Source organism: Patella vulgata, chromosome 1, assembly GCF_932274485.2.
Source record: "Patella vulgata chromosome 1, xgPatVulg1.2, whole genome shotgun sequence".
Classification (NCBI taxonomy): Eukaryota; Metazoa; Mollusca; class Gastropoda; family Patellidae; genus Patella; species Patella vulgata.
Window position 1 is genome coordinate 68,121,647 of NC_065879.2, and position 121,468 is coordinate 68,243,114.

Consider the following 121,468-nt stretch of genomic DNA (forward strand, 5'->3'; position numbering starts at 1 on the left):
GTGGTCAAAAGTGAGAAAACACTTCCATTTGATCGTAGCACTTGGGAAAATCCTACCTCCCCCTTCCTAATAGGGAGTTAGGGTTGGGTAGCCGGCTCTCAATACTGACCATTCATGTCACCCGATCCAATATTATTACCGCCTAGAAAAGGATAATAATAACGAAATAAATCGGTCTATAAGGAGGTAAACGGCAACCCGTTTTACCGTTCGATAAATTTATGACCTTCTAGTCGGTTGTAATATTAGAACGGGTGCATATGTACATCTTTGTCAGAAAAGCCTACACAAATTCAAAATTTTCTATTCTAATTAGGATCAGGGTTAGGAGAATCTGAATGAGGTCAAATTAGAATTCTTTTGAAACTTTCGACAGACCAACATACGTTTTGCGGGGAAATTAGATGTTACCTTTCCATATTTGTGGAGTTTGCGAGAGGCATAAGAGGTCTAGATTGTGGGGGAAATGAGATGTTACCTTCCATATTTGTGGTTTTATCAGACGAACAAAAGAGCTTTCTGTTGATTGGTTTTTTCTCTATTTCTTTGATATTACTGAAATAATTACCTTCGAATAATATCTTGAAAGACTTGGCTTTTCTGACAACTATGACAAATATTGAAAGATCAGAACGTTTAATGTTTTTTCGATATAAATATTCACATATAATGTTTGTATTATATTGTCTGTTGTCTTGGGTCATTTAATACGCCATAAGGAAGAACAGGGTCAAAATTCAAATTTTTCCACTTTCTAAACTTGGGACATAAAACTTGGTTAGATTTTAAATGAAATGGAATCACAATTCTTTCAATCGAAACTTTCACCATACCAACATGATTGTTTGCTTTTATTTGTGTGTGTGTGTGGAGAGGGGGTCTAATTATTATAAATTTTGGAAACATTATTTAATATTTATGTGCCCATAGTTTCGGACTACAGGTCAAAATTCTAAATCGTACACTTTCTACTAACAATTATTTCAAAACTGACACACCAGTATGGCTTTGTGGTGATGGGGAAATGTTGTTTTGATTTATTTTCGTATTTTCCCGATATTACTCTTGCAGTATTATCATCGAACCAGTGGCTGTCAGGCAGGATACGCCCACATTTTGCAAGAGATGGAGAGAGAACAAGCTAAACAAAAAGCGATTTTTCGTACAATCAAGGGTCATAATTCAGGAAGTTACGATCCGATATGCGCGAAAATGTGGGCGTATAAAAATGATTTCTTTTTTTATTATAATCAAAATATCTCCCGTTAAATTAGACAAATTAGATATTATACATTATTTAGATTTTTGATACGTCCATATTGAACATTATTTAGTTTTTTGATACGCACATATCTCATGCCCGTCGGTCCGTCATGCTACAGGTTAAACTTTTAGATTTTCCATTTTCCTAATCTTGGAGGGAATTTGAATATTTCGAAATTTGACACACCAACATGATGTGATGCTGGGTGGATTGGATGAATCATGCTCGTCAGTCCGTCATGCTACAGGTTAAACTCCAAAATTTTCTATTTTACTAAACTTGGAATATAAATCCTAATGCGAATTTGAATGGGACAAAATGTTTTCGAAATTTTCGCTATACCAAGATGAGGTTATTGTGAGTGGCTTAGATGAATCATGTCCGTTGATTTAAGTTACAGGTCAAACTTCTAAATTTTCTATTTTACTAATCTTGAAACATAAACCGTTATTGGATTTTGAATGGAGTCAAACTTTCGAAATTTTCGACATGATTTGATGGTGGGTGGATTAGATGATTGATGCTACAGGTCAAAGTCTTCTAAATTTTCTATTTTCCTGAACTTGGAACATAAACCTTTATGGGAAATTTTCGACATACCAACATGGGATGGTGGGTGGCTTAGATGAATCATGCCTGTAGTTCCATCATTTTACATGTCAAACTTCTAAATTTTCTTTTTTACTTAACTTGGAACATAAACATAAAATTATATCGAAATTTTCGACATGCCATGCAGTACTGTGGTGGATGAGATGTTATAAGCTTTTTGGGTGCAAACCACAGTTAATACTTTTAATCTATACCGAAATTTTTTTTAAATATTGTTTATTGTTGTTTAATGTTTCTAAAGATGTAGTTTACAAATAAAATATTTCACCATCGTTTTTTTTTTAACTGAATCTGTATGAATAGATACGAGGGAGGACACCAGTCTGGTAATTTTACTGTGAAACGAAATTTGAATAAGCTGGCGGTATAGACGTAAAATGAGCTGTTTAGTATAGTCTGGCGCATTCAATGAGAAGAGCGAAATTTTTAAACTTAGGCCTGCATCTCTCTGAAATTCCAGCTGCAAAGTGTTAATTTTGTGTTTCACTCGAATTAGGCACATTTTCAATGTCGGCAGTACAGGAGTAGGTTCCCCTCTACCCATTCTGGAATGTATAACCTTAATTGGTTTAACTAATAACTAGTTACTCAGGAGATGACCATATTCGACTGATGGCTGGAAGACGAAAGGGCGTTCATTCCAAGTTGGGTTATTCATCGAGAATTAACATAAGTGAGCGAAATGGGAATTAACGTCCACTCGACACAAACTGGGTTGTTACAGGCGATTTTATTCCTTGTCACGTACACGCGAGAATCGAAACCACGCCATTTGACTGAGTGACATACCTTATGATCTAACTCTCGATTATCTAGTTTATCGTTAAACGTTCGCGTGAACTGAACATACACACGGGACTCATTTTGTGCCCCATCCACATGAATAGACGCTGTTCCTTGTCAGGTTTTCATTCTTGCACCCCTCACTGGATAAACCAGACCGGGAGATCCTTAGGGCAGCAACGGGGTCTAGCCCGTTACTTCTGCATTATCTTACATCCGCTGTGGCTCATTGAGACGTTGGCTGGCTAAACTGAAGGTCCCTGTGTTGGGCGAGAAAGTTCATCGGGATTTTCCGGTGTGGTTCCCCCTTGTCAGCGGTGCAGTTGACATTCGCTTTAGGATTAGGTCGTCCGCTGTCCAGGAAAATGTCCCTCATAGCACTGTATGGCGTAATGTCCACCTTCATTAACCCAGACGAAGCAGAAAAGTAGGACGGTCACCCCCATTTCATATGTGAACAACGAGAACTTTGACCTTTCTGGGGGGTACCGTTGATTATTTAAAGGACAATTCTGGTGTCTGCCAATATATAGTCCCCCCCCCCACTCCCTGTGAAAAAATTGTCGCCCATCAACAAAATAGATATACATTGTCCTTCAATTTTACAGCACCCCCCGAGAACACTTCCCATCCCCCTCGTTGCATTGGCCGAGAAAGTTCGTCCAGATTTTCCCAAGACGGAGGGCCTGACAAGGACAGCTGTCTATAAGTCGTTCGGGTGGGACGAAAAACCGAGGTCCCGTGTACATATTGGCAGTTGGAATTCGATATAAGAGTAGGCCGTGGCGCCGCTGCCCGGGCAAAATTTCCCTCATAGCACACTGTATGGCGTATGCCCGTCTTCATTAGCCCAGTTTAGGAGCAGAACAGTAGGACGTTAAACCCCATTTCATTTACATCATTTTAAGATACCGCCTGTCTAAATGAGAGCATGATATTAAATGGGCATGCAAGAGCTAAAATTGCCTATTGCAAGATTTAAAACAATAAAATGTCAGCGTAAAATATAAAAACTAAAGCGAAACCTGTTCATATTAATAATAGGAACATTTAAGAGGCATTGCATAACAGAACCAAAACACTTTGAAACCAGTGCAAATGACGTCATTTGACCTTTGACCCCAAATATCTCGAAAACGCCCCAACGCAACGGCGGACTGATTACCACTCGGCATCGTATTCTACGCAAAATTTCACTATAGAAAAGTTGAGTCTGGTTTTGTGCCCATTTGATAGCTCCCCCCAGGTTCCTGAGACAATGTACCCCCCCCCCACACACACGCATTGCTTCTATCGTCATTATGGCGTATATACACACACATTGAGCTTTTTAAACAGAGAAATTCAACATCTCGTTTGACGTCAATTTTTATTATGAATTAATACAATGACATTCAATTTCATGGATGCAAAGCATCAATTGTGATATCACATAATGTCTATATCATTATCTCGCGCTTTGAATGCCCATTCTGTCCCACATCCGACGATAAAGGATAAAGCACACGGTAGAGAAACATTTCAGAAAGTTGGGAATATGATCCCCTCCAATATAATTATTAAAAATATGTTATAACTATATGGCCGTAAGCTAACAAATTTGATATTTTACTTCTCTAGCTGGGTCAAAAACTCACTGATAAGCTATAAACTCACATTTCTAATAGGAGCACAACTGACTAACTAATCTGGTAAAGTTACTATTTTGAGTCGGTGGGATATACTTTTCAAAATATTCAGCCTCGAAATTCATTGCACACTGAAAACATACAAAATTTACACGTTTTCTCCTTCAATTCTGACCATGTAGGACAAGGGGTAAAATTTTCAAAATGGTTGACAATTAAACTTCATTTACCCTACTATAACATACATTAAACTCCATCTTGTGTATTTGATGACTTATATTTTTAATTGGCACTTGGAATCTGTACGTTGATGGAGTTTTAATGGCTATTATCAAAACGGTTGACTTTTCAAGTTGATTTTAAAATGACCTCTAAATGATCTAAACCCCTCAAACGTAACGTTTTGCGTAGATTACAAATATGTAATCATTTTGGATGTACATCATCCTGTTCTGATTTCATTTTACCTCCAAAATGAGAAAAAAAACTGGTTATTCCGCTTCACGAATTGGAATATTGGATTTTGACGGCAGGGCGGATTGGGGCCGGGAACCGCCCCAGGCTCTCGTGACGGAGCGGCCCCTTTTACTGACCGCAGCCGAAGCCCGGACGGGTGTTCCGGTGGCTCCCCCCCCTGGAAAATTTTGAAAAATGAACCCCAAATGCGATTTAGTGCAGTATACTCCAGTAAGCTGTTCGTTCCTACTGTTTCGAGTGAATGATAGTATAAAGTCTGAGACAATACTTAGTTATATACAGTAGAATCTGTATGAGCAGCCACTCCTATTCAGCGACATCTCCTTGTAAGCGGTCACGATAAATCCCCCCCCCCCCCCCGTAGAAATTCTATTGTTTCATCTCTTTATTCAACGGTCACTCCTCTAACGCGGCCAGCGGTCACTATTTTACTAATAAATTCAACAAAACATCGCCCATTCAACGGCCATTGTTGAATGATACCATCTTGTCGTTCTTTGTAACACCCCCGCTAATCCCGTGAGTAGTAGTTAATTAACTGGACCCCCACTGATCAGGTAAAAAGAAATGTAAACATAACAATCAACCCGGGATTATCTGTTAATTAATCTTTTGTTTTATTAAACGACTAACCTGATCATTGTTTTCACGCGTAACGACACATTATTTGATACTGATTGAATAAAATAAAAGTACCGAGTTTTGTCACGATCATCTAGTATCTCTCTTAGCGCCTCCTATAATATTACATACAGAGTTACACCCCCTGTAAATAGGTGATAAAATTAGCGATGTTTTTTGTTCATGTGTTTTTTTGATAAAATAAAATGAATTCATCGATTTTCTTCACAAAAATGGATAAATATTATCGAATGCATCACAATGGTAGACAGTAGTATCGAAGGTTAGTACAAAATGACAAGTTTACAGAAGTTATGTCCGGCGCAAGATTCAGCGACGGCCAAATTTACCGCTTCCAATGCATCCAATTTATGTCGGCACAAAAGGCAACGAGATTTTATTAAGAGGCCACTCCCGTTAAGTTATGTCCGAGATTTGAGTAAAGAATTTTCGTTCGGCGCAAGATTCAGCGACGGCCAAATTTACCGCTTCCAATGCATTCAAGCGTAATATTTAATTTATGTCGGCACAAAAAGCAACGAGATTTTATTAAGAGGCCACTCCCGTTAAGCGGTCAGTTGTGAAAATTCCCTTGGGTGGCTGCTTAATGCAGATTCTACTGTATACACAAACAGCCTCTGAAGACCATGATGCCTGCAATGGGACGGGGACTGAGATAACGTTCTTTCTGGTCAAGGTCGTATAACAGGTGGCCTTGACGGAGTGGGAGCGGACATGCATAGGCGTACGGGACACAATTCAGTTTAGAATTTTTGGAAATGGGAGGCCATTTCCTGCAATTTGAGACCATTCCCGACATCCCAATTCTATAATTTCATCCAGGGCCGTAAACTAGCTCAGAGCAACGAGGGGGGCGGGAAGTGTTCTCAGGGGTGCTGTAATATTGATGGACAATGTATTTCTATTTTTTTTATGGTCGAAAATTTTTTCACGGGGGGGGGGGGGGGGGCGGAACTTTTTGGAAAGGGGGGCGAGTTAATAACGAGTTAATAAAAATGTCAAGGAATGTTTAACACCAGCCTCAGGAAAGCGTCTAGCACTCATATTCAGCCAGCAGACCAGCTATCATCAAATTTTGTTGAGCCTTAAAATTGAATATTTTTGGAGTTACGAACCATCGGCAGACGTTTCTGGGTATCCCCACTAACAGGGTGGAGGTGACTTAATAATTAGTAAATTTCAGGCGACAGTGCCGGGTGAATCAGATGAAATTTTTCGGATGAAATTCCGAATCCCCATTGCAGGATTTCGGATGAAATTCGGAATCCCCATTGCAGGATTTCGGATGAAATTCGGAATCCCCATTGCAGGATTTCGAATTCCGGCCCACACCCAGCACAACCGGCCCAGAAAGTCCACCATACAAGCCCATTCCAGACTCCAGTGATGGCATGAAGCCCTGTTAAATCCATCGACCACATACAACATGATCATCGTCGCTCCATGGTCGGTCCAATACCCCCCCCCATATAATGTTCAGCAGAAAAAAAGGTTTTTAGACGAATTTGACAAAATTATTTATTTCATTTTTTGTCCGGCCGGCCCTTCGGGCAATCGTCCGCCCCTAACACCAATGTATACACGGGACGTCAGTTTTTCATGCCATCCGAACGACTATACAATGTCCCTTGCCAGGCCCTCTGTCCTGCACCACTGACAAGAGTGAACCCCGCCGGGTAATCCTGATGAACTTTCTCGACCAACGCAGATATCGAACACGGGACCACCAGGTTAGCGAGCCAACGTCCTACCCACTGAGCTATCGTGACTGCCCAGAAAATATAAATTGTAAATAGTAAATCGATTTTGATAAAGCTTTCAGAATAACCATTAAAGGACTAAATTAATCATTGAGCATCAACATTTAAACTGATTTCAAAGTTGTACATTTTTTAAAAAACAAATAATCAATTTTATGACGTCACTTTAAAAAAAAAATCTGGGTTAAATATCAAAATTCTAATCTCAGCGATCAATTACAAATAGTGAATGGTTTTCAAAAATATAAATATATTGGAAATCGGATAAGAATTGTGGGACGAGATATATTTTAAATATTGAAAATCAATACTTGTTCGTCTCAAGACCTTAAACTCTGTGTATCAATCTAAAGTCAATCGAAACGATTATATATAGGCGTAAACTCGGTGTATAAATATAAAATCAATAGGATTCTTCATCTGATGACCTTAAACACTATGTATAGATTTAAATTTAATCAGATATTAACTTTAGCCTCTAGAGTGTCCACAGATTTTTCAAATTGATCAAGGACCATAACTCTGGCAGTAATTATTGGAAATCATTGAAAATCAATAGGATTCTTCATCTGATGACCTTAAACACTATGTATAGATTTAAATTTAATCTGATATTAACTTTAGCCTCTAGAGCGTCCACAACATTTTTCAAATTGATCAAGGGCCATAACTCTTGCAATAATTATCGGAAATCATTGAAAATCAATAGACTTCTTTGTCTCATGACCTTAAACGCTGTGTATAAATGTAAAGACAATCAGATATTAACTTTAGCCTCTAGCAGGTCCACATGATTTTTCAAAGTGATCAAGGGCCATAACTCTGGCAGTAACTATCAGAAATCACTGAAAATTAATAGGTTTCTTCATCTCATGACCTTTAACACTGTGTATAAATTTAAAGTCAATCGGATATTATCTTAGCCTCTAGAGTGTCCACAAGATTTTTCAAATTGATCAAGGGCCATAACTCTGGCAGTAATTATCGGAAATCGTTGAAAATCAACAGACTTTTTCATCTCATGGCCTTAAACACTGTATAAATTTAAAGTCAATCGGATGTTAACTTTAGTCTTGAGAGCGTCCACAAACAATTGTGGTCCTATAAAAATGAAAGAGTTTCCTTTGATGTCTAATATTTGTCTATTTTCATCTTTGACACCACTTAATTCTAGTAGAACTTTTTTCTTCTTTCATATATCTATCAAACTTGATGAGAAGATATTTTCATTTCCATACAATATGGTTAATAAAGTCTGATCAGAAAATCAAAATCCTCAAATAATGCTAATTGGTAACTCCCAACAGTAGCCTGAATCAGGACGCTTTCCCTGTTGACAGATTGACAAACTCAGCACAGAAGGAGTAAGACCAGCGGCTGTCAAGCAGGATACGCCCACATTTTCGAGAGATGGATAGAAAACAAGCTAAAACGAAAGTGATTTTTCCTACAATCAAGGGCCATAATTCAGGAAATTACAATTCGATATGCGCAAATATCGAAAGGAACCAAGATCTTTGAGTTATAAACTTACATTTCAAGTTTCAACAAAATCAGATAAAAATTGTGACCTCTATAGGATCCACAACCTTGATATACTTATTTTTACGCAATTTGAGAACGAGTCGGCCATTTTGTCAGTCAGTTTTGGGCCGATTTTCATGAAATTCGAACTCAGTCGTCCTTAGGGTGTAAAGGTGATATAATAATACGTTTTTTTAAATCAGATAAAAATTATGACCTCTATAGGGTCCACAAGCTAAAAACGTGATTTTTCGTACAATCAGGGGCCATAATTCATTAAGTTACGGTCCGATATGCGCGAATATCGAAAGGAACCAAGATCTTTGGGTTATAAACTTACATTTCAAGTTTCAACAAAATCGGATAAAAATTGTAACCTCTATAGGGTCCACAACCTTGATATACCATATTTTTACTCTATTTGAGAACGAAGAGCGGCCATTTTATCTGTCAGTTTTTGGCCGATTTTCACGAAATTCGAACTCAGTCATCCTTAGGGTGTAACGGTGATATAATATTATGATTTTTTAAATCGGATAATAATTATGACCTCTATAGGGTCCACAAGCTAAAAACGTGATTTTTCGTACAATCAGGGGCCATAATTCAGGAAGTTACGTTCCGATATGCGCGAATATCGAAAGAAACCGAGATCTTTGGGTTATAAACTTACATTTTAAGTTTCAACAAAATCGGATCAAAATTGTGACCTCTATAGGGTCCACAACCTTGATATACCATATATTTACGCTATTTGGGAACGAAGGGCGGCCATTTTGTCTGTCAATTTTGGGCCGATTTTCACGAAATTCTAACTCAGCCGTCCTTATGGTCTAACAGTGATATATTAACACGGTTTTTTAAATCGGATAAAAATTATGACCTCTATAGGGTCCACAAGCCAAAAAACGCGTTTTTACGTACAATCAGGGGCCATAATTCAGGAAGTTACGGTCCGATATGCGCGAATATCGAAAGGAACCGAGATTTGTGGGTTATAAACTTACATATCAAGATTCAACAAAATCGTATAAAAATTGTGACCTCTACAGTTTTCACAAGCCAAAAACGTGATTTTTCGTACAATCAGGGGCCATAATCCATGAAGTTACGGTCCGATAGATGCCACTATCGAAAGGAACCGAGATCTTAGGGTGATAAACCTATATTTCAAGTTTCATTGAAATCGGATAAAAATTGTGACCACATGAAAATGTGGGCGTATAAAAATTGAGAGCACAGGTACATTTAAGTATGCAAAATCTTTTTGGATTACCCCCCCAACACACACACACGAAAAAAAAAATTCCTGGATATCCTTCAAGCTTTTAACAAAGAGTAAACATTTGGACAATTCAATTATTTTATTTTTTCTCAGAAAAGAATTCAGTATGGATTATACAATTATATCAATATACAAATGTATGACATGTTTTATACATTATATTTTATATACAACTATTATATACACTGTAAAGTCGTACATACCATAAGCTGCAAATTTTACATAGAGAGTCATCCTTTAACAATGGGTTTAAAATTTGTCATCAACCAGAGAGAGAGAGGTTTAAGCTCATTTAACACAAGGTTGGTCATTTTGGGGACACTTGACTCAATGATAGACCTTATGATGTATAAAACATTCGGTCTCAGTCCCTCATCGACCACTAAGTTATTATCAATAGTAGTATAGCAATAGCCGAAACTTCTGTGTTTATTATTGTCACTATTACAGGCTTTTTATTGTCGGGAACTCCTGTATGAAGAATAAAATTTGTGACTTCATAGTTTTTGACCATTCTGAATAAAGTATTCTATCGAGGATGACTTTCAATATAAAACTAAGCGATGTATGACCAACCAACCTAAAAGTTTAACCAACAGGTGCTAGTATATGGCTAATATTTAATATATTATACCTCCGTCAATATAAAAACTTGTCAAGAGATTGTCTGTGTTGCCATGTTATATCTGAAACACATTTATTGGTGACAACACAACATATAGGACATGAAAAAATGTTCATTTCTAGTAATAAATACAATATAGATGCAAATATTTTTCGAAATGAAAAGATGCCTTATTGCAGTATCTGTTGGAGGCTATATTTACATTCAGTGAGCAAGTTGTACAATAGCTTTTTATCATTGATGCAGGTAAAAATATGGTGTGATATACTTTTAAACACGAGTCAATGATAAATGAAGAATGACACTAAATAGGAGGTCACAAAAGATGAATCAACATTTTTGGCAGCAATTGTTTACAATACTTTGACAAGAGGCATTATTTTGGCAAAAACTTCTGTACTTTAAACCTGAAAGATTAATGATTGCAACTTTCATAAAAGCAGAAATCTAAAACTTATTAGAATATTCTATGTTGCATTGGTGACAAAACAACATGTATCAACATTACCAATGTAACTTGTGATCTTTAATTTTACAGATTGCACTAACTTTGTTGAGTAAACCTAGGTTACAACAAGGAGCTTAGATAGAAATTAGTAGTTGGCCTAGTACAAACTTAATCTCAAATTTTCTGAATTTCAAAGGTATTTATAGCTTATATATTTGCATAATGAACTTTAAACCCAGTTTAACCAATAGAGAATGACATGACGGTAGTCCAGATTAATTATCAATGTCTGCATTAAGAAAGTCACTTGAAGAAGTTTCAAGACAGATTAACATAGGCAACCACTATAAAACTGAGCTAACGTTGTGTTAGAGCAACACTTGTGGTATATACCAAGGTTTCACTGAAAGACACAGTGACATCCACCTGTAGTCCCAAAATATTTCATCTGTCTCAGACCTACAAAAAACTAAATAATTTTTCTTTAAAGATATATTTGTGTTACAACGGTTAACATCCAGAAAGTTGGCAAAAAATCGTATTGTTGACGTGAAAATTGCATTATAACTGTTTGGGAGAGTTCAAATATTGCAAGCGATTCCTCGTATATTAAAACTAGTTTTATACTATAGTAATCCACGCCATATAAACAATACTATATATAATATACATATATATTTACAGTTTCATCGTTAAATATCCTACACATCCTTCATACTCACTCACAAACCACAGATGTTGTACATCAAAGGTCACTGATTAAGTATGAACAAGGGTCCTGCTTCACAAATAGGACCACAGTGTATATATCTGACGATGGTGCAGATATATCAAATGAAAGACTGAAGCCATATAAAAATAATATACATATAAATTAAACCTATATCTTGTGGTTGCACAAAAAATGAGATGGTAATTCTCAGAAAATATGCTGCCTCAGGTCATATAACCTCCCTTGATAAGAGTGGAAATGAAATGAAATGAGGTTTAACTGTGACTGGGTTAATGAAGACAGGCATATATCATACAGTGTGCCATAAGGGAAATTTTGCCCAGACAGCGGCACTACGGCCTATTTTATATCAAATTCCAACTGACAAGGGATCCTTATGTGCACGCCAATGGGTGCATGGGACCTTGGTTTTTCGTCCATCCGAACAACTGTACGTTGTCCCTTGCAAGGCTCTGCACCACTTACAAGAAGGAATTACGTCAGAAAATCCCGATGAACTTTCTAGGCCAACGCAGGGATCGAACACGGGACCTCCAGGTTAGCAAGTCAAAGTCTTACTCACACACTGAGCCACTATGGCTCCCGATAGGAGTGGACCATATTTATACCATATTTTTTTTGCATTCATGTTTGAGAAAAGAGTGTTTTGGGCCTGTGAGTATAGAAGTTGTATTCTATTCGGTTTATCTTAATACATTTAATTAAACATTTCCCCTTTTTTTTATTGTAGTTTTTCACTGTCTGGCACACTATATTTGCTGTTAAAACAAAAATATCGAACGGAAGGGCTCAAATGAGGGAGTAGAGTTTCCCCTTGAAGTTGGAAGATGATGTATGAGCATCAATGTACAACCACAAGATGTTATATAAAACATGAAATAAACTACTATCACATCAGTTAGACTGAAAATTATACACACCGAGAAAAGAAAACAACATTACAACAAAATATATTTAAACAATTTCCAGAATAAGAGTTCCCAAATTGTTTCATGATATGCTAGACAACAGAAATAACCAGTCTGGCTATCTCATAATTGAAGTCCAAAATTATGAGGTATCTGAATTCCTGGGTATGAAAAGCAAATCTTTTCCTGGGGCCATAAATCATGAGAAAAAATTTAAAATTGATTGTAACTTAAAATTCCATAGCTCACTATGTTAATTAATGTTACTGAAATACAATTAAGTACAAGACCTGAGAACCACATGCTTGTGGTAATGGATGGGCTCAGATCACCACACTGGTGATAAGGTATGGGCTGGATAATTGAAACCACAAATAAAGAACACTACTCTTCGATTCTCTTTAAAGTAATGGCTAAAAGTAACCAATATACTGACAGGAAGATTTGTGTTGTGATAAATAATAAGGATCTGGGAGTCCGCTTAAATATAAAGTCCCAAGAAATCAAACTTTATGACAAAGCTGAGCAAACAAAAAAAGAATCTGTGGTAGAAATTACTTATTGGTCTACAAGTAGGTGATATTTTGAAATGGAATAGCTCTTTAAATCCTGGACATTCTCAATCTGAGCTATACTAATTGTTTATCCTCTACTTTGAGGTTCTATCTATACAATTAACAAAAATAAATAAATCATATCATCTACATTGATTTTCATAGCACTGTAATATATATGAAAAACCTGAAAAAAAATATTTGACCATTTAGAAGGTGACATCAACTAATTGCTTTTAAGTTTTATGAAATAAGCCAAGAAAAAATGTTAAATGAGTAAGACCATATAAATGTAGACTGATGTAGGTTTTGGAAAGGTTGTTCTGAAATAACCCTTGAGAAAATTATTGTGAAAAAATTATGAACATCCACAGCAGATTTCACTAATACTAACCATTGGGGCCCACGAAAATTAAATCCCTTAAAATTGATTATAAATAAAAATACCAATTTTTAAAATGATAACTCATTAGTAGTGCTGATTTGACTTCACAATTGCTTAAAAGTGATTATAGCTATGGTGAATAAGGCTTTTGGGTTTGGTTCCTAGAAAATTTTAATAAAATCCCAGTGGACTAGTAATTAAAATTTGCTCAATTAATTTCCTACAAATGACATGCAATGCATATTTGACAGTGAAGTTGGCTACACAAAAATGTGAACCAGCCTCTCGGCCCTTTCTTTGGACAGACCAAGTGATCAAACTAATAACTTTTGTATGAAATATCAAATAAAATACTTAAACACAACAAAAATATAATATCTTATAATAATTCCATGTCTTATTTCATTTCTGATGGAGAAATTCGTCCGTGCTTAAAGGCCATCTCACAACTGTGTCGCCGTGGAGATTTTCGTTCTGAGCTCCTTGAATTGTCTGTCACATGTTCATAAACTCCTGAACAACTGTAACTAACTTGACGATTTCTTTTCAAGAGTACGGATGATTCTGTCATATTGTTCGTGGAAAGCGACCGTGTGGGTCTGTCCGTCTCCACTTCTGGAAGAACGAAAAATTTACTTGTTTCACTTGTAATGCTCTCTCCAGAGGAATGACTTACTGATCTAGTTTTAGATTCCAACAGAGTTACTGCTCTTGCTGATGGAATCTCTCTATGATTGGAAGTGGATGGTTCGTGTTTTTTCGAATAAACTCGTACAATTCCTATCGCTTTATCGTCATCATCTATGAATCGTGTACACTTTTTGGATTTGTGTGAATGTTCTTTAAGTTCTTCAATGGAGTTGCTAACACTACGTCGTAAACTCGGTGATCGTTCGTATGATGATTTACTGTGGATTGACCTATTAGGTTCCACATCTGCCTGTACTTCAAATGGAGGCGAAGACAATGATACGCCATCTTTATCCCTAAAATGAAAAAACGAACAAAATAAAATGACAGCATTTGTGGGATGTTTGATGTGAAACAAAAAGATGAACTTGTAGTTCTGGAGTCAAACATAACGCAGCTGATCATTTGCATTTTTTGAACAACATGGTTTAATTCACGCTATTTAACATCTTGTTCAGAAAACAGAACCGAAAAATATTAAGGGTAGATAATCCATTGATTATTTATAGGTAGAGCAGTCTTGTATATGGGGATGGCATCAGCTGCAAAATTTTCAAGTTATCCTATCTTTATAAATACAGACTAGAATGGAACCATTTTTGGAATGATATTCCTTTCAGAGGTTCAACTTTGACAATAATACAGTCAAAATTGATCAAATGATCAGTGGGTTTAAAGTGGAAATATATCTTCACAAATCAGACTTATTTCTTGTCATTAATCAGCTTTTAATCATACTAATTGTTCAATATGCATCTTAATTTAGAAATTCTCCAGAACTACATGTAGCAATATTCTCTAATAATGCCCAGTGTCACATATTACCATGTCTTAATTCCATACAAAGACTGGATGTGGTTGACTATTTTAAATTAATAGTGAGCGAGAGAGAGAGAGAAATGGGGTTTAACGTCATTTCTGGGCTAACATATGGTACAATTTTATTTCAATAATTCGCTTGCATGTAGGGGTCTTTAGCAGTGGAAGGAAACCGGAGGACCCGGAGAAAACCCACGAGGTTGGACAGGCAACCCTACTCCTTGTAACGTACAACAGGGGAATTGAAACCACGCCAGTTGACTCAATGACAGACCATATGATAAAACATGTACATGCTAACCATTCGGCCATCCACCCCCCCCCCCCTTATAAATTAATAGCAATGTTGTTACTATCAACAGGATACAATAAGGATACACTATAAATACAGTTAAATTTATAGTTCTTATGTCGGAAAACACTTCAAAATATTTCAAAATTAGGATTGTGCTAAAATTGTTATATTCTTGGACAAAAACATCTTGCAAATCCGAGGAAAACAAAATTAGTCTGACTGGCAAAATTTATATTGAAAGCCCTGATTGTAGTATCATATATTATGAGTAATGGGGAAGTGGAACAGCAACACATTATGTATATTACCTATAAGCTGATATAGAACCAGCTAAAGCTCTAGTAGAAACATCATCAGAGAATGATACTGTAGCAGATTTCTCACTTAGACTGATATTAGCTGATTCACTAGAGAAACTAGCTCGTTTATGTGATGACATATTAGATGATACATCAGCTTGTACTTCTAACCTGTAAATATACATAAAACATAGACAGGATGTTCGATTGTCAGGCTGATTGATTCAGATTGAATGAAATTACAATCGAGTGACATGGAATTGAGACCTGTCATGGATGTGGTGTGGACAGAATTGGGATGACATCAGGTATGGTGATTGGTCGAGATAGTACTAAGATTATCATGTCTTGTTTGCCGGAAATTCTTGTGTTTACCTGATTGACAGCTTTGAGAAAATGAAACATTCAATCGAGTACCCCATATAAATGCTCAATTTAAACTTGGACATACAACTATAGTAGAGTTGAAATAACTCTAATAATACTAATGAGTAGTGCAAGTAAATGTGTCTGTTATTGTTTCAAAATACAGACAATCAAGGTGCTTTTTCCCATACAATCAGTTAGGAAATATCCAGGGTCTCCTTTAAAAAGAACCGTAGTTGGTAGACAGTTAGAATTGTTGTCTATTATATCTTTATTTCAGAATGTCAACTGTGCTAAGCACAAGATTTCAGTGAGTTTAGAAAGATTTTTAGATGTTACTTGAGTGACCATCAAATAAATAAAATGAAAATAAATTCTATTTTGAATTAGATTTGAGAAAATGACTTACTTATTTTGATAACCAATAACAGCAGCATAAGCCGAACCACACAAACTTCCATTTAAACTAGCACCAGCTATCGCTCTATTACTGGATGAATCCCGATCACTTTCATCACGAAGCATACCCACACGATCCAAATGACTTCCACTTGCACTAAGACTTCCTGTCATTCCTACAGACGCTTCACCAATACTTGGTGCTATACTAGGATTTGCTACATGTGGAGCTGTCTCAACACTCTGATTATCACCTTCAAATATACAATCATCATTTAATCAGATCAATTCTATATTAATTAGTCATTTTAAATCATCATTTAATCAGATCAATTCTATATTGATTAGTCATTTTAAATCATCATTTAATCAGATCAATTCTATGTTAATTGGTCATTTTAAATCATCATTTAATGAGATCAATTATGTATTAATTGGTCATGTTAAATCATTATTTAAATCATCATTAAATCATCATTCTACATTAAACATACATTATGCAAGAGCTAAATCTGCCTATTGCAAGTCTTTTTTTAGGCTTCAGATGTTATAGAAATTATTAATTAAACCTTTATTTACACGACAAGCTCAAAATCAAGTCTGTAGACCCACGGGTGGCTTGGATACAGTTTGGATTTAAACAGTCGTCCATTTAAAATTAAATCAATAAATGGCGGACAACGCTAATGTTTACCATTAGTCGCTGATGTCACTACTGGAAACTGGTGATTAAAGGCCTGCCAAGCGAGGCTACCATAGCCATTGAGCATTTTACTTTATAATTGAGAATATGTGGGTGGAGATATCGTCTTGTCAATCAAACGATGGCCCATTCTAATTTACGGTGCAGACACAATTGATGCCTATTTCTAGTCAGAACTTCCAACAGTGACAATTCCATTCAGAAAAAAGTCATTTGAATGAAATTTTCAACATTTTCTTTTTTATCATCTATTTTTGAATTATTATAGCAAGAATTGCCAACTCTTAATTAATGTATCTTTAAATCATCATTTAATGATATCAATTCTATATCAGTTGGTCATTTTTAATCATCATTTAATGAGATCAATTCTATATAAATTAGACACTTTACGACTAAATATTATAACTCAATTTATTGCAGAGTTCAGGCTTAATTTATGACAAGTTTCAGAAAAAGACTTCCTTGAAAACACCAATTTTGGATTCGGACAAAATGAAAAAATGTAAACTCCAGAAAAGCCATATATGATATTTACCACCATAAGCCCCGTAAGTACTTGCAGCGTTGCCGTCATTTTCATCAAACTCAAATCTGACTCCTCCTTTTTGTGATGTTGTTACCCCACATCCACCACTGCGACATAAAGATATTGGTACAACACCATAAACATACGCTAACAATATCGGCACTCCAATACCTATAATAAAATTTGAGTATGAATGAAGTCTTTAAAAATGAACAGCTGAACAAGTAAATTCTGTTAAATGTCAACAAATAGCAAACAAAATTCTCTCACACTTATTACAGGCTAGACTAAAATTTCCATTTGGTAAAACATAAATAATCTGTATTCTGAGCTCAATCGGTTAAAAAATAGCCGAGATAAATATATTTCTAGAAAATGAGCTATTTTTAGCTGCACGCTGGGACACATGTCTGACAGCAGTACATTTTCTGTAAGCAAAAGCCTTTCATCTTCTATTCAGTCATTTTACAATGTGAATGCATATGTTTCTTACTCAGACATCTTAAAAGGAATTCCTACTAATTAGAATTTACTGACGGTCAAGTTAAAAATGAAAATAGTATTTGCTGACGACAAACTTACTGAGTTACAAATGAAAACAGTACTTACCGACGGCTAAGCCAGCTATAATTGGCGAAACTAAAATAGAAGCTGTCACACCTCCTGTTACCGCCAATCGCCGTTTATGTTTAGAATCCAAAACATAGCGAGAATGAATCTGAAAAAAAAAGCCCATAAAATGTAATTTTTTTTAGCAAAAATTTTTTGGGGTCAACTTAACTAATAAGAATTATAATCAATAGAACTCAATACCTTCCGAATATACTGTCAATGTTGGAAGGATATTAGAACTGTAGCACAGTGTAAATCAACTACAGTCCCTACAGAGCTAAAAGTTGTCTCCCTTTTTTATTTATTAGTGGGTGGGGGCTGTGTCACCTACGGCAGATAATAAAAAGTCATACTTTTCTATATCTGGCTGGAAAAAACCTCTGAGGGGTTTAGTAAATAAGGACGGGGACTCTTTTTATTCAACAGAGAATATTCAACATACATGTACATAAAGCCAAAAAGATGGAAAGTATTGGGCATGATTTTCAGTGGTATGGTGTGTGATAAAATATTCTACTCCATCGAGACTTCATAAAGCTTCTCCTTAATTTTCGAGTTGAGACAAAGTGAGCCATTTTGGTAAATAAAGAGAGTGATTCCTTCAATTCATAAGACATTCAATGTACAAAACGATGGAGATTGTGGCACTCATGGTCGATCAATGCCATAAAGAAATAATGGCTGTCACCCATAGAAATTTGTTGCCCACCCCCTTGAAATCATGCCCCCACCCCTAGAAACTTATAATATAAGGGTTGACTCACCTTTCTACCAACCCATACAGGTATACCTATAATCATAGCAGGTACAGCTATACCTGCTACTAATGATATACCTACAGGAGCTCCAACTAATGTACCTAACTGCCATAATATCTTCTTCTTTCTACTCCATGGCTTCTTACCCCAAAACGTACAACCAGATGGACTGAAATGTACAACAAATAAGTAAATTTTTCATTTTGTCCATTATGCTTATACCTTGTCACAAAGCATGCACTATGAGGCCTGGAATTAATTATGTAAATTGTACCTGACAAACTAGCATCTAAAATTTGTAATTGTGTGTCACATGCATTAAAAATATCAACAACCAGACTGAGAATGTTACAGACACATTTTAATACAGGTAACATCCACATGTAAATAATACCAATTAAATATCCTAAGAAAAGTTTGTCTTTTCAATCGAAAATAAATCAATAAAATCTACAATCAATGACATGACAAAAGGGAAAACAAGGAAAGCGTCTATGTTTGTAGATGTGACAGATAATAGTGAAAATTATTGATGTACAAACCTAAAATAAAAACTTTCAATGACATTTAGTAATGGAACTGGATAAGCTTACACAGGATTAGGCTAGACAACCTGCTCTAAATGACGTCAAGCTGGTTCCTACGTCACTGCACTATTCTGGAGTGACGTAGGGCGAGTCTGACGTATTAGAGCAGGTTATCCAGTCTAACACAGGATTCAATTTCATGAATACAATAACTGTTTCTTACTGAGAGATTTTTGGACTAAAATCCTGTAGGCCAAGTGAAGCAGATGAGCTAATCTAGAATAGTTTGTATTACATGTAGGTTATTACCTTAAATAATGAAGATCTGAAATTTCTTTCATACATAGCCAACAGAATTCGGCACCACAGACAGCACAAGTCATGTGATTACAGGAACCATCGTTCATCTTGACAATAAATGCGCTACATCTAGGACAAGGTTTTATATCATCTGTTGGTACAAAAAAAAACAATACAATTTACAAACATAAATACAGCAGTCAGAAAATCTATCAAACATCACAGTCCCTTTACATGTATATTTTAAAATTTGGTTTTCAGTCCCCATTCTTATTTTTTCGCCAGGAAGTCTTAGTCCATCAATTAAGTTATATATTTTGTCCCTATATATTAGATATAGACTTATTTAAATCCAGAAACCATCAAGTAGATTATTAAAAGAGAATAAATCACAAACCAGTACTGAAGAATTCCAATTTTTTATACATTTTTTATCCCAAGCCATGGAGTTTTTCAATGGCAAATGTCACTACAGTACAGTCACAACAGGTTTATTTGGCATGCAGCACTGAATTTTTTAAGCTCTTCCAGTTTAGTATAGTAAAATAGATATGATTTTCTTGTAAATTTATATTTTACATGTATGCTCCTCCAGAAAAAAGATAAGATAGTTCTCTTAACTGTTTTTGTTTACAAGGGAAATCAGTCATATCTGGCTGTGTAAATATAAAAGATAAATTTTATTTTATGTTTGTAGCAACATGTAAGCCTACATGTTTTATGAAACACAAGTTTGTATATGTTTAAACAGTAGCTTCACTCTACATATACTGTTGGTAGGAATCCCCCCACGCCCAAATACATTAGACCTATACTGTATATTACATGTACCTATACTTCAGGCACGCACAGACAGAGAGAGAGAGAGAGAGAGAGAGAGAGAGAGAACTTGGTCATTTCTATTTCAGCCATGCTGCCCTCAAACTTTATCAAAACAACTTATAGTTTTGTGTAATCTTTGCATTATTTTTATATTTGAGAAACTATTATTAACATTTATTTTATCAATTCATCCATTATCAATTTTGTTTCATTTTATTGTTGATGTTGTACATGTACCTTCATTCACAACTGACATATTTCATTTGGTGTCAGCATTCAGAGCACACCATCTAATTGATCAATTTCATTACATGGCTCGAAATGTTCACCTGTCTACTTGTCGCTGACCTGCGATTTTTTCGTCTGACAGGTAGCAAGTAAAACAACAGGACCAGGTGGACTAAATTTTACTTGATCTTCAGTAAATTGACTTAAGACCACAATAATCACGTCCATGTCACATACATTTAATTATTCGTTTCTAAATGCAAGAATTAAGCACGAATACCGTGAAAAATCGTCATTTGCACTGTTTACATTTCGCAGGCTACAGTTACTCTCACAGTTTGGAATGGAAGTAAACAATGAATTTCACACCATCTACGAATGTTTTCATCTGCTTGACACTAGTTTATAACATATTATGAAGTATTATATCTACATAAATTAAAATGCACCCCAAGTCATCTTAAATAATTCTACCGCAACGACACCACAGTAAATATACATGTACATTGTGTAGTGGTGGCTGGATTGGAAATGCACATGGCACGTTGCCTGGTGTATTTAGAATCTAATCATTTAAAAAGTTTAAAACAATTTCCATAAATATAGGCTATGAATAATTTATAAGACAATTTGACAAAATCAAATAATAAGGTCGGAAAAATATTTCATATAAATGTAATTTGTAGCGTAAATATTGACAGGATATGTGAGAAAGGAATTCCAGGGGGCGTTAACTGTCCTTCGCACACAGTACATGTAAATACGGTGTCATGCACAGGTGGGATTCGTATTTTGATATTCAATTTATTACGGATGTTTTAAAATCTGAATTCTGCACCTCAATGGCGAAGTATTAGATTTAGTACACAAGTTGTGGTACCATGATACTTGGCGGAATTCATGTGGATACGGATGATAGAATTGCACGAATCTTTGTCGAGTTGAGCCAAAGTAGATTTGCCGACTTTCAAGAACTATTAGGCATTCTGATGCCGAAGAAATGAAAAGGTTTCATATTACAATATTTTTATGGAGCAATGTATGTCAAGACCTACATGTAAACAATTTAAGAGTGTGTGTACCTACATGTATCATATCATGTGTGGATATGTGTGACACGTGTTTTTTTTTTTGATAATTGAGAGTGACAGGTTATTTACTGAAGCGATAGGTACATGTATGAAGAAAAGCTAGCTTTTTTTAAACATTTCGAGGCCTGTCATTAACTTAACTGTAATTTTCAGGGTCATACTAAAGCAGGGGTGTGTGGAAAATGAAACTAAACAAGACTAAAATAGTGGCCTTTATGTAAACAAATTGATCATGACATGCACCTGTATGCCTAAATAAGCTAATAAGATCTTTCTTTGTTCCTTTTTCAATTTAACAAACTTTATATATAAATGAAATAAAGCGTTGTTCAATGTCTTGAAGTTGAAGGCAGCCAATTTGAAATACATGTACTTTCAATATAAATGTTAGGATTTGCTATATAAACAATTTCTTAATGGAAAGATGGTTTAGATCAAAATGCAGCCAGAATAATTGTATGTAATCTAATTTCTATTAGAAACTTAACTAGAAAAGTAAACTTACTCTGTGAGCCGTTTTCATGACTATAAATAGACCCAGATCGTAAATTAGGGGATCTTTCAGCCCTGGCAGCATCACAAGTTTTATTAGGGTGCCAGTATTGCTTACAATGATAACAGAAAAATGTATCACAGCCAATTCTTTCACATTTTAATTTTGGACATCCAGCACATCCTGCTGCTATTACAGCATACCTGAAAAATATACAACAAATTATACACCATATACAATATCAAGTTACATTACTTCTGGGCTGAAGCAAAGTATTAGAAGTTAGAAATCTTGTCGACACAATACTTGGGTCATTTATTTTATACTAAATATGGTATACATGAACCATAATGTAGTACCTGTAAATTCTATTTCTACAGTATGTTTTATGCAATGTGAGCAGGAGAATTTTGCCAAGACAACAGCATTTCTCATGTAACAGAAATCATTAAAATTAAATAGGCTTCTTCGTCTCATTGATGTAAACAACATAATATCAATTTCAAAACAATCAGATGATAAATGTAGTCTGTAGATAGTTCACAAGCAATTGTGGACGACGAACCGACGGACATACGGTGGGGGCTGTGGCAAACGACCACATGTGGGTGTATAAAAATTATTTTATTTTTTATTTGTGTTTCGATTTTAATTTACATTTTGGTTTTACTTTTGATTTAACTTTTACTTTTGATTTAACTTTTACTTTTGATTTAACTTTTACTTTTGCTTTTATTTTTACTTTGTTTTTATTTTTACTTTTGCTTTGGTTTTCATTTTCATTTCATTTATTTAGGTTTTTAAAGACATTTTGTTAAATTCCTGAATGATAACAATAGGCTACCATAGACATGTATCTGTACAGTGTCCACAAACAAATTGTGGTTGAGCAGGGATGATGACAATATACATCCACCATCCACATGAAAATGTGGGCGTATAAAAAGTTACACCAAATTAACATGAAAATCATCTAGAAGTTACATGAAGATGAGGAGTACTTGAAAATTTATAACAAATCTCATTTACTTAGTTGTATCATTGATTTATTTGTAATAAATTTTAAGTGAATTTTTAGTGTTTTTTTTATCACATACCTTTGTATAAATTATTCTTTGATTTCAGTAAAAATCAATAATTTTTGTATAGATGTTTGCCAAAGAAAATAACTACATGTAAGTTACAGCATAAAAAAGTATTTAAACATTTAAATAGTGAAACAGCAAGTGTTAAGATTTCTACGTACAATATTTGCCCTAGTCACACATCTGTATTGTTATGTACATGTAGCTTGATAAAAGCTTAGTAATAACCATATTTTGAACATAAATGTATTCATCACTTCTGAATCAGATATGGTAATATGTCAAATTTATGTCACTACTTTATTTTGGTTATTATTAATGCTGAACTTGGTACTGTATGAACACTCAAGTACATGTTGCCATGATTTTAGTGATATGAATTCTTTCTATATTATACGGTCTACAATGTACATGTACATATATACATGTACATGTATATGTAAAGGAACAAGTACATGTAGGTCATGTCAGTCACAAAGATAGGTTGCCAGGCAATACAACACATACACCCACAGCAGCTAAATCATCCGAGTGGTTGATAAGGTTTGTTGCATATTTATTCATCTGAAAGGTAATGGGGTGGGGGGACATTTACAAGACCATTTCATACAGATCATAGTATAAATTATGTCGTTTGAGGGCTCAAAGGTTCAACAAACTGAAACAAGGGCTTAACTCTGGAAGTAATTTACAGAAATTGTTAAAATTTGACAGGATCTTTTGTCTTACTAATTTAAATAATGAAACATGTATAAACCTCATTCAGTTCAGATGATAACTTTTGTTGTTAGAGCTTTCACAAGGTTCAACAAAGTAAAACAAGGGCCATAACTATAACTCTAGAATTAATTGACAGAAATTCAATGGGATTCTTCGTTTCACTAATTTAAATGATGCATATATTTAATAAATTTCATACAGATCGGATGATAACTTTTGTGGTTAGAGCATTCACATAGTTCAACAATATGAAACAAGGGTCATATAACTCTAGATAATTTCAACAGAAATTTCTGAAATTCAAAAGCCTTCTTCGTTTCACTAATTTAAATGATGCATATAAATTTTATACAGATTAGATGACAAGTTTTGTCGTTCGAATGTTCACATGGTTCAACAAAGTGAAACAATGGCCACATCTCTGTAATTATCAGAAATTTCTGAAATTCAAAAGGTTTCTTCATTTACCTAATGATGCACATAAATTTCATACAGATCGGATGATAACTTTTGTAGTTAGAGCATTCACAGGGTGCAATAAAGTGAAACAAAGGTCACAACTTCAGAAGAAATTAACGGAAATTATTGAAATTAAATAGACTTCTTCATCTCGGTAATGTTAACAACATATATCAATTTCAAAGCAATCAAATGATAAATGTAGTCTGTAGAGTGTTCACAAGAAAGTGTGGACGACTGACAGGGACGACGGCAATATACGCCGACCACATTTCCATGTGGGCGCATAAAAAGAGTGTCATATTATGTCATGTCAAGGTTTGCGTCACTAATTGATAATAAAGAGACCATTGAAAACAAAACTTGGTACATTATATATTCATCATCATTAGTTATTCACAGTTGAGCTGTTAAAAGTAATATTTGTCTTAAGTTATTTCCTTATTTACATTTGACTTTTAGAGAAAGTAAACTCAGTACAAGGGTAGAAAGAGTTCTCCATGAAATTTCAAATCACATTTTTATGTCTGGTACAAGAAAGACCAAACTATTTAAATATGGAATCAATATTAGAAGTTCTGCAAATACAACCTGACCTCTTATTCACAAAAACATAAATTTCTTAAAAGTGACTGTAACAAAATTGTCAGCCAATAAAGTTTAATAATCTTCAATAGTTTAATAAATAAGGCTTCTGAGAAGTAACTTACCCACAGTCTGGAGCTGGACACCATCTAGTATCTGGGTCCATGGCTAATATACGACGTAACATGAAATCTTCATACTTTACCATTAGGCCTTCGTCTTGTAGAATGAGCCGAATATCATTTGGGTGAAACTTTTCGCTACATTCAGGACAAGCGATATTAACTCGACTCTCTGTGATTTCTATCTGTAGATATTGACGTAAACAGTCTCGACATGTACGATGATGACATGTCATCACAACTTGAAAATTTTCAGTTGGTTGATCTGTCAGACATACAGGACATTCTATCATATTGTCTTTCCTTTTTTGGGCATAACATGTGCTTTGGAAGCCAGATGCTTGGGACAAGCCCGCTGAACTCTCGTTAGAAACATTTAAACTTGTTTCCGAACGAGCCGAGTCCGAGTCCAAACTGCTGTGTGATTTTGAGCGCTTTTTCTGTCCACTGAAAATCCTCCTCAAGGAAAATGACGAGCCTTTTTTATAATCCGAATTGCGAGATTGTCCAGACGATGTAGAAACTACTTCACTGTCCTTCTTCATTGTAATACTGAAATAGATACAAAATACATGTACAATCAGTCAGAGTTTATAGAGATAAATATTAAAGCAATTCCATCACCTATGAATATAACACAAATAAGTGATCTGGAAAATTTGTGTTCACAAATCAAACACACAACCCGTTCTTCTAACTGGGTACATTGTACATCTAACATTTACACAGAAGATACATGTACATGTAGGTAATGATGCTGTAAATATCTGTCACAGCTTGTGAATACCATACATATAATTTAAACTTTGTAGTATGCACAAAATATTCTTGTTCTTTACCGACCAAGGAAAAATATAAACCCTTTGCTAAGTCTGATATTTACATCTTTCACATGATACTGAAGTATGATGCATTGTTCATCAATCTATGACTCAATAGAAATTGTCCACAGTATACACAGTACATTTGTAACTTGGTCAGTGATGAATACATGTACTATAATAATCACTATCATCATTAATACAAGTATACAAGTATACATGTATATACAAGTAATTAAGATCGCCCATTTCCAGTTTGGTTTTGTTTTTTTCAAAAGGCTATCAAAATATTTTGCAAATAGTAAACTCTCATAAAATCATCAACACAAGTACGTACATATTACTGCAAGCTATTATGAGACTAGACATATTGATGCACAGACCGAGAAGTGGGTATTTACCCAGGTGGCAGCACATCTCTCGTGGTTCTTCTTAAAATTCCAATTTTGAAAAAATCTTATTTAAGTATTTAAGAGTAGAAACTAGTTAAATTTATATGGTTCTGTGAAGATGGTTCTAATTTTCTACACTACATGTAAGATCTAACAACTGCTGTCTAGACAGATCAGTGGACAATGTCATGGTGTGAATGGAAAAGTTGTGGGTTACATTGGCTGGTTCATTGTCAGATGTTAAGTAACATTGATTCTGGTAAAATACATCTATAATACAAATGAAATTGAGAAATATCTGATTTTAAACAAATTGTACAAAGCACTAGATTATTTTGGGGTTACATCCAAAAAAAAAAACTTTATAAGGCTGCCGACATACATGTATCCTTGACAAGAAACGTTGACAGGGCTTGAAAAATCTGGTAGATTATTCTCTGTACTGTACATTTACAATAGGAGTAGTACCTCACCTTGTTATCCTTGTGAAATGTAACCAATATGTATACATGCACATGTACGTATGTAAATTTTTAAGATCCTGTTACATATGTTTAGATTCACAATTATAAAATAACATCCTGTTTCTTAAACTGTTACTAATGGTAGCCCTATTTATTTAATTTCCATTTAAGTGTTTCCTATTTCCCACATTAAAGGGCCAATCCCGATAATTTTTTGGAGAATAAAACTGCTTAATTTTGTGTTATGCTGTATCTGGATAAAACCAGACTTTTATTTTATAAAACTAATGTGTAGGTGAAATTTACCTTTCGTTATCAAGTACAGCACATGGGTCATTTACTGTATATACCTCTAAAAGAACGGGAATCGATTATCAAGTAACCCAAGGAAAAAATTGACCCGAAATTAAAAGGGTTACGTGTTCGGATAAGCATTTTTGACATTCACGTAGAAAAGACTCAATATTTTGAGCAGAAAATTTGAGACAAGGTAAATACACCATTCCTCTATATTTTGGAGCTTAAATTTCATACGTACTTAGACTTTTATTTTTAAGACTGTTCAAATCGGGATAGTCCCTTTAAATGTGGTCGCAACAAGTATTGTTTTTTTAAATGGTTTTATTTTGGGGGGGGGGGGGGAGGGAGATCCAGTCACTCCAGACGGACAAAACCTTCACAGAATTCCATTTTGTTCTGTATTTCCAATGGTAATTTATAACACGTCTGGTCTGACGCAAAGTTCAAAATGTCAAGTACTAGTTCAAAGGAGAGTAACATTTTGAACAATTAAAAATGTTATTTCCAGGCATGTATGTCAGTCATAATATCAACAAGTTTTTTTCACCAACATCAAACAGGTCTACATGTAGTTCTTTCAAATACATTTACTAATCCCAAAACAATTCATTAAAAACAATTTTGAGGGATGGAATTTTCTAGGTACTGGAACTAGGCCTACATGTACGTATACATGTACCTGTAGGATTTGAATTCATACAAGAGTACATGTATACAATGTATGTACAGTGTAAGGTATTATAACATACACGTAAATGTGAATATCAGTAAGATTCATGAATATTTTTGTCCATGCCCATAATACAAACAAGATGATAGAAGGATTTAAATCTGTTAAAATACTTCCTTGTGTAAGCTTATATACATATATATCACATGAGCATGAAACATAAACATTGATGTACATGTATCAACAATGCTCTGTTTACTTATTAGCCTTTTCCTGAAAATTTCAATTTATTCAGAATATAACTTATTCGGATAAAAAAGATTAAGACGAATTGAAATGAAATGGGTTTACAGCCTACACTACTTTTCTGCACCAAGCGAACTAACCAGGCCGGATACATGCCAAAACTTTATTCTAGTATGAGCTATGAGGGACATTGAAATAGGGAAACCAGACTGGAAAATCCTGACAAACACTGATTCTCCTGGTTAAATGAGTCTAAGCCATATTCACTAAGCCACTGTGGCTCCAATTGAACAGCATAGTAACATCAAGTTTTCTAGAAAATTTACATACAAATAAGCATTCCCGGTAACAGATACATAATAACAAGACTAATAAGATTAGAGTAAGCCTACCCGACTTATTTTACCATAAATATCATAGCAATTATGGAAATAGAGAGATTAAACAAGGTCTTGAATAAGACAGATTAATCAAGGATCATCATGAAGTAGAAAGATTAATCAAGATCAATAATCCACCATATGTTTTGATAGGTTATTATTATACAATATGTACAAGTAAAACAGATTTTGAACAATACTGTTTTAGAGAAATCTTTTCTGTGTATTTGTTAGTTTGCGTAACAATCGTATAATCCTTTACCTTAAATTACCGTAATACAATATGTTTAAAGTTTAAGCAAACAACAACTTGAACTCTGATAGCATTGGGATGTGTGTTAGATAAGCAATATGATTAAAACAAAGTTCTATCCTATTTTGTTTCCTTTTTTTTCAGTTTCATTTGATTTTATTTGTATTCAATTACATGTACATGACCAATGACGTTCCTTCCTTCACAGATTATTCAGATCAATATGAAGTATTTAAATTAAAAAAAAAGAAAGAAATTTGGATCTGTAGTTTAATCAGATTGTAAAGTATTGGAAGTACAATGTATAAGATATATGGGGTTGTACAATTATTTTTTGGTATTGGGTAAAACGTCCAGTCCAATTTGTAGCAATATGCCTTTGTCTTTACATGAAAATTCTTGTAGCAATATGCATTTGTCTTTACATGAAAATTCAACAGGTTACCTCAGTAACCTCCCAAACAATGCTCAGAGTTACATGTAGTTCTTAATACTGTCAGTAACTAAACATTATAATCAAGGAATACACGGCACAGTTTACTAAGTGACTCGCTAGCTTGGAGGTCGCGTGTTCTATCCCTTCATCGGCCGAGAAAGTTCATCAGTATTTTCTAACGTGGTTTCCTTTGTCAGTGGTGTAGGATGGAAGACCTGACAAGGATATCTGTCTAGTCATTCGGATGGTATCAAAAACCAAGGTCCTGTGGACACACTGGCGTGAGATCCTTGACAGTTAGAATTCGATGTAAGAATAGTCCATAGTGCCGACAACCAGTATCGCAGCGCAATTTGTGATACATATTTTGTTCGTTGGTAATCAAAAATTAGAATCTAACATTTTTGAGTCACAGCAACTGCGAATCATTAATGTGCCTGTCATTTTGGATATTGAAAGAAAGATTATTCACTTTTTGAAGACAAGAAGGCTTTCTCAACACTTTCAACGTGTATAAAATGTCAAATAAAATTTTATAAACAAAACTGAATTCTCTGTGTGACATTTTCTTCTTGAACTACCCAGACACAATTCATTATGCTATATAATACAGGGACATAACCCTATGAATAGGGACTATTAAACCGGAAATACGGAATCATGTAGTACAACTCACATTGCGAGACATGTCAATTTCAAGTAATTATATCCGTATTCATTTTGAAAGAAATAAATCCAGTGTATCCCCCACATATTGTAAATAAAATATAAAAAAATAAATATATCTTAACGTTTTATAAAATGATAAATCAAAGTAAGAATTCACGTAAAATATTGTTTATATCGCGTGTGTCTAGCTCCTCGAGGTGTGTCCAATTGAACAAAAATAGTAATACACAATAAAAAGCCACTGCCAAGAATTGGCTTCAGACTTAAGACCTAACCAAAAGTCTACATGTTCCTGTGCTAAAAAAATTGAAGAATGAAATCTAATCATTTTTTATGAATTAAAGTAATATCTTGTTATTTCAGTGTTTTATGTTGAAACTGAAAAACTGCTAATCAATTTTTAAATTTGCTAATCAAATTTGGCAAAATTGGACTTTTTGATTAGCAGTGCTGTAATCAACTGTGAAAAATTAACGAGAGCCCTGCCGCCCAAGCAAAATTTCCGTCATAGCACACTGTATGACATATCATCCGCCCTGGTTTTCATAGTGTTTGATTATATTACAAATTTAACGTCCAATACATAACGGCAATTAACAAACAAAACGAAAATACTTTATTTAAAAACATCGTTAGTTAATACTAATCAAATAAGTTGAGTACAAGTCAAGTATTACATGTAGTTGTGGACGACGTCACCAATTATTAGTTGCGGACGACATCACCAATGCCCTGTGGACGACATCACCAATGCCTTGTGGATGACATCACCAATGCCTTGTGGACGACATCACCAATGCCTTGTAGATGACTTTACTGGCACCCGTCAAAACTAAACCACCTGACTCAATGACACGCCTTGTGATCTACGCACACATTTAACAATTTGGCCACCCATCCTCTGTATCAAATTAGGGTTTTCGCTATGCATTGTGCACTACATGATCATTTTGGAAATGAAATGAAGTGGGGTTTAACGTCCTACTTGTTTGCACCGACAGGGCTAATGAAGACATGATGGCATTTCGGAAATTTGATAAACAAGTGGGTGAGCTAAATCATTGTTTTGCAAACAGGTATAAAGGTTATTGTGTAATTAGGCCGACAACCAGAGTAAATTCCATATGTAGTCTTCTAATAGCCTACCTACATAGGCCTTGCATCAAAACCGATGTGCCTTTCTGTATTTGGTCCGAGTGGTCTTTTTGTTTGGCCCGAGTAGTCTTTTTGTTTGGTTCGAGTGGTCTATCAGTTGGTCTTTTGGTTTGGCCCGAGTAGTCTTTTTGTTTGGTCCGAGTGGTCTATCAATTGGTCCGAGTGGTCTATCAATTGGTCCAAGTGGTCTTTGGACTTGGTCCGAGACCGAGTGGTCATGATGGAACCCTGATCGACAGTCAAACGGCAGTTGTCAAAGTGTTATTTTTTCTAACTAGTTTACATATATATTGATAATATGAAATGTAACTAGGCCTATTAACAACTGAAAAAACATAAGAAGCCAAATACAAATTCCTGTGAAGAAAGTGCTAATTAAAAATAAATGGCTAAAAATTAGTAAAAATGCTAATTAGGCCTACACATCATCATGAAAAAAATCAGTATTCTTCCGTCTGTGTAATTTCAAATGTTGAATGGATCCCAATCTAATAAACAGGGATCAATTTATCTTTGTTATTCGAGGTTATTGAATTTGTATTATTTGTATGTTACGCAATCACAAAACGCCCACGGTTACAACATCAAAACAATTTAGGCTAGGCCTAGACTTCAAGGAAAATAATACGAAACAAAAAATCAAAACAGTCCTTTACCGACTTTTCACAGAAAAAAATAGAACAGTAAAATACTCACCTTTTGACCAAGGAATGCTTTATAAATATAAATATATATTTTAACTTTTTCGCAGCGACATTATTTTCACCTTATTCCAGGACAAATACACCTATTTCAACATAATGACAGTGACATTTTCTTATCAGAATTTTAATGGCCGACAGGGGCAAGGCGGAAGTTGTGACTGGCTTTTACATTAGTCTCGATTAACACACTAGCAAAAGTAGAAATATGTTTTCATCCAGATTATTCGGTCTTCTGATCTGCTTTCCTATAATTTTTTTGCAGTTTTTCACGAGGAGATTCAAACTTGAAAGATAACAACGCTTATTGCAAATTAAAAAAATATAAATTGGTAGAATGTAAATTCAATAATATTGATCACAAAGATCAGCGAATTGCATTTTGGAAAATTTTGTACATCTGTCACGTGACTTATGATTCAAAATGGCGCCATCCATGGAAGAATTTTTCAATCTTCAGAAAATAACAGTAATATGGTTTTCGCATCGATTCTTCGGTCATCTTTGTGACAAATCTTAACGAACCGAAATTAATATGATACAGAATTATTCAGTGGCAACCGGGATACGCTCAAACTAATGATAAATATATATGGGGTTCGCGGGTGCACTTGTTCGCCGCTAAAAAAAAATACTATAAATATTAGTATCAAAAAACCCAGCAGGTATGCCATGGTGGCAGATTATCATTATCATGTCGTGATGCCGTCTTTCATAACCGCGGACATCACAACATTTTAACCCGACACCACGACAACACAACATTTTAACCCGACAATACAACATTTTTACCCGACACTACAACATTAAAATGTTGTAATGTCGTTTTGTCCTGTTAAAATGTTGTGATATCGGCTTGTCGGCCATCTTCCTCATTTACAGTTTGATTATGTACACTGATCCTGGTGTTGGTCAAGAAAATTCCCCGGGATTTTGCGGCATTGTTTCTCCCTTTCGGTAGTGCAGCCAATCGGACTATTGAAGATAGGCATACTCTATGCAGAGTGCTGTGACGGAAATTTTTTATGAACAATACATTTCTTCATCGAATTCTAAATGTGAAGGATTCTTTTATGTGCATGCCAATGTGTACACAGGGGCTTAAAATGTTTTTGTCCTATCTACACAACTAGACACTTTCCCATAAAAATTGTGTTCTATTAATAGACACTATCCTTTGCCAGAATGTTCATTTTGCACTACCGACCGGAAGAAACCATGCAGCAAAATCCCAGGGAATTTTCTTGATCAGCACCAGGATCATTGTAAATAATCATACTATAAAGAGGAAGATGGCCGACATCAGAACATTTTAACCCGACATTACAACATTTTAAATGTCGTGGTGTTGGGTGAAAAGTCGTATTGTCGTGTTAAAATGTCCTGATGTCGGGTTAAAATGTTGTGATGTTGGGTTGCTGGGTTGCTGGCTTGTCGCCTTATGAAGGGCGACATCACGATATGATACCAGTCAGCCACCATACCTGCTGAGTTTTTTGATACCCATATTAATAGTATTTTTCCTAGCAGCGGACTAGTGCACCCACAGACTAGTTCACCCGCGGACCAGTGAGCATTCCCCTTCATCCCACGCCTGCTCTAAGTTCTCTATCAACCTGCACCCAAACTCCTCCAGACATTTCATACTCAGGTAATGAAATGTGTCGGGAGATAAATTCCATATGATCTTTTTAGCTTATATGTACTAGGCCAACATGATGTAGGAAACAATGTACAGTATTCAGTTATCCATCATTGAACAGCAATGAAATGCACTGACAAACAAAGACGGTCCACTAAAACACAACATCCTGCTTGTGTTTATTTTTTCCAGAAATGAAATAAAATGGGGTTTAACGTCCTACTGTTCTGCTTCTATGCTGGGCTAATGAAGACGGCATACGCCATACAGTGTGCTATGAGGGAAATTTTGCCTGGGCAGCGGCACTATAGTCTACTCTTATATCAAATTCCAACTACCAAGGGATCTTTTACGTGCATTCCAATGTATACACGGGACCTCGGTTATTCATCTCATCCGAAGGACTAGACAGCTGTCCTTGTCAGGCCCTCCGCCCTGCATCACTGACAAGGAGGAACCACACCGGAAAATCTGGATGAAATGAAAAGTGTTTTTATATAATTGTTGTTTTTTTTCTATTCAGGTCCCCGGTGGATTCTTGCAAACAAAAATTAACGAATATGAATATTTCGACCATGCAATGTATTTTTGTCAGATAATATTATCTCTATTTACAAACAAAATGGAAATATCAATAATTTTAACATCTGAAACTATTTTTTTCAGACAAGAATTTGAATCTAGATTGTTAATTCGACATGACGGATGATGAGATAGAAGATGAGGAAAATGAAAGTCAGATATTTGTGTAAAAGAAAATATAAAACTATCGGGATAATTGTTGCAATAGCGGTCATTTTCTTCTTACTGCAGTTTTTCTCATTAAATCGTCTGAATGTCTGGAGTCGCCAGATACCAGAATATACTCTAGAAGATATTGGCAATATTGATGATGGTGAGACATTTGCAAAGGAGCTGGCCATTGCCGAAGCTAAAATTGAGAAAGATGATCGAGAATCAAAGAGTTTACTAACTGGTGTTCATTTGAAAGATCTAAATGTTTATAAGCCTGATAAACAAGGCTTGTTTACTTGTCTTATTACTAAGGTAATAATATGATTGGCTTTAAAGATAATTATCCTTGTCAACCAATATTGCGAATCAGGTAAAATATAATACAAAGGAGGGACATTTCAAAACCTTATTTCACAGATTGGAAGCCTTGATAGCTTACCAATTATGGAACTGGCTTATTAACAAAGAGGTCCTGGGTTTCATAATCTAAGGATGTAGCAGTTCAAAAATTATTGAACTGGTTAACTGGTTGTTAAAAATGATTAGTTATCATATATATATATGAAAGTATATCCTTGGATTTTTAAATACAAAATAAGTTTGATTATTTAACATCGGCTAATACCAAAGAATTTACTACACATGTTTCTATGACAAGCCATGCTGTAACGAATGCTACCAGTGAGCCAAATGTCATCAACGAAAACGAAACAAAATTCATCATAGTTTTTAATAGAATCGGATCATTTTTGGACATTTATTCCTTTTAGAGATTGAGCTTTCACAATATTGGGGTTTGCAAGGTGACTTTAACAGACATTAAAATGTATATGTTTCTATTGAAGGTAAAGATAGAGTATAGTAAGTTAAATGATGACTATTGTGATTGTGCTGATTCATCAGATGAACCTGGTACAAATGCTTGTCCACATTCCAAGTAAGTCATTTTCACCAGTTAAAGTCATTTTTTGTTAACTTTTATACAGTGCAGTATTATTCCAATTTGTGTGAGATGCCAAATTGTTCTGTCATTTTTTTTGTCCGCCCCAAAACTGATGTTGTGTGAAAAGAATTGTGAAGTTTCAGTAAAGTGGTTGGTCAGATAGTATCGTATTCAACCGATGCATATCATTTTGCCCGTCTTCATTAGCCCAGTTCGGAGCAGAACAGTAGGACGTTAACCCATTTCATTATCATTTCATTGCATATCATTTTGCATGTTTATTCAATTGACACCTTTTTCGGGACTTGTGTTGGATAATTTGGTTCTAGAACATTCTATCATGGCACCAGAAGTTATAAATCGTCACTTTTCTTGCAAACCAATCAATCTGATATTTTTAAGTATTGATTTGAAATTTGCTCTCTGTCGTTATGGATGTGGCCATCAAATAATAACATTTATTTGTGGTTTGATATTTCATACATATACATCAGATTCAGGACACGGGACACCATTTACATAAATGTTATTATTTGATGGTCACAGAGATAACAACACGCGCAAATTTCAAATACATTTATTAAATCTTGGTTTGCGAGAAACGTTAAAAAATGTGCAACATTGACTGGTAGGAAGTCCATGCCTCATGATAAATCTAAATCTTATATCAATGTAAATGTTTGGATATAAATCTGTGAATCTTTTAAATACCAACTTGGTATACGCACTTGGGCATGTCACCTGGAAATCAAAGGTTATTCTGTTATGTTCAGAAAAAAAAAAACGTTGGTCAGTGTTAACTTTGATTTGGTAAATACACCCTCCATTTTTGTCAAATTGATTGTAAACCCAACATTTCTATTCCCCTAAATGACTGCCATTCTGTGTTTGTAGATTTTATTGTAAATATCAGATGCCAGGCGAAGAGCCTTTATTCATAACAGGAAGTAAAGTGAATGATGGGATATGTGATTGTTGTGATGGAAGTGATGAATGGGCCAATCATAAAGTGCCTGACAATATTCGCATAGTTGGTAAGAAAATGAAATCATATCTTTTAAGTGTTTTTTTTACAGAAATTTATTAGTCTGTTGATGGTGGTTTAAGACAGAGGGGTTGGAAAGGAAAAGTGTGTAGTCGACCAAGGTCCCGTTCATACCGTTGTCATTAAAGATCCCCATTAATTGGAAATGGAAATAAGAGTAGACTATAACGCCACTGTCTGGGCTAAATTTTCCTCAGCAGACATGGTGTATGCTCATCTTCATAAACCTGGTTGGTGCAGAAACGTAAGACACTAAACCCCATTCATATGGTTGGTAGCACATTAAAGATCCCCATTAGTTGGAAATGGAAAAATAGAGTAGGCCATAACAGCTCTGTCTGGGGTAAATTGTCCTCGGAAAACATTGATGTTGTGATCTTACTGGGAAAATGTACCATAGAGCGGTTCAGCGTCATTTGTTACAAGTGACCAGAAAGAACGAGGCTAGACATATTCCACATCTCATGTCAAAAGGTACGCCATATCTTATCTGTAGAGCATGCACAATAGACTGGAATAACCAGACACTAGAAATTGCAAATCGCCTGAGACTCATGCCGTATTTCTCTGGAAGTAACTGATTTGAAATTAGAGTCAAAACGGAAACAATTGAATGTAAATCATTTTACATACCATCAGATTACATTATTATATGCGTTGCGACCCATTTGGGTCAATTTCTAGGTCCCAAATATTAGCGATTTAGCTCCTTTAAACCCCATTTCATTTCAATTATAGATATGACTTGGAATCTCTGGTTATGTGTTTATACATTTAATAAAGTTTGGTATTATTTTACAGATGACAGTAAGAAGTATTCCGTATCTCACACCCCGTGTGTTAACATTTGTCAGAACGATGTACGTAATAAAGCTCAAGAACAACGAGTGCTTAGAATGGGTCTTAAATTACGACAGAATTATTTATCGGCAGCTAAACATCTAAGCACAGATACTGTAAGTTAAACTTCTGTTATTATATTAGTTGGGAGTTAGGTCTGTCTGGGCAATGTCAGAAGTGATGCAGATTATAGGTCAATGCGACTATGTGGGTTTTTTCAGGTTTTTGTTTTTTTTAGAGATGTTCTGGACCTGTCTGCATTATAAAGCCAATCAACAGAGGTCTCTCATTGACTCTTAGGACAGTGCTTGCCTATTTGAATTAATTTGCTAGAGCATTGTACGGTCTCCAATAACCGAATTATGATCTTGGTCAAGCATGATAAATATTTCTGCAAGATGATGAAAAATTGGGAATGCTGCAGAAAATATAATCGCTACCCAATTTGTTTGCATTCTACAGATTGAATAGATTGGATTCTTAAATCAGCATATTCGTTTTGGGCTGTCTTGATAATTGAACAATAAAATGGATTTGACTGAACAATAATCTGTACAGTGGAATAATGTCGTATTCTGATTTGCTATACATGATTACATGTAGTTTGAATGCTCATTTAGTATGGAGACCCATAAATTATGGGAGATTAGATAATTATAAAGAGCTGGCAGTTCTCACTATAATAGTTAAAAACTAGATAATGTAAAGGGAATTTGCTGAAAATTTCAGTCAAATTGATCCACTATGAACCGAGAATTTACCGATTGAATTTTGGGCCTAGCCTTGATTATCATTATTGAAGTCGGTACAATAAAATACATAGTCTCGATTATCCATTTCTTGATTTAATCATGAATGAGCGTAGAGCAGCAGATCGGATCCTAATCCAGTAAATACAGAGGACTATCGATAACATAGAGAGTTGATTATGGTCTGGATAAGTTAATTAATGTCTAATTAATAATTTAGATAACATTTTAGGCCTAAAGAAAGACTTGCAATAGGCAGATTTAGCTTATGCATATTGTATGTTTAATTAAAAATTAGTCCCACATGTCTGATCGCACATAAATCCTACAGTAAGTTACCATATGGCTCTGATGATGGAAAGTCTATAAGATCTTTAACAGGTTAGTCATGAGGCTCAGATGTCAAAATACTCTCAAGTTGTAGACCCCTTACAATCCATTTTGGTTACACAGCTCAGATACCTGAAAGTCAATTAGTCAGACATTGAGTAAGGCCTTCCACTGAATAATTTTATGCCAAGGAGTCATCTACTGTAGCTACTATTAACAGTAGTGATAATTTCAAGGTGTAAAATGGACCAATGAGTATACAGTTCTGTGAATAATTGTCGCAATGATGAGACTGAATTTCATTAGTGTATGAATTGATTACTGAACAAAATTGTAAAAAAAAAAATTTTTCAGTTATTACTTAAAATCCAATATTTGATATTTGTTTCATATTTTTTATATTTCACTCATATATTTGGTATTTGATCATTTCAGAAATACGGACCAGAAAATGTATTTTTTTTATTGAGTGAAAAATGCTATGATTTAAAAGTTTACCAATATGAGTATAAAATTTGTCCATTTAAATCCATCACCCAGGATGAATTCCCACACAGTAGTTTTAACCTGGGTCGTAATCCTGTATGGAAGAGTCTAGAACGTAGGAATTATGTTTTACTGATGAAAGATGGTGATATTAGGTTGTGTCCAGGTGGAAAGGCTCGAATCACAAAGGTAAATTTTATTATTTCGAGGGTTATAGGTGTCCGAATGATCTGTCATCTACTCATAGATGTAATCGGATGCTTAAAGTTGACAAAAGATAAGGTTGTTGGCCTGACACAGGGATGTCACTAACTTTTCAAGTAACAGGAAATTTTTCTAAAGTAAGGGGAAGCAAATGTTCATATCTGCGAGGCGCCAAAGGTGCCGGAAGCATGAGGGGCATGTTTTTTTTTTTTCAGGAATTAGGCCTAAAATAAAGCTTGTGGTGCATGCTGAACATTTCTATTGTAGATTGTTCAATACAAGTATGCTAGGGAGATGACTTTAATAAATAAGCTTTTGATTGTTTTCATATCCTATATTTGTTAATATGTGAATTCATGATCAATGTTATATCCAAAAAAAAAATAAAACAAGCTGTTTATCACATATACAATGTTGTATACAGTTCAAATTAGACTGTTGACATCAAAAATGAAAGAAAATACATGTTTAGTGGAGTAGCCGTGTAGCTGGGCCATCGACGTACTGTCGCAGTGTCTTGTAGCTAATATCGCCTATAGTATAACATATGTTATTTTTAAATAATATACCTTGTTCATCATGAAAAAAATTATTAATTTTTCGAACCATTTTTTTTTTCAGGAAAATCCGAAAAATAATAATGGTTCGAAAAATTAATAATTTTTTTCCTGCTGTTTAATAAAGCAGTCTAAATTTCCCTGCTTTCGCTTCCTTGGTGGAAGTCATTTTCACAGTTTTGATTATCATAACATCAAAAATGAAGACTTTGACATACATCTAAGAGAGTGTCCCAATATTAATCGGTTATGTGGTTTACCGTTATAATAAGATTTGCCGACTCCATATAATTATGCCCAAGGTTTGTTGGCATTTAGGGATTAAATTGGTTTATTAATATTACGTAAAATTAGTTTATTAAAATTAAATACTGAAAAATAGCCGGAACTAGGCCAAATTTAAACAGCGAAATTTGACATCCCTGGTTACACTGGATTTCACCCACTTGTAGACACCCCTGTGTGCAAGCTATTGGATTAAAGTAAGCAGATGTCCATAGAGAGATCTCTAAAGGTTAGGCAGATGATGCATGAAATCAATTGGCCTACAATATAATACATGCCAGTTGTGTGATAATTTTCAAAAGTCTCAAAATCTTCCAAAAGAAATGACAGCTACCATAAAAAAGACAAGGGAAAGAGCCAGACATTGAAGTCTTTATTAACTGTTTTATGAATATTCACTTATATTATTATTTTTTTTTTAGATTCGATTTTTCTGTGGTTTACAAGATTTACCATTAACAATAAAAGAAGAAGAGACATGTATTTATGTTCTCAAATTTACCACACCAGCTGCTTGTTGATCTCTAAACTTCAGTTATAATGTAACCATTGCAATAAAATAAACCACATGTTAATCTCAAATTAAGTATAGTTTTGACAAGACATTTTAATAATAATAAAAATTGTACCTAATTAATTGTTAATTATATGTAGCTTTTAATCAATTTTTAGTTTTAAATTTGTAATGATATAATCTCATGCAATAATAAAAATCATACTTTCTTTGTTTTTCAAAAGTAATATGGCGGCCATATTCCATGAACAAATATAGCCCTCTTGTTAGCAAATAATTTATTCATCAAAAGTTTTATATTATATATAATGCATAGTAAAGGACATGTATTAATAGCTTCATGTAATGGGAGGATGAAATGTTCAAGATTTAATTATATACTATAAACATATGTAATTGTCAAACTACTCATAGCATTAAAATTATCTTTAAGGTGAGAATGTGTAATATTTGTAAATATTTTATATTTTACTTGATGTAGATGTAGATGTAGTTTAAGAATACATGTAGGTTTAATTAAATTTAATATAAGGATACTTTTTTTTATCCAAATTGGTTGTATTAACTTTAGTATGAATGAAAATTAATGAGAAATATTTGTGTGACTGTAGTCTTAAAAGGAGTTAAACCTCTTTGATTTGGGTAAAATTGGGTAAAGTATAAAATTGAGTTGATCTGATGTATTTTTGCCTATTGGTGATGGGGTATGGTTTTTATATGATTAAATTCTTTTTTTTTTAACACATAAAATCCAATGAAATCAACTGTTTTATTTTTGATCTAAGTCAAAGAGATCTAGCAATTTTAAACCATTGAACTTAACCAAATTTAGAGTAATTTTATTTGATAAGAAAAATGACTGTAGACATATCATTTAAAAGATAGATGTTTTGTTTAATGCATAACATGAATGTATTGCTTTAATGTTTAAAATAGTTTGCAAATGTCTTTTAGATTTCCTTTTATTTTAACTCTGAATGAATGATTGTTTTTGTAGCCTGTTCAGTTCCAGGGGTATGATAATGTATTGTTGACAATAATAGGAAGCATGTGGGGATCACACCACATACAAACATTAACTAGCACAAGACACAGATATTGTAAGCCATTAAGTAACCATCTATTTAGATGAATAGATCTTGGGGAAAAAGCTGTAGTTCAATTCCATAACAGTTTCCAATTTGTTTCAAGGGATAGGAGTTGTCATGCTACATATATTTTTGGAGCATTTTATACCCCATCTCATTTATCTGTAACTTTTGTATGGCTTAGAATGTTTTTTTTTTGTTTTTTTTTTATTTTAAAGACTAGTAACTGTTCAAGGATGTAAAGGGCGAATGATTATTTGAAATACAGCTTTAAATTATTTTTGTTTTTACTGATTATTTTTTAAGTTTTTTGTTATTAGATTTTATTTACATGACTAGCTCTTTATCTTCCATTTGTAATTTATTGTTATGATTGCTTGAATGCATGATATCAATAACACCTCTTTAATTAGGGTATGGGTGTGAATATTCATTATTCAACCAATAATAGCTTAATGGTACTGACAATTGTGAATGACACTAGATAATCATAAACGACATCAAATAAATGTCCTGCCTTGAAATATGATGTGATAATTCATTTAGCCCAGTAGTGATCCTTTGACAAAATAAAAACACAAAAATAGAAACTTCCCTCAGATTTTTTGGAAGGATTGTCTGAGAACCAGAATATTATATTTGTAGGGCCTTAATTAAATTGATGTCTTGCTCTCAAACACTAAACCACATGTAAAATACTGATTTTGATATAACAGACTAGTCAGATGTGTATTTCAAGAGCACATGAACAATTTTTATTGCCAAACCCAATGGCCAAGACAAAAGGTTGTAAAATGTGGTTGGCAGTGAGAAAAATGTTTTGATAATATAGGACGTTAATAAATTTGATTATTTTACATATGTTAATAGATTAAATGATTTTATATGTTCATAAATTAAATGTTGTTACTAAATATCAGATGTATATTGGAGGATTAAATAAGATTCTATATACTTGTAAATGGTTTTGTTTTAACCCGTTTGAGGATAATGTAACTAGTGTCGCTAGGGAATATAACATAAATATCATGTTAATAAATTTGATTATTTTTACATATGTTAATAGATTAAATGATTTTATGTTAATAAATTAAATCATGTTACTAAATATCAGATGTATATTGGAGGATTAAATAAGATTCTATATATCTGTAAATGGTTTTATTTTAACCCATTACCCTTGACAGAATCATGCCAATGCAAAGAATTGGTATTCATGACATCCCTTTTCATGATGCTGTTTGACATGTTTAGAGAACTGCAATGAACACTTGTTAAAACTTGTCATATTATTTTTTAAACTACTGGGATTATCTGGCTAATTGTTGGGGGTCATAAATCAAAAGTAATTTCCTTTGTCATCAAAACCTGAATATTTATCCCTTGCTACACTGCTGTACAACTACAATGCCAACTGACAAATACATGCAGGTCACCTCTGTTTAACTTCAATCTGACTTATTAAAGTCGTATTGTTTGTCAAATCCAACTCTTATTTGACACACAAAACACATTCAATCCAGTAAGACTTTTATCAATAAAGGATGGCAATGGAAGATGCAAGAACCTCACCGAGTTAAACATGCATTATGCAAGAGCAAAATCTGCTATTACAAGTCTTCCTTGAGGCCTGAAATGTTACCTAAATTATCAATTAGACATTAATTAACTTATCCAGACCATAATAAACTCTCGATGTCAAGGCTAGCCTTCGATGTTGGCTGGATTAGATTCCTATATGCCGCTAACGGCCATTGATAATTAAATTTAAAAAAAGTGGATAATCGAGACTATGCTGTTTATATTAATGATTTCAGTAATGATGACCGAGGCTCGTAGTGGATCAATTTGACTGGAATTTTCAGCAAATTACCTTTACACAATCTAGTTTTTAACTATTATAACGAGAACTGCCATCTCTTTATCTTATCTCCCATAATGTATTTTAAAGTAACCATTCTACTAAGCACAGCTGTGTATCCCTTCTTTAACATGGAATGCTATGTTTCTGACAAGGTTTTAATAGAAGGTGGCAAAACCTAATCTTGTTTGTCTGGCTTGACATAGCCACATTGCATGGTCCTCTAGCAAAGCTTAAGAGATCCCTTCCACGAGCATTAACAAGTCTAGTCTTTGTGTATATTATAATTTTAATTATATCATGAAGTAGTTATATTACAAAAGGCAGCTAAAATATGATAGTTATAATAATAGTATTTATATAGAGAACTTATATATTACATATAGATCCTGTATTTTCCATTTCCTCTTTACATAGGTGATCTCTAAATCATATTCCACTCTACCAAATTCAACATACATAGGTAATTTGGTTTGTAAATCATATCATACTCTTACCAAATTCAATAAACATTTGGAACCAATATAGCCTCATTGCTATAAAGTAGGTTTCTGTATATGTTCCTGTTCCAAAAGATTGTAAAGGAAAGGGATTTAATGTCTCAACACAATGCAAGTCAAATTTCCCAACTGCTGTGACGTCATTTATGTGCATTACCAATTTGTACACAGAAGTTCAGTTTTTGTCCCAAGTATCAAAATACAGATATGATTGGAAATTTCAAAATGTAAGACCTGTGATTCACAGAAATTCATTTTTTAGGTTTTATTCTCATTTACAGTGAAATACATATTTCAAAATCAGACAAAGATAATATGATTTAGAAATCATCCTTTTCATATTCAATAGGGGTCATCTTAATAAAATACTGTATGGATGTATTTTTTGAAAGCTATTTATTTCTCATGTGAAAAACATTAAACTTTTAAATAACTTTACAGAAAAACTTAAGTTTTATGAAAATGACCCCCATATTTAAAACAATTTAATTTATCTTCCTAAAAATCAACATAAGAATAGCATTAAAAAATAATGAGTAATTTCTCACTAAAAAAATGGAATTTATAATATTTTTTACTTTAACTACTCACAAAATTCATAGATATAAAAATTTCAACAACAAAATTCCCTCTAAAATACCCTAAAAATAACACAAGACAACTACTGCACCCTGGTGACAGATTGAATGTACAAGATTAAGGGGCAGTCACTCTATCATACTACCATAACTAAATGGAATAACTAAAATTGAAATCTTTCACAGTCAGATTTATACATATTTTGCTCTATGTACAGTGTTATTTATATCAAATTATTTCCTAATTAGTAAATCATGATCAAATATATGACAACAGGCACCAAGAATAGTTTTTGTCAAATTTTAATCTTTTCAAACAAAATTCAAAACAAAATTATTATCACATTAAAAATAGTGGTAATCCTTCATTAGGTATTTTCACTCACAAGAGGCTTACATGGGATACAAAGAAAGAATAAAAATATATATAGTTGACAATTTAACTCAACAGACCCTCAAATATATTAATATTTCTTACAATTTACTCAACTTATCGCATTAGTACTTGCCAGAGACTCAACAACTCAGATGCATGTTTCTCAAAACAGAACCTCAATATGTTTGAATAAGGAATATATTTATAAAAATGATTTATATAAAACTGAGCAAGCAATGTGTTTAAAGATATATCAAATACAGACTTAAAGCTTATTTAATAAAAAAAAACATGCTACAGTTTTAAAGTTTAAAATGATAAGAAAAGGTAATGATATGCTCATCTCAATTGCTCCAGCCTAAATTATCTCACCTTGACTGCAATGAATATTGGTCTTGACAAAAAAGCATTCACTGTGTAGTGTCAAAGGTCAAACCTATTTTTTACATCCGCTGCAGCTGCAGTCAAAACAAATATAATTTGGGATGGAGCTATAAAGACTAATGATATGCTTGATATCAGGTACAACCTTACTACTCTGGCTTTCAATTACTCGTATGTACGAGTCATAACTGACCGACAATCAAAATGACCATCAGTGAAAATTACCAGCCAGTCAATAATCTACGCATTAAAGTGAAATAAATTTGTTCATTTTCCATGCATAAATATCAAGTATGAAAATTTAAAAAAAAATAACTCTGAAAAGAGTAAAATGTCTAATCTAATAAACAACCGAGCTCTTATGCAAAACATTTTCCTGCTGATAAAGGTTGACAAACAACTGAAATAAGACTGCCTAGATTAGCACTATTAAGATCTTAATCTCCTATAAAATAAATCATTATTTCGTACAATCAAAACATATCCAAATATACTGGTAATATTTCATATTTTGCCTTTCAAGATATCACTTAAAAATTTATCAAAATTTTGTTCAAAAATGTTACAATTCATTGCACTTTAAGATGATTTTAATATGACTGCCCTATTCCATATACAATGCACCATTCTTTAAAATGATATGTTCTTATCAAGAAGTCTTTCATCAACAGAATAAGCAGATGTCTAGAATAAAGTTCAAGGGCCAATAAACCAACAAAACAACACACATATTCAAATTAAAGGGTGAAAGGTTTTATTCACATAGTAATTAAGAAGACTAAAACCAGGAATGTAAGTTTGTGTTACAGATCAAATATGCTTCAAAAGATAAAGATTGACTGTGTAACTCTATAATTGACTTATTTTCTGGCATGTTACACCCTCAATAATTTATAAAAACCCATTTCATTTCAATATATTTTTCTAAAAAATTGATAAGACTTCATAAGCACACATATTACTTGGGGTTGAGAGTAAAATGCCCTGCATATTTCCAATTAATGTGAATTGATTATCAAAAAGGCAAGTGTCTGTGGTTCTAACATAATATTAAATGTATATTAATAGTACAATAATATAAATTATTATTAATTACAGTCAATTAAACAAGGTTTTTTCATAGCATAACGAAAAAAAAATATTAACAAAACATATTAAAATAACATGATTGGCTTACATACATACATGATATGTTTAATATGATTGGATAAAATAAATGAAATTTGTCCAATGAAATGAAAGCTAATCAATCTATGCGTACACTGTAACCAAATAACATAAATAGGATGGCCATGTAAATACTTTCAAATAACTTGACAAAAATCAACCCTTGTATTAACTCCGAATTTGTATCACTTCTAAAGTCAGTCAACTTTGACCTCTTAAAAGAAGTGAACTTTGAACTCTCATAGGTTGAACATATATTGTCACATTTTGCTACCATCTCATCCTGTGACCTTGAGATTAAAATATCAAGGTCAGTTTGCAACGAAAGAGTGTAATAAACATTAACAGCATATAAAAAGCATCGATGAGGTGGTTGCTATGGCAATAATAGTGGTTTCCATGGTGATAAGCTAGGTTATAATGAGATGTAACTTCACTAACTTCAACTGAAAAGATAAAATAACGTCATATTTTGTCTCGTTTTGTGGGAGATGAAAAATAGGGTTAACTTCATTCAATGCCACAAGCACACTAGAGACTAACATGCTAATGTTTTATTTTGTTACGGGCACTTTAGCTTTGAGAAGAAAATGGGACCCCTGCCTTATAATCTTAATAAATCATCCTAACAACCAGTAATGTGGTCTACCTTAATTAGAGGCAGAGTACTTGTCTCCAAAAAAATGTGATGGATGAACTCATTTTAATAATCCCCTGCTTCTTCTAATGTCAGGGGCCAAAATAGCAATTGAAATGAGGTGTATAAATACAGTGTAAAAATGCACTGAAATAATATTGACGCCATGTTGTTTAACCATGATTAGTTTTACTATCAGAAACAATTGTTGATGAGAATACAGGCTGATATTATAACTATTCTGGCAGTGACAATGCACCATTGCTCTTCAATCTGGGACATGAGAATAGACCTTTCCTGTCTTGTCAAACGTAGGATCCATATCAACATCCCTTGCAACAGCCTGTGATTGCCCTCACACACTGTGATTAGCCATACCGGCTATAGCAAGCTATCATAGTGTATAGAATTGAAAATAGCCGTGTGTACTAAGGTTGGAAATATATATGCAATGTTATCATTTTATTTATTGATGATTAAATAGATGACCATTAACCTGTATGTACTTACCTACCGATTCTCACGTGATTTATTTTTAGAAAAAGTTGTACTATCATCATCTAATTTCATCTCATAAATTTGTTGCTTTGTGACCTCAACCTGCAAAAATACCATTAATACAGTTGTTTTCTTTATGCAAATGATATCAGCTAGATATTGTCCCATACACTGATATTTATCCACTCTCTTTACAAGTAATTATTCAACCCCGCCCCAACCATCACCTTCACACAATTCTCCCCTTTCTCTCTCAAAAACAGGATATGTGTGTGTGTAGATTACCTAAAACACCATGGTAAGTTCTCCATCACTGGATGTTTAGTAAAAATTAATGAGGAGCTGGTATTTTCAAGGACAAATCCCACTATGTAACAGAAAATTTGTGCAAATAGATGCTCAAATATAATTCTAGCCAATTTTATTATCTTACAAAGGTTGTGGATGCCATTATAAATCCTACAAATTAAGCATATATCCATAAATAAGTTATCAATAGAGAGCATGTTCATCTTTTAACAGGAAAAATAAAAAAATAACATGAATACAAAAATAGGAAAGCAGAAATAAACAAACAGAAAGCTGCAATGCCATAACAACAAAAAACAAAACTGAATACCAAAATGGTCCTTATCCAATTTTAAAGGGATTTTTTGAGGCACAGATTCTAGAGCGTACATGTACATTAACCACTTCAATTCAAATGGTGTAAAAATAATTTTGACAGGGCATCCGTAGAATTTCAATCTGAGTTAAGTTTCCAAAAGTCCAAACCCCTTAACTACTGCACTCCCTGAGCTTAGGGTAATGTGCAATCTGTATTCAAAAATTCCCTTTAAAACAAAATGCAATCTGATTAAAATACAGATCTATATTTCGTTTCTTTATACTTTCGATGGCCTCTACTACATGAAGATCTGACCAGTTGTAGTGGGAGATCGCGTCAGGGTCATACGGGCGGCTTTTGACCCTATGACATCAGGCATTTGATTAACCAATCAGGGCTGATGTTACTATTGAGATACCCACAGTTCCGTGCATTGCACGCCAAGAACTCGCTGCAACAGACTGTTTCATTGGCTAACCCCTCACATTAACCAGGACACAGGTTATATAGCAACTCTTCCAGATCCTAGTGTAGTAAAGACAAGTAAAATGAAATTTTGAACCATAAAAATTGAAATGAAATAGGAACTTTGTTTTAATCAGATTTAAACAAAATGCTAAATGAAAACCAAATTTCCTCTAAGTATCAAAGAATGGATCTATGTTTCACAAACACATCAACAAGTCCCAGTTCCTCTCCGGGCAAGGTCACACAAATTTATTTTGAAATGTTAAAGTCAACATTACCAAACAACATCTAAGGAGGGGTATGGCCTGATTCTGCTAAATCAATGCAATTATATCTGCATTTTAGACATTGTAGGTAAATAAATGTATTATGTATATTTTCTTTAAAAGTAGTGTAATATGACAGAATGATTACAGAACAAACTGTAAAATAAGTGAACAATGCAATATATCTGCATTTTAGACATTGCATATGAATAAATAGTATTGCAATATGACGGAATGATAATGTAACCAATTGGGCAAATGATGAGGTGTATTCACCTTGCTGTGTGCTGCGGCCTACTCTTCCTTCGATTTCCATCTGTCAAGTGAATATTAACTTGCTGCCAATGGTATGATCTTTGGTTTTCACCAAATCCGAAAGATTAGTATAGTAATGCATTATATATTGCCGAATTTAGAGTTCAAGAAATTCTAAATGTTCATAGTTTCATAGTTATTTTTAAATATTAATATTATGAAATTTCGGTTAGCCAAACTCATGTGCAATAAATAGCTGTAAGTGTAAATATGAAAATGTGGTGATGAGGAGGAGCTTAGCAGCTGGGTTGGTGGGATTGTGTACTACAAGTTTATTGTCATTACTGTTGCGCTTTTAAGTTCTACGTGATCTTTTTTCATGAATTACAACAAAAATTAAAAAGAAAGATTTCAAACCATAATAATTCTACCTTCGTAACATGTCTGATTTCCAAGAGCCAAGGATGAAAAACAAATCAAAGTGTAGATGAGAGGTGGGAAGAAGAAAGCGTGATCAGCCCAGGCATGCTCCGACAAAAGCAGAAACATTACCCATAATCCCATACCTCACGTTCTAGCGTTCGTTCTATAACCTCGACAGTTCGAAATGTTGGTTTGCCAGTTTTCTCGTCAATAATTTCCTCAGTAACGGTTTTAATATTTTCACCAATCACACGAGTAGTTTCTTGTATAGTCGTGTCCCCGTCACGACTCTGAACTACAAGATTTTTATTTATCGACGGAGAAGGGACGAAAATAGGCTGATGAAAAACAAAAACCAAAAAATAAAATTCACGTCAAAATTTAAAACATTCAGCAAAACAAATCTACTAAAATGAGATAAAATTTGTCAGTTGTCTGCCATCAGAAATAATTTCTAAAAATAATATTATTTCCTTACATTTGGCATCAGCAGAAATCTGACCAATTTTTTCATTATCTTACTACAAATTAACATATATTCAAAAGCTTAAAAAGTCAAAAGCTATAGAATTTTAATCTCTATACAAAAATATCATTTGTTAATAAAAATTAAACATTAGCATTGTTAATTTGTGTAAACTGATAGGATAAGAGTTGACAGATTTCGAGCTGTTTGATGAACTGCATAGAGAGGTTAAGATTTCATTGAAAGGCAAACACATGAAAACGTTCACGAAAGTTCTGCTTTAAAAATCAATTTTGGGAGGGGGGTTTAGTCCCCTAAATAAATATGATAGTGGTTTAGATAGTTCCTAGCAGAAAACATTAGTATGAAATTTGGCTGTGAAATAGACGAAAAGTACCATCATATTTATAGCACAAATACTCATAGCCTTCAAAAGATTTTTTCTTATTAGAAAATAAGACTAAACTATAGAAAACTACTTTTTTCAAGAATTATGCATCAGTCCATCGAACTGATGCTAAGGAAGATCTGTCAGTTGCATGATATGGTAATTTTTACTGCATTTCTCATGAAAAGAAATCCCCCAAGTAGATCACTGTGTGGCTATCATATGGTGCATATCTTAATCCAACGATTTGCCTGCAAGCAGTTACTAGAGTTTCTGGAGAGAATTCTTGAGGTTACGCAAGTGAACCGACTCCTTATTGAACCGATACCTTGCAATACATAACAAACAATTTTTGAAGTATGCAGATTTTAACCTTTTGAATTTACTTCATCAGCCAACTTGAAATCTAGTTTTTTATATTACAAGTATTAGTAGATTAGAATGGTTAAACGTCATTATGGGGATAAAGGTCCTTACCTGAGAATTTTGTTCACCATTATGAGTAGTGTGAGCAGGTTCATCTTCATCTGGAGAAAAAACAACAAAATATTAAATAATGAGAGATAGAGACAGCCAGACAGGGCTAAGCTCTTAGGTGTTTGAACATTCATAGGTTACAACAACATGGATGATAACATATGTTTTTCCAAAAATTCTATACATCTCTAAGCTTACCAGCAAAGGCAATATTATCAGCTGATATATTTGCTGATTTTGATTTAACGTTGGAAGGATCTGTTTTAAGTTCTTGAACATGAGCAATTACAGCTTGTGCTCTTACTGCATCTGCCTCCAGCGACTTCATCCTGCAAATAACATTTACATAATTTTACATAAATCTTGGCATATCATTTATTCGTCAATGGGAATTGTCAAGAGTATTTTTCTTGGTATCAATTTCCTCAGATGTCCAGAATTATAAACAAATCATTGGTATAGAAATCATGTCTTTAGAATTGGTCGAGGAAATGTGCAATTCCAGAGAACTGGGAAAAGACTTATGTTTTCTCAAGGGTGTACTAGCTATTTTATTCTAAATAGGTATTGAGAATTAAATATTATTTAGTTTGAGAATATTATTACAACAGTGTGTATGTAAACTTTGATGTAAATCTATCCAATAATAGTCTGTTACTCTTAAAGCCAAAGCCATCACAACAACAGGGAAGCCGAAGATGAAAACGGTCGCCACAATCATAAATCACACCAAGAATTTATTTCTACAAAAGTAATTGTCAAACAAATCTTCATTCTGTTTAGATGACAACTTGACACTCTTTATCTGAGTAAATCATAATATGGGTTATACTATGCTTGGCTAACAATAGGACAACAAGAACCGTGTAGTCCTTGAATCAAATCTCGGATGATTTCATGTGGCCTTGTGTTGTGATTGTTAACGTGTGTGTGTGTGTGTGTGTGTGTGTGTAAATCTGGTTAAAGTGAAATTCAAACTGTAGCAGGTTTCGTTATTGTCTATTAGGAAGTAAGACCAGTTCATACTGTATATATTATTGACATTTGTCCCCTAAGGTGCCTTTATGAATGACTGGGTAGCATGAACATCTTTCACACCACATTGGTCAGTGGTTGTACTTATTTTTTTTATATCCAACTTGAAACCATAAATGTCCACAAAATGTAATAAAATGCCTAATTTAGCTGAAGTCAGCAATTTTAAGCCAACCCCTTCAGACAACCAGCACAAGTCAAGCTAGTTAACGATTGCCTGTGTTTGTAAGAGGTCTTATTTGAAAGGTCTGATGGCATAGTCATTATTTTGATTATATTTAGGGTTCATGTGCTTTATATACATTGTACAGAACAGAAATGGGCCACAACTGATATTTTTCAGTAGTTAGATCTAATTGTTAAATGTTAAAAGTCTACTACTTTATTTCTATGACATTAATTCAAAAGCATATATATATGTGTTTTTAGCCATAAAGAAAATAAAGACACTCAGAAATAGAACAAAAAGAGAAGATTAAATTAATATTATAAGAAAACAAGTAAAGTTACTTGTAAGAGTCAAATAAAAATTTCAATCATTTCTAAAAAATCACACATCAAACTAAAAAAGAAAACTACACACACCTAGCCTTACGCCATGCTGCTCGCTTTTCGGCCTGAAGTTCTCTATCAGTTAGCGAGCGATTCTCACCATCAAAAGTTATCTGTTCATCATTATTCAATTGATATAGGTGGCGCTTTTCAGCCTTGGCAGTTCGAAAAACTCCAGAATTTTCACTAAATTTGAGTAATTTTAGAATGATATTTTGATAATATTTAATTTTGATTCACATAACTTTTAAATAAATTAAAATTTTCCAAATGAGATTAAATCAATTGTAATAAACCATTAAAGCAACAGTCTCAACTTAATATGCTTCCTTTTTTAAAAAATTTTTTTTACTGAAAACTATTTAGATGTAGATAAAGAGCTGACCGTTCTTGGTAAAATAGTTCAAAAATCGATATTGTAAAATGAATATATTGAAAATTTCATGAAAATTACTTTATTCTGAGCGAAGTTATCAACGTTTGTAATTTTGACAAGATTTGTGCATTAATTGTTTATTATCTTAACCACTGTACTGGTTGTTCGAGACTGTTCCTTTGAGAATACAATTAAGTTATTAACCAAATCAAAGTACATAAAGAAAAATGATATTTACTAAACCAATGGCATGTTAAAAATTGTTAACATAAGTTTTTGAAAAGCCACAAGGGCATTAGATAATCCAAGTAACAACAGTAATATAGTGCCAACAAAAGTATATGTGATGTGTTAGTATTGGTGAGGATAACAAAAGCAACTGTGTTAGTATACGTATGCCAAGTAAGCCAATTCAAACCACTGGTAATTAGTGTTTAAAATCATTTAGATTCATGAAATGGATTGTAATAAATATAACATCTCGTCAATACTTTATTCACATCATTCATATACTAAAATTTGGACATATTTTTTCGTACAGAATGTAGTGGAAGATTGTGGTGAAAATTAAGTGGAATGTTTGTTTTCCAATTAGGGTCAATCAAGTCATTAGATCTGTGCATGTACCACATGGCTATGGCTTCCAACTCGTAACATGAAAACACAGTTCTGACTCACAACTCAACTTGTTAATGAAGCACAGTCAAAAATGCACATAAGCACCATGCAATTTCAGTGTATATGCCTAACCAAACTTGAAGCATAGTTAGTTATTCTGTTTGCGATTAAAAGCTTTTTTTTATTTTTTTCAATACTACCAAACTTTACTTGTCATTAAAGGACAATGTTGGTGTCTACCAATGTTACGTATGTGATGGAACTGATAAAACAAAATGTAATTTTAACAGAGATCTTTTGAAGAAACGTGAAGTGAAGTAAAAAAAGGAAACATGAATTGTTTTAAGTTTTAGGCATATATTAGGGCCCTTTTCACAGAATCTTAAATCAAAACTCTTGAAAGAACACTGCACTTTTGAATGACAGAGTGAAATCTGTTCCAAAAACTTTGTCAATGGAGACAATATATTCTTACATTATTTCTGTTTTAAGATTTTATAACTTGGTGTTATGATGACATCAAAAGGGGAAATAGGAAACAAATGTGTTCATGCAAATAATGATAAATCTAGTAGAAAAAAAAATAATTGACAACATGCTCTGTTCTATAAGTGTTATATTACCTCTGTGTGCCAAGACTGATAAATTTAAATCCACAAAAAACACAATATATTAGTTTGGTGAAAAAAATAATATAAAACCCATGTTATATAAACTAGCAACTTGAAAATAATAAGAAGAAAATACTCTATTAATGTGAATAATTGCACATGTGGCTATGTGCTCATAATTTAAATAAAAACACAGTGAATATTATCAAATTTAAAGTGGCATATACTTTCCATTTTGAAAGTGAAATGAAATGGGGTTTTACATCCTACTGTTCTGTTCCTACTGGGCTAATGAAGATTGGATTTTGGAAGACCATATACTTCTGCTCAGTTTTCTTTTATATCCTCCATAGGATTTTCATTTTTCCTAATAGCACCAACTGTACTGGTACTTTCATACAGAATATATAACATCCAGTTTTTAATGCTTATATACCAAGACACAACCCTAGTGTCAAAGAATAACCTGTGAACTCCTATTTTGATATGAACTTCAAGTTGTCCTAGGTTCACCATGGATTGCACTAAAATCACTTATTCAAGGACAAACAAACAATTGATATTACAATATACAATGGTGCTTCAGTATAACACGGACATTGGGGTCCACATACAACACATGCATTACCCAACACATGTGGATCTGCATAAATAAGGCTTTTCAAATAGTTAAAGTAACAATAACTCACCTTGAGAAGACCTTATCATAGTCCTGTTCGCTTGAATCACCGATACCTCCTGTAACAAAGGACAGTAACTCTTGTTGGGACATGTTCTTCGATTTGGCTTCTGATTAAAGATGATGGAGGGAAGAGCAGCAGTAAGAGAAAATGGTGGTATTTGTTAGTAAAAACAGTTAGTTAGCAATTGAACAGCCATGGCATGAACCACAAGTGCATTCTTGACAACTGAGACTATCATGCTATTACATCACATCAAAGCTGCAGATTAATGAATAGGATAGAGTGTCAATCGTAAGTAGTCTGTGATGTTGTGCTACCGCATTAGTAAAACATGGTCTAACTCGATAAGTTGAAATTTGAATTTCAGTAATATCTTTGCAGTAAATTAATGATGGCTTGTGGCATCATACTTAATAGTAAGAATACTTGTAAGACTTTTTTTTTGTTTGTCCACAGTTGTAACTAGAGTCTAGAAAATGATTGAATTTGTTGTCAAGAATGCTGAAAGCACAAGAAACCAAACTTTATTTTCACTGGTGTTTCTTCTAAAGTACATGAGAGGACTGAACATATTTTGATAAAAATAAACTGTGCTCCTTTGTCCTTTTCAAACCTTTTTATAGAAACATCATTAAGAATAAAGACAGTTTGAATAACACATGACACCAGTTGCCATCCAAAGCTAGCATTTTTTCAGACGGTACACTACACTAAAACTTTATTTGGTCATTTAAATAAGACAAAATAAAAGGTAATGGAGGCAATTGGTGTAACGTACCATACTTGTGTGGAGATCAATTTAATGTTAGCAATTCTACTATTTGAGCCAAAAAAAATCTCATCATAGGTGCGAATTAAGACTATGGAGAAGTATCAGGATCTAAGCCCTAAGCTCTAAGATGTATTAGAGGTAATGGGGATATATATGACAGGTTTGTAAGCTTTTACCAGGAAAAGAGGGAATAAAGGAAGTACTTCTCTAAGATGTTAATCTACTTATTAATTCTGAAACCATGGAGAGAATGAGTGAATGTTAGAATCTAGAAATTGTTAAGAACTAACATATTATGTTAAATAATTAAGACTTTTATTCTGTCCCTGTTCTATCCCAATCTGGCATCCCTGTTTTTTCCCTTAACTACTTTTCTTTATTTCACAAGTACCAGTACTACCAGGATCTTAAAGAATCGAAGTGCTGAATTCTCACTGGCAATAAGCAACTGAAAGAACTATCAGTGAACCCTGGTAATTCATCCCACAAGCACTCATCTTAAGGTTAGGAGATCCCACCTTTCATCACAATGCGTTTGACCAGTGTATCTCATCAACCAATCTGATTAAAATTAGGATTTTTTGGGGGTTTTTTTTATCTTGGACTGGCAGGACACTGTTACAACAGAAAGTTTGAGATGGTATGAATGAAGTGTAAAAATAAACGAAAACAAGATTGTAATCTATCACTAACCCCAGGTCCCCAGAATAACTATCATATAGACCCCAAGACCCCTAACATAAAGTTTTCTTGAAATTTAAAAAATGTTGGGGCAGATAACTCAGATTAATTGCGGACATACCTTCCTCCTGTTTCATCTTGGCTATTTCATGATCGGCAAGATAGCTAAAATGTTTTGCTGTAAATAAACATCGTGGAAATAACCTCAAATATGCCATTATGTGTAAATCATCATACTGAAATTGTGACTATTTTTTATAACCAATCAGTGAACTCACTATCTCTGGAACGAAGCCAACCACGAGAGAGAGAGAGAGAGGGAGAGAGAGAGAGAGAGAGAAAATGGGGTTTAAAGTCCACTCAACACAAACTAGTTCATTTCAGAACTAACATGTGGTCCAATTTTATTTCAATAATTCGCTTGTGCGTAGGGGTCTTTAGCAGTGGGACGAAACCAAAGGACCCGGAGAAACCCCACTTGGTTGGACAGGCGACCCTACTCCTGGTCACGTACAACCCGGGAATCGAAACCAAACCAGTTGACTCAATGACAGACCTTATGATACAGCACACACGTGACAACCATTCGGCCATCCAACCCAACCACCACAAAGATTTCTCCATTTGCCACTGACATCATGTAGTTTGACCGAAATTATGTTATATCTACTATTTTCAAATCACATAACTTATCATAATAACTATGCCTAAACTTGTAGAATGCTTGTAAGGTTTTGGAAACAGGGGCAGTAACTCAACAAAGAACCATTGTACGAGTGTGAAATTTTGATAGGGTTCCACTAAAGACTAGTCAAATATACTCTAATGTGAGCACATAAAAAGAACATTTTTGGTACCTATGGCAGGATATTTTGACTAGGTAAGCAATCGCTACCATACACCAATTTTCCATATTTAAGAATTATTATTATACTCTTTTGTCTTCATATTTAAAAAGGAAGACAACAGGTTCTTGAGATAGACTATTCAACCCAGACGAAAAAGAGATGATAGTAAAAACACAGATTGGTCTCTGAAAATAGTTACAATTCATAATAATATGATGTTTTGGTACTTTAAGATAATATTCAGTGAGCTTAAAAACATTTAGACATTGATATGAAACATAAATTTACAACAATGGCATTCCAAAAAGAGAAAAGATAAAGAGAAATTACTTTTGAATACACATACTAAACTACCAATATTCTTGAAAACCAACAATTTGTGGTTTGAAAAAAAGAAAAGAAAGATATTTCCACAATGATTACACAACATCAACATTCACATTTTTTTCCTGTTCCGATTTGATTTCTAGTAAACCCAAAACAACCATCTTGACAGTTGCAATGGTGACTAACATGGATAAACTATATTTTCAAGGATATCCAATCCCCCTTCAATTAGATATTACATCTGTAGCTTCTCTTCCTCCCTATTAGTCTTATTTAAATTACAGTTTAACGTTTCCCACTCCCTTTGGTTCCATGGATACCATCTATTCATCCTTAGCCATAGTTACAACACCACCCCCTATTAAACTTTGCTATTTCTGATGAGTCCACTTTATTTGAGGGCTTTCATACAGGTGTACAATATGTTGCAGTGGCAGTGTGCAGCGGCAAAAAGCCAGTGCAGAATATAACCCGGGCAGCTTTTAGTTGAAACAGCGGCATTGTAGTTTTTTTGTACTACATTTCTATAGAGAAGCTTACAACAATAGTATTGTTATTCTGTGAAGGATTTTTATATGATTTAAACATACATTATGCAAGAGCTAAATCTGCCTATTGCAGTTCTTTCTTTAGGCCTGAAATGCTATCTAAATTATTAAGTAGACATAAATTAACTTATCCAGACCATAATCAACTCTTGATGTCATTGCTAGCCTGCAATATCTACTGGATTTGAATCCGATCTGCTGCTCAACGCTCATTGATGATTAAATAAAAAAAATGGATAATCGAGACTATTGTTGATTTTTTTTGTCTAGTACCGACTTTAGTAATGATGATCGATGCTAGGTCTAAAATTCAATTGCTAAATTCTCGGTTCAGAACGGATCAATTTGACTGAAACTATCTAGTTTTTAACTATTATAGTGAGAAATGCCAGCTCTTTATGTAATCTCCCATAATGTATCTTTAAGATGTAAAAGTCCCTACCCAGTCTGACTGAAAACTGAGCCTCCACCAAGGGTGTATGTCTTGCAGCTGATTTTACAATAATGGATTGATGTATCTTTAATTTTATAGGAAGTGTAATGCCTTGAAAATACCTCAGATAAGATAAATTCAAGTTTTCTAAATAAACCAAACTGTACTAGAAAAGACAATCATTTTGTTCACCAAAATACAAAATGTTTGTTGATTTTGTAAAGTTTTCTAAGCAACACAATTCACCACTTTTTCCAATCAGCTATAAGACTTGAATATATCTAACTTTTCTTGATCACTCCAGCACAAATTATCTCTGCTCTACCTGCAGCATTCTGGATCAAAAAGCCTCAATTGTCAGTATGCCATGTAATGGGTTAAGAGGAAATTCACATTCACATTGTGTTTGCAAGATTCAATGCTAGCTTTGTCAGTTTAAATAATAATTCTGCATGATAAATCCTACCGAGGCCAATCGCTGCTATAACACACATCAACGTTTCAGCTTCATCCTTGTATCTAGCCAACAGATAGTTACAGTAGAGACAATTTGGGCTGGAGCAAACAAGTCTAATCTATAAATTGACAACCAACAACAAAAAATATCCCCAAAAACACTTTTAAAAAAAGAAAACAAAAAACTATTTTAAGCTTAAAAAGAATCTATTGCGTGGTTTTCTCAAACATAACGCTAACGCTACAATATACGTCCACATTCCAATTCTGCTTTGATTGACAAGGTACTTTGTCAAGAAGGCTAGGCTTTTGGTTTGTTTAGCGTTGAGGGTCGTGCATCAACATCAATAGTTCCTGTCCTTAGAGTATAACTTATTAATAAATGTTCCTTAGGGTACAAAGAATAAGTATATAAAGTGTGGCTCTGCCCCTGGGGGTTGGGCATGTACCCCAAACGATAGGGATGTTCCTTAGGGTACAAAGAATGTGTATGCAAGATTATAAGTTAAGAAATGTGGCCTGTAGACGACAAACAAACAAATACTAGAAATGGGCGTGGCTCTGCCCCTGGGGGTCGGGCATGCACCAAAAACAATAGGGATCTTCCTTGGGGTATAAGGAATAAGTATACCAAGTTTGAAGAAAATCCAGTAAGAATTGCGCCCTGTAGGCGACACAAAGACACACGAAAAGAAAATGGGAAATGGGCGTGGCTCTGCCCCTGGGGGTTGGGCATGTACCCCAAACGATAGGGATGTTCCTTAGGGTACAAAGAATGTGTATGCAAGATTATAAGTTAAGAAATGTGGCCTGTAGACGACAAACAAACAAATACTAGAAATGGGCGTGGCTCTGCCCCTGGGGGTCGGGCATGCACCAAAAACAATAGGGATCTTCCTTAGGGTATAAGGAATAAGTATACCAAGTTTGAAGAAAATCCAGTAAGAATTGCGCCCTGTAGGCGACACAAAGACACACGAAAAGAAAATGGGCGTGGCTCTGCCCCTGGGGGTTGGGCATGCACCCCAAACGATAGGGATGTTCCTTAGGGTACAAAGAATGTGTATGCAAAGTTTCAAGATTATTAGTTAAGAAATGTGGCCTGTAGACGACAAACAAACAAATACTAGAAATGGGCGTGGCTCTGCCCCGGGGGGTCGGGCATGCACCAAAAACAATAGGGATCTTCCTTGGGGTATAAGGAATAAGTATACCAAGTTTGAAGAAAATCCATGAAGAATTGCGCCCTGTAGGCGAACCACAGACACACACACACACACACACACACACACACACACACACATACATACATACACACACACACACACACAGACAGGGGCGACGGCATAATACGTTCACATTATGAATGTGGACGTATAATAAAATGATAGCCTACATTACTTTCACACAGTAACAGAATTGCATAGTTAAAATCATTAATCTGGTTTTTACATGCTCCGAAATCTTATGCACTTACTCAATCAGATTACTATAAATACCGGTAATGCATTTAATTGTAACAAATTTGTGGCAAATTTAAATTTAAATAACAAATTTACGATTCCCATATTTTAAAAATTTCATTTTAAAATACATTCCAAGATGTGTAAAATCTTCATTGTTGAAACAATAATTTCCAATAATCATTAACAATAATTTTGGGTATTAAATGACATTTTTTTAAAAATTTAAATTTCCTGAATGTGAGTGATGGGATCTGGAGCACAATTTTCAATCCAAGAGAAAACACAGAAAAACCAGACTTTGAATGTAACAAGAAAAACACAGAAAGCCATTTAAATGAAGGATTTAAAAAAAAGAAAAACATTTGACCAGCGGATAAAAACATAGAAAAGATTCCAGTGTTGCTGTCCATTAAAACATAAATATTTGTTAACAATAGGAAAAATAGTAAATGGGTCCAGGGTGTTGACTGTTGAGTAATATACATGTCAGTTTTTGGTAACAAGTAAAAAAAACAAACCCCCCCCCCCCCAAGATGACAGTGATACATCACTTAGTGTTCTGAAGAGGGTTTTTTTAAAGTTTAAAAAAGATGTTTGTTTTCACATAGAATGTGGTAACAGGTTTTTTTTAGTGTGATCTTTAATAGACATTATATTTACAGCCAAAAAGCTGTTTAATGTGTCCATAACTAAAACTTGTTTGATATGACCAATATAAACAATTTGTCCATATTGTTAACAAATGTTGAGTTTTTAATGAATACAACGATAATTAAATAATAATAATTAGCTATAAAAATTTTCTCCATTAATTACATACTATATAATAATATACATACTGTATATATACAATCAATTTCAACAGTAAACCTGATTTAATTATTTAACTATAAATAACTCTTCTCCTCACTTAATATATAATAAAATTCATCCAGGCTTAGATAACTAGAAAAGCAGTCTTTATAACTTTCCAATTACCAGTATTAGTGATGAATGCCATGCGCGAGTCATGGTTCGGTGGGGGTTTTTTTTCGCCGGGAGTTAACAATCAGTTATGACCCGATTGCAGAAAACCAGAAGTACCGATACTCGATAGACAAATTTTGTGATTTATTTTCATATTTCCATCAAACAGCCACTAAGGATTTTCCTTTCAAGTGAATATCGTGACAATCCCACTGACTTATGTTCTTACAACTCTAGTTTTGAATCAAATCGAAGATGATTGAATTTGTGAGCCTTATGCAAGATTATTTTCCAGGCATTCCAAGACCTGGATGAATTCTGGATCAAATCTGTGAAGGACCTATGAGTTATAACATTTTCTGCACCCATCAACAAAACGGCTATATACATGTACTGACTCTATCTTTACTGTTGCGTCTCCACTGGTTATTACACTTTTCTACTTTCATTTCTTATAAAAATGTATTAAGTATCAAGATAAAAAATTAATACTAATCACATGATATGAGTTTAAAAATCTGAGTTGATTATCCTCTATCCGAAGTAAATGTGTCCAGGTAAGACAACTTTGGATTGTATAATTTATGGGGATTTTTAAAAAAGAAAAATAATATATTGCACTGTTATTATTTTATATGGTAAAATTTGATTTTCTCAGTAATCTGTATTCAATTGTTTTCAGTGGTGCAAAATGAGATTTTATAGACTTTAATAGCACAAATTGGAATCTAATAGCTGTGTACCTTAAATATACAATATATGGACCATAACATCAGTGTTTTTTAAATAAAAGTATACAATCAAGATATCAAATTATTTAACAAATGTGAGCCCTGTGTATTTTCAGAGGTTCTTGCGTACATTTAGCTTAAGTGAGCCTATAACCGAGTTATTATTAAATATTTCTAAAAAATATTACGCGTACATGTAGGTGAGTCAAAACTGAGATATTAAATATTTTTAACAAATATTACTTGACAGAAACATTCGTGAGTGGACCACAACATCCGAGTGAAACACTTGGTGTACATGTAGCTATGTGAGCCTAAAACGATTATTAAATATGTTTAACAAATATGATTTATTACATTTGAATATAATATTATATCTATTCAGATCCATTGAGTAGCTTACTGGTTTTTTGTGTGGTAGTATGGTGCTGCTGTTCTATCTCCTGTTCAAAGAACTTCTTCTTATCTGTGAAATTCACAGCCTCCCGTTCGTGCTTCTGAAAATAGACAAAAAAAAGGCAAAGTCTAAATTTGTTCTGAAATGAATAATGCACCTTTTTTCTGTATACTTGCCATTCGAAATGAATTAAAATTTGGATTTAAGCAGAGTTATTGCCAGATACTGTCATGCTATTTTTAGTAAAAATGGCATAGTATTATTAATATACTAGCACAACTTTTAAAACTACAATTAAATTTAATACAAACTTATTCATCACGTTCATGTAGAGAAATAAAACAATAAAACCGGCTGAGGCAGGGTCTGGGTATGATCTAGAAGTGAGAACAATATATAATCTTCAAAAAAAGTAGGGGATATTGAAAAGCAAATACCTATGCAGGTTGTGATATGATAAATAGTCATGGACACTTGACATAGTTTGAGTGTATGTTCACAGATGATGAACTTATGGCCGCGACAGAAACACTGAGCTGCATGTGCGACACACAATAGCGGCATACATGTGGTAGGGGTTCATTGTCAAATTTGACACTTCAAGGAAGGGTTGATGAAAACTGCCGCTTGCTGGTTTATCCTGTCCATGTTAGCTTTCCTATCGGTTCTTGCATAAGATTTACTGTTCAGCCTATCTTTGCTTTAGTGTGTTATGTTTAATTTGATCGGGAAATGTGTTCGGCGACGTCAACATCAACCAACAACACTACAAGAATTGGCCATGGCACTGCAAGAGGAGTGGGTCAGATTGCCCCAAATCGTGATTGGACCGTTGATTAGGAGCATGCCACGAGGATTGGTGGAGCAATTACTCATTATTAAGACAAAATTCAAAAAAATCTATTTTCACTTTCGACAGTGTATCTCTTTGCGAGTGAAATGGGGCCGTCAGATAAGCCGCCCATCCATATGAACTGTTTATGTTTATGTGTAGGCAATTGGCCTGTTATTAACATACACTGGTTATCTCTAATAAAAACAGCAGTGCATTTCCGCAGTTTTCTATTGTTTCTGAATATCCCCTACTTTTTTTTAAAGAGTATAATTCAGTCATTTTCTTGGGCAAGAACGAAACGTCCCACATTTTCTGTGGAGACAAGACAAAACCCACACTTCATGGTGAAATTACTGCACTATTACATAGCTACGGTATTTTTTTTCACTGACTAATGACTGATTTGATGTCAACTTTACCAAGACAAGTTTGATCTTCCAACTAGCATGTTAACTGGGTTACATGTAATACTAGTTTAAAAGTGATGAACACAGACTAATCATGGTGTATAGTATGCGTACGGCTGTTGACATTAATAATTTATAATCAATAGAATGAATGAATCATAGTTGAGAAGGTGAAAGTATTATACTATTGATAAATGTTATAATTACAATCAACTCTACTCTTTTAAATACATCATAATTATTAATCCAACATAAAGATGTATAAGCATTTCAAGTTTTAGTCTGACGTAAGACGGACACAGCACTACAAAGGCATAGTTACTGCAGAGCAAATGGAAATTTTGCTACAGGTGCAGTCAACTTAAATTACGTAATGTAAGAAAATTTATGTTGATTTATTTGATTTATGTCACTACAATTACTACAACATCAAGGCATGATTTCAGTATTAAATGTTTGGTCACTTTTCCAGTTAATATTTTCAAAAGGACACAAAAGGAATGGAGTTTTTAAAACATCTCATGAACACACAATACAGGGAGGTTGGAATGGCCTAGTGCAGTAGTGGTCTAGAGTGTCCAGCTTCAAGCTCTAGCTAGCCAGTCACCTCTGGCTTGCGGTCATGGTTTTGATCCCTGTGTGAGCATATATATGTGGCTTGCAGATAGAGGCGCATATCAACCTTATGAGTTTACTACCGGGTACTCCAGTTTTCTCCCACAGGAAAGACCCCTGCAGGTGTGATAAGCATAAGAAAGGTAAGAAAACTTGTCTGCAATATCACCCTCTGTGGAAGCAGACATTAAACACATAGAAGGACACACACAATTCTTCGGTAATTTTTCGACGGACATACTGTCATTTTTCTATGGTCACATGTGCATCGACACCGAGGAGAATTTTGATAAAACAGTGGTATCTCCGTCTACTCTTAACTGAATTCCAAATCTCAACATGTGGGCCTCAGTTTTACGTCCCACACAAATAAATAGGCAACACTTTACTTATGAGCCTTGGAGGGGCTCTACCCCAGACAAGTAGGAACAGGGCTCGAAATATTTTCTTGGTCCATGCCAGGAATTGAACCTGTGATATTCTAGTAACATGGAAATTATAATACCTGCATAGTGTTGATTAGTTTACTTCTAATTACTCCTGAATAATCAATCTTCAATAACACGTTTCCAGTTTCTTAGTCAGATGCTAGACCAATATAATCACTGATTCGTTATATTATAGCTTTCAGCTATCGTCACAAATAACTTACTCCAACTTAGAATTATTATCACGGATGATAAAGTCTTTGCAACACAGAATTAATAATATATTAGCTCAAAGCAAAACAGCAAATAATTTGATTCTATATAGCTAGCAAATTCTGAATTTATAGTATTCTAGCTTGAAGCAAAACACACCAATTATCTAGTTGCTTATGAACTCCAACAATTCAAGTCTATACGTATATGAAGTTCTATTTGGAATAATAGAATATCAGCTTCCAGCAAAACAGATAAATAAACCCAGTCACTAAGAAAATTAACAATCTATCCCCTTTGTGAATATATGTCTCTGAAATCTGTCTGCCCCGAGCTATAAGCATCAATTGTACAAATGCAATTTACAAACTGCAGCTTTTCGACAAAATATAATATTTGAGGCAGTAAATTGCATATATCTTAAGTGTCTGACTTAAAATATTCAACACTTTGTCATGTGTCACAATTTCAAATCCCAAAATTTCTAAATCAAATTATTTTCATATTATCATGACAACCATCTACTAATTGCTTCAATTTTTAAAATAAATCAATAATGTACTTCACTAAGAAATATGGAAGCAACAATTGCATCACCCGTTTTCATCCACTCTTACTCTAACAGTTCCACAGCAACACAAGAATATTCAAAATTGCAGAATATGCAAATTCTTCCCAAATAGTTCCACACTGATTGCAAGACACTCGACCTATATTCACAAGCGCCAGACCCTGAAGCAGTTTGACTTGAACTAAAATCCCTCCTTAGCTCCTTATGCTTCCATAGCAGACTGATTCAGTCTTGTGGTTCCTTTGTCCCAGGTCACACAAACTAGCAGACGGTGTGGCGTAGTGATATCAGTGAATATTGTGCTAGTAGTATTGATTTTTACATAGCATTACTGTATAGAATATTGGACTCTCAGACAAGACAAGTTGCATTGAGCGTGGGAATTGGTTATAATACATGGCAAATACGTCACAGCCAGACATGATTTTATCAATGTAAAATTATATTAATTTATTTATTTATAAATATTGCACATTTTGATTTAGCATATTTGTCAAATATTCCAGAAGCTATGATGGTTTTCCATGAATAAATACCGTAATTGTCTTGGATTGTCTTCACAGCCAACTATGCAAAATGATCAGAGAATTATTGTATTTTTTAGAGTAGGCCTACTAGTACTATATACATGCTATTTAGCCTACTGTTTATGTCATTCTAGTTTGCTTTAATAAAACTGAGAATGGTTTCTGATATAATGAAAAAGCTATGCATTATAATATGCTAATATTTGCACCTACTTTAGGAAGAGTTGTGCAACTGAATGCCAAAATCAACAGTAAAATTATTGGAAATAATTCAGATGTGTTGAAATCAATACAGGTCAATACAAGATCAACCATACAACCATTAAACACAAATATTAACAGTACCAAAATCTAAATCTATTTTGCTAGACTTTAATATCTATTCAAGACTTGTATTGCAGGTATAGTAGACTGGAATGATTTTAATATTGCTCACCGAAAGATTTGTAATATAGTGGGTTGGGTTGGACGATAATAAAAATATTACAGGTAAATATTGTGATAATAATTTATCAAATATCATGATATACAGTTATACGTGTATCTTAAAGAATTTTGAATACTTAGGCAGAAAATTGTTGCTTGTTGATCATAAACTATTGTTGCTAACTTCAGTAGATGCCATGATGGATACTTAATAATGCTATTTTTACAGATGGATTTAATTCTATCAATAGAATGTCTTACACGTTAGTCAAAGTACAATATTAACAATAATACATGTATGTTAACAGAACTGTTAGGGTTCTAAAATCTACTTTTGGTATTTACATCACAGTGACAGTTGCGACTGGGGTGAATACTGTCCGACCTTGACCTTGTATCAATCGTGACCTCCGCATTGCCATTTCGACTTCGTACTGTGCACTACAGCTGCACTTGTCTTGAGGTGACGATACCGCACAGTATTATCACCAATATTGGGACATGATAATTATCATACCGCAATGATTTTGGTTGTCAAGATATACCGGTTTTTCGATATTTTTAAGTAAGTCCGATATCATTAAATCGCCTTCAGTACATCGCCCAACCCTAATAGCGGGGGACAAAGAGTGGGCCAAGTTCTTTTGTTCATGCAAAGAACTAACATTTCTTTAAATGATTCTTTTTTGCTTGGCTAGAGCGAAATCCTGAAATTCTACCAATTAGTGTCACAATTTTACTTTTAGTTTATGTATTTTTTTCATGTGATTACCTCCATTGTGATCTGGTACATGTACTGTCATGTAGTATTGGAATTGTGAATTCAAAACCTTCCCAATAGGTTTTTATCGGCAAACATGGCAAATATTTTAAATATACAAATCCAAAAAATAGCTATTCATGTGAATACTAGCGAGGTCAAATTAAATAAATGGCTTGTTTGATCGATTATTCTCAACAATACATTTGATAGAGCAAAAACAATTCTTGCACAAAAATGATTTTTTTTTGACTCAACTCTATTGGGTATTAGAGAAACTTTCACTACCATACACAGCCTCTTGATTCAATGCATGTTAAGTTTATTGATGCTAAAAATAACCATGCAATAAAAATTTATTACAACAATTCCCCTGGGCTTCACAGAAACTCTATTACCATGAATATCCCCATGATATTACAATATGTATTGATCCACTCTATCTATAATTAGATCAAAGCCTTTTACAACAATTAGGTTATCCAATCGTAATAACCCTTATATAATTACTACATTTACATTAAACCAATCAATAACTGGATAACAGATTAGCATAAACCTTTCTTGTCACTAAATATTTTATTAATGGTAACCATTAGAGTTGTTATATATGTCGATATTGAAATAAAATCTCTTTGTTGAAATAATTCACCAGAAGAAAATGTAAAGAGATTTAGTTTACAGTACCCAAGTCTCTAACTCAATATCATCCAAAGTCTTCGACGTTGAAAACACAAATTATTTGTCAATTTAAATCAACATTGATGTTGTGATCTTACCGAGAAAAGATGGGCGTTTCAGCGCCATTTTAACAAGGGACTCAAAGAACGATTCCACAAGTCATGTCAAACGGTGACCTCATATTCTTATCTGGAGAGCAGCACAATAAATACTATCGGTGTAGACTGGAATAACCAGACACTAGAGACTGTCATTCGATTGAGACTTCAGGTGTATTTCGCCAAACATAACTGATTTGAAATAAGAGTAAAAACGGAAACGATTGAATGTAAATCAGTTTATATACATTCATATTACAAATATCATATGCGTTGCAACCCATTTGTGTCCATTTCTAGTTCCCAAATATTAGCGATTTAGCTCTTTTAATATTGTGCTTGAGAATAACATGTTCCTTATTTCCATAGTTACAAGTATGCATGGGTCTTTTGTAGTAGGAGAAAAACAGAAGGATGAGAAAACACAGTAGTCTAAGCAGGCAATCTAACTCCTTGCCCAATACAAGAATGGGATTGAAACCACGACACCTGAGTTAATGACAGACCTTATGATCCAAAGAGCACAATAGACTAATTCGAAAGAAGAGTTTATTAATCTTCAAATGACCAAACCCTAAGAAATTAGTTAGAACTGAATGATTTTGAATTTTTGGACAAACAAGGTATATTTTGGTAAGACTAATCAGTATCATATTTAGAGAGAGGAATGAGGGGGTGCACATGGATATTTCTTTGTCAAATATCAATCAAAATAATGCTGTTTTGGGAATATATTATCTTCAAAAGCTGTGACAATCCTCCGCCACCCACCCACTATCTATTGAAGTATTTGAAACAATCTGTGGCCCCAGTTCATAAATTTTGCATACACCACTGTTTACGACTACAATATCAGTGTAACACATCTGTGATTTCAATAATCATGTTTGCTACAAGAGACTTGATCGACCTTATATGGATATTGATCTATCAAGTGGTCAGAATGACAGACCCAAGTCAAAGTGACATGCTAATCATTTCAGGAAATATTTCATTAGCCAATCAATAGTCACAATACAAAGTCAAATGGTCAATTACCCGCCAATCAATTTATGCAACGCTAAATTGTTATTAGGATCAAAGGTTAAACGACCAAGTCACCAATGAAATTAATGGAAGGAATAAATTAAGCGACATACAATCTTGAATTTAAATACTCAGAATAGAATGGAATGGAAAAACAAGGAGAATCCAGGAGACTTTTTCATCCATCAAATACACAAGTGTTAACACTTTATTGTGTATACTAATATTAGTCCTATGACTTTATAAGCACTGTATTCTCAAGATTCTAAACCATACTGTGTTTCTCTTCATGGGAGCATTGTCCATGTCAAATCAACATATATTGGACATGACCAAAAAATGGAATAAGGCCTTGTACATTTCAGTGGCTAGTATCACAGCTCTGCTTAATCGCTGTAAACAAATAATCACTATCTCTGTCAAGACATTCTGCATGTCCATGGCAACAAGTTGCTTTACAACACATCGATAAATGCATGTGAAGGCTCAGGTGTCTTTTGATGCATGACCGCCTTAAATACACAAGTCACATGTCTAATTACATCCAATCAATAAAGAGATAACAACAGATCTATTGATGAAGCATGGCCTGTCATTGTCAGATAGAAACCACAACATATGTTCTATTGAAATAATTGTGAATAATTGACGGCACAACACTTTCAGACATTCATTAAATGTAGTTTTCATTTCAATATAAATGAACTTTCACAACATATTTAAAATGTTGCTGCTCCTCAATTACTCAGTAGTTCAGTAATTATTTAGAAATATAATCATCAGGCCAAGAAAATTAAAAGTTATGTTACATTTAACTGGCCATCTAATCAATCCAACTTTGTAATTACAAGAAAAAATGAATTGATAATTGATTAATACATGTAAGTCTAAAACACATTAAAACAAGTTTGTGAATGTGAGGTTTACTCATACTTTAAAATCCACACAACTTTCATAACTAAAAGCATACTTTTCCATGCATTTTAAAGCTTCATGCATTTTCGACCAGAAATTTCAAAGCTCCATACCCCTTCCCATGGCATGTATATTGACTAACAGGTAAATTCTCTCCAATTATGTCACAGAATTGAATTCTCAAAACAGCTTCCACATCTGCACTGCAAAATTCTTTTAAATAATCTACATTTCTATATTGAATACATATATAAAGCAATCCATCACCTTAAAAATCAATTTTAAAAAATAAACTACTGTTAGATGACTAATTTTGTATGTTATTTTGTTAATTCTTACAATTTGTTAGAATTTACAATTATTAACATTGTTAAAAGAAACGAAAATGGCTAATTTCTCCATTCTCAATAATATATTATCCACATTATTCATTATTTATTGATAGCAATCCAAGGAGAACATTAAGAAATCTAGGAGAAATTTCAACCGAAAATGACGTGGCACACAATCCATTGAAATAATAAATATTATCTGATTACGGCAATTAGTGATAAAGTATTTGTGATAATAATATATTTTAATAAAAGGGATTAATGTTAAAATATTATTCATAAAGAAAAATCAAGGTTGTTAAAGAAAAGTAATTATATTTAAAAAAATTGATTTTAAACTAGTTTTCGTACTACGTTCAACCAACCTTTTCTTCTATTTTTTTTATCTGCTGAAAACACAAAACACACCGAAAATATGTTAAAGACTAACTCATAAAACAAATGTTAGTTAAGATTTAAACATAGGTTGCCATTTGAAGGAGAAATCCCAGACATTTTTCCATTGATGAAACTGGTTCATTCTTTATAAAAAAGCTCTTAAGAACCCTTGATTCTAGTCACAAGCAAATACCTATAAAAGTAACAACATCCCCCCCCCCCCTCACACCCAATAAGTAATAAAATTTACAGATTATTTCAGTGTTTAAATTACATTCTCAGCAAAGATTACAAACATTATCAAATAGTGACATTTAACACTTTAATTGAAAAATTTGAGGCAAGTGTTCTAAAAGAGTTACAGAATCCTTATAAACTGTTTCTGAGAACAGTTCAGAAGGATATTTCTTCTCATTTTGGTGTTTGATTTGCATACTTAAAGAGATTTATTTTATTTGCATACTTAAAGAGATTTATTTTTGAGGAAAACCAGTGGAAACTGAGACTTCTCCTTTAAAGAATCATAGCAAAAAAGAAGTAAAAAATAAATGCACAAACAAAATCAATAAGCATATCACACAAAGAAATTAAAAAGGTTCGCACATTATATAAATTAAATACAAAATCATTGTGGCTAGAATTAAAAAGCCATATGCAAATTCAAATGACATTCATGCAAATTTAGACAAATGCAACATTTGTAAATGAAATGTGTCATTTAATAAATCTACTCTAGAAATTTATGTGCTGTATTCTTTAATAATTTGTTGTGTCTATTAATTTTTCTTGAAGTGTATATGTACATTCAAAATTTAAAGGTTTTCAATTACCCATAGACAACTAAGATAAACAAATTTTATTTTTGTTGACTACTTATTTCAGAATTAGAGTTTTCATACATTATATTTTAGAAATGTGTGAGTTTGTAGGATTCAAATAGTTTGTTGATAACTGTATGTTTTAAGACATGACTGGGTTGATTTTTATAAATTAATAAGAGTATTGCTACTTCAAGAGAAAAAAAGAATTTCAAAGAGAATAAAATGATCTAAAGCCTTGAATAACCAAAACATAAAGTCACGGTAATAATATCAACACTGCATGATTAAAATCATTACCTTGGCTAATAAGTTTTTTCCCGCTGGATGTTTGGCTTGTCGACGTGGATCTACCTCCTCTTCCAGGGAAACTTGCGGAACTAACACAACCTTTTTTGGTGGTACAGGAGGCTTAGGGCCTCGTTTGGCAGGCTGCAGGCAATTAAAGAGCAAAGTTCAAAGTTTAAAGTTCACACACCATGCAAAGGAAGATGCACATGACAGCAAAGTCTGATTAAGTGATTATCAAGCCTGGTCCACTTAGCTACAATTGGTAAGGATAGGGAAAAGAGAGAAAATTGGTGTTTCAGCATCCACTCTAATCTGGTCATTTTGAGATTAACAACACTACTCCTTGTAGACTATTGTAGATGTATTAGAGCACACAACACCCCAGTTAAGGATGGGGAGAGAGAGAGAAATGGGGTTTAACGTCCACTCGACACAAACTAGGTCATTTCGGGACTAACATATGGTTTAATTTTATTTCAATAATTCACTTACGTGTAGGGGTCTTTAACAGTGGGGGGAAACCGGAGAACCCGGAGAAAACCCACGAGGTTGGACAGTTAATGATGGGACATTAGACAATAAGCTAATTGGATGTAATGGAATGAAATGTGATTTAATGTCTCATCAGTCATTTTGCAACTAGCATGTATCATTTTTCATCCTTACGGTATTTGTGTTCAATGCTAGGGAAAGAATTTTGTCTGTACAGTGTTTCTGCCCACTCCTCTCAAATTCCAACTGCCAAGGATTGTTTTACATGCACATCGGTGGACCTTGGTATTCCCTTCCATTTGAATGACTAGGCATACTTTCTCCATAGTTGCCAATACTGACAAGAGATAACCAGGTCTGAAAAGTCCTGAATGTCCTCTGGGATATGACCTCGGAACATTCTACACTAGTTGAGAGGCCATGGCCCTACTTCAGCCATATGATTTTGAATCAGTGACTGGAACAGAAACGTTAACATACGTCTGATTTGAATTAATATTTAAACACTAAAACCCTGAAAGAAATAATCTTTGATTTTCTATTATGAAAAGACCAAAGCAAAGCAAATGTTAATGTAAGACGTTTTTAAAAAGATTTTATAATTTCCAAAACTAAAAATGTAAAGGGCAAGTCTTTAAAAAAAAAAGGGTTTTGGTTTAAACAGACTTTACTGTCAATATACATACACACACAACAAAAACAAAATGCACGTAAACAAAAAAAATAAAAAACATACAAAAAAAAGCAACAAAAAGGCTAACAAACAACTGAAGAGCCTAAATGCAAATGCAGGTTATGTCATTCCCATGAAAATATGATGATCGTGAGATATCTTAGGTCAATTTAAGAATTTAGCAATGATAGTTTTCGTCAATAAAGTGGAAAGACCAATAGAATCAGCCGTCCAAATTTAGAAATAAAATGTGGTTTAATCTTCTACTTTTCTACACCAACAGGACTAAAAGACGGTCCAAATTTAGAAGTTGTGGTATATGCCACATACAAAAATTTAGTATATGCCACATACAAAAATTTAGTATATGCCACATATAAAAATTTAGTATATGCCACATATTATACATTGACTAAATATCTGGCATAAGATGTGGTATACAATATTAAATATGCCTTACTCAAAATTTAAATACCCTTTACTCCAAATACATAAAACTGAAAGGGATATACCGTGTTTTGCATTGAAACTTTTCAAATAAACTATAATATATTAAAGAAATAAAATTAATTTAATCTAATTATTAATAACAATAAACAAACATACAGAAAATGAGTTAAGATACATTGGGGGGGGGGGGGCTAATTTAATAGAGAATAATGCCAAACTAAAAAATAAACTACTTTAATTGTAAAACTGAAATTCATCAATGCACAAGAAACCGATTCAATATGAGAAAGGTTTAGAGCTGTACCTGGGATATATTGCCAGACAATTTCTAACTCTATGATATCCTAAGTTTGTAGGAAATAACGAGAAAAGGTACACTGTAAAGTGAAAAATTACAAAATTTAACCAGTCGCAATTAATTTCTAAAATCATAAAATATAATGCCTCTCCAAGCGCCAGGTAGAAGTTAAGTTGTGCGCAAAATAACACAAAATAAGTGGGTAGTTCCACAAATACATCTGTATTATAATAAAAAAAATAACACCCCTTAAAACAATAACATAATGACTGATGAAAGGCTAATCAATGTCATTTAAAAGTGGGCAATGTTGTAATTATCTGACATTTAATCTATTTCTTTACTTTAGAAAGAGGTGCGGCAGCTTGTATTAATTTCAATATGCATTTGTCAACCACCTTCAGACTGCATGGATACATTCTTATTTCAATTCAACCTCAGGATAATCATAAGTATTAAGTTAAAATTCTTCTGGCAATATAGACTGTTAAATATGACAGACACTGTTAGTATTGTAGAGTTCTAGTATGCAATGGAATAGGACTTAATGTCCCATTAACATATGCCATTCTGTGACTAACATACTTTTTGTCCTAAACTATGGTACTTGCAATGTGAGAGAGGAGAATTTTGTTGTTTTCAAATTCAAACTATCTATGAATCATTCAGTTATTGATCTCATCTTTATTTATTTTGGAAATTTGACAATCCTAGTAACTAGATTTAGAGACTCTCAGGGGGCAGGGGAAATTAACAAAATCCCATTTCACATTACAAAGAATTGGAAAATATTCACCAAATCTTGAACCAGTATCTCTTTGATTACAGACGATCAAAAACCTATTTATTCATTTTGGTCTATATGACTAACTCTTACATTTTACCTGTAGATTTGTTTTATTGAATAAAGTTATGTTGACCTGTTTTGTACTGTCACTAATGTCACCACACAGGTAACATGAAGTATGTGGATATTGGCATATTGTACAAGAATTAATGTAATATTAATAATGGAATACTTGATTGCGACATCCAGACATTTCAAATTTACAGCAATCAAATGGTGAGGAGTTCTGTCATAGTTCAACTAGTACCATTAAATCCAGACATAATCAAACATGGCATTTTTCTGCTGTGGAGAATGGTGGAGATGACTTCATAGTAGGTTCATGTTTTATCCTTGGAATTACCTGTTTTTACTCAACTGTTGGAGTAAATAACTAAATATGAAAAGATATAGTTTACTATGTACTTACAACAGGAGGTTTAGATGTAGGTAATTCAGGCACTTGTTGTTCAATCACAGCTGTCTATAACAGATATCATATATCAACAACTTTAATACATATTTCTTATACTTTAAATATCATTAATATCAATCAATACTTATTACCATATTAAACTTATAACTATATAAATGTCATTTACAGCGGTCACTATAATTGTTGATTTTACTATTCTATTATTCAAATTTTGGGATTGTGTTTTGGTGCATTTTCAGATTCTTGAAATTGTGTCTCTCCAAAAATCAATATTTTTCATGTTATTTGATAGTGTTTCAATAATGTTTTATTTCATTGGATGATCGAATTCCATTAGCCTTAATTGATATTGGATAACAAACAGTCCTGAGAAACTGTGTGTGTGAGCATTTGCTCATTATCAATATGAGGAAAGAGAAATGAGGTTGAACTTGCACTCAACAGGTTGCATTACTTTCAAAAAGCGCTAATATTTTGTCTAGTGTAAACTTACATGTATTCTGAGCTTATGTATTACCTACTACAAGTCACAGAAATCTACTTGAAATCATTTAATAATTACAGTTTTTACCTGTTTAGGACTTTCTGGGCCACGTATTTGAGCATGTTCACGCTGTAAAACTTCCCGTTGAGCATTAGCTTCATCAACTAATTCTGACGGAAGTCTTTTAGCCGCTTCTTCACGTTCCTTCTTTAATCTTTCCTGTTAAAATAAACAGATATAAATACCAGTTTTATATTAATTAATATTTCTAATCAATAATACACTTAAAACTTACTATACATCCAAATAGATCACTGGTTGATGTATTGGTGATTGGAAAAGTTTTGCTTATTTATTGGCTGTACACAAGTACCAACACAACATAATGATAAAATGAAAGCGAATGAGAAATGGCTTTTAAATTAAGAAAACACCCAGGTTTTTTCGATTTGCATTTGTTTTGTCCAATCCAAAACATTACTAAAAACATCACTCTGCTTCATCCAAAAACATTTCTTTATAGGGCGTGTTCAGTAATGTACAGAATATGATTAGATAAGTCTAAAACAACCTACCAATCAAAACTTGCCACACAAAAAATTACGCGAAACTATGATTATCATGACATTTGATTATCTATTGTCTAATCAAGGTCAAAGAAGCCAGAAAACTTTTCTTAAGCAGGTCTTTAAAACTACAGACATAAAATAGAAGCTACAGAAGTAGAATGTGTTATGTAGTAAGATAGAGAATAAACTTTATAGAGCATGGTATATTTGCTAAGAAAACAGTTATCTAAATAGAGTAGCAAGTCATCCGTTATTCACAAAGTTATAGCTTGAATTAGTACTTTTTAGATGCTATCTTTTTTTTCTTATTCACTAGCAATCTAACTGAAGCTTTTAAATATTAGAAAAAAATATATGTACATTGTGTGACCTCATGTCTTTCAAAAAGATGAAATCCATTCTCGTTTACTAGCAATCTAATTGAAGCTTTTAAATATTATAAAACAGCTATGTACGGTATATATTTCAATGTTAACTTTACAGGAATAACATTTCAAACTTTCCATTTTGCACACTGTGATTTGAATTTTCACATATATTTTCTGATTCCGTATTTTGTTTTTTCATACAATTTATTTGTAATCTATCTGAAACCTTTACATATTTTATTTAATTTGAATTTTTAATGCATGAACATTTTCTGTTGCTATTGCTTCACATTCTCTAGCAATCTAATCAAGCTTTTCACATTACCAGAGACCTACATGTACATGCTAATTTTCATCTTTTTACAATCTATAGTAAATAAAACTCCAACAAGAGTTATGAAGGATTAGAAATTAGCAGAAGATATTAAGCAATACTATATTCAGTAATGAAAGCTGAACATTATTATGGCAGTCCGATAGAGAAAGCCGTTTTCTATATTACATGTATATTATTCATGAAGATATATAGTTATATGCATTGCTGGGTGTTTTATTTACCAATTTATCAAAATCTTCTTTCTCCCAGTGAGCCGTTTCATGTAACATTTCAACTTCCTAAAATGACATCATTCGTAAAAACTCAAGTGGTAAAAGACAGCTCAGAAAAAACAATATTGTAAACTCAGTTATAAAAACCCAAGTTTATAGTTGCAAACTCATATCAAAATCATATAATATGTAAAAACGGAAGTTCTAAAACTCAAGTCATTAAAACTCAAGATGGCAGAGTTGTAAAAATTAAAATTACAAAATCAGGTTTCAAAAGCTCAGTTCCTAAAAACAGATCAATTTCAAAAGCTCAGGTCCAACGCGAGTTTCAAAACCTCAAGCATTGATAACACAAGTTTTCAATACAGATAGAAACAAGCAGTTCTTTTATGTTATGAGAGAATTTATAAAACATTAAAACAACCCATGAAGTAATTACCAGAAATGTTTTTAATCTAACAAGCTGCTAGAACTTAAACAAAACATATACTGGTAGTCAGATAACTTAAAGTTGCATTATGTAACTAAGCGCTAAATCTGACTATTGCAGATCTTTTTTCTGTCTTCAAAACTTTTTATTTTAACATTTATTCACATGACAAGCCCGAAAATCAACTCTCTAGACCACCGGATGAATGAAATTTAAATGGATTTGCTCATATGCGAGATTAAAATTTAATGATAAAATGGTAATCAAGACTTAGTCGCGCTTGCCAAGTACCGTTGCTACGATAATAAATGACCTGCGATATATCTTTGCCCAAAATAAAGTAATTTGAATGAAATTTTCAATATATTTTTTTTCATTATCTATTTTCAACTATTACAGCAAGAACGGCCAGCCCTTGCTCGAAATCTTAGATTACACATCTTTTATGGAAACTGATAAAATATAATTTTCAAATTTGATCAAGAACCATAACTCTTAACAGTAATTACTGGAAATCATTGAACATCAATAAGCTTCTTTGTCTCATGAACATAAGACACTGTGTACAAATCAGATTGTAAGTTTGGCCTCTAAGGCATCCTTGGAATTATTTCATAGCATCCGACTAATAATAATATCCAGTAGCATAATAATATAGAAATCTTAGAACACCCATCCCACCCACAAGGTAAATAACACACCTACAAGTAATTAATTATAGCAAACTTGATAAGTGAAATTTACAAAACTAAAGTGAAATCAGTGCATTTTGCTCATTTAATTTGATGAAAAATTCGGAGAGTGAAATTTCAAGCTAAAATTGAAATCTGCGTTTTATAGTTTGAGTGAATGGCTTAACAGACAGGTACATTTAATTTGTGAAAAAAACAAAACCTAGAACTTGTTTTCAAACTTACTTTTTTCACAACGGCTGTATCTGTATCTTCACGATCTATACTCGATACTGATCCCTGTCGCGAGGATGCAAAAAAGCCTACGGGACTTCCTGGAGAAGATAACTCTGACGTACTAGCTGTAGGATCAAAGCCATCACAAACCATAATACTCATTTTCTCTCCAACACTACGTAACGCTCTCACAGCCTCTTGATGAGTAGCTCCTAACAGACTCTGACCATTCACCTAATGAAGAAAGTGAGATATATAAAAGTGATGGCTGAAGATTACATTAATGTGGAAATTACAAGGCCAGGTATTACCTAATAAGGAAATCAATTTGCATATCATCAAAAGTATGAAAATAACGAGAAATGATTATAGTATTAGGTTACAATGAATTCATTTTGGATCCAGACACATCTATGCAGTTAGACCCAAAAATAACTATTGATGTTTGCAAATATCAGATCCTTTCCAGTTTATAATGAACAAAACTCTCACAAAACCATAATAAAACATACCTCTAATATTCTCTGACCTATAATTAACCTATTATCTCTAGCAACAGCACCATCTTCATTTATCTATCAACAAATAAATAAAAGCCATTAATTGAAAGGAAATATTCCTATCTCATTTAAAAATCATGGTCCTTATCAATCAGTCAAAATCTATTGACTTTAGATTTTTACAAAGAAGTCTCCTGATCAACAAAATATATAAAACATTTATACCTGAATAAAACCATTCCAATGGTGGATAACCATTATGAGCAATGATTTGATAAAAAAAGAGTCTTGGTTAAATTATAAATCAGCACGTCTAACAAGCTGCTCACAGCTTACTCACAATGCTTATTTTGATTTCTATGTTTTGTTATGCCATTTGTGCATAAATTATCACAATAAATAGTCCTGAGATGGTAACAAAATACTTACTCTAGATATAAATATACCCTCATCGTTTTTATCCATGGGATTCGCGGAGTAATTTTTTATACCACCTTTTATACTCATGCCTAATTTTTCACCCGGTAATTTATTCACAACCAATTCCTAATTTAAAAAATTTAAAATATGAACATCAATTAATTATTATATTTTGAGCAAAATTTGAGCTATTGTTCGCTGAGTCTATAGATTTGAGTCTATAGATTTGAAAACTCATATTTTATTTGTTGAGAATGGGGTCATTTGGAATTCTATGCTCATATCTAACAAGAGCACTGCTGACGCTGCAATATACGTCCACATTCCTGCGTTGATTGATATGGTACTTTTTAAAATGAAGAGAATGAAATATGAAATGGTTGCAATGATTGTAATATGACAAGAGGCAAAGAAAGCTAACAAAAAAGTGGGTGACACCGTCCCAGGGTTTCGGGGCATGCACCAAAATAAATAGTTGTTGTCTTTACGGTATAAGGAATAAATATGCAAAGTTCCAAGATGATCCATTCAGAATCGCAGCCTTTAGACGATAAACACAAAAATTGGACGTGGCTCTGCCCCTGAGGGTTGGATATGGAACAATATAAATAGGTACCACCCTGTTATTGAAATGATTAATATGCTGAATTTGAACAAAATCTGTTAATTATTGCAACCTGTAGAATATTTACAGACAAAAAATTAACAAAAAGTAGGTGTTGTACAACACAAATGACAGACGCAAGTGAAAGACTGCCATTTTGAATCAAAAGATTCTACATCACTTTTGGGGTTCACTAAAGGGATCTACATGTAAATTTAAAAGAAACGATGCCAACAGAATGAAATCTGGAAATGGAAAGAATCTAGTTTCGTTTTAATGAAACCTTTGAAAGTAGCTCTCATTTATCATTAATGGTCTTGGATTTTATTTCTCATTTAAAAGAATGTTACCTTTAATCCCTGTGGTGGGGGATCATGTCTAACTTTTAATCGTATTTGATGTGTTGGTGCGATTAAAGCCATCACAGCTTCTTGATGTGTAGCACTTGTAACATCCATACCATTAACCTGAATAAATATAATACATGATTGTTATTGGCAAAAACGGCAGATAAACTTTGTGATTAAATAGATTGGGGTTTAAAGTTAAGTCAACACAATAATACAGAAATTTTGAGAGAAACATATTCTTATCTACATTTCAATTGTTACATGTACAGTGTAGAATGCTAGACAGGGTGTGGTGTGGGAGTTAACCCTAACCCTGTGACTACCGATTCCATAAACATTTGACAGCCTCTACACTGGGTTCTTTGGACCATGACGTGGATAAAATTCGAACATCTGTTGGGGATTCTAAATAAGTGGAAACTTTCCCTTTATGCTCAACTGAAAAGTACTTACAGTTAAAATTCTGTCCCCTATCTTTAAATGTGTTTTACACGCTGCCCCATCTTTAACTATCTAAAATAGACAGAAAGAAAAGTCATGTTTAAAGTTTTAAGGAAAACACAACCTGGCCACATATTGTCAAAGATAAGTATCATATCAATATATGGATTTTTAGATGTGTTAAAAAACACTAAAGGATTTTATTTTTAAATTTGCTTTGAAAATAAAAACCTATTCAAGAGTTTCCTTACCTTAGAAACAAAAATACCGGGTTCATCCGCTCCAAACGGGTGACTTGAGTGATCACTACCACCTACTATACTTAATCCTAACGGTCCACCAGCTTTATTTATAATAATCTCCTGTAACCATAACAACCAATTTATACACTTTATCATTAATTTCAAAAATACAGTTTGGGAATGAACTGCCATATCTATCAATGTCTTTTACTCAGTCAATCAAGGCCACATTTATAGCATTGAGTTCAAAAACTGCAGCTTGAACATTTCAAAAAGTTTACCCACCCTCAAAATTATGTTTTTAAAAAAGCAAGAACAGTTTCTATTTGACTGATTCATATCATTATAAACATGTACAGGGAGATTTTAAGTTAAATTAAACATTATAATTTCATGAATACTTCATTTTTGTTTTAATTTATTTGAAAAAATTGCAAAATTCAAAAATATAAGGCTACCAAAGAAATTTTATGCTGTGTACTGTTTCAATTTTAAATTTGGCCCTGGGGTCAGTGATGGTTTGGAAACACAGTAAAATTAAGATTCTTGCTAACAGAGCTAGACTAGCCATCATAGTATGAAATACATGTTAAAGCAACGTCACTGATTGTAGATATATGAATGATTGTGAATGTATTTATTTATTTGAATTTGTATAATAGTCATTATTTACTAAACTACTACATGTACATGCGAGTGAGGGATAGATTAAATGCTTGCCTGTAGATCAGTAGCCAGTAGATTTTTTTTTAGGTTAGCTTTAATCTTAATGTTATGATTACCCTGATGGCTATTAATGAATCTCAGGTAAAGTAAATAACATATAATTCTGTAAGGTAAACAATAATATATCCTAAAGTTTGAAAGCTTTGCTGAATCCTGCAGAAATACAAAACAATACTTGTTGATGATGTATCTGTGTGATGAATAAAAAACTGCCTCGAATGTGGCATCCTTTTATGACAAAATATTATTCATTCTTTAACACCGTATGTTATTTCGAAGCTTCGAGTATAAAATAAATGGTGTTTAACCTTGGACACACAAACTTAACTGAAATTTACAATAGCAATGAAAGATTACCTCTTGTGCATGTGATGAAGTAGACAAAGATGATGGGGATGATGTTGTTGTTGTAGTTTCTAAAGATGACGGTAAAACAATATGATTACTATCACGATTCACTAAATTCATTGTTTGTCTTTCTAAAACAAGAGTTCTCTCCCCTGCACTGATTTCTTTATCACCTGTAACACTTCCCCCCACACTACTACTCCCCCCAATAGTTAATCGCGGAGAATCACTAACAGATACATTGTTTTTAATCACACTATATGTTGAATTGTTATTCACAGATATTTTCGGAGAAATGTTTTCCTTATTATCCATTATTGATGGCGCCACTGTTGACGGGCCTCTAAATGTCACTGTTGCTGGAGCTTGAATTGTGGGCGATTTTCCTGGATAAACAAATCGCGGAGGTTGGATTGCAGACGGTGGTGTAGACCAATCAGAAGAGAGAGATTTTGGACTGACTTTCGGAGAAAAGGAGGGGGCAGTAACAGTCGCTGAAGGTGATGCTTGGATCGTGGGTGCTTTTTGGTTAATATGAGCATATCCTGGACTCGGCTTTTGCGTGGCTTCAAAACTTCTGTTCGGGCTACCGGTAGACAATGCTGGTGATTGAGTGACTGTAAATGTGGCACCCTCTGTCCCCGGAGATACTTTATTCCAATCTATCCTCGGATGAGGTTTTTGAAGTTTTTCGTTGGGCGACATGTTGGCCTGTTGTTCCTTTGTAACAAGATTTTCACGATAAACTACTAACTCCACCTGTTGTTCGGATCCAGATAACAGCGCCACAGCTTGATCGTGACGAGCATCTGTCATATCTACTCCATTTATCTGGAAAACATGAAGAATAGTTAAGAGAGATAAACATACACAGAAAAGTTGTGCATTAACAAAAGTTGTCATATTCCTGGAGTCAAAGTGGTACTGTTCAAAACATGTATTACTTTTACAAAAGTGTACACAGACATGCCCTGCTAATGTCATTGTATCTTTCAATCAAATTCCTGATTCAAATATGCACTACAAGGCTTTCAAATTTTAAACAGAAATTTCTAATGGAAACTGTATATTCAAATCAAAGCATTGATGAAAATTAGGCTATGACTATTAGGGTAGTTGGTATTACATGTACATTAGTTTGTGTAGTACTGTCTTCCTGCATTTTGTAGGGGGTTGGATGGCTGAATGGTTAGCGTGCGCACGCTGTATCATAAAGTCTGTCATTGAGTCGACTGGCGTGGTTTTGAATCCCCGGTTGTACGTGACAAGGAGTAGGGTCGCCTGTCCAACCTCGTGGGTTTCCTCCCACTGCTAAAGACCCCTATGCGCAAGCGAATTATTGAAATAAAATTAAAGCATATGTTAGTCCCGAAATGACCTAGTTTGTGTCGAGTGGACGTAAAACCCCATTTCTTTCTCTCCTGCATTTTGTAGCATATTAAAGTATTACTAGTAAACTATCAGCAATTATTGGCTCACATTGAGTTTTTTTTTATATACAAAATAAATATGCCCCAAAAAGTTATTTTTGGATGCACTCTCTAAACCCTGATTCTTTTGAACCTCTAGCAAACTACAATATTGTAAAAGTTTAATCTCTAATTGGAATATCGGACCAAAAATGGTTCAGTTTCATTCAGTATTTACAAGATAATGAACTAAATATTTGCAATATTCATCATTCTCTGCAGACGATATAACCATAACAACACCACCTATAAGTGTTGGGTAAAATCTCATAGTGGGCTTTTTATAATCTAATTGAATCAAGGTCGGGGGATTAATAATCAATTGGAGTCTGTGTGGATCACAACATTATGTTTTTACTCACCGATATAATTCTATCACCAACCATTAGTTTTCCCTGCCGATGAGCTGGACCATTCTCGGTTATTCTTGATACATAAATAGCCTGAAATATACACAAAAATATATAATCTCCTATTAATAATGAACTGATTACCTAAAATTAATAAATAATCCCATCCAACTGTCACATCAATTCTTTACAATTAAAATCAAAATCAATTCTTGAAGTAAAATTATATATTATACATTAAATATATAAAATAAGGCTACAGGTGGTCTTGATAAAATAATCACAAATTGTCTGTTTTGATTGTAACAAATACTGGTCTAGATAAACTAGTGTTCATTAACAGTACATTCCTATTTGGGATATCAAACTGGATTATCAAGGGTACATGCAGTCTTGATTGCTCTATCCTAATTTGCCTCCACCTCAACTGCAATGAACAATGGCTTAGGCAAAATAAGTGATAATGGCGTATATAAGAATTCTGAATCCATCATAAGATGTACATGTACATAAATGTTTGTATGACCTTTGAGTACTGAATACGCTAATTTGTCTAAACCAATTGTCACTGTTGGCAATACACAACACACCCCTTCCCTCTCACATATTGCAATTAATTATCATAGAATAATTCAGTAGTACATGAAATAGACAATATTTTCTTCAGCAAACTTCAGGGAGGCAGTCATATAGTTAATGTCTTGTCAATCATTCACAATACTACATGCAATGTTAATTTACAAATTAACACAATCAGTTACATATAATATATTATACAACTTCAAAGTCACTGTCATGTTATTTATAGTGTGATCGTATTATTTATCTTTGTGTTTATATTAATGTGATCACATTGTTTATCATCATGCTTATCTCAGTGTGATCATATTGTTTATCTTCATGTTTATATTAGTGTGATCATTTTGTTTATCTTCATGCTTATGTTAGTGTATCATATTTTTTGTGCATTTTCAGATTTCAAGCCCAAAGCCAATCTCAACTCAAAAGTCTTAACAGATATATCATAGCCAATGGAAAAATATCATTGTAATACTCTTTGTCTTCAGATTTAAAATCAGATCCAAAACTATCCATTTTGATAATCACTGAATCAGTAAAGAGGTTACAAAAATATATAGATACATACAACAGACTGGGAATAAATCTATTATTAGTATTAAAGGATCACAAGATGATAGATAGTGTCAAGATAATACAGCTTCACTGGCCACTGGCTTTAATCTGATATCTATTAAAGCTGCACTTTTCAGGACTAAGTGGCAATTATAGACTTTCAGAATGTAATTAAATTTGATTAAGAAAATCAATCAATCCTAATTTTAATTATGCCCATCTGCAATCCACATTACTATCTACTTGTGGTCCCTGAGGAGAATATAGTCATGTTATATAAATTACATTACAACCCCATTCCACATACCATACGTTCTGAGCATATTTAGTGGATCATTGGCTGACCACTGGCCAATCCTCAGTTTGGGACTGAATCCAAACTAAGCTTTCTCTATACACATCCGAAACAAAACATTTTTGCACCGACTGGGTTAATGTGCCGAAAAACACGTGGTCCACAGAAGTTAGTCTGATGGTGTGAAAAGAACGTGGTATGTAAAATGTGGTCGTACCATTCAACATTTATAGATACAGTATTTTATAGATTATGGAAAATAAACTGAGAAAGTGGAAATGCATATTTAGTATTCCTAATCCGATTGCATGAATACTATTTCAACAATATCAACAGCCTTTCCTCTCCTATATTTATAATCTGTCAAATTGGAAAATACATTAAACACATGCTATAAATAAAATCGTTTAAGGTTAAAACAAACTTTTAAACTATATTTGTACCAATATGACAATATCAAATTGATATTGGTTAAAACTTGCATTCATTACATATCAGTCACACCATTGAATATATACTGTATAAATACACGATGCACCATACGACATTCAAAACAACCCTGATGATCTAGCATCAACACATTTATATAAAAAAAAAATATTCTATAACAACAAAAACCAACAAATCTCCGTTTTATTAAATTCTGACTTGATACCAACCTCTAACAGAGAAATAAACTGCTGAAAATAAAGGGAATTTTTCTCTAAAATTATATATTTAAAATCCTGCTTCTCCATTGCAGTGATATATTTCTCATACATATAGATAATGACAATTTATATACTTGATTCTTTTTTAGAAATTATCAGATTTATCAAGGAGTCCACATAATGTAATTGTGTCTGACTTGCTTGCCCAAGACATGTAACGGTAAGTTTATCTTAATACTGTAGTAATATTGTATCGAGTACCTAACTGTTTTACAATGTCTATACAAAAAAATCCAATGGTGCTTTTTTTTTTTTAACAAAAATCCAGATATACTTTTTTGATGACTAAATGAAACATAAAAAATTATTAATCACAAAAATATAAATAATGATTTACAATATTTCTTACAGATTCAGCCAATCAAATCTTTCAATGCAAAAGCCATATAAAGCCACAGTAGACAATAATACAACATTTAACATGATTGGACAAACACCACCAGACATACTTTTGTAACAGGCCAAGAATTCCTTTTCTTATTGTCCACTAAACAAATTATTTCATAGTGACTCATGCACATTAAGTTGGTTGGACATGGTTCTCTCCTCCAACTATTTGGCCGAGTGGATGTTTTGGGATCAAGAATCAATCAAAAGTTTCCCATAAAAAATTAACAACCCACAGAACAATGATTGTGTGGCCATAGTAACAGACAATCAATAGAACTGAAGCAAATATTCACAAAGTTGTTTTTCACTTCTAACCACTACCTATGTTTTCGTTGCCAGGATTGATAAGCTCAGACAGTTGCTCAAATAGCTCTGCACAAAGAAAATATGTTTAGTGGACTGCTTAATTTCACTTAAGTTTCTGGAACACCTTTCTTTCATTAAAGAGGTTTGCATTGCTGGTAACTTTTTGTACATGGTGATAAAGCAGCAATACATTTAGGGTCTTTTATTGTACTAACTAGAACATAGAATTAACTAACTTACATTATCATTTCCACGGAATGGAGTTGCTCCCCTTCCACCAGCTATACTGAAACCAAGACCACCTTTTTCACGCAGGACAACTTCTGTTAATGTCTGCAAAGACAATAAAAATGAGGAGAAAAAGATTTGAAAGATGGGCACTAAACAATCCCAGAAAAGACGTTAAAATCAATGGTATTTAGAAGTGAGAGGAAACCGGAGAATAAAAAACCAGGTTAGGCACGTACATGTTGTGATCGAAATCATGTCACTTGACTCAACAGCAGATCTTATGATCCAAGGGCTCATGCCAGACAAACCTTTCAAGGCTATGAAAGAGCATCTATCTGATATGAAATGTTTTCTTTGGGTCATTATTTTGTTCATCAGAATGACTGCTGTTCAGATATCTGACTTTGACAGCAAGAGTTTATAAATATATCAATCAACAATGTCTAATGATGTTTATCTGATCGAAAGTCTACGGAGTGCCTTAAAAAAATGTCCTACCTCTCCGTACACTTGTGTAGTAGAATCTTCTTCAAATGATACTGTAGCGATGCTAGTATGGGTGTGGTCTTCTATTGGTGCTATTTTATCAGCTGGTAATACAACTTCTCTACCAATCACCATAGTTATATCATTACCAGAATTCTTTAATACATTTACAGCTTCATAATGATCTGCTTCTACTAAACTTACACCATTTACCTGATAAAAACACAATACATTAACAGATTTTGGTGCAACTTACGCCTCCGGTTCATGACTTAATTCAAATCTAATCATAAGACACCTGTCACAGATCAGACACAAATTATCGTACAATGTTTATATTATTATATATATGTTGTATTATAATTTCTGTCTAACAAAGTCTGTGACAGGTGCCTTTTATTTAGTCTTGCCTAACTGTCAGAATATATATATATACATGTAAGTAAGTACACCATTCTAATCCTTAACCTATCGGCTTTTAGTGGAATGTAAATTGATGTAATCACACTGCCTGTTCCACACATACATGTAGTGTCTTTACCAAGGTCAGCCATTGTTGTATAGCATTTTGCTACAGGGTAGATACAGTATATTGTCTGCAACATGTATTTCAACACACACTCATCTTTATAGATAAAGCACCGCTCTATAGTGAAGTTGTTTTTACATGGTGTAAATGATCACTTACTCACTCAATTAATATATCAGATGAAATATAAGAAAACCATGGATGTGTGCTATTCAGAATTCAGACAGTTATTGAGTTGAGAGAGCCATTTCTAATAATTTGTCTTTCAATAACAACATATTTTACATGCAATATCCATAAGTACATCCCATCAAACAACTACACACTTATTAAGTTTCAAAAATGAAATTAATGTACATTTGTATACTACTTACAGAAATAAGTTTATCTCCTTTAACAATACCAACATTAGCTGCTGGACCATCTTCTGTTACACGTGATATAAATATACTCTAAAAAATAATTAAAGAGTCCCAATATGGAATTAACTAGTTATTCTAAATAGCATGTTTGTTTACACTCAAAGATCCATTATAACTATCAAGACTATTGATGTAAGCTTAAACCAGTTCCATATAAATATTGTTTTAAAAACAATAGCTAGTCATCTCTTCAGAATCCATACCCTCTTCAGAAATTTCATTAAAAATCTATGCCTTATAGTAGCAATAATTTCAATACACAGTTGTCTACTCCCTTCAGGTAGCATTAATCAATATTCACATGATACTTCTAGCGTGACAGTATGAGTGGAAGATTCTATAAATTTAAAAATAAATGGTCCGATTTAATTGATAATTTTGCAGATTTGACTCACCTCATCATCTCCTTTATAAGGTGTAGAGTTTTTACCACCCGCTATACTAATACCCAATCCCTGTCCTGGTTGACGTACGATATGCATCTCTACCTTTTCCTCTTGTATTTTAACTGGTACATTCTGGGTTGATGTTAACACTGCTATAGTATCATCTTCTGGTGGCTACAAATAACACAAATATTTATTTCCTAGTATGGACATTTTTATTTCAAGAGCTACATCTCTAATGTACGTACATCTCCGAATTCAAACTGTAAAGGGATATTTATATGCCTTTCCAATTTTACCCAGAGAGAGAGAGAGAAATGGGGTTTAGGGACTAACATGGTTCAATTCTATTTCCATAATTCGCTTGCACATAGGGGTCTTTAGCAGTGGGAGGAAACCAGAGCATCCGGAGAAAACCCACGAGGTTGTCACATACAACCAGAGAATCGAAACCACGCCAGTTGACTCAATGACAGACTTTATGACACAGCGCGCACGTGCTAACCATTCAGCCAACCAGCCCTCCCAATTTTACCCAAAACCTCAGTTTTCAATAATACCTGAATGGCTAGACACTTTTCATTTTTATGGGTCAGGGACAAGTCTCTTGTCTGTGGATAATTGCTCTTAGACAAATGGCCTCCACTCTCGACCCAGACAATTGCTTCCTAAATATTCCTTTTTTCCTAAGTAGTTTGTGAAATGAAATCAATGTTTTTTCTTGAAATAGCAAACAGTTGTATTTTTTTTCTTTCTTGGTGAATAGTTGTAGTAGTTTTAGCATTTCATTGTCAGTATAACAAAACTTTCTTCAGTGCATCGATATTTAAAATCAATTGTTTTGTTTTTTTATCTGTATGGAAATTTGTTTTTCTTTATCTATTTCTCAAAAAGCTTACTTAACAGGTCCACCCCCAGATTCAAAGCCAGGACATCAAAATCATTAGCCTAATTTCGTAGCTAAATGGTCTGTTACAAATGGATTTACCATTTTTAGTAATTATTAAATAATTACCTGTAGATTGGAAGATATAGCAGCTGTATCTTTATGTGCTGCAGCTTGTGCCAGAATTTCCCTTACTTTCTGCTCTGCATCCTCTTTACTAGCATTAAGATTGACACGTTTGTTTTTAAGATAATGTGGTGTATCACGACGCCGTAATTTCTGTTCTTTATCTGGTTCTTCTTCAAACTCAGGTGTAAAACCGACAGCCTTATTACTCTTCTCTTTCTTCTTTTTCTTCTGTATAAATTGAAAAAAAAAAGTATGGAATCAGAAAAAGAAAGAAAGGAGTGGAATGGGACCCAGTCATTTTGTGACTTACATACAGTTATTATTTCTATGGTCATGTGTGCAATGTCAGGATACAAAGTTATTGTTTGCTTATTCAATTCAGCATTTATCTTTCTGGCAAAGCAAATCTGTTAATGTTTTTCCAAACCATTCAAAATGTAGATTTAAAACTGTTTGACAAGGTGATCGGACTATTGTGTCACATTTTGCTTATCTCAATACATGCAATAAAATTTAAGTTACGTCAAGTGTAGCAATGCGAATTTCCTACATCTTTAAATCATCAATAAACAAAATCAATTTACCGGTACATCAGTGCTGCCATCGCTATCAGTTTCACTTTCAGATTCACTAGACTCTCCTTCATCTGTTGTAACTTCTTCTCGTTCTTTCTCTGTTTCCAGCAGACCGTCATTAGCACCATCGTCTTTTGATGGCATGGTTTTAAATGCTGAAGATATTGTCACGTTTCTCATCAGAGGTTCTGTTTCTTTCGGCATCTCTTCCCCTTCTGATGAAGATTCCGACTGGGCAGATGGTGGGGGTGGACCTTGCAATTCAGGCGCTGAAGAAAGAAAAAAAAATACAAATTTGATAATGATAATAATTAGTATGCATTTCTTTTCCAATGTTAAAGCATTATCTGCAGTTGAAATACAACTGCCATTGATTACTCTACAGGAGGTTTCAGCTATTTTCTATATAAACTATAACACATACATGTACTTAGGGAAGAAGTTGAGAGAATACTCTTCGAAACGTCCCCTAAATAAATCAGTAATTGTTCTTCAAGTATGTGTTATAGTTTATTGCTCTATCCAATTACTAAATGCCTCTAAAAGGTAATTTTCTATATATTATGATTACCTAACGCTGTAATTATAGATTCATTTTGGAACTTGTTTATCGAGTCACCCTCACATAAATTATTTCTTCTAGTTGGCTTGCAATTATACATAGTTTCAAAACTAAATTTGGAAGTTATACCAAACTATTATAATTATATACGTAAGATGGTTTAGTGAGACTATCAATATATTCCTCCCTACCTTTTATAATCTGTGGAGCTTGTATAGTCATCGTAACTTTTTTATCAACTTGTTTCACAGCGCGATGTTCCTCTTCTTCAACTGCTCTCTGGATGTTGGGGTCATGATCTCTTGCTGGTATAAATGCCTGATCCTAAAACCAAAATCACTATCCTGTTAACTATTTTATGTATCAATTTAAAACGACTTGGTTGATTTCATGGGTCATAGGCGTTTCATTTGTTTTATGGGATGACAATCCGTCTTTGTGCCTAGGTAAAGCCAATGTTAAGATATAATCGATTGTGTGTTCAAGTATCTACACAGTATAAAACTTGATCACTAGTTGAAATAAAATATCAAAGAGATTCAGTTCCTTTATGAAATAACTATATATGTTACAGATTAAAATGTTAAAATGCACAAAATGCTATGAGATATACACAAGGACTTGGGAAGAAATTACGTTTGAAGGCTCACTAAAACACACAATGTTGCAAACGGCCAATAAACAATTCCATTATCGAAAAGTTTAAAAAAACCTAGGTTAGATACCATCTTGGCCTCAATGTTCATGGACAGAAACAAATTATCCTTCATATGTCGACAGACAACTACAAGAAATATATGATGGTGGCGTAAAATCTTACTATAATTTTTGGACAGATATGCTTTTTTAAGTTTTTGAAAAGACTGCTTCTTCCCTTACTGTGTATGGCATTAAAGTGGTTTATATTCAACTTAGAAAAATAATATCAAGATAATGAAGTAAAAGCAGAGGAGTGAAATGAAACTTGCTCAAAAATTCTGGAAACTAATAGAAAGAAAATGGCTTACCCCCGGTTTACGATCTTGATGGGGTATCACATGACCATCAATGCCCTTCTGTTTCAGATATTTACCATGGCGAGCCTTTAACTCCCGTGGATGTGGTGTACCATGACGTACAAAGTGGCTCTAAGATATAAAGGAAAGGGAAGATAAGTCATGCATGAGATTAGCAAAAAGGTTTAAAATCATTCATCATGCATTAGAATAAATCCAAAAGGATAAAAAGCAAATACTTTGGGGGTTAAAAAAGAACTGGTTTTAACATCTTTTAAATAAATTCCTTAGTCATTCTTAGTCTAATATGGAGTATTTTCCTTCTATTTTCTATGGTCAAATTTGCAATGCCAGGGTGAGAATTATTCTAAAACATCCTCCTCTATTTTAACCACAGACACTCTCAAAATCAAGAACTTGAAAAATAAAGTCTCCAAGTATTAAAAAAAAAGAATCCGTCAAAAATAAAAATCAAGAATTTAGGTTTTCAATTTTCAAAATGTTTCCAGGTTCATGTACCAGTATGTAAAAAAAAAATATATTACATGCTACCAATTAAAGCTGATCATTTTAAATTTCAAAGAAATGCATTTGATTACTTAAGCAGATAATCCATAAAACATTCAAGGTCATTACGCAGTCATCCAGCAAATGAAATTATAAGAGTAAATCGGTATTCCTGCTTATTTAATATGCTCAATAAGATAAAAGACTTGAAAAAGGTGTCAATAGGATATCATTCATTTTATAAGGTCACTACAAGGTTTAGGCATGCAATCTATTGTTAAGAACATTATTTTAGAATTTAATTGATCATAATGTTCCTAAATTTTTAGAAAATAAATAACTTGATTATCTTGCTGAACACATATAATTGGCTGAAATTATTTTAAAGGCGTTCATATTTCAACCAATCGGATAGATTTATTACTAGTCTAGTTTAAATATGGCCGGTTTTGCCTACAACTCATGCTAGGCCTATTGCACACCTGCCTGACATAAGATTATTTGATTGATTGACGGCAGACGTCACATTAAAATGGCAATGACTTACATCTGAATCTTCATCGGAACCTGCCTCATGATCCTCTTCCAGAAATCGTATAACACTGTCTCGTGGTCGGTCCACTCGTTCTGTCCAGCTCTCTTGATCTGTTGTTACACTGCCACGTAATAAGTTCTCTGAAATTATACCAGCTAATGGGGATAATTACTCGTGTTCTATTAAATTCTAGAGTATCTAAATCTTTTACAACTATACTCACTCAATTCTAACCATGTCATTTTCGGACAAACAAAGTATATTTTTATTTCAATCATTCACTGGCATACCAGGGCCCTGTTTCTTGAAATCTTAACTAAAGATAAAATCCAAATTTTAGTACATACTTCAGTTTTGATTGGTTAAGCACTAAAATCAATCTAATATCATCCAATTTGGATTTTATCTTAGTTAAAATTTTGTGAAACAGGCCCCCAGGGTCTTTAGAAGTGGGGTAAGATCAGAGTATCTGGAGAAAACACACAATGCCAGCCAGACGACCATTCTTCTTGTCAGCAAGTACATGTACAAACCCATAATCCAACGCATGAGTTGCATAGACAATTCGGCAACCTATACCCCATGCAATTCAATAACTTGACCTCACACCATATTTCATGATCTGTTAATTGACTGAAAGGTCAATTTGTTTGTCAGCTAGTTAATTTCAATGCCAATATGACCAAGATGAGAGCCCAGATTGTCCAGTCTGCTGTATGTGATGGTCAATGTCTGCAGCATTCATACACAAAAATGCATCAAAGAATACACAATTAAAATTGTTCTATTAATAGCACAAATCACCTGCAAAACAAACATACATCTGCTTTCAACCAAATTCCTATCTTCTCTATAAACAGTGAAAGAAGTTTGTGTAGAGATATCTTACCCATAGATTCGGTGTGGAAACCTTGTTGCGGTAGGAGAAAACATGTTAAAACTTTCTGTCCTGTTCGCTCGTCGAAATCTGTCTGATATTTCAACATGGGTTGAGCTTGATTTTCCGATAACCATAATGCTTTCAGGTTTAAATTAGCAATTGTGATAGGCAAATATTCTAATCTGAAATATAAATCTTAAAGGTGAGAACATGTTTGATGTGTACAAAGTTCTATGTAATTATCTCACAAACCAGAAGGATCAGATTAATATCTCTGGAGTTTCTTAACCCTTTGGTCACTGACACTGTGAGCAAAATTAGGCCTATATACTAGCCTCCCATGGTAAAAATGGACCAACAATTTTTTTTGGGTATTATTATGAATCCTTGGGATCCGACAAGAATACCGAGCAGCTTGTATACTGGCCGTCACAGGTACCTGTTCGTTACTGATCGACGGAACAGGTACCTGTGGTGGCCAGTACTCCAGCCGCTCAGTACTCCAGCCATTGGGCATCCGGACCGGTCTTTCGGCCGCTTAGGTACAAAGAGTTAAGCACTGAACAGACTGTGCTGCACCTATATACCGTTGCCCAAATGCAATCCTGTTGTATTCCCAAGTATAAAATGTACAAATAAAATACATATTTCATAAATACCGTTAAGAGAATGGATTCAAACTCTTATAGTTAATTTGCCAATATAAGCAGATTAAATGAAATAATGAAAGTAAGTACTCACCTATTACCAGAGACATCTAAAACATGTAGTTTTTGTAGATTTCCTAGTTCCTGTGGTAACCGTAGTAACCTATTATCTCTCATAGATAAAACACCTAATTTTGTACATTTACCAACCTATAGAAAATATATCATCAATATTTAAACAGCAAGTCTGAGTATTAAAGAACATTCATTAGATGGTGCTATAATACACAAATAGAGCCATAATCAAGAGCTTTTGTCAACATTGTAAACTACAAAACTATAGATACATTTATAAAGCTGTAACTTGTCATATTGCTCTGTACATGTTTAGGTAATATCGAGAAAAACTTAACATTGAGATAATGGGCAAACTATAGTTTAAATAGATTGCACAATTATTAGATGAGCCATGCATAGCTTTAGTTAATGTTCATCACCAATGCATCAGGTTTCTAAATTTGATCCATTTACATATAATCTAAAACTTTAACCTCTCAATGTCGAATGAGTCCTGGATGATATTAGAAATTTAAGACATGATATTTGAAAGGTGATGACAACATTTGTGCAAGAAATAAGAATTTTAAGGATACCTATTAATTAAAATATTCCAGCAAACTATTTACAAATATTTCAATTATCCAAGATAAGCTTTTTATAAAATTTATCAAAAGTTTCAATTCTCAGTAAAATTTTTTTTAGTTACATAGAAGATTACAGAAGATTTACTGGCAAAATAATACTCATTCAGTTTTGCACAATCAACAAACTGCACAGTCTACACATAATACAAACAATTATTTTAATGTAGCAATATTGTTATCAATCTTTATAACTCAAATCATGTTCAATCTTAGCATATCTTATAAATTGCTACATTTTCTTAAATGAGTGCTTGAAAACCCTTCATCTTAAATTAGTTGGCATCCAAACAGTGTTTGTTTATATTAAAGATGTTATAAAAAGATAAACAACAGATATTATTTGAAGGTGTTTTACTAACAGAGCTTTTAAAAACTGATTGAAATTCTAAATTAATATTTATATTTAGCAAGTAGTATGATTAAAGATGCATTAAGCTCTAAATCTGCCGATTGCAGATTTTTCTTTTGGACTCAAATATTATATATAAATTATCAATTAGACATTCATTGACATGACAAGCCCATACTCAACTCTTCAGATCATCAATTTAAAAATAATCAAGACTTTGTTTATTATCGTCACAATGGTTGCAATGAAAATTGAGACTATGCTATTCTTCAAACAGTCTAGACTTTTGCCAGAATGAAGTAATTTGACTGAAATTTTCAATACATGTATATTCCTGTTTCATTATCTATTTTTAAACTAATATAGCGAGAAGTATCAGCTCTTATATAAATTTTACATAATGGATCTTTAAAAGCCAATTATTCAGACTGATATGAGCTGAAAGAGAGAGAAAGAGATGGGGTTTAACATCCACTCAACACAAACTAGGTCATTTTGGGACTAATAAATGGTTGAATTTTTTATTTCAATAATTTGCTTGAGCGTAGGGTTCTTTAGCAGTGGGAGGAAATCGGAGGATCTGGAGAAAATCCACGAGGTTGGACAGGCGACCCTACTCCTTGTCACGTACAACTGGGGAATCAAAACCACACTAGTTGACTCAATGACAGACCTTATGATATGTAGCGTGCACGAGCTAACCATTCGGCCATCCCTCCCACCCCACAAAAGAAAAGAGAGAAATTGCAAACTCGTACTTACCTCTATGGGGATTTCTGTGATTCTGTTTCTATCAACATTTAAATTTGTTAAACTTTTTAATTTGCCGACAGTTATAGGTAGATCTGTTAGAAAGTTCTCAGTTAGAATTAATTCTTGTAAACTTTCACAACTACCAATATGTGGTGTTAAACAAGTCAATTGATTCTGATCTACTTTTAATATTAATAACTTCTTTAAAAATCCTGAAATAACAAAAATGTTTGGTTCAAAATCAAATCAATATTTTTCATTTTTACTTATTCATGTCTTTGCTGGTACTACATGTACATGTATGCACCTTTCTATGTGCTGTGTACCTGAAGCACATTAGGTTCCATTGATTAATTCTTGGGTCATTTCAGATTTCTATTATTAATATCATTAAATATTATCAAATATTTTCCATAGAAGAGAGAGAGGGAGAAATGCGGTTTAACGTCCACTCGACACAAACTAGTTCATTTCGGGACTAACATATGGTTTAATTTTTATTTCAATAATTCGCTTGTGCATAAGGGGTCTTTAGCAGTGGGAGGAAACCGGAGGACCCGGAGAAAACCCACAAGGTTGGATTCCATAGAAGACAATAAATTATCAAATCCATTACTTTTAACAGACAATGACATATAATAAGTTCAAAAATCTTTGACAAAAATAATGAAAATTAAAATAATATGAGCTGTCATGAATTAAAGGGTACAATGTACCTATTCCATCCGGTAAAGCTTCAAGGTTATTCTGTGATAGAGAAAGATCTGTGAGACTGGTTAATCCTGACACTTCCTCTGGTAAACGATCTAATAAATTTTCGGACACATCAAGCTGTGTTAGTTTCTTTAAATTACCCAATTCCTGTAAATATACACAACAAATATATAGAAAAACATCCTCTCGTTATTTTTTTTTATATTTTCTGTTATCTTAGGCATACGTGTCCAGCAAGTAGCCTGATAATAACACTAATGATAAAGTCATTTTGAGACTAATATTAGTTCAATAAGTGCCTTGGACCAGGGCTTATTATTTTACCAATTGATACCAATATGAATACGCAAATGAAAATTGGTATCAGGTGTTTAAGAATGAGTAAGCTAACCAGCCTACAGTATTATACTTACGGTAGGTAATTCTGTTAAATGATTACAATCTAACCACAGTTCTTCTAGATTCGGTAAAACTCCAATAGATGACGGCTGTTAAAAAACAATATACCATATCTAAATATATGTAACTTTATAACAATTTAAGGGGCATGTAAAATATGTCAATGAATGCTTGTTCTTCACACATGTGTCAAGATCACTGTTTCTCTACTGAACTTTTAATGCAGCACCACTGACAGACTACATCTGTATTATGCTACCGGTACTCAAATCACAATCATGTACATGTATTATCGTAAATTTTGAGCCTCATAATCTTGTCAGTAGATCTAAGCATAATAGATCTTAATTAACTATTCAAATTCAGTTTCCAACATCCATGGGATCGTCTTTACTATTTGAATATTCAACATGTATACAATGTATGTACATGTAAGTCATTATTAAAATACTATTCGAAAATTCAATTAAATTTAAATGATCTCATTTTGCATTGCTTTTTCCACTTTTTTTTTAGATTAAGGTTGTTTTTTTTTAAATCAGTCTATTTTGTAGTGGAATGCATTGAATTAATAATTAAATATTTCCTTTAGTAGACCAAAAACAATCAAATTCCAGTAAGTTTTATTTGACAATGGATATCTGTTATCCTATTTAAACTAAAAGGTCATAAAACCTGACCTACATGTATACATGTACTTACAAGTTCTTCAATCTGATTGCTACCTAAATCTAATATACGTAATTTAACCAATGACGACACAGACGCTGGTAAATTCTTCAACTCATTCTCTCGTAATTCTAATGATATTAAACTTGTTAAACTGAAAATAGAGGTCAAATAAATTTTAATCATTGAACATAAAAATATGTACAGTAGAAGAAACATGCATACACCTACATGTACATTTATTGATAATCCAGCTCACACTTCACATTCTATATAATCCACAGTAGCTCGGTGAGTATGGTACTAGCCCACTAGGAGGGCCCAGTTCAAAGTGCCTCAGAATTTTACAACCTGGTTCCCTCTTGTCGGTGAGGTACATGTAGGTCTGATGACCTGGCAAGGAAAAATGTCTAGTCCTTCTTTATGTTAATCCTTTTAACTGCAAGATGTTCTAAAATAATTTGAGATCCCAGTCCTGTTGCATACACAGTACATTTGAGAGACCTTATAATCCACAGTAAAATCCTTCTCTTATTAATAGAAAATCCAAAAGCAGTATCAATTAGACTTAGAGCAACATGTTTCAAAGATTTTAAGATCTAGCGCCAAGAGAGCCACTCAAATTTTCACTCGATGGCTACCATGTTGATTTAATGGAGATGATATTTACCTTGATATATCGTAAGGTAATCTGGTGAGAGAAACGTCATTTAAACCCAGGTGTGTTAAATTACGCAACTGTGTTAATCCTTCTGGTAGTCTGAAATAATAACAAGACAATATGACAATTTTCTTTTTTAAAAAAGAAAAAGAAAAAACTCTTCACGTTACATACATGTACATGTATTGTACAGAAATTTCAATTTGACTCTTACGTAGAATGTACATGTAGCAATCAAAGTACTTTTACTGTAAGCTGTCATGTTAAAATCACTAATTTAACTTACACACATACATTTAATATCAGAGATTGAAATATTTATAAATAATGCCCCCTAGAAAATACTGTTCATATATGTGTTCTTAATCAACTTAATAAATCGCGGGGCCCGTGTCTAAGAGCTGAATCGCTAGTTTTCCATGGACATACCCTCTGGCAAACATCTCATTACCTAACAACCCGGTAAGAGAAATGTACATACACATACTGTCACTCTGTCATACATACATGTAGCATGTACATTACAGGTTGTACTGTATGAATGTCTAACAATAAACCAAGAACGTTTTTTTAACATTCTTTCTTGTTCTGTTTCATCGTAAATATTGTAGCTTCAACCTTAGTTGTATGGTATGGTAAATTCCCATTTCAAACCCGTGTAAATGTAGAAAATTAAACGTAAGGGAAATACTAGTTTTACAATGTACATACATATGCATGTACATGCAATAGAGGTTCTACATGTATTTTGGTCTATAATAAATCAACCAACCACATAACATCTAACCGATTTGGTCTGCACATTGTAAATCCCTACAATGCTAATAAGTTACAGTCCTTTTTGTGGAATGATTGATGAAGTGAGTACACATTTACAATAACCCAGTAAAGAGGAACAAGTCTACATACATGAGATGTTTCTATTTATTTGGACTCATCATATGACCAGATGAGTCCGCATGGAAAGGATTCTGTGAATAATATGTAAGGCAGGCAAATAATAATAAAGATTTCTGCCTAATTTTAAAAAGTTGACACCCTTTAATCTGATCTGGAAAATACATGTATCAGTAGCTATTAGTAAAAAAGACCAATCATCGACTGATACTAATTTTGGCTGGGAGAAGCATCATCAATAATCGACTCATCTAACTAGAATGGCATTTTCCAACCAGTATATATATAAAATTCCCACAGACAGTACACTGTAGGTGGAATGGCCCTAGTGGCCTAGAGTGTCACACTTTGAACTCTAGCTGGCCAGTCACCTCTGGTTTGCAATTTCAATCCCTACTGTACAATGTAAGTCTTATGTGGCTTGGAGATACATGTAATGTACATTGTAGGGGCACCTTCTCAACCGTGTGATTTTACTCTGAAACGTTTCCTTCCACAGGAAAGACCCCTGTGCGTGTGTTAACCATAATAAAATAAGACAACATTAGACACTAATAGAAGTAGAAGAACTGACGGCCTGTATAAAGGGCCATCATCAGTTGATGCCGAAATGATGAGATATAAGAAAAATTTGTATTCAAAAATATAGATAAATAAATGAAATGAACTGGAGTTTAATGTCCTACTTTTTGGCACTGACTGTGCTCACAAGCATGACATGGGATAGTTAAAAAAAAGCCTTCACATCAGATAAATGTAAGCTGGTTTAAAAATAACTTTGTCGTCTGAACACAAAGGTGGGGCATATAAACAGTTTTTTTAAAAAATCAAAAAAAAACAGTTAGCGACTAAAGGTACATGTACATATTTGAAAAGGCTTTTTCTTCTAAGCTGGCTTATCTTGACCATACATGTACATGTACAACCGCTGTCTTCAGCTATTGTACTTTGAGCATGCACTCGTCATCACTTTTTGAATGAAACCGCCGTTTCATGTATGATATAACAGTTTGTATTAACTAGATACATGTATATCTGACTTAGTAATGTCTGAACAGTGAACTTTCACTAACGTTACACTCTCCAGGCTTAAAAACATCAGAATTTTTTATACAAGTGTCTATATCATGGTCGTCAAGCGTCAGTTATAGTCTTAAAAAATAAACTGCACATTACTAAACCTTTAAAAGTTCTTACCTTGTTAAAGGATTACTGCTAAAATCCAAAACCTGTAAATTTTTACAAAACTTGATATTTTCTGGAATTTCACCAATTTCTGGAATTAATAAACATTGATAATGTAGCCTTATGACTATTATCTATAAAGAAGAGCATGTGTTGAAATACATGAAACAGATCGTTACATATGTACATTTATTTTATCTTTTGAATGGTAAATGTTACGTGATTTTATTGGATAATGTGTGACCCTCCCTAAAAACACTAACCATGTACGTAGGCTGAATATTCTACATCATACATGTACATGTATATAACATGTATTTTCTTTACTAGTTTAACAAGCCTGGAAATAAGGCACATAGCTCAGATATTGATTGTCAGGCACAATCTCACAGGTCACAGATTTGTCTTTGTTTCTATGTTATATTGATATTATTTTCATCTCTAGCACAAAGTTAAAAATACAACTTCAGTATTAGTGCCTGACATTTTGTTATGTGCATTTACAGAACGCTACTGGAGAGAGAGAGAGAGGGAAATGGGGTTCAACGTCCACTCGACACAAACAAGGTCATTTTGGGACTAACATATGGTTTAATTTTATTTCAATAATTTGCTTGCGCGTAGGGGTCTTTGGCAGTGAGAGGCAACCGGAGAACCCAGAGAAAACCCACGAGGTTGGACAGGCGACACTACTCCTTGTCACGTACAACCGGGGAATCAAAACCACGCCAGTTGACTGAATGACAGACCTTATAATACAGCGCGCACGTGCTAACCATTCGGCTATCCAACCCCCACTGAACACTACTGGAGTTTGGATTTCAAATCGGCGAACATGGCGAAAAAACTCTACAATTTGCAGGGGATCCTTAGCAAATTCCTAGCAATCGCTAGTGTTCCAAATCTTGATGGATCATGGTGGATCGCTTGCATGCCGATATTGTCTTAATTCTAGCGTGTTTAAGAACAAGCGGATGCCATGCAAGATACGCCCACATTTTGCAAGAGATGGAAGAAAACAAGCTATAAAAAATACAGCAGTTTTTCGTACAATTAGGGGACATAATCCAGGAAGTTATGGTCTGATATGCGCAAACATCAAAAGGAATCAAAATCTCTGGAACATAAACATATGTTTTAAGTTTCATCAAAATCAGATAAAAATTCTGACCTCTAGAGGGTCCACAACCTTGTAATACATACTTTTAGGGCCTACACTATTTGCTATAGGAGCGGCTGTTTTGTCGGGCAGTGCTGGTCTGATTTTCACAAAATTTGATCTCAACTGTCATTAGGTTATAACACTGATATATTTAAACATTTTCTAAAATCGGATAAAAATTGTGACCTCTAGAGGGTCCACAAACTAAAAACTAGATTTTTTGTACAATCAGGGGCCATAATCAAGTTACAATCTGATATGTGTGAATATCCTTTGGGATACCTTTACACTACTTGTGTTCAAGGAGCGGCCATTTTGTCGGGTAGTTTCGGTCCGATTTTTACCAAATTCGAACTCAATCATCACCAGTGTGTAACAGTGATATATTTAAATGGTTTTCAAAATCAGATAAAAATTGTGACCAAAAAATGGTTCAGAAGTTAAAATCGTGCTTTTTTCGTACAATCTGGGGCCATAATCCAGGTACTTACAGTCCGATATAAACCTACATTTCAAGTTTCATCTAAATCAGATAAAAATTGTGACCTGTAGAGTGTCCAAAAGCTAAAAACATGATTTTTCAAACAATCAGGGGCCATAATCCATGAAGTTACGGACTGATACATGCCAATATCGAAAGGAACTGAGGTCTTTGGGATTTTTTCGCAAAAAATTGAGGACAGACAGGGCAATGTCAATATACGTCCACATGAAAATGTGGGCGTATATAAATATACTTTATTTAAGTTGAATACATATGTATGTTAATTTTGCGTGACGAAGCGAGGATCAAACTAATATGGTCTACGATAAATTTGAAGACTTCTACAATAGCAATGCTGCAGTGAAAATATGTGCATGTACATATACATGTATAATGAACAAGCCAGTTTGAATACAAACCCAATGATTTGTTAATTAATCTCACCGTTAATCTATATCGGTTTGGAGTTTTTTATCTTGTCTAATAGTCATGATGAATCATGGAGATAAAGATTACACAATGTACAAATGCTACATGTATACTTCTAATAAGTAGCACAATGTATAACAATAAATCATTTTTTGTATTATTACACTAATATTACATGCATGTTCATATTAAAACAGTGAATGTAAGAACTAGACTATAAATAAATAAAGATGTAAAGGAATGTTAAGAGAAGAGATTTGTGTGTGTTTAAGTAGACATTCTTACTTAAGTACATGTACGTCATTCACCTACCAACAAACATTCTTCTTCTTTTAATAAGAAAAAAAGCAATGAAATGAAATGGGGTTTAACGGTCGTTGTGTTTCGCACCAACTGGGTTAATGAAAACAGTAAGGAAAAAGTACATGTTGGAGTTTACATGTAGCAGGTTGTATGCAACAGGGGGCAGTCTGCATATACATTTTTACATTCTTTTATATTTAACATGGATTATTTTATTATAAAATATTCTTTGAGTCACCAAACAAAACACCTTGTTGATTGATTGACATTGGAGTAAGAAGAATATGTACGGTACATGTAAATCTATCTTATTTAGTTGTAATGCAGAAAAAACACACTCCGTTCGATTCTCCAACATTTAAATTAAGAATAAATTATAGGCTTCAAGAAAAATTGTTTTCAAAGAGCTCTGATGATCCCCTAATCTTTCGAATGCACATCATACACTATCAGTTTTTTTAATTCTAGAAATTTCCATAAATATCTATGTAGTGTTAAATGTTTAAGATTATAGTTATAAATATTTATAAATATAAACCTTAAGACGATTCATGGGAAACAAAATTCAAGAAATACTTTTGTTTATATGGAAATGAAATAAAATGGTGTATAACATCCCACTATTTTGTTCCATTTTGGTTAATGAAGACAGTTTGTATGAAATATGTATCTTGAATAAATATACAGGCTTCTCAAATTTAGAGAAACATACATGTAGTACAGGTATATGTACATAATAATAATAGACTTTTTAGAGGATCATAAAATCAAGATATGAAAATTAATATTATAAACTAAAAGATATTGCCAGGTACATGTAGTAAAATGTATGTCATGTGTGAAATGTTGGTACAACAAGCGACATACATGTAATATAGTAACATACAGGTACTGTATAACTAAATTCATTACTTCCAGGCCGACATTTAACTACTACATGTACATGAATACTACCATCTCAATGCTGCTATCGGTATTATTTCATTTATAACATTCCTGTAAGTTCATCAAAGTGTACATTTTTTTAAAAATCATATTGTGTACAGTTCTGATAAAACTCATGCATATTCCTTTCATCCATGAACATGTTCATGTACATGTAGGTAGGCCACCCTACAAGAATTACAGGAATACTGATCTAGAGTGATCTACTTATATGAATGTAAAATCAATTATACCTACATTTAATGAAAGTGATCATTTCTTGAGAAAAAACTTAATGATTTTTCATATAGAGTTTTTGCTTCTTAGACTCAGAGGTGGTGCCTGGCACCGTGGTGACAAGGAAAGTATGCTCAGTCATTCAGATGGGATGGAAAACAGACGTCCCTTCCCATACACCTTCTCTAGGAAAAGAACCCAATATGCAGTAGGAATTCAAAGATGAGTACTTGGAAGGACAGTTGTTTTGGCAAAATTCTCCTCCCTCACATCCCACAAATAACCACTGAAATGAAATCGAGCCTCAGGTCAACAAAAGTATTTTGTTGACAAGACTTTAAACCCCATTCTACATGAACATTGTACATGTATCAACGGCCCTAATTCTATATAAAACAGAACACCTTAATAATGTACCACGGTCAGTGGTAAGGTCAATACTACATGTACGTCTAATGTAATGTTGGACAGCTATCTTTGACCAGCTAATGATCCACACCACTCAATCTGGTCAGTGTCCTTACTAATGGTCTAGTCACCAGTGTGAATTTGATCTGGTGTGGTCAATGGTCAGTGGAGACTGATTAATGTAATTTATAGTTTTAATACTCTCTCTCTATCTTATCACTTAGTCTTTATACTACTATTACTCCTCACATACTCCTAGTGTTAGTATCTTTGTTCACCAGTTATCGTGAAATATTGAAAGCCAACTACATGTCATCTAAGAATGTGCTAAAAATGTTGGTCTATTAAATGGGTTTATTTTATCTATGATTGGAGGCCTCTCCTTTACGCCCGTATCTCATTTTCTCTTTCAATCATGTGCATAAGATTAAATTCAAAACAACTCTCCCAAAAGATCTAATAAAACTTCAGCGCTGGCTAAAATAATATCCATTAACTATGTCACATTTTAAAAAAAATTGCATTTTTTTTATTTTTGAAGCACATGTACAATTTCAGAGAACAAATGGATATCATTGCATTGAGAATAGATTTTATAGTCATTGGGCAATTACAGATGAAGTGCTTCATGGTTGTGCCAGGGTCTTCTAATAGCCTCATATCTTTACCCTGTCTGTGAAAGAGCAACAGTGTATAATTTCTAGTCATATAATGGTATCTTCAGGACAAATACAACTGTATCTTTTTAAATTTCAACAAATGAGAACATAAATGAATTTGTACCAGGTAGTACATTCATTCTTAAAACATGTACATGTATTTTTCTCCCACTGCTGAAGACCCCTGAATGAATCCCGATCCCAACACCCGGTTATGTCCTTCAAGAAAGGGACATTTATAATTGAATGATACTGGTACCATTTGTAAATTGAATACTTGGCAAGTAAGATTATACACCACTGCCATGCAAAGTGCATCTCCAGACAAACACCAAGTCACAGAATTTAGTTATTTAGCCACTCGACACAAACTAAGTCATTTCAGGACTTATAAATGGTTCAATTTTATTTCAATAATTCGCTTGCGCATTGGGGTCTTTTAATTCATTGTGCGCATATTTAAATTACATCCACTGAACGTACATGTACAGTATATAATTTCAGTGTACAAAATGTATTCATGAGTTGAGTGGATGACCTCTTCAGATTCATGTAGGCCTACATGTACATGGAATTGAAAAAACAAACAGTACCAAGTACATGGAGGTTACATGTATGTATCAAAGTCACATGTACCCTAGTTATACTAAAAAAATTGAAAATATTCAACGATGTACACGTAGGCCTTCAATGCAAGCAATTACCAGATAAGTAATTACTAGAAGTTTAAATGCAAAGTGCAAGCATTGGCCCCATAAAAATTAATCAACTTTTAAAAAAACCTTTTTTAAGTGCTTGGTAGCCTACAATTTATTTACATCAATCATTACCAAGAGTCTTGATAATTTAGTCTACACTCACTAATGGCATGGAGCACAATCAGTTTTATAATACTTCATCCTGTTATGTGGGATGATCTTGTCTACTACATGTACATGTAGAGTCTGTCTTTGTCTCAAGAGGACAGAGACTGAATAATAAAGTTAATTACTTCAGGTTATTAGATAAAACAAAACCCATTCTACAGGCTAGCAATTTTTGATAAGTGTAGATGTACCGCTCCCCGGGGCAATTGAGTGAAATATTCAAGGAGAATAATTAGAAATAAAGCACTTAAAGGGGCAGTGTAAGATATCTTTAATAATATCCACTGTGTATCATTGTTTGATTTGTAATTAATAATGCTGCAAAAATGGCCAATTTAATTACATGTACATCGAAAGCTGAATAATGATCAAATAAGGTCTCCTTGGCAATAGAAACGGCGGGAAGTGTTAGAACTAGTGAGTATTGTGAGATGATAGCAGACAAAATGTCTTGAACATGTGAAAACAAAATGGCGGGTGAGAAACTTTGTAAATAACGTGATATACATGTATAGTCAAGCAGTAGTAAGATGTTTTATTTTAATCCCTTCAAGTGCCTGTGGTTTGTAGCATTTTTTAACTAGTTGCAATTAAATGAAATGGGGTTTAACAACCTACTGTTCTGCTCCGAACTGGGCTAATGAAGATGGGCATACACCATACAGTGTGCTATGAGGGAAATTTTGCCCGGACAGCGGCACTACAGCCTACTGTTATATCAAATTCCAACTGTCAAGGGATTTTTTACGTGCATGCCAATGTGTACACAGGACCTCAGCCTTTCGTCCCATCTGAACGACTAGACACCTGTCCTTGTTAGGCCCTCCATCCTGCATCACTGACACGGGAGAACCACGTTGGAAGATCTGGATAAACTTTCTCAGCCAATGCAGGGATCGAACACCCGACCTCCAGGCTAGCGAGTCAACGTCTTACCTACTTAGCCACCGTGGTCCGCTACACTAGTTGCAAAGACTGGAAGTGGTTGGTTTTTATAAATTAATAACAATATTGCTTCTTTAAAGGGACACTGTCAAATTCGGTGACCTTGATATACATCCACATTTCACTATTGGAATCAGGCTCTACAATTCGTCATGTACCTATATCCATGTATGTGTTTGTAATGAGGCCCCTGTGCATAACACTATGACTATACACAAGGAATTCCATTGTAAAACAAAAACAGTCATAGTACATGTACTAGGAAATGTAAGAGTATAAAACAATTTGAACTTGAATGTTTGAAATTACAGTAGACACATAAATCTACATTGTAAATGACATTTTCTAATTACAAATGGACACTTGTAAATAAAACTGCAAATCAATAAAATTCTTCAAATTGCTCTTCAAATTTCAGGTTCACTGCATGCTGGAAAAAATAATTTGTACTACAATGTATGTTTTATTCATCTGTGAGACTTTATTTCACATTTTCCAAGCAGATGCATGTACATGTATATCAGCGACGTTTCTCTTGCTTTGAATTTACATGTTTAAATGTATGTTAAGTCACACTGCTTCATTTTTGTTGAGCAATCTAGCAGTGGTATTATCTTATCAATGTTTTTACCCATAGCTAAGACCACCCTAACTACTGTACATGTACATAGTGTATGATTTATCTTCAATCAGCATTCTCAATAGAGATAAAATCTACATGTTGCCTTCCATGTTCGACAATCATAATAAATGTATTAGGATTTGTTTTTAATTCATCCTATTTGACGGCGAAAAGGTCAATAACTGGTTCTGGTTTTAAATCTAATAAAAATCAGAACTGAAAGGTGTCATTGAAAACATGTCTGGAAATACAACAGCAACCTGTCACTGACAAATTCAGGCACAATCGAGCATAATCTCTTTGGTGACTTGTCATTAAGTCTTGTAGTTTTGTCAGGAACACATCCTTTGGTGTCTTGTAGCTTTGTCAGGAATAGATTTATCTACTTTCTGTGCTTTCAATGTAATTTTAACACATGTCCTCACATTATTTTTAAATGTTCAGTGAATAGTAAGCTATTACCAAGAACTGTCAACATGTCCAATAATTAATTTAAGAGTTATCACCCTAGATCACTTTGAAAAGTCTTGTGCATGCTCCAGATGGTTAAGTTATCTTTTAGCGGATTTAACAAGCAATTAGATAAAACTTCAAATCAAATCAATGGATCTCAACAGGATTCTTAATTGAAAACAATCTTCTTGTGTAGATTGAAAGCAAAGAAGCATACCTGTAATTTGATGGTGGATATTCTTTCAACCAATTAAATCTTGTTGAACTAGGGTCCTGAGTACATTCTTGTTTCAAATAACATTCAATATTTATTGTTGCACCTCTGTATATGCTACATGTTAGGGTGACCCATGTACTCACAGAAATACAGTCCACCGCTGATAGTTCTAGACTACCACTGAAGCGTGCACATTCGCCGTGCCGAGACCAACTTTCTGACAGTATGATACTATAAATAGCCATGGCACGTGCAATTCTCTACAAATCTATCAACTATTACAGCCGTAAAAAATTTATTGTTGACGATTTTGAATAGCAGTTAAATTAAGCTTCTTGGTTATTACAGCAGATTTAGAAATTACGTTCGTTTCATTTTTTAAATCGCTGGTACCGTTAAGAGCGGCATCTTTTGGTTTAGTACAAATAATATCTCTGAATCACTCGGGTTAGGCAGGAACATGATACTAGCAGTAGTTTCATTTTACTTTTACAAGCTTCTTAAAACGATTGTTGAGCTACCTAACGTGCTTATTTCTAAATTCAATTTCTCGTTCTAGCTTTCTGTTACGTTTCGTAAAAAAGTAGTCTTGATTATCCCGACCTGTCAATCAGACGTAGAATGGTCGATAGACTGGTTAAGCGAGACTAATTTCAAAACAAGGGCACGTAACCTATCTTTTACTCAAAAGTGTCTGGATGTTATGGACGACTCTTGGAACCAGTTTTCAGTCTATTATTTATACATGATTAATGGTCATAGCTTATTAAGTACAACATGATCGTTTATTTAGTGACTATAATTGTGTGAAACTGATTTGAGGCTTGACATATATATAAATATTGTAGCGTAATTGTCGAGATATATGGAGATATTTATTTATGGTGGGTCACCCTATACATGTACATGTATACTGACATGTCAAAGTTCAATTCCAAAATCGCTAAACATGTACATAATATGTACATGTAATTTATTAATTACTCTGTCAATAATTTATTAACGATCAAAAATGATCTGACAACTGAATATTTTCATCTTTATTCATCGGCATGCCTGGAAATGACAATTTTAGTTGTATACACTGTACCGGACAAAATGCCAGACATACTGATCTAGACATGTACATTACATGTATAATGTACATTAAGTACATGTACCTGGTATTTAAAAACACAGAAATATCACAAATTTATGTGTGCCAGACAAAATGGAAGGCACCAGAGGAATTGTGTATGACAAAGCCTGAATTTGTGCCTTACAATACATGTATGTTTGACAGTGTATTATTTCCAGACTAAAATCATCAATTTACTTACAAGTCAAGGTATAGACATAAACAGGGTACAAATGTAGCTTGAAGACCCTTCAATGTTGAAGACAGGACCGTGTCATGTGACATAACACTTTATACATGTACATTGTACATGTACATGTAGAATCTCAATCAATTCAACAAAAAGTTTAAATGTGCGATCTTATTCTATTGAGAAAAGAACCTGAGAATATATTTACTACCAATCAGCCTATTCAGATGCTTTCTATTTAATATCTCTGGTTTAAATATTATTTATGTGAATCTATAATATAACAAATTACAAATCAAATGTAAAGTCTAAAGTATTAATTTAAGTTTTATTTCTTTACTGTTCAACATGTACATACATGTACGTACATGTACATCAATGTGACATAATTTCGTTGTAAACTACATGTAGATTACAATGTGATGTAAAAATCAGGGAAAACTGGATGAAGCAAAAGAAGAAAATATCTATATTGATTGATGTACAATGTATGTAAGCTTAGATGTACATGTATCAATTGAAATTTAAGCCGACCCCAGACATTAAGTTTATACAAATTTTTGACCATTTCAAAAACTTATTAATTCTGAAAAACATTTCTGAATCATACAACCTTTGTATTTTCAAAAGTCTTATCTATTTTAGAGTTGACTTAATTACTCAAGATTATCTTTTTATACCAACATATGGTATGTACATCTAATGTAAGCTTTGTACATGTATGTGTCCATTAGTTGGGTGAGGGCCATGAAATGCGTATAATTAATTTCATTGATTGTTTGTAAATATCTTCAGTCTTACTCATGTATATTGGTCAGCTAATTAATGATGTATACGGTACAATAAAATACAAATATATATATATACATGTAGACCTGGCCTAGAGGTAAATTTATCATTAATAATATTGATAATGATTAATGGTGAATAAACAGTAATTACGGTATATACCCAGTCAACAGCAAAAAATTCAAGCTTTACAAATATGTGTAACAGACAGTACTATAAATTCCACAATTAAAATGAACAATGGGATACAGAAATTCAACTACACTCTCACAATTTATTTTCTACATGTAACATTGTATGAAATAACAGTGGCAGAAATGTCTTATGACATTCCATTTTCTGCCATCTTTTAAATTGTTAGTTAAAGATTAACTGTTAAACCAAATAAATTTAATCAAAAATGTAAACAAAAATATATCGTGCTTTCAGGAGAATTTGGGAATTGGTTTATGTTATGAAAATTTAACCATATCAATGGATATGGTAACAAAAGTACCATTACATGTTGATGTTCTCACAGTACATAATATATTATAAATAAGTTTTTCTAATTACATTTGTATAATTAAAATTATTTGAAATGAGGTTTAATTTAACGTCCTACTAGTAGCCTACTGTTATGTTCTGACTGGGATAATGAAGAAGGACCTACACCTAACAGTGTGCTACATGTACATGTATGAGTATGAGGGAAATTCTTGCCCGGGCATGGGCATTACGACCTACTCTTAGTTTTACATGTCATGTATACATGTACATGTACAAATGTACATGTATGTAATTTCAACTCCCAAGGGTTCTTTGTTGTGCACACCAATGTCTAAATGGGAACTCAGTTTTTCGGGGAAAAGTCTCAATGAACCTTCTCGACCAACACCAGGATAGAACATGGGACCTCCAACTAAGCGAGTCAATGTCTTACTCATTGAGCCACAGAAGCTCACAATTACATTTGATACATGTACCTCATCACCTAAATATGTACATGTATGTAACATTGCAGTGAGTTGAGCTTACACACAATGATTTTTATGCTGTTATTAAATATGTACATGTAGTTGCATACTGTAATTACATGGAAATAGTACATGTAATTCCTGATCAGTGTTCACTATAATCAATGAAATGTTCAAGTTTAATGGCACTTCAGCTCCAACCGGGCTATATTGTGCCAAACATACATGTCCATGGTGATTTATTCGAGACAGACTACATCATATCACAAAAAAAAGACAGTGTTTGGTAGTAAATTATATTTATACATGTATCCAAAGATTAAATTTATTAAATAATTTATCATTTTTAAAACTACATGTATGGTACATGTAGGCCCTATCTATCAATTTATCATACATATGTACACTGAACTCTATATATAATGTTTTGAAAAATCACACTGTAGTCTGTATTATGTACATGCATAGTGTACGTTCGAATTTTATATCGTACAATTTGCTGACTTCATAGATTATTACATGTGCATGTAACACAAACCGTACATCAGTACTTGAAGCACAATAAAACTGTATGCGCTATTTTACTGACATTTCGCCTAATAGTTTGGATGCAGCTATGACGGGTGTGGCACCAGACAGGGTAAGCTTACTCTTCCGGACACCTGTTACCACTGTTTGTCGTGTATTTTGTACACGAGGAGCAGTCCATTTGCTGATTACACTATTTTGCTTGAATACACTATTTTGCCCACAACATTTTTTAGGACTTCGAATTCTGTCTTATGGTTTGGATTGTTCGTACTTGGTTTTATTTTATTTATGTACATGTACCGACTGTCACTGTCAGACATGTAAAATTACACACATATGTACAAGTGCAATGACAAGTATATTAGGAAACAATGTCAGAATTCTTAAACATATGTATTTCATATTTATTTATTCCTCTGACATTCCTACATGTATATACAATGTATTATAATATTTAAAGAATTGACTTATTTTACACATTTAGTTTAAATTTTCCATTCTGGCTTAATGGGTTGGTAGTGGACACAAATTCAATTTACATGTACGTGTACATAAGTATCTCAATGCTGGGATTTACATGTAAACTTCCATTACAACTGTTTATAAAATGTAAAAATTTCAATAAAGACAGATTATCATTTTTGACTTCAAATTCTGACTATACTCATTCAAATAATGAAGACAGGTTAGTATTTTCGACTTAAAAGCTGACTATACATATATATACATGTACATGTAGTCATCAAAAGGCCAACAATGGCACTACAGAGGAACATCAAATTTTAACAGGATACAATACAGTATACCACTGTACGGTACCCAATTAATTTAATTGGTCATTTAAACAGCCAAACAAAATTCAAAATGGCTCGAATAATATTTGTTATTCACCATCATCAACCTATTCCCAATGATATTTATTTATTTACATAAATTTAACATAGAGCAATGTCTACAAATAGCTTTGAAGAAAAGAAAAAGATATCCATTAACTTTAACATAGAGAACTTCTCTCTCCTCTGTCTTCAATTTTCAATACCAATTAAACCTTTTAATTTATGATTAAGTTATCAACAAAAGTTCAGCTCATAGTACATAATCAGTAATTGCTTAGTAGTGTGAGGTACTTATAGAGATTAACCATTCAATAGATTAATTAGTACTTAACTCCATCCTTTGAAAATCCACATGCAATTTTCTGGGTTGATTAGTTGAAAACCTGTTGTTATTTTTATCAAATGAATAATAAAGTCAGTAGATCTATGTATTTTTATTAAAGAAAAATTCAGGTTTTGTAAAATGTATTGTTTTTGTAATATTAAAGGAGCTAAATCGCTAATATTTTGGACCTAGAAATTGACACAAATGGGTCGCAATGCATACAATAATGAAATATGAATGTATATAAATTGGTTTACATTCAACCGTTTGTTTTAACTGTAATTTCTAATCAGTTAATATGCCAGTCTCAATCGAATGGCAATCTCTAGTGTCTGGTTATTCCAGTCTATGCCAATAGCATTTATTGTGCATGCTCTCCAGATAAGAATATAGCGTCACCGTTTGACATGACTTGTGGAATATGCCTAGCCTCATTTTTCGAATCCCTTATTACAAATAGCGCTGAAACGCATTATGGTACACGATATCAGAAGGCCATCTTTTCCCAGTAAGATCACAACATCAATGTTGATTTAAACCGACAAATAATTCGTGTTTTCAATGTCGAAGATTTTGGACGATATTGAGTACGAGACTTAGCTACTTTAATATATATTGGCCGTTTTGGCCAAATTATGGCTGTTATGATCACATCATGGCCATTATGACCAAAGGTAATTTTGGCCGTTAAGGTTTAAGACTGTTATGACTATATCCTTCTAACTGTACAGGGACATACAATGTAAGGCACATGATGTCAAAGACATTGTCAGGTATGTGTGCATACCCTCTATTTTCAAAATATCAGGTCCTGGTTCATTAGTGACTTCTATTTTGCCAGGAACAACTTTTTCTGGTGTAGTGTTAAATAAAAATTTTGAACAAATTCTCCAATCATTTTAAACATTAATACCGGTATAAGAAAATTAATTTCATTCAAAATGTGTATTGTGATGAGGCATCCTCAATATACATCTCTCATAGTGTATATTAGTAATATATACAGGTCACACATACAGTCATTGTAGCCAAACCCATTTTATATGTCATACTCATAGATTTTAAACTGAAAATATAAGTCAGATACATGTAATAAACACGGGCACTTGTTTATTTCCATCGTGACAGTCCGACTATACTATAGTGTTCATCTATCTATTTCAATTCAGATCAGACAAGCCAGGATTAGTAATCCATGGCTTCGGTAATTGTATTCGGGAAACCTCTTCTACGGTCAAAACATATGATCCGACATTCTATCACTTTCATAAGGTACACGCCCATTTTCTATCATCACACACTTCGCTTCCCATCCAACATGGCCGCCTTCGTGTCCCGAATCGGAAGTTGGGACAGACAGCAAATAAAACGTAAATAAACACCCAAAACTTTTAACTTACCATTCTTACTGACGTCCAGCTCCATAAGGTTGATGAAGACTCCCACATCGGGTGGAATTCGGCCGATTTCATTGTCGCTCAGTCCAATTTTCTTCAGCTGAACGAGACGAAAAAATCCCTGCGAAAAGAAAAAACAGACCGGTCCGTAATAAAATCGTCTGTGTTTACCATCCAAATATGGTGTTTGATAAGACAAAATATTGTGCATTGACGAATGATACTCACCCTTGGAAGATCTCTGATTTGGTTGGAATCGAGTAAAAGTTCTTCCAGACTTCTGGCGTAGCGTAAAACATCGTCTGGAATGGTTGTCAGTCCGAAATGTCGTCGATCTATGTATTCAACTTGCCGATTACAGGCACGAAATAAAGGTATGCACTTCAACATGTTGCGGACTTTAAACAGCTATTCCGCTAGATCACAACATTCAACAATTAATCCGTCATACTTCCTCACTGGGAAAATCATAAAAACAAGTAAATAAACAAATAAAAACTAGGGCAGCCTTGAAGTTCTTAACTCGACCCCGTCTCACAATATTCGAATGCAAGGATATACACAGCGTGACGTCACAGATAGTCCAGCATGCCTTACGAGCAGGTACGTGAAATTCTTCCGCTAGGTGGCACGCTACAGGTCATCGCAGTTATTTGGGGTCACATCACGTGCGAGGTATCTACCTAAACTTGAAACCGTTAAATGACCCCTCTGCGTGGTTAGATAAATTTAACCGCTATTAACGCATGGACGTAACACATTCTCTCTAGCGATTACTTAATCTTTCGCACGCGCTATTATAAGGTTTATTGAAGTTACCAAATCTGTGTACTAATAATACATACAAGCTCGTGAAATTAACCTACATAAAAGTATGAAATATCAACTGTAGTATTTAAGATGTGTGCTATTTATAGTAACATATATACAGACAGTAGAGAAACGATCAATATTGTGTATAACGGTATTATTTCTTAAGGTTTAATCGGCCTTCACGCGACAAATCGAACATTACTATCACACAACGCTCACAATTATATTTTCTATAAGTCGGAGAAATTAATTCGTTGCTTTTGTATTTGTATATAATCTTGCTGACTCAACTTTTTTTTTAATGTCATAAATGTGTATGCCAATTTCTAAAGCACACTTAGATATACGTGACACTTTGAAACGCGCTACTTTTTGTCCGGATATTTTTGTCAAGCTGAATATTAAACATTCAGTATATTTTTAGTTCAAAAGGTTGACAATACTTTTCCTGCGAGAAATAATTATGATTTTATTTGCCATTATTATAAGGACTAATTAAGAATTATATAAAAAGAAAGAAAAAATATATAATTTACAAACTGTTTTTGGGTTGTTTTTGTTTTTTTTTAAGCCCCCACATTTTAAAATAAACATTGGGTATAGATATTAAGACTATACACAATCGAAAGCAGGTCTACATATTATATTTTAAAAGAGTTTGGTCCAAAAATAATTAAAATCGTTAAATTCCAACTAAAATCGCCATTTTAAATTTGGTATTCATTGATATCATTGGTATTCATCTTTATATCTTTTGTAATGATAATTTTGCTATCCTCTTTGTACCTGATATTTGATTCTCGGGTGTACTTAATTGCATAATAAAACTAGTCTTTACATTAATTAGAATAGTACATATTTTGACTTTATAGGAATATAATATGTGGACGATCTGGTTACTGAAAAACACGGCGTACTAACCTACCCCCACCCCATCTTAAAAGAATAACATCTAAATTCCAATCCACGAAAGATCGAAGTCGTTAATACAATATTTATAAAATTTAAATTGTGCAGTATTTTGTTAGCATTTTGTCGCTGCATCAAAATTTCAATTATCCATAATTGTGCATGTCAATACAGATCCTATTTCATTTCGTCTTTATTTAATTGATTTCTAACTTTATATACATATTACGTTCGTTATTTGTTACATGTATATTTGTTGCATTGTATTAATGTTCGTTTATTTGTTACATGTATATTTGTTGTATTGTATTTATGTAATTTTTGTAATTGTATGCTGCTCCTCGTGGGCGTTTTTATGCAATAAATTTACTTACTTACTTACTTATAGTTCAAAATTTCGTTTTACTTGTCTCTTCATGTAGTGCAGGCCATCGAAAGTATAAAAAAAAACGAAACGAAATATAGATCTGTATTTGAATCAGATTGGTGTCAATTGCAACTTTATATGAAATCATTAATATTTTGGATAGAGTGTGTAAAATATGCATATCTATAACAATTGCTTTCTTTATAGATCATTTTGGATGAGCTACACACTGAATCTGATTAAAATACAGATCTATGTTTGGTTTGGCTTTTTTATACTTTCGATAACCTCCACTACATAAAGATCTGCCCCTGGAGTCTCTATCCCCAGCCCGAAACTATGATTTGTAAGATTAATCAAATGACGAGGCCGTATGATTGTCCTGGAATAAATTCAGAAATCACCAATTTGATAAAACAAAAAAGGATTACCGTCAAATCGGGGGGGGGGGGTGAGAGGGGTTATCGAGCAGCACATACGTGGTAAAATAGTTTTTGTGTTTTAATGCCTGCATCGCGACATAAAGTAGCAATATCATTATCAACCCGTATAACTTAATTTAGTTCATGTCTAATCTTTGCTTTGAGTAAAACACATGATGGCTATTTACAGCTTATATCGGAGAGTTTATTTTTAGATGAAGAGGTCGTCTTTATTCTACACCCGTGTAAAAATACATAATGAAAAATTAATAATTATTGAAATTTCAGTCAAATTACTTTATTCTGGGCCAAGTAATGAATCCTTTGTTTTGACGAGATGCAATCGTAGATGATTGGCAAATGCAATTGCTTGGATAATAAACGAATTCTCAATTTTCAATCTAACGTAGATATGAAAGACGTTGTCTAATTCACTCAATAGTTGAACTGCATGATGGCCTAAAAAGCTGATTACGGACTTGGCATGTGAATAAATGGCTAAACAATTATTTACGCAACATTTGAAGCCAGGTCCCGGTTTCACAAAACATTCCCAAGCTGAAGTTAAGAATTTACTCAAAATTGTTCGCCTTATTTTAACTAAAATATAGCGTTTTATAAAACTTCTTTTGTTTTAATGCATCAAATACGTCAATAAGAAACCATGTGCAAATTTTTGTGTTTCTGGATCAAATATATTTCTAATAAACAGTGATTGAAAGTTGAGTAAATGAAATGAAATGAAATGGGGTTAAACTTCCTACTGTTCTGCTCCTATACTGGGCTAATGAAGACGGGCATACGCCATACAGTGTGCTATGAGGGAAATTTTGCCCGGGCAGCGGCACTATCGCCTACTCTTATATCGAATTCCAACTGCCAAGGGATCTTTTACGTGCATTCCAATGTTTACACGGGACCTCGGTTTTCCGTCTCATCCGAAGGACTAGACAGCTGTCCTTGTCAGGCCCTCCGTCCTGCATCACTGACAAGGGGAAACCACGCCGGAAGAAAATTGAGTAAACTCTTAACTTAAGTGTAAGAATTTTTTGTGAAACCGGGACCAGATCCGCAATAAACAGAATTAGATCTTTATGCACTTTTAGCTGAACCAGATCAACTGCTTCGATATGTCTACAGGCCAATAATTTATGCTGTCTTAAAAGTCTTGACGTTATTCAAACAGATTAATCTTATCTTATGCTCTATTTTATATGCGTAGGTAATTATATAAGACATGTATTCACGTGACAAGCCCATGATCAGTCCTCTAGACCACCGAATGACCGAGATATTCAATGGATTATAACACCAACGCCATATAATAATTTAACGTGTTTATTATAGTAGCAATGGTACTTGACATTCGTACTATTAATGTCAAAACCCCAACACTCATAACTTCGTTCGGAATAAAGTAATTTTCAATATATTATTTTTTCATTATCTATTTTTGAACTACCAGCTCTAAATCTGTTATGCGCTGTGAACAATTTGACGTTCGAATGCAAAGAATATGCGTTGTTGTCGAAGCCAATGGAATATAGACTGGAATGATCGAGATCACTAACAAATCACCGGCGTCGACCCACTTTGTTGTAAACATGAATTGTCAGGACAGATAGCAAGAGATAAATCACAGAAAAATCCGGATATAGTTCAGCTGATAAAAGCATAATTAATAGAAATGTGCGCCACGAATCCTAATGGTACCTCCATGTTAGAACTGTTTGATTATGATTAGGCCTACCCTTATCTTCAAACGAAATTATCTGATGATCTTTTCAAAAAAATGAATATAGGCTACTGTATATTTATTCTAAAATCAATTAATTTTACAAACGTTGACTCACGAAGTTTGGTACTTAAAATCCGTGTTTTATATGAAATCAATCTTGTATTCCTTTGTAGTACACGTATAAGCCCTAGTTTTAAAGGTTACAACTATCGATTTTAACACAGCGTACTTTTGTATATGTCTATAATCACTGCAAATCTAACGGTGTTAACAAACTGATCATGCTTAACCCGGGGATTCTGATATGTAGAATAATGGCAATCTTTATCAGTTCTCTTTATTATTCTACGTGGCTCAAATGATTTAAATAACCCAAGTACTGGCGCATTCCATTAAACACAATGTTTACCACGGTTCTTTTGATAATACATATTGTCGCATTTATGCTTTGCAATTAATTTTTTAAGGGATGAAATTATTGAAATGCACAGATGTGTATAATCCTCCATTGTATTGTAGCATTTGACAACCACTATACTGTAAGCATGGTAGCCTACATGTTGAGTTTGACTCTAATATTTGGTCGACCTCCCTATTCCGACACTCTTTAGATAGAGATGATTTTCTCAGGGGGAGAACCGGGGCAAATGCTTCTGGATCCGAGTATTCGCATGTGATGGCGATTGGGAGGGGCGTTCCAAGAATCCATAAACAAATTTATTCAAAGAAAAAAAAATTATTACACTTTCCCGTTATATGGTTGTAGGCGCGAGGTGAAGAAAAAGAGGTGGGGGGGGGGCTGGGAGTATACTCCAAGAAACATATTATGACACTCTAATATCCTCCTGCTCCTACTACTACTTCTCCAAGAAACGTGTGTTAGTCTCAAAATTCTGCATAATATAAGGACTGCCACGACTATTGGAGCCTCGGTGGCTAAATGAGTAAGACGGTGGCTCGCTAGCCCGGTGGACGCGGGTTCGATCCCAGTGTTGGCCGAGAAAGTTCATCGGGACCTTCCGGCGTGGTTTCTCCTTGTCAGTGGTACAGGACGGAGGGCCTGACAAGGACAGCTGTTTAGTCGTTCGGGTGGGACGAAAAAACGAGGTCCCGTGTACACATTGGAGTGCACTTAAAGATCCCTTAGCCGTTGGAATTCGATATAAGAGTAGGCCGTAGCGCCGCTGTCCCGACAAAGTTTCCCTCATAGCACACTGTATGGCGTATGCCCGTCTTGAGTAGCCCAGTCGGAGCCGAACAGTACGACGTTAAACCCCAATTCATTTCACCACGATTATTAATGCTACTGCTACACTATTACTATCAATACCGGTAGCCTAATGGTAAAAGTAAGTTTCCACCTAGGGTAGTATGGCAGACTAATATCTAGGGACAAGCCAATTTGCATTCTAGCTATTATAAAGCTCGACAATTTCATAATTGCATTGCAATACATTATCATTTGATTTCTGTTATAACATCGCTTACTTGATTATTCCGCGTCTGTTGTTTTCAGATACAGCTGATCGGTGAGAGGCATTCGGATTGTTTTTTTTCAGTTTGAATGCTCAATCAAAAACTCTTTTTAAATATTATTTCTTAGGGACAGAAGGGGTGAAATGGTTTTAACGTCCAATCAGGGCCGTATGTAGGATTTTAAAAGTGGGGGTGCAGCAGAGTGGTAGGGCGCCAAAATATTGCCCAAGTTACCCTTTGGAATGTGGGCGCCCTTAAAAAAAGACCTTAAGAGCATCACCGTGTGATCATAATCAAGTGTATTATTTTATGATTGAAAGGTTATATTTTTCTAGGGGTGCAATGTACCCCCCTGCACCCCCGCTAGATACGGCCCTGAGTCCAATTCTCGAAATTATGGCTTTATAGTATTGTAAGTTCTCTATAAACACGAGCTTAGAGCTTAGACCACATTCGCTTGTTTTGGAGACAGACCACCATGAAATTGCATCAAGCTGTTCTTCCTAATAATAACATTTCTCTATCATTCCCATTTCGCATGGCCATTTTTATAGAATTTTTTATCTAGAATCAGAGAAGTGGGTTTGAAATATTCATGACCAGTTTAAACGCGGAAGGATAACATGAGGTTGGTTACGACGTCAAGTTAGTGCAGTATCTCATAATTTCACAGGTCAATCTCATACAATTTAGAGCAGAGACAAGACCCGTGGTTAAAAGTGCACGACCAAATTAATATTTGGAAATCAGTTGGAGCCCGGCAAGGAGACCAGAATTAACATTTAAGTTGATGAGGAAATTAATGGTGGTCTAATTCCTTTTGGCTTTTATAGAGTTGTCTCCCTTCAGAAAGATCCTGACGTGCCAAATAATATGCCATTTCAATAACTGTATATATCAAATACATATTTTAAATTTCACAAATGACCACGTGCCAATACGCGTGGTAGATTCAGATTTTACACCCTTATCCCTTTGTTTTCAATTTTCTCGACATCAATGTTTACTTGTCTGTTCTCCGGGGTCATTGCACTTTCTAACAATACAGTTTCCACCACAAAAATTTAATATAATGAAATAATTCGATGGTTTTGGCGAAAGTGCATATTTTTTTACCTTTAAAGACACATAGATAGGATCAAAGGTCGCAGAAAATTGACTGGGCCGGTGAATAGCATTTGCATGTTGAAACATTTCCTGTGAAATACGCCAAATTTACAGACTGATGCGACTATTTGTCATTATAACGTTTAACAGATTCGTCGAAGGAATGACTATTAGTTTATCAAACAGTTCGGTGGTGGTGCAACTGTTTATCATAAAGTTTAACAGATTCATGGATGGGGCGACTATTTATCATAAAGTTTAACAGGATCGTGGATTGCAGTGTGACTATTTATTACACAGTTTAACAGGA

The 121,468-nt window shown here is 33.7% G+C and overlaps 3 protein-coding genes across 28 annotated transcripts; 1 reads left to right on the top strand and 2 right to left on the bottom strand.

The window, feature by feature from the left end:
* Nucleotides 1-10,035: 10,035 nt before the first annotated feature.
* LOC126810071 (E3 ubiquitin-protein ligase RNF19A) lies at nucleotides 10,036-32,161 on the bottom strand. Its single transcript, XM_050535030.2, has 10 exons — nucleotides 32,013-32,161; nucleotides 25,534-26,082; nucleotides 22,572-22,762; nucleotides 19,935-20,076; nucleotides 19,105-19,267; nucleotides 18,338-18,446; nucleotides 17,738-17,899; nucleotides 16,507-16,750; nucleotides 15,741-15,902; nucleotides 10,036-14,614 (listed from the first exon to the last, which is right to left on the bottom strand). Exons 2-10 carry the CDS (start codon nucleotides 26,073-26,075, stop codon nucleotides 14,026-14,028), a joined length of 2,304 nt encoding a protein of 767 aa, XP_050390987.1. The 5' UTR covers nucleotides 26,076-26,082; nucleotides 32,013-32,161; the 3' UTR covers nucleotides 10,036-14,025.
* Nucleotides 32,162-32,423: 262 nt separating this feature from the next.
* Nucleotides 32,424-42,585, top strand: LOC126822025 (glucosidase 2 subunit beta). The gene is made up of 7 exons (XM_050550747.1): nucleotides 32,424-32,486; nucleotides 34,326-34,706; nucleotides 35,240-35,331; nucleotides 36,232-36,371; nucleotides 37,184-37,338; nucleotides 38,737-38,976; nucleotides 40,256-42,585. Exons 2-7 carry the CDS (start codon nucleotides 34,380-34,382, stop codon nucleotides 40,352-40,354), a joined length of 1,053 nt encoding a protein of 350 aa, XP_050406704.1. The 5' UTR covers nucleotides 32,424-32,486; nucleotides 34,326-34,379; the 3' UTR covers nucleotides 40,355-42,585.
* A 982-nt stretch (nucleotides 42,586-43,567) lies between these two features.
* LOC126808607 (protein scribble homolog) lies at nucleotides 43,568-114,925 on the bottom strand. Of its 26 annotated transcripts, none has more exons than XM_050533433.2 (43): nucleotides 114,555-114,925; nucleotides 114,330-114,447; nucleotides 100,489-100,567; nucleotides 98,404-98,493; nucleotides 97,767-97,887; nucleotides 97,079-97,153; nucleotides 96,668-96,812; nucleotides 95,961-96,163; nucleotides 94,240-94,355; nucleotides 93,508-93,680; nucleotides 92,631-92,773; nucleotides 91,589-91,708; nucleotides 90,773-90,905; nucleotides 90,029-90,288; nucleotides 89,445-89,672; nucleotides 88,439-88,603; nucleotides 87,996-88,073; nucleotides 87,105-87,305; nucleotides 86,616-86,708; nucleotides 85,629-85,646; nucleotides 83,553-83,633; nucleotides 81,731-82,552; nucleotides 80,657-80,767; nucleotides 80,418-80,477; nucleotides 79,965-80,081; nucleotides 79,020-79,136; nucleotides 78,603-78,665; nucleotides 78,100-78,324; nucleotides 76,762-76,818; nucleotides 75,354-75,485; nucleotides 74,777-74,830; nucleotides 71,617-71,748; nucleotides 70,486-70,509; nucleotides 62,293-62,386; nucleotides 56,236-56,292; nucleotides 54,668-54,767; nucleotides 53,991-54,005; nucleotides 52,407-52,559; nucleotides 50,985-51,115; nucleotides 50,787-50,836; nucleotides 49,599-49,793; nucleotides 47,449-47,538; nucleotides 43,568-46,747 (listed from the first exon to the last, which is right to left on the bottom strand). In XM_050533433.2, exons 1-42 carry the CDS (start codon nucleotides 114,714-114,716, stop codon nucleotides 47,449-47,451), a joined length of 5,601 nt encoding a protein of 1,866 aa, XP_050389390.1. In that variant the 5' UTR covers nucleotides 114,717-114,925; the 3' UTR covers nucleotides 43,568-46,747. The 26 variants fall into 26 exon arrangements, with proteins under 26 accessions (XP_050389390.1, XP_050389391.1, XP_050389389.1 ...); XM_050533434.2 differs by having other exon boundaries at nucleotides 70,486-70,506; nucleotides 85,629-85,649; XM_050533432.2 differs by having other exon boundaries at nucleotides 85,629-85,649.
* Nucleotides 114,926-121,468: the final 6,543 nt, after the last annotated feature.

Coding starts and splice junctions, on each gene's coding strand:
- LOC126810071 (XM_050535030.2), bottom strand. CDS start 26,075: ATGAAGAAGGACAGTGAAGTAGTTTCTACATCGTCTGGACAATCTCGC. Junction 17,900..18,337: donor TATAGCTGGCTTAGCCGTCG/GTAAGTACTGTT, acceptor ATTTTATTATAG/GTATTGGAGTGCCGATATTG. Junction 16,751..17,737: donor TACTTACGGGGCTTATGGTG/GTAAATATCATA, acceptor GTATATTTGAAG/GTGATAATCAGAGTGTTGAG.
- LOC126822025 (XM_050550747.1), top strand. CDS start 34,380: ATGAGGAAAATGAAAGTCAGATATTTGTGTAAAAGAAAATATAAAACT. Junction 36,372..37,183: donor TGACAATATTCGCATAGTTG/GTAAGAAAATGA, acceptor ATTATTTTACAG/ATGACAGTAAGAAGTATTCC. Junction 37,339..38,736: donor AACATCTAAGCACAGATACT/GTAAGTTAAACT, acceptor TGATCATTTCAG/AAATACGGACCAGAAAATGT.
- LOC126808607 (XM_050533432.2), bottom strand. CDS start 114,716: ATGTTGAAGTGCATACCTTTATTTCGTGCCTGTAATCGGCAAGTTGAA. Junction 88,604..89,444: donor CTATATCTTCCAATCTACAG/GTAATTATTTAA, acceptor TGTTATTTGTAG/CCACCAGAAGATGATACTAT. Junction 76,819..78,099: donor ATACAGCCGTTGTGAAAAAA/GTAAGTTTGAAA, acceptor ATGTCATTTTAG/GAAGTTGAAATGTTACATGA.